The sequence below is a fragment of the Pleurodeles waltl genome, chromosome 6 (genome assembly GCF_031143425.1).
Source record: "Pleurodeles waltl isolate 20211129_DDA chromosome 6, aPleWal1.hap1.20221129, whole genome shotgun sequence".
In the NCBI taxonomy this organism is placed as follows: domain Eukaryota; kingdom Metazoa; phylum Chordata; class Amphibia; order Caudata; family Salamandridae; genus Pleurodeles; species Pleurodeles waltl.
This window is the reverse complement of record NC_090445.1, coordinates 313,187,982-313,332,160: the sequence shown is the minus strand read 5'-3', so window position 1 is coordinate 313,332,160 and position 144,179 is coordinate 313,187,982. Positions and strand designations below refer to the sequence as shown.

The window sequence follows — 144,179 nt, the reverse complement described above, 5'->3', positions numbered from 1 at the left end:
ATTGATTGTTCTCCCCTGGATTTTGGCTGGTAGGGGGTTGTGTTGGACTTTTGGCCATACGCATGGTCATCCCTAGTCTTTTTGCCTCCTTCCTCCTGGTTTTTCTGACCTCTCGCTGTTGGCTCTAGTACTCTGAGCACTTTATCACTGCTGACCAGTGCTAAAGTGCAGGTGCTCTCCCATCTAAAGTTGGTATGATTGGCTTATACCTAATTGGCATATTTAATTTACCTATAAGTCCCTTGTACAGTGGTATCTCTATACCCAGGGCCTGTAAATTAAATACTACTAGTGGGCCTGCAGCGCTGCTTGCGCCACCCACTGAAGTAGACTTTCAAACCTGTCTCAGGCCTGCTAGCGCAGGGCCTGTGTGCGCAGTTTTCTGCCACAGGGACCTGGCATCTAATTTACTTGCCAGGCCCAGAACTCCCCTTTTACTACATGTAAGTCACCCCTAAAGTACGCCCTAGCTAGCCCTATGGGCAGGGTGCCATGTATGTAGAAAGGCAGGACATGTGCCATATTGCATGGCCTGTCCTAGTAGTGACAAACAGCCTAACTTGGTGTCTCACTGCTGTGAGTAATGCCTTCTCATAGGATTGCATTAGAAATGCCCTGCCTTATGTGTAAGGGGTATTGTCTGATTTATGAGGGGTAGCGTAGGCGTGTTTGGTATGGTTGTGATGGTGATAATAAATACTGCTTACTGGTGTGGGTGTATTTTTTATTACTATCACAGAAATGCCACTTCTAGAAAGTGCGCATTTATCTGTGCTTATAATTCTGGTGTTTTGCAGCTTGACTTCAATCCACGTCTGGGCAGAGTGACAGTTGGGGCTTTGTGCATACTTTTCAGACAGCCTGTACACAGGGAGGGTGGAGGTGTCACAGAGGTGCATCTGCATACTGAATAGTCTTCCTGGGCTGAGAGAAGGGAGAGGCGGGGCACACCTTCATTTGTAAAGACTGTGCCCTGGCCTCACACAATAGGGTCGTTAACCCCCCACTGATGTTTGGAGCCTGTGCTGAAAGGAGAGAGGGGGCACTCCCAGAACCAGTTGTAACTGGCTGGAACCTCCTCTCCCCAACATTGTAAAACACTGTAAAAAAGGACTATAAGTACAGGGGAATTTTCCCCACAATTTGAACATTCTTGGAACTTGAAACTGGACACAGGACGCTGATGAATGGACTCACCGGGAAACCGCCATGGACTGCTGCTGCTGTGCTGACCTGTGACCTGCCTGGTCACTAGGAGGAACTGCCACCATCTGCACCCCTTGTGCTGGCCTGTAGCTGGGCCCACCAGCCCTATGCTCCTTCTTGTGTAGTTGTTCCCAGGGGCAGGGTGCTGTGGCCCCTGACCCCTGCAACAATCTGTGACATCTTTGCCCAGGATGCCTGAAGAGAAAAAAAATGCATTCTTTGAATGGTGGAAGCTGCTGAGGTCCTAGCGCTTTGAAAGCGCTTTTCTTTTGCCCAAAGAAATCACCGCCGCAGCCCGGGCTTTAGATGGTTCCTAGCGCTTTGAAAAGCGCTTTTCTTTTGCCAAAGGAAGAATCACCGCCGCAGCCCAGGCTGCAGATTTTACTTTAGCGCTGTGAAAAGCGCTGTATTTTGAGCCCCCGGATCACCGCCGCAGCCCGGGCTTTAAAGTGTGCCCTCGCGCTTCCTGGAATGCACACAAAGCCCTCCACAACAAGGGACCGGAATACCTCAACAGACGGCTCAACTTCTACGTCCCCACCCGCCCCCTCCGCTCCTCTGGCCTCGCACTCGCCGCCGTCCCTCGCATCCGACGCTCCACGGCGGGTGGGAGATCTTTCTCCTTCCTGGCGGCCAAGACCTGGAACTCCCTCCCCACCAGCCTCAGGACCACCCAGGACCACTCCGCTTTCCGGAGACTCCTAAAGACCTGGCTGTTCGAGCAGCGATAACCACCCCCTTTGTCCCTAGCGCCTTGAGACCCGCACGGGTGAGTAGCGCGCTTTATAAATGCTAATGATTTGATTTGATTTGATTTGGAGCGCGTCTCTGCGATTGGAAATCACCGCCGCAGCCGGGTTCGGAAAATATCCCTGAGCGCGAGGTCCGCGCTCAGCACTGTGCCCCCAGGGCACGAAGGAAACCCTGTTTTCGTCTTAAGGAGCAAGCGTGCTCCTGGTGGTGCCCCCGGGGCGAGGACCGCTCATTGTAGTCCCCCCGGGGCACCGGAAGGCCCTGCCTTGGGCCGGAATGTCATAGGGAAGGCGAGGGGAGAGGAGGACGCCTCTCCCTCGCCTGGGGAAGCCTCGCAAGGCTTCGGTTGCCGTCCGTGGGGCGGGAGGAGAGGAGGAGGACGCCTCTCCCCCGCCTGGAGAAGCCTCGGAAGGCTTCGGTTGCCTGGGGAACGGGCAGCAGCCTCATCGGAGGCTCGCTGCCCCCCCAGATCCCTCGGGGCCCCTGCGAGGGCCAACCTTGACACAAAGGGGTCTCCCCTCCTGAAAGGGCCGACGGAGGCCCTGGGAGACCCCAGGAGTTAGCGGGTCCCCAGAGGGGCCCGTGTTTCACCCAGGAGGGGGTGCGAGGCGACCCCCTCCCCCTTCACAGGTTTCCCTGACCTGGGCCCCCCTCGAGAGGGCCGGTGGAGGCCTAGGGGGGCCCCCAGTGTTGACGGCCCCAGAGGGGCCCGTTTTTCATCTAGAGGAGGTGCGTGCCGCCCTCCCCTAACCCCAGGAGATTAGGGAGGCCCCCGTTTTGCGCAGAGGAGCGCCGGGGGCCCCATTATTCGTTTTAGGCACTGGAGGTGCCTCTACCTTCTACCAGGTACTTTTAAATGGACCAATAGGATCATAATTGAAGTTCTTGTTACAGACTTTTCTAATTGTGATATATTGCCTACCTGTTCTTTGATGCTTTTACATATGTGTGCACCTGTTCCTTTTATGGACATGACTTGCTAATATGTTTGTTTAACTTGCCATAGGTTTTCTAATGTTCCTACTATGGGCGTTTTATGATATTCTTATGACAAGTGTTCTAATGTGATTACGTGTTTCCTGACTACTGCTTATGTTGCAGAATACTGAGTAACCTGTGTGTTATGTGTGACTACTGCTAGTTTGCAGAGTAACTAATGTGTAACGTTCTGACAACTGCTAAGGTAGCAGGATAGTACTGTAATGTGATGTTGGTCTAATAATGACGTTGTGTACAATACAGTGTATTTTCATATAATCTGGTGTTGTGTTTCCTTTGTGGTGGGGATATTGCGTCACATGTATGTGTGTGTTGTGCAAACGCTTTATGCATTGCCTCCGGGTTAAGCCTGACTGCTCGTGCCAAGCTACCAAGGGGGTGAGCAGGGGTTATCTTGGACGTGTAACTCCCTTGCCCTGACTAGAGTGGGTAAGTTCTGCCTGGCTGAGGTGCATACCCTAGCCAACCAGAAAACCCATTTCTAACAGACAGGGTGACAAAGTGGGACTGTAGGATGACTATAAGGGTGGTCTCATTTCTTTGCGGGGGTCTTGGCATCGTTCTCTGTCTTTGTCCTGGATCTCAGGGACCGTTTGCGAGGTGGTTCTCCATCTGCAGGGGGTGGGGTGCTGGTGTGGTGGTCCTGTGGGGGTGCCTCCTGTCCACTAACGCCGGCGGAGGTGGTGGGCAGTTCATCATCCAGGCTAGTGTCAGGGGACCCTTGCAGAGCCACAGTGTCCCTCCTGCTGTTGAGTACTTCCTTCAGCACCCCTATGATGGTGCCCAGGGTGGAATTGATGGTTCTGAGTTCCTCCCTGAAGCCCATATACTGTTCCTCCTGCAGGCGCTGGGTCTCCTGAAACTTGGCCAGTACCATTGCCATAGTCTCCTGGGAGTGGTGGTAGGCTCCCATGATGGAGGAGAGGACCTCGTGGAGAGTGGGTTCCCTTGGCCTGTCCTCCCTCTGTCGCACAGCAGCCCTCCCAGTTCCCCTGTGTTCCTGGGCCTCCGTCCCCTGGACCGTGTGCCCACTACCACTGCCCCCAGGTCTCTGTTGTTGTTCGGGTGGTGGGTTAGCCTGGGTTCCCTGTAGTGGTGGACACACTGCTGATTGATGTGTCCTGGGGACGAAGGTATGGGCCCGCTGGGTGGGTGCTGTGCTGGTGTTTCCAGAGGGGGGAAGCTCTGTAGTGGCCTGTGACTGGGTGTGGGGAACCGACTGTCCCGAGGTCCCCGATGGGCCGGGCTGGTCATCTAGATCCAGTTGGACAGAGGTGCTGTCATCACTGTGGGCCTCTTCTGTTGGTGGTGTGGACATGTGTGGACCCTCCTGTCCGGTGACGTTGGGTAGGGGTCCTGCATGGGTATAAAAGCATGATTATTGCATCTGTGTGTGTCAAGGTGTGCAATGGGTGCAATGGGTGGGTGACCGTGTACCCCAGTGCTAGCATTCCTGTGTGGGACCTTGTGTGATGATGGTTTAGGGGGGTGTATGGGTATGTGCAGTGGGCATGCTTTAGTGATGGGTGTCCATGCTTTGGTGTTGCATGCAGGGCTTGGTGTTGGGATGGGTGGTTTGTGATAGTGGGATATTTGTGAGGAGTAGGAGTGATGGTGTGAGGGCGAGGGTGGGGGTATGTACTGGCATGCAGGTAGGGTAGGAGATGTAATAGTAAAGCTTTGACTTACCAGAGTCCATTCCTCCACCTACTCCTGCGAGGCCCTCAGGATGCAGAATCGCCAAGACCTGCTCCTCCCATGTTGTTAGTTGTGGGGGAGGAGGTGGGGGTCGGCCGCCAGTCCTCTGAACTGCTAGGCGGTGTCTGGAGACCACGGAACGCACCTTCCCCCGTAGGTTGTTCCACCTCTTCCTGATGTCCTCCCGATTTCTTGGGTGTTGTCCCACTGCGTTGACCCTGTCCACTATTCTTTGCCACAGCTCCATCGTCCTTGCAATTGAGGTGTGCTGTACCTGTGATCCACATAGCTGTGGCTCTACCCGGACGATTTCCTCCACCATGACCCTGAGTTCCTCCTCCGAGAACCTGGGGTGTCTTTGCCGTGCCATGGGGTGGTGTAGGTGATGTGTGGGGTGGTGTGTGGGGTGATAAGTGTGCTGATATGTAGTGGGGTGTTGTGTGAGGTGTGTGGAAGTTATGTGGGTGATGGTGTTGTGTGCCTGTGGATGCTAGTGTTGTTGATGGTGGTGTCTCTCTCTGGCTTTCGTTCGTGATTTGTGGTCGTAAGGGTTTGTGGGTGATGCGGGTGTGTGTTTTATATTGTATTGAGTGTGTGGGAGAGGTGTGTGTATCAGGTGTGTGCATTTTGAATTGTCCAATGTGGCTGTGTTTTGGAGATGTGTGTGTATTTTGAGCGCGTCGGTGTGTACCGCCAATGGAATACTGCGGTTGAAAGACCGCCGCGTGGATTCGTGGGTCGTCATAGTGTGGGCGGATTTCTGTTGGCGTGACGGTGGAGGTTTTGTTATCGCCAGTTTATCACTGACCTTTGGTGTGGCGGACTTGTGTGAGTGTCTGAATTTTTGCGGATTCCGAACTGTGGGTCATAATAACTGTGGCAGAATTCCGCGGTCGCAGCGGTGTGGTGGCGGTCTTCTGCACAGCGGTAAGCGGCTTTTACCGCCAATGTCATAATGAGGGCCATAGTGTCAAAACACTAAGAACACATACTGTTAGAACACTTACACATTAATGCACAACATTCCCCTGTCATCCTGCAATGTCATAATGGGCCTGCAGATGTGATGTCAATTATCGATCCCAGAAAGTTGAAAGGGTAAGTCAAACAGGTAAAATGTGAACAGTGACTTCAGGCTATACACACAGGCATCCGCAGCAGAGGCACTGTCATGTTAAACTATGTTACCAGAGTTTCCCTGTCTCAGAGGCTGCATAGGACCAGATTATTAGCACGTGCCACGAGAGTTGCGATTCACTAAGTTGTAACTTGCACTTCTTTTTCTCAAATAAAAGCAACTCTTTTTTTGACTACCAGATGTGTAATACGTCCTATCTAGTAGTTTCCTTAACCCACCAGGCTATCTTGCTATATTTAGAGCATAGTAAAAATCACACCAAACAGCTCATCTTCTAGTTGTGTGCTTTTCATATATTTTTATGTACTAGAGGCGTTCTAATTCTTCGCGATGGTTTACCATGATCTTTGAAAGGCAGTTCATGATAGGATTGCAGTTATTGCCAGAGAGAAATACCAACCATTTGTTCATGTTTTAGATTTTGCAAAGGCCCAGACATGATACGTAAACAGAACTTTATAGAAAACCTTCTGTATTTATTTTGAAAATTACCTTTCTCTTTATTGTAATTATCGGGCAGGGATCATCGAGGCAGCTCTGGAACACTTTTTTAGTTGCTTTGTTCTTATATTTAGAGTCTCAAGTATTTAAGCAGTAAGCAAAGAGGTGAAACAAAGGGGTGGTGATATCATTGCAGGGATGTGCTTGCCGGTGTATAGGTGGGCAGTTGTGCTGTCAGATTATGGAGCACAATTACATCAGTTTAGTGGCAAGACTGTCATGAAGGCAGAAGCGATGGGATGAAGTGAGGGCAAACTGGAGTCTTTAGGGGGAGATGGTCCATACATGTGACCACCAATGTTCCCTCTAATTTTTTTCCACTGTGTGTGGCAGTGTAAGGTCTCTGTGTTCTGCAGCCAAGGGTACGTGTGCAAGAAACTGACCATTTACGCAAGTGCAGCGCGCAACTACCAAGATCAGTGGCATTTGCCACTTCATACTTTTGTAAAACTGTGATTGTGTTGCTACTGCATGGAAATCAAAACTTGTCCATTCCTTTAGTTCATTTTCTGGTAACCTTCTTTCCATGTCTCACAAAGACGTTTAATGAAAGATAACATTGGTTCACTATCATACTCTCAGTCTTCTCTGTACAGAGCCATCAGATCTCTTACTGTGTTACTCCAAAAGACAGTGTCGCCCAAGTACTGTTCCTTTATTTGGCCACTTTTTGCTCTTGAATACTGTACAGCTTCAACAGTGGTGAAAGAGCTTTTCTGAAACAACTTGCACAAAGATGCAAGTTCACTCAGAATGCCATTCAGTGCTGCAAAGGAAATATGGTAGCTTGAGTTAGGTAGTTTTTTGTAGCAATATTTAGCAACTGGATCATTCTCCTCAACTCTTTCATGATCAAAGTATTTGAGAGCATCCTTATACTTACACAAGAGTGCACCAACAGCAAAATGCCTTGAAAGCCACCGCACTTCATTGAGTGGCCACAAGGAGACCGCTTCACATTCAGTGACCAAAGCAATTTTGTCCAGCTTGGACTTCCTTGCAGGTGAGTGGGAGAATACAACATAGATAGTCCTCAATGTTTCAATTTCCCTGATCATCAGCACTTTTTTCCAGACATCATCAACTTCCAAATCTTCTCTGTGAGCCACACAGTGCTGCTCAACTAGATGGGGAATGGATTGTTTGAGGTGGGTAGCAACACCATTGTTTTTTCCCAGCATTACTGATGTACCATCTGATGTAAACATGACCATTTTCATAAGGTCCGGTTTATTGGCAGTGTAGAAGTCTTTTACAGCATTACCTCCGCATTGCATGTACTCAGAGTTACAATTCCTCCAAACACTGTTTTGTGCTCTGTTGATGTTACAGATTGGAACTTGAAGTAGAGGATGAGCATTTTTGTAACTGAAATATCTCTGCTCTCGTTAATCATCAATGTAGGATACCGAGCACTGCGCAGTTCTGCCATGAAGTCAGAGCGTATCACGCTGTGGATGGCCTCCAAAAACTCAAAGGCATAGTTCTTGCTCCTCCAGCTGTCTGGTATCTTCACATACAATGTGACGTGGTTATGGATGTCTTAAACAGATAGCACGGAAGTGTTCATTTTGACTGCTAGCAACACATTGTTGACAAGAATCTTTATCTCCTCAGGCAGGGATCTTTGCCGTTCAACCACTTCTAGTCTGTTTGTTCTGTCACTGTCGGTTTCCGTCAGTATGGTGCGCACTCTAAAACCCAGCCTGGCAGCAGCAGCACTTTTATTTCTTAGAGTCACCAAAGCAGATTCATGAACTTTGCAACATAGATGGCGTTTAAAGTAGTCCAGCTTCCAGCCATCACCCCATTTCTTCCCAGTAGGAAGTCCCTTGCAATCTTTGCTTCTGCACATACTTTGCAGAGCAGGCCTACTTCTGGATTGTAAAGAAATAGCTCTCCCATCAACAAACAAAGACCGTCAACAAACAGCTGACCACCTTCCTGGAAGACAACAACCTGCTCGACCCCTCACAGACCGGATTCCGAACCAACCACAGCACTGAAACCGCCCTCATCTCAGTCACAGACGACATCAGAACCCTGATGGACAACGGTGAAACAGTCGCCCTCATTCTTCTCGACCTCTCGGCTGCCTTTGACACCGTCTGTCACCGCACCCTAATCACCCGCCTCCGCTCCACCGGGATCCAAGACCAGGTCCTGGACTGGATCGCCTCCTTCCTCGTAAACCGCTCCCAAAGAGTCTACCTCCCTCCGTTTCGCTCAGAACCCACTGAGATCATCTGCGGCGCACCTCAAGGCTCATCACTCAGCCCGACACTCTTCAATGTCTACATGAGCCCCCTCGCTAACATCGTACGCAAGCACGACATCATCATCACCTCCTACGCCGACGACACCCAACTTATACTCTCCCTCACCAAGGACCCCACCAGCGCCAAGACCAACCTACAAGAGGGTATGAAGGACGTCGCAGATTGGATGAGGCTCAGCCGTCTAAAGCTGAACTCTGAAAAAACTGAAGTCCTCATCCTCGGCAACACCCCGTTCGCCTGGGACGACTCCTGGTGGCCCACGGCCCTCGGCACCGCACCGACCCCCGCAGACCACGCCCGCAACCTCGGCTTCATCTTGGACCCCCTTCTCACCATGACCAAGCAAGTCAACGCCGTGTCCTCCGCCTGCTTCCTCACCCTCCGCATGCTCCGCAAGATCTTCCGCTGGATCCCTGCCGACACCAGAAAAACCGTGACCCACGCCCTCGTCACGAGCCGCCTGGACTACGGCAACACCCTCTACGCTGGGACCACAGCCAAACTCCAAAATCGCCTGCAACGCATTCAAAACGCCTCAGCCCGCCTCATCCTCGACGTACCCCGCAACAGCCCCATCTCCGCACACCTGAGACACCTGCATTGGCTCCCAGTCAGCAAAAGGATCACCTTCCGACTTCTCACCCACGCACACAAAGCCCTCCACGACAAGGGACCGGAATACCTCAACAGACGCCTCAACTTCTACGTCCCCACCCACCCCCTCCGCTCCTCTGGCCTCGCACTCGCCGCCGTCCCTCGCATCCGACGCTCCCCGGCGGGTGGGAGATCTTTCTCCTTCCTGGCGGCCAAGACCCGGAACTCCCTCCCCACCAGCCTCAGGACCACCCAGGACCACTCCGCTTTCCGGAGACTCCTAAAGACCTGGCTGTTCGAGCAGCGATAACCACCCCCTTTGTCCCTAGCGCCTTGAGACCCGCACGGGTGAGTAGCGTGCTTTATAAATGCTAATGATTTGATTTGATTTGATCCCAGTTGTACGGGAACCTTGCTCCGTGACTTCTGTGTCTCAGTCTCCACAATTTCTTTCAGCCATTCTTCTTTCAACACAAGACAGCATTTCTTCCTCCGTGGTGAAGCACTGCTATCTGCAGAAGTCACAGCTTTGCGCTTGAACATTTTGGTAGCAATCAGTCTGAACCTCCTATGCTGCAAAGCATGCAAAAAAGAGGAACATTATTTAAAGTGAGGAACATTATTTAAAGTTGGTTCTTATGCTATTGAATGCAATCTACCAGACAAGTTTGAGCGATCTCTTGGAAAATGTAAATACCTGGGCCATTCTGTTTGGTTACAGGCTACAGCACATGCAATGTTTCAATGTTTCAGATGTACAAGGAAAAACTACAAAATAATTACCTGGTCTTTCTGCTTTTAGTCATGTCTGCCTTTTCTAACCTGTGATTAGCACTGTCTACGAAGCCTGCAGAAGAACAAATAAAAAGGGTTGATGAATGTTGTTATATTATAATGCTGACAACCAAAGATACACTGTTCCAAGATAGAAGCAAGAGAACACTGGGAAGTCCTATTGTTTGAAGCAAGAACCCTCACACATCCCATGGATGTCATGCTTCATCAGCGGGCCTGCTCCTCATCAGACCGGCGCCGCAATGTCTGACGGGCACCACACAAGGGGGGCTCTTTGCCGGAGATCTTTTCTCAATGTTTTGGTGCCGTTAAACAAAGATATAGGCATGGAATGGATAGAAGAGAAAAAGAAGAAAAGGATCAAATTAGCTCAAAACCCAAATATAGAACAATTAGTTTATTAATCCAAAGTGGGTCTTGGCCAAGGTTAAAACAACAAGGAGAGTGGGGAATGAGGTAATGCTCATTCACTCTCTGAATCGCATCAGAAAGCAAGGGGCGGGAACTGCCTAGCAACCCTTAAATGGGTCAACATATTTCACGTCTAAAGGGACCATACGGATCCAGTGACGCTTCTTCAGGACCAGATAGCTCAATACTTCTCCTTTATTTTACATATAGACCTCAATCAGTCTAAAACTGTCAGTTTCAACGTCTCCGGTCACTTACAAAAGTCAACTGCACATCAGGCTAGTCACATGTAAAGGTCAACCTGTAAAACAACAGACAGAGTGTAAACAACTATAACCCAATGAATATAGGGGCTCATTCTGAGCCCGGCGGGCGGCGGGAGCCGCCCGCCTGGAGGGAGCCGCCAAATGCCCGCTCCGCGGTCGAAAGACCGCGGAGGCCATTCTGGCTTTCCCGCTGGGCTGGCGGGCGACCGCCAGAGGGCCGCCCGCCAGTCCAGCGGGAAACCCCTCCCCACGAGGAAGCCGGCTCCGAATGGAGCCGGTGGAGTGGGTATGTGCGACGGGTGCAGTGGCACCCGTCGCGTATTTCAGTGTCTGCACAGCAGACACTGAAATACAAAGTGGGGCCCTCTTACGGGGGCCCCTGCAGTGCCCATGCCATTGGCATGGGCACTGCAGGGGCCCCCAGGGGCCCCACGACACCCCTCACCGCCATCCTGTTCCTGGCGGTCGGAGCCGCCAGGAACAGGATGGCGGTGAGGGGGTCGGAATCCCCCATGGCGGCGCAGCAAGCTGCGCCGCCATGGGGGATTCCCAGGGCAGCGGAAAACCGGCGGGAGACCGCCGGTTTTCCTTGTCTGACCGCGGCCACACCGCCGCGGTCAGAATGCCCTGCGGGGCATCGCCAGCCTGTTGGCGGTGCTCCCGCATCCCCGGCCCCGGCGGTCCTTGACCGCCGGGGTCGGAATGACCCCCATACTGTCATAAGCTTTATGGAAGGAAAGAGATGTGGCACTCAGTGGAACAAACGGTGCTGGCATGCTCTGTGGTAGCGTGCAATGCAGAAATGTATTTGCTTACCGTCACCCAAAATGGATCAGGCTCCATAGGAAACTACAGGCCAGGAGACTGGCACAAATACTATGATGATAATATAAACAAAAAATATATGTCTTTTATTACACAAATGTAGTGACAAAAGGTCCTCCAAATTCCATAACAGGCTTGGAAAAGGAACCCAGGAACCTATTAAACTAAAGTAACAGTCACTCCAAGATTATCAATTGATGCAGCTGTAGGGGATAGCTGCCCAAATCTAGATTTAAACACATATCAACCACTGGCCCCTGTCTACCAAACAGATCATCCAGTATAAAAAGGTTGTGAAGTAGATAGCCAATAAAAGTATATGTCAAGCATCCAAGCAGGTGGTAAAATGGGGAGAGGATAATGTCACACCCAACAGATACGACAAACATCAAAAAGCCCTCAGAACAGTGAGATATGAGATATGATGGGCTTAATGAAGACCCATTGAAAAGGGTAACTCCTTGTCTCCCAAATAAAAAATTATTCACGTGGGAAACTGCTAAGTCTTAGGTAAAAGGACATCCCCAAACAGACTTACTATAATCATGAAGTCAATGATAACGGTGTTGGCAGGAATACTGACCAATCCAGGGAAATAAAAGACCCAATCACTGCCGATTGGATCTATCACAGTATAATGTCAAGTGTAATCAAATCATAAGTCCGTCAACAAGTATGCGGGCCTCAAACCTGGTGCAGAGTGTAAGTATTTTAAGGCCCCAATAAAGGAGGCAACTTGTGTGCTCAGAGTGCAAAGTTACTCACTTTAAAGCTGCTCGATCTCAGGTGGCGAACCTACACCACGGCCGCTTTCCTGCAAAGATGCAGAGAACGCTGTTAGGGAGACAGTTATGCCTGTCAACCCGGAAGTAAATCGGTCTGCTCAGTGCCGATTGGTTATCTCGCGACACCTGGTCCGTTGTCTTCAAAAACAGATGGAGGACTCCAGCGAGAGCATGTACGCTCGTAACAATAAACAGAGGACTTATAAAAGAAAAGTCAGAACTTCCAAATCGGGAGGCCAATAGTTAAGAGAAAATAAATAAGAGAAAGCGACTAATGTCGCGTAGAGCCAGCAGACAATGGATGAAGAGGCTTCAAAGAGGCCATGGACAGGTGCCAAACGCTGGCAAAAAATAAAATGAAAAGGCTCTCACGATCTCAGTAGTAACAGAAATGTAAAGTTACAAACAAAAACAAAGAAAACAAAAAACAGAAACACAAAACACGAAAAACAACAAACAACAAAAAACAAAAACCAGGACCCACTCTAGGGCCACTAATTCTCATAATTTTTGTTGAAGTAGAGAGTGGTTAAAACCCATCTAGAAAAGGTATGTCATATTCCCACACAAAGTCATGGTCTATTAAGAAATGGTGTAATGTCTATGACAGCAGGGTGAAAAAGAGCTATCAAGGGAAATTAATCCATGAGATACCATCATTTAACCCATGGTTATGCGTCCCCAATTTAAACACCCATTGTTGTTCAATTTCTAAAAGGGGTCTCATACCCTTGTATGTATGTTTACATAATAATATATTATAATGTACTAGGTGCATCACAAGTGAAATCTAACAAATAATTACCTTGTTTTTCTGCTTCTACTCACATGTGCCTTTTGTAATCTATGAGTACTACTGTCGGAGATGCCTGCAACAGAAGAAAAGGTGATTAAAGTAGGTTGTCATATTCCACTGTACTAGGTGCACCACAATGAAATTCTGCTAAATTATTACCTTGTCTTTCTGCTTCTGCTCATGTGTGCCTGTTCAAATCTATGTGTAGCAGGGTCTAAGATGCCGGTAAAAGAAGAAAAAATGATTAAAGCACCTGATCGCTTCAATGTCTCAGATGCACCATAAGGAAAAACTAGCAAAAAATAACCTGCTCTTTCTGCTGCTACTCCAGTCTGCCCGTCCTCATCTATGAACAGTACTATCGGAGATGCTTGCAACAAAAGAAAAGATGGTTAACAGTTGGTTACAGCATGTTGTCATATTATAATGTGCCAGGTGACCCAGATGGGGGACCTGCCAATTTATTACCTGGTCTTTATGCTTCTACACATGTCGGCCCATTCAAATCTATAAATTGCTCGGTCCGACAAACCTGTAATAGAAGCAAAGATATGGACCATGAACGTGATTTATCTAGAGACCCTTAATCCCACCTAGAACGTCTACAGAGTTACCTGGTCTTCCTTGGTACTCAAGCCTGCCATTCAAATCCAAATGTTGACCGTCTGTAATTGGAAAGAAGATATTTAGCATAGGTTATAGGATTTACAAAAACATTATGCATCACAGTTCCAGAGCAAATGAATAGTTACCTGGGGTTTCAGTTTGGACAAACTCTGGTTCCATATTATCATCCGTTTAGAAACCTACATCATGCGTTAGACCTTGGATGATGCAGCCTTTTGCAGGCCTCAAGTTATCTGCTTGCTCACTCGCTATGACTAGTCAGATTTTATAAGGGTGAGACACTTTTAGTCCTACTGATCCGTCCGGCAAGCTGGCAAAAAAAAAAATTGTTCTGTTCATTCAGACAGAGAATGAGCAATTAAGGTGCCTTCAAATCTTGTTTTTTGTCTTGTCATATTTGGTGTGCATTCAAAGACAGAAATCCAGTGCCAGCTTATATCTTCTTACAATTTGCTGCTTATTTTATCCTGGAGATTAATGGTTACTTTTCTGATCTGAGTGCAAAGTTAGAGGATTTAGTAGTGTGCTGTTTGAAAATCGTGATGTTCACAGAGTGTGAAATGAAATGAAGTGCTCATTTCTATGGTCTTGCTGACATGAACGTCAATTCACCAAAATGTCAGGGGTAGCGAAAGTGACATCACACAGTCACTTTCACTTAAAGACACTCTAACTGCAAGCACCCACACAACGGGCATTTAAAGGATTTTTTTACTTACCTCATTAGCCAGGGAGGGTCAAATTTCAGTTAATTTGTATCCATTCTTTATCATAGTAATAGTGAATAACAAAATATTTCTCACTTTTAGTATAATAAAGAGTTGACAGAAAACAAGGAAAGTAGAGCCCCAACCAATATCAAGAAGGACAAGCTGCCCTTGTATGTCTGGTAGTGACTTTGCCACCTCTGAGACCAGGGGTCGCAAATGCACTGCCAGGGATCGCAATGGGCAAGCCAGGAGTCACAGCTGCGACCCTGGGAAACCCCTAAATGACTGGCAACCCCTACACGATGGCTATGCTTAGTGATTCATCTATCTTCTGTCTAATTCCAACCTCAACTTTTAATCTCGGGTTTGGCACAGCCCTCAGTGCACTAGTTTTTTTTTCAACACTTAGGTCAGGGATGCAAAGGTCTCCATCATCTCCTTGCTGTGTTTGTTTGGCTTTGGAACTTTGTGTGGCTACTATTGGACTTCACATTCTTTGCGTCATTTTCCTCCAACTTTTTGCCTTCCATCCTCCTGTGTTTGCTGACTTCATGTTTGCTGACTTTGTTTTGGTGGCTTTAGGTCTCTGCACATATTACCACTGCTAACTAATGCCAAAATGTTTGTGCTCCCCCCTTTAAAAATGATAACATTTGGCTTATTCCCAATTGGCACATTTAGTGTAACTATAGGCCAGAGTAAAGTGGTACTACATGTACCAAGAGCCTGTAAATTAAATGCTGCTAGTTGGCCTTTAGCACTTTTTGTGTCACCCACCTGAGTAGCCCTTAAACATGTCCCACGCCTGCCATTGTAGCCTAAGTGTGCAGTTTTAAAACCACCAATTCGACCTGGCAAAATAAACCTTTCGCCAGGCCTATACCTTCTTTTTCAATTAATATGTCATCACTAGTGTGGGCCCTATACAGCTCTAAGGTCACGATGCAGGGTATTTAAAACTTTGGGCATGCACTTTTATGTTTTACATGTCCTGATTCATTCCCAACTGGCATATTTGATTTACCTATACGTCCTTAGTAAAGTGCACTACATGTGCCCAGGGCCTTTAAATTGAGTGTTACTAGTGGACCTGCAGCACTGATTGTGCCACCCACATAAGTAGCCCCTTAACTACGTCTCAGGCCTGCCAGTGCAAGGCCTGTGTGTGCAGTTTCACTGCCACCTCGAATTGGCATTTACTACCTGCCAAGCCTTAAAATCTCTTTTTGCTACATATAAGTCACCTCTAAGGTAGGCCCTGAGTAACCCATAGGTTAGGGTGCTATGTAGGTAAAAGGCAGGACATGTACTTTTACATGTCCTGGTAGTGAAGAACTCATAAATCTGTTTTCCATTACTGTGAGGCCTGCTCCTCTTATAGACTAGGACTAGAACTGCCCTCATACACTCTTAAGTAGTAGATTCTGATCTAGAAGGAGTAGCCATGTCGTGTTTGGTATTGCCAGACTGGTAATTAAAAATCTTGCTTACTGGGGAAATTAGATTTGATATTACTATTTTAGAAATGCCACTTATAGACAGTGGGCATTTCTCTGCACTTACTGCCATCTGTGCCTTACAGCCTGTCTCCAATCCACTTCTGGTCTGTTCTGGTTGACAGCTCCCCTTCTGCAGTCCACCCAGACAACCATAAACACTGGACACACAGTCACATCTGCATACTGAATAGGTCTTCCAGGGCAGGAAGGGTGGAGGGGCTCTCAGTTACATTTAAAAGACCAGTGGCCTGCCCTCACACAAAGGACTGATAATCCCCCACAGGGATCCTGGCAGAGAGGACTAGGCTGAAAGGGGAACTTGTGCACTTCAAAACGACTCTTTGAAGTTTCCCCCACTTTACAGGCATTTTGAGGTATATAAACTGGGTCTCTGACCCAACCAAATCAGACACTTCTGGACCTACACCTGCATTGTGTCAGAAGAACTACCTGGCTGCCCAAATGACTTATCTGGACTGCTTTGTTGAGAAGGACTGCTGCCCTGCTTGTGGCCTCCTGTTTCTGAAGTTTCAGGGCCAACAAAGACTTCACCTCTTCAAAGAAACTCCTTGTGCGTCAAACATCTTTGCAGCGCCTGCTGAAATCGATGCAAAGCCTGCATCGTGGCTGAGAAATCGCCGACCGGAACGACGCAGCACCGACTTACCTACTGGAAACTCGACCCAGCGCCTGCTTTGCAACAGAAAATTTGACACATCGCCTACCGGATCGATGCAGCGTCACGCCTTCTACCAGCGTGTCAAGGATTGTCAATGATTTGTTCCTGGGCAACAAAATCCTCCCACATTGCAGTGAGGAACCAAGATTGCGTGTCAGAAAAATAACGCAAAACCTTCCAGCTTGGGAAGAAATGGCGCATCTTCAACGCAAAACCCTTTTTTTCCACGCATCTCCATCTCTGTGGTCTCCGTGCTTCATCCCAGGTACTGTGTGTTACAAAGAAACAACTATTTATTTCTTAGGATTGAGACTCTTCTACACCTTTTAAAAGTGATATTTCATCTTGTGCTTATTGGATCTTTGTCGTACCCTGACTACGATTGTGGTCCCTATTTGGACAAGCGTGTATACCTCTGCCAACTAGAGACCCCAATTTCTAACATTGGTGAGCAGCAGTGAGGAAAGGACTTGTATTTGTGCAGTGCCAAACAATAGCTACATGTACACTACCTACCCACAGTTAAAGGTCAATTTGATTTGTTTTCTTTTTGCTACAATTTCCCTGCTTGACATTTTCTAAATCGATTCTATATATCATATCTCTGGTTGGTTCCACAAGTGAAACTGGGGAGTTTGAACTGGCTAAGCTGGAGGGATATACAGTCAACCAGATGAAGGACTTTTGCAAAAGGATGGGTGTACCTACCGTGGAGCCTCCAAGAAGGAGTACCAAAAGGTGCTGAATGCCTGGGGAGAAGCCTGCTCACAAGAGCATGAACAGTTGGGGGAGCAAGTGGATGGCTCTCCCGAGGAGCTTCCAAAAGCAGTGGGGGATGACACCCCTGGATGTGTGGCCCCTGCTAAACCAGGGAGAAGTGTCTCAAGTCACGGCCTGACCGCAGAGGAAAGGAGAAAGAAGAGAGAATTCAGGCTGCAATTGGCAAAATTAAAAAGGAGGCAGAGGAGAAGAAGGCTGAGAGGGAAGCTGAGAGAGCATTAGCAGAAAAGAAACAACTTCTGGCTCATTAACTGATTCTAAAAGAGCTGGACCTCAAGGCTAGGCAATCTGAGTCCAGCAGTGATGAGGCAGCATACATACAGGACCTGCTGGAGACAAGAAGGTTCTTATACCCAAAGATTTGGTGCCAAGTTATGTGGTGGGAGGTGACATTGATAACTGTTTTTTTGCCTGTGAAGTTGCACTGAGGATCTCATCCACCCTCCAGGCCATCTGCTAGACTGTATTCACCAACATCACAGGAGTCAAGCACTACTGATTGACCACACCATTGCCTGTTTCAATATATACCACAACATACACCCACAATACCTGTTCCAACCAAAACCACCCACTGCAACTGGAATGCAATGTCTGAGGAAACACACCTCCGAACCCTCCAATCTCATTGGTGATGCCCCCAGTGATCATCCATCAGCCTCACACACTTCAATGTTTACAACACCCTGCTCACAAACATCATCCCAACCAATAGTCTCAACATCATTTCAGATGTTGATGATACACAACTCATCTTCTCTCTCTCCAAGGAAAGCACCAACATCCAAGCAAAGTTTATCAACTGTATGCCAAAAGCCACCATCTGAATGAAATCCAACTGCCTGAAGCACAACTTGGGTAAGAGAGAGGTGGTAGTCTTCGGAAGGGACACCAAACTCTGGTCCTTGGCATGGTAGCCATCGTAACTGAGACCAACACCTATTCTGTCTAGCCAAGCCAGAAACCTTACAATCATGATTTGCAATCAAAATTTCAATAGCCAGCTAGGTCTACTTGATCACCTCCTCTTGCTTCCGTCACCAGCAAGCTAGACTACAGGAACACACTTTACGTCCGAATCTCCACCCAACTCACCAAGAGGCTCAGATCATCCAGAAGGAAGGGGCCAGTCTCACACTCAAACTACCCACATATACACTCACCTCAAGGACTTCCACTTGTCTCTCATGGCCAATCTGGTTTCCAAGATCAACCTTCTTCAGACATCACAGATTGCAATTGAAGCCCTTTGTGCACTAGTGATTTGGGTGAGGTTGCTTGGTACCTTGGAGTCAATACTTTAGAAGAAGATTCTCTTTCCGAGGGTGTGCTTGCATGTTCCACATTTGAGGCACAGTCAGAGTGTGCTGTCTACAGTGGAGCCTGCGTCCCTTGCACTAGTGGTCTAGAACAAGCTTTATCTTTGAAACAGTGGTTGGAATCAGACATTTTAAACTCAGCTGTGGACTGGCACCCTTCCGCCTCCTCCCTGAAGGTCAACTATATTAGAAGGGCTCTGTTGTTTCCTGTCGGAAACCTTTCAGAGTGCCAATGGGCCAACAGAGCTACTGGGCCCAGCTGTGGGGGTTGTGTCCTTTTAATCCTGCTGTCCTGGGGCCTGACTTACTAAGGGCTCTGAGGAATTGGGCTAAGTACCCCTTCAGCACTTCACTCTCAGTAGTAGCATGGGTCAGCCCCTGAGTCCCACTTCCTTTTCTAACGACTGTGGTTATCCCCACATGAGGCAACATTATGGTTGGGCCCTGCTAGAGTACAAGACTCGGCATCCCGGTATTCAGTTTCACCTGCTCCCACTGGAGTGTTGGTACAAAAGGTCTGGGCATGGGTCATTTGCCCAGCAGTCAGCTGAAGTCTGGATACTGCGGACGAGGTGACAGGTGTTCCTCCAGTCATGTGGTAAGTTGCGGCTGAATCATTGCTCTGCTTCAGTGGGTCAGAACCTGCAATCCTTCAATGTCACACAGTGCTCCAGGATGGTACACAGGGGTTGCAAACAGTGGCACACAGGCTGATGGTCCCCTTCGAGTCACCACACTGCACAGGGCAATGATGCTTTTTGTGTCACAGCGATGCACCAGGGCAATATGCCTTAATCATAACCATGGCCCCTACCTGGAACATGGGGGACGTGAACAGCGCACATAAGGCGAAGACCCTTTTCGGCCACAATACTGCACATGGTAATGGTTCACTTCTGGTCATGGTGCTGCAATTGGTTGACAGCCTTAATCTTCACCACAGATCCCACCTGGCATATAGGGTCATGAGCAACGACATAAGGTGAGGGCCCTGTTTGTGTCACAAAACTTCAAAGAGTAATGACCCTTAAACTGCAATACAGGGGTCACGAACTGCGCACAAGGTGACGGCCCTCTCCAGGTCCCAGCTCTGCACAGGGCAATGACCTGCTTCTCAACACAGTGCTGTACAAGGATGATGGCTCTTAATCTTCACCATAGTCCCCCACCTTGCATACTGGGGTCACGAACAGTGCACAAGGGTGGACAGCCTGACTGATGCAGCAGTCCCAATGTGGACCAAAATCTACCACTGCCTCAGGGAGCCACTCAATAGAATCCCCAATGGACCTCGTTCATTGCAGGTGCTTTCCTCCTCCTCACAGGGTCCTCTGGTCTCAGCAGGCAGGCAAATGCTGGTGCTCAGGGCTCCATGGTGTGTGGCCTTGATTGTCCTGGGTGATATCTCATCACCCAGCAGGCAGACTGTCAGACATCTAGACCCCAGTCCTAGTCACAACAGGTAGAATTTGTGTGGCTCTTCTTCATGCTGATGTACAGCTTCAGCTTGTCATTTTTCTTTTACAATTTATTTTAATTTTGAAAAATAACAGTTATGGTTCATAAAAGAATTTAGGTGGTTATTATGAACATGGTGGTAATGACTGCCACGCCGGCGGTGGCGGTCAATATCGCCAAATGCAGGGCGGTCCAGACCGCCATATTCTGAACACAGTAGTCAACTAACTGCAAAGCAGCCAGTTCACCACTACCCACCGCCAGGCCAGAATTGACTGCCGGGCCGACAGTAGGCACTTTTGACCCGGCAGTGGAGGCCAGACCAGCGGTGGGATTACGATCCCATTTCCACCAGGGATTTCCTGGTGGCATACCCCGCAAGGTAATCCCTGGCGAAAAGCATACGGGTGAAAAATTATTCTTATTCCTGTCACCTGTATGTGACATGCCAGCCCCCCCTTTGCCACTCCCCCACCCACCCCCAAGCCCCTAGAACCACCCACTCCCCCACCCCCTGAAACCCAAAAACCAACCCTCATCCTTCCTTCCCCAAATCTCCCTGTAGGCCTCCCAGCTCCCCCCTCACCATCCCCCACCTTCCCTTCATACAGGTCCCTCCAGCCCTCACATTCTCATGCACCCATATGCCTACATGCACACACGCATTCATACACTCAGACACACATTCCCCCCTTCACAAACACTTACGCACACCCCCATGCACTCACACACACACACACACCCTTCCCTCTCAGATAGCACTTACCTGTTCTGTGGTACTGCTCCGGGAGGGAACGGGCTCCTTGCATGCTGCTCCGCAGGCATCGCCGCATCTCCATACACCGCCACGCCTATAATTGCATCATTATAGGCGTGGCGGGGTATGGACTGACATGGCGATGAGGGTGGAGCAGCATCCATCCCCGCCACCGACCGCCAGCATGGCGGACCTCACTGCCATCAATGGCTGCGGTCGCCACTGGCGGTCTTCCGTCGACCGTCAGCATGGTCGGTGGTGGGCTATCCTGCCATGTTCGAAAAGAAGGCCTTAGTCTAAACACCCTTAAATGAGAACACTTTGCAAGCCATACATTGACATTGCAGAGACCTCGGCTACAGTGTTATTCACAAGTAGGAGTACCTGTAAAGTAACCAATTTACAGTGTAATAAATCAAAACAAGGTATAAGTGGAGTAGTGCACATGTAGTGCTCAACTATAACCTTTACTAACAATTATTCTCTTTCAGAGAGGTAGGAGTAGAGCGGAGTCCAAATGTTACTGGGGCATGAGTTCTCTGGCAGCAGTGTACCATATGTTTCTAAATTCATCGAACATGTAGTGAAATCACAAAGCGAGGGTGATGCAGGTTGGAACGGACCCACCCTTCCAGTGCATTGCCACTCTACATTTGCCCAATATTAGCGCCATTGCAGCATTTCCTGCATAGTTTGCAATAGGACTACTGGTGGGGTGACATCTAGGTCTGTTCCGGTTCTTTGTTGAGTTTAATGATTTCTGGCCAATATACACGTATCACATTTTTATAATCTGTTTCCAGACACAGATTTCGGGCCCGATTTAGATTTCAGCAGACAGATTACTCTGTCACAACGGTGATGGATATTCCGCCCGCTGAAATATAAATCCCATAGGAAACAATAGGATTTATATAATTCGGCAGATGGGATACCTGTAACTGTTGTGTTGGAATAAACTGTCTGCCGAAATCTAAATCAGACACTTAGGCCCTCATTATAACATTGTCTGTAAATGCTGCCTACCGTCACGGCGACGGCCGCCAACATACCGTTGCCGTGGCTACCAACCGTCCACCAAAATATGACCGTAGCTGGAATTCCACTAGAAGGCTGGCGGAATTCCAGCTACGGTCATGGTGGCAGACGGCGGTAAGGTGGCGCTGCTGCCATCAGCAGTGCCATGCCAGTAAAACGCCGCCGACCATATCATGAGCCATGAACGACCTGGCGGTGTTCTGCTGTCGGACGCAGCACTGCCGCATACCGCCTCCTGCCGGTGAAGCAGGTAAGTCGGGTTCTCCAAAAGGGGAAGGGTGTGTGGGGTGTTGTGTGTATGTGGGTGTGTGTGTGACTGTGTTTGTGTGCATGCCTGAAGGTGTGAGGCTTGTGTACATGAATGGGTGTGAGTGTATGTGTATGTTGTGTGGTGTGATTGCATGTGTGCTAGTATGTAAGTTTGTGAGTGTTGCTGTGTGCATATGAATGTATGCATGTGTGGGTGAATGTGGGTATGCATGTGTATACATGTGTTTTGCCATGTGTGTATGTGTGTTTATGTTGGGGGGACTGGAAGGGGAGGGTAGGGGAGGGCTCCTGAGAGGGGGCGGGGGAGACCCCTATCAGTGCCAAGGAAGGAGTTCCCTGGCACTGATAGTACCTACCGCCATGGTTTTCATGGTGGTACAGAAGCCACAAAATCCATGACGGTGGGCGGGGTCATAATGCCATGATGACGGCCGCCAGGCTGGAGACTGTAGTCTCCAACCCAGCGGCTGTTACCGCCGTGGTGGTCAGTGTGTTAAGTTGGCAGTTTGGCGTTGGCCAAACCACCAATGTCATAATAGTGGTGGTATGTAAGGCCAGCCTGTTGGCGGTACTACCGCCACTATTACACCGACAGCCAGGGGATGTAATGACCCCCTCTCCTCTATCCTGTTTTTGTGTCTAGGAAGCAGTGTGTCACAGGAAGAATGACTCCAAATTAGACAGACCCACAACACAGGTCATGGGAGGGACACCTGGATGTCTGCCTCACTGACATATGCCTATTTAAGGGCTATGAAGGGGCCCCAGCCCTACCGTTTGATTCTCTTCTCGACCCCATCTCCTTCCTGAGATGTACCCAGACCCTACTGATCAATGACCCTTTTAGGATCAAAGAACCCTTTAGAAGTGCACTATGACTGCACATCCCGGACTTTTCAATATGGCTGCGGACGTGGGGAAAGGCGTGGAACACTCCATAGGCTCTTGTTGATGTCACACGGCTGACAGATGGAAGGGACATATCAGGAAACGAAGAGGGAGCTAAGAGGAACACGCCTAGATCTTTGGGGTGGTGTGGAAGTTAGAGGAGTGGAGCAATGGCAGCACCAGACCAAAAGCGACAGAGAGAAGAAGACGGAGGCAGAGAAGACGGGCCGAGGAAAGCTAAGGGAGATGCCGGAGAACCTGCTGTGGGGAAGGAAAGAGAGAGAAGTAACCCAGGTCCTGAGTGCATGTCCAGCTGTCCAGGGGAGCAGACTGGTGTTGCGGTACAGGAGGGGCGCAGCCACAGGCAAGTCCCGTGGGCTGGGGAAAACAACCTATGGAAGTGGTGGGTGGGACTTCGGGGCACCAAAAAGTGCAATATACCAAGGTGAAGTGTACGGGGGTTGTACTCCACGTGGTGAGGCTATGGATCATGGAAAGGAATTCACTAGAGTGTGGAGCATTGGTGCTTACTACCACAGGGTGTTGTAGGAATAAACAATGGCACTATGACGAGCAGAAGTGGTTAGATAAGGGAAAAGGAGCCTAATCAAGTGTACTCCATCACTAATCCAACTCCTATACTTTATTTTTGAGGCTCGCTGTATGCCTTACTTCTCTCTCCCCAGAAGACAAATGAGGAGACCTGGGGGAACTACTCGGATTGTCCAATACTTGTTAAAGGAAGTCAGCGGACTAAACCAGGAGTTGGGGATGCGCGGTGTGGTTGGGGAACAGGGGCAAGAAACAGACTATAATAAAGGGCTGATAGATCCCACTAGTGTCAGGGTTGTCTGTTGTGGATAGGCGCAGTGACTACATGCACAAGAAACATTTGATCTCCCTTCCTCCAGTGTGTGTGTCCCACCCAATTCTTAGGACTGCAGGCAATGCACAAATCTGCCTGGGGTAACTTCTTTACCTCCACATACCTCTCCATTGCCCTGTGCAAAAAGAGAAGATGATGGAGGTAATCCTGAACAATATCAAACGTTCAGCCCCAGTTACAGATCTGGGCTTAAAAGCTTCATTTTTAGGGGCGAGCGGAAAGCGATCCGTCCCTATTCTAATCTCTCTTTAGTCGGATTTTAACCACACCCATGTTACGTCAGTCACTTTCATTGGTTTGTGGGCTTGCCTTTTAAAATCCGTTTGTTTTGATTTGTGAAAGGCATGCTTACGTCATGCCTCTTCCGGAGTTTAGCCCTCCCCGAGAGCACCGGTAAACTACTGGAAACATACGAGGCTACATGTTTTACGTATGGTTTCTGGACTACGTTTTCTCCTTATTTAGCAGCGTGATCGCGCTTTGTTTTACACAGCGCGATCTTGCTAATTTTTTTTTCTTTTATTTAATGTGGCAAGAAAAGTCCGGTTAGGAGTTTACAGTGCTAATAGCTCTAACTCGACGTAATGTGAGATGCATTGCATTGCAAATGCTTGTTTTGCTTGTTTCCAGGTTGGACATAGCTATAGGCAAATCAGTCTTGACCCTGCTCCCCATGGGTACAGACCAGCCAGAACTGCCAGGCCAGGTCCGTCCATCATATGTTCTTTGTGCATTTGTCACCCTAAAGTGGAAGGGTATGCCCAGACGTGGGTCCCGGGCTCACTGTGCCACTGGATTCAAGCTAGCCTGGCTGATGAAGGGTGATATCCCAAAACCACTCCCACAATGCTTGTTTTCGGTTCTGAGGAAGACCTGGTCTGGCAGTTGGGGCCGGACTGTTCCCATGGGGAGCAGGGTTACGACTGATTTGCATATGGCTGTGTCCAAACTGGGGTGTCATGGTGGGCAAAAAACAATGGATTGGAATGCATCCCAAGCAACTGCAAGTGGCTGAGATTAATTCAAGCATTCAATCCATGTCCTTGTTGTTTTTGCACTTCTCCAATGTCCAATATAGAAAACCACTATGTACTATATCACACACGGGCACACATACATTACATCACTCACATGCAACCCATGAATGCTGTGCAGTACTACACACTAGCATGATGTAGGCAAATGGCGAGTTAGGTACCCAGCAGTAGAAACTTTATATGAATGGGCTGGTAGCCCTCACTCCTGTGATAACAGTAAAAAAGGTCTTATCACTTCTACTGTTCTCTGTTACAAAAATGGTTTGCTGCCGCCACCACCTTGTGCTACTTAACTCTTGGTAAGTAGCCCTTTACCACTACCAAATTAACACTTTGTGCCCCCCTCCTGGTCTAACAAGACTGCATTCCAAGAGACACATATGGTCCGTGTTCACCAATGATGAACAATTGGTACGAAGGATCCAGACATCACTGAAGCCTGGGCACTCTGGACAGAGGTGCATGTCCATCACGATGCGTGAGACTTTTCCATTCCAACTTTCCCCCATTTTTTCACTGTTTTTCTTGTGATGTCTCTTTTGAATCCTCTTTTTGATTGTGGCCAGTAACATCTGAAAGGTTTTTAGGGCCCTGGCAAGGCAGATTTTAGGGTCCCCTTTTTCAAACAAGTTATGAATTTGCAAGCCGCGAAAAATATACTTGCCCACTTGCAATGTCGAGTCTGATTTTAGCAGGGCAATCTATTTCAGGGCCTACTGGCCCCTTCTGGTGAGAACTTCCACTGGTAAATAACAGGCGTTCGGTTTATTCAGGTAAGTAAATGAACATTAACAATGTTTAAATCTTGTTTTATTCTTGTCACATTTGGTGTGCATTCAAAAGCAGAGGTGAAAAGCCAGCTTATGTCTTCTTACATATTGCTACTTACTTTATCTTGGAGATTGGCGTTTACCTTTCTTTCTCTACTACAAAGTTAGAACATTTTGTAAAACAAACTGTCTGACAGTTGCGCTGGGGTACAGGGAGTGTGAAATGCTGGAGGATGTCAGTTTTTAGTATCAGCAAAGAGGAAAGCACATTATTTAAATAATCTGATGTGTGATTGAAACAAAGATTTGAATAGAATCAAAACAAATCAGAATACTTTACTTGGTGTTGTGCAAACTTAAATATTTGCTGAAATCCACTTTCCACACATCATTGTTTGTACACATTGCAGTTTTATAAGTAAAACTGCTTGTTAGTATGAAGGTGTGTGTCCATTTCAGTGGAAAATGTGTTGTATGTAAATGACAATACACTACACATCATGTTTTAGTCATATATTCATTAAAGGTGAAAATTATAAATGTGAACTGAGAAATATTTCTCCCCCCACCTTGAGGACAATGCTGTTAGTGAACTAAAAGGCAACTCAGGGGTCATGTGCACACTATATGTGGGCTAGATTCTTATTATACAAGGATCAAAACTTTAATCTATTAAATAAAAAATAAAATTTGTACAGCATGCATGCTGAACTCACATATTTGAAGGTGCTCTCAAATGGGATAATGGGAAAAACATGACTCTGTGACAAAATATTTCCCTAGGCTCACACAATTTGAGTCCAGTTTACAGGTCAAGTACATTGCAGTTCGAGTAGATTATTCAAGTCACTAAGGGCCAGATGTAGCAAAGGTTTTCACCCATTCTGTGTCTATGGGAAAAAGTGTTCGTGCATATGGCCCTAAGCTTTTAGATCTGGTAACATTTTTATCATTTTCAAAGCCTGATTTATCACCCATTTTCATATAATTCTTGCATTATTGCTGCCAAACAATACAGGGTACACAAAGAAAGGCTAAACGTTCAAGATATCTGTTGTCTGCCAGCTAAAGAGCATGAAAAGAAGGCTTCAACAAGCTTTAATAAAGCCATTTCTTTTTCAGTAGGCTCCTGGTTAATTTGCTTCAACAAACCAACTTTGTGCGAGTCGGGTGTTTATTCTTTAGCAAGCCAAGCATGTAAGATAAGCTTCTGCTAAGCACACCAAGTATTTCAGGTTTCTTGCAGGAAGCTAATTTTCATGTGAGACTTCTGGATGTACCAAACATTTTACCAATGGATCCTTGGAAGGTGAGGACCCTAGGCAACTGCCCGCTTTACCCATTCCTTAAAACTTCTCTGATTGTACCTTAGTGAGCCCATGGTCTATTGCGTCTTGAGTCATTTTCAACTTGAATTTAATGCAGGCTGAACACTGTAATTCATCCTGCTCTTCATAACTCACAGATTACATACTAATGCCAAATTCATATGGTATGAGAGGCAAAAACTAAACAATGTGTTTTCGACACAATTATCTGCTTGGAGCTATTCCCATATGACCTTGGCCCCCTGAAAGGCACATATTTTGTGTGACATCAAAAAACACATTTCTCAGATAGATCTTGCTCGAACTGGAGATCCCGAGTGCAGTGGTCCAGCGGACAACGGAAATTACGTGGCAAACAGGCGGACACGATGGCCTGGAGTGTGGCTGACCCTTGGCCACCGATCAGGCGCCGACCAGTTGAAGATGGATCATGCATTGATCAGTTTCTTTAGGAGCTGGCCCTTTACAAGGGGACCTGTGGCTGGTGCAGGTGCTAGTCCTGATCTTATTCTACCCTCAATACTCCTATTCCTCCTTCGTACAGAAGGGTGTCGTGATGCAGACTATTGGAGGGACAATGTTGGTGGTCACAGAACATCCACTCCCTTCCAGGAGTGCACGCCAGGGGTAGGTGAAGACGACCTCACCCGTCTACACAAGAATAGTGACGTACGTGGCTTGCTACTTCCCAAGGCCCTCCCCCCCCAATGATGAGGGATGGGCGACCTTTTTTCTATATTTTTGACAGAAAATTTACTGAAATGTAAGTATGTATGTATGTATTGTATGTATGTATGTATGTATTGAGTATTTATAAAGCGCATTCCGGCCCGAGGGCATCGAATCGCTAACTGGGAGAGGCAGAGTCAGCTAACAAGGGGACTCCAAGACTTATTGCGGAAAAAGCCAAGTCTTGACCAGTTTCCTGAATTTTAGATAATTGTGTTCTTGCCTTAAATCCAATGGTAGTGAGTTCCAAATTTTAGCGGCCGCAATGGTAAACGCTCTATCTACCCACTTCGCCTTCTTAGTGCGGGATGTTTGAATTCGATAGGCAGAGGCAGATCGCAACAGCCTATTGGGCCTGTACCATTGCAGCTTAGTGGTTAGGGCTTTAGGCCCAATCCCATGGACAGCCTTGTGAGTGATGCAGAGAGCCTTGAAAGAGAGCTGCTGGGCTACCGGAAGCCAATGTAAATCTCTAAGGCACCTCCTAGCAGAGGCCCCACGGGGCAGTTTCAGTAATAGCCTAGCCGCTGTTATTGTGACTGTTATTTCCTTATACATATGCAACGTAGTCCTGTATTTACCTATTTTTCTTAACTTATTATGAGTCAGGAGAAGTTAAGTTGATTTTCGGTCCTGAAGAAGCGTTACAGCATCTGTATAGACCACAATACACAAAACATGTTAACCATGCCTTAGGGGATAGGTGATAATTTCCCAGATCTCCAGGTCCGTTCAGAAAGTGGCTGAGCATAAATCCTCAATTTTCCACTTTCCTTATGTTTTTAATCTTGGTCTTGGCCCTTTCTTTCTGACACATTAAACTGTGCTGTTTTCAGTGGGGCTAAGAATCAATTTTAATTTTCACTCTCCTGCCAGCATGAGTGCCTGACCTCTACGATCACAACGGCAGCCACTTATAAAAAAGATCTCCGGCAAAGAGCCCCCGAACGGGGAGCCCGTCAGATATTGCAGCGCCAGTCTGACGAGGAGCAACCCGATGATGAAGCATGACATCCATTCGGATGTGTGAGGGCTCTTGCTCCTGAACATCAGTGTTTCCCTAGATTCCTGGAACAGTGTACCTATTTAGTGAGTGATTAGTCATTTTGGGAGACTGTACACTGGACCACTAACTCCCTATCCCTTTTAGTGTTGATAGGTCACAGAACACTGCCAGAACTACCCCAGTTAATCAGGACAATTAGTTTCCTTCTCAAAGAAAGAAATTGTTAGGACAACGGGTCCAGGTTGGGGATAGACTACTTCCTCATATCAAGGTCGCAGACATACAATGTAACACAGACATGCATACTAGCCAGGAGCCTGTCAGACTTTGCACTGGTCAGCCTTCGCATGAGGCTACGACACAAATTTTCCATAATCCAATGGATCCTGGCACATGGTCCCGACAAGACACACAATACACTAAACACATAGGTCAATCAATCGACTTCTATTTCGCCTTAAAGCAGGGATTGATGGCCTCCCTTAATACTCTCTGGGAAGCCTTTAAAGCCAGACTCAGGGGGACAGCTATAAGTTACTCGACGGTGAAAAAAAGCAACTGTCCCAGTTAATTTCCCTTCTCGTAGCTCATCCCTTGAGATGCAAATCGGTCAGAACTTGGATCAGTTAGCCCAAAGGGAACTGAAACATGCCCAGCAGCTTCTCTTACAAGCCCAGGCAGATGAGCTGGGGAGGTTGTGGCTTGCCTTGCAAAGCCACATACACCAGTGGGGAAACAAATCAAGCAAACTACTCCATTGACTGTGTTCCAACAGTAAACATCATACACCGACCCAATACTGCACAGATAGGAAAATTATAGGCCCCTGACTGATCTCCCAACACCCAGCAGGCCACTATTCTGGCAAAGCAAATAGAGGAGTTTCTATATGACCTCCAGTCCCGAGTCTCTCAGTGAATGAATGGGCCTCCCTGAAGGGAGATCTCATGCAGATGAGCTGTTCCAGGCTTTAGCCCAACTCAAACTAGGAAAAACCCCTGCCCTGGATAGGCTCTTGGCCAAGATAGTGGTTATCCCCAAACCCGGAAGGCCCCAGACATGTGCTTGTTGTATTGTCCTATATCTTTGCTCAACTAAGAGGTTACTGAGAAACCAGGAAAGATAGAATCCCCACCCGGTGTCTCCTTCCCAGCGGTGGAGGGACACCCTAGTCCTCTGGGTCTGTTTAGCAGAGAGTACACAAATCAAGCGGAGTCACCAACTGGAGGAATAAAGAGAAGTTTAATACATGGATTATAGCTCGAGCTAATACAGAGTCCCAGGACAGTCAAGTGACTATCCTACGGAGGCTGCCCCTTCACTCTGGGGCCCCCAACCTTATATACACAAAAAACTGCTTAGTCAGAGGACAACTCCACCCCTAGCGTATTCAAGGTCCTCCGCGGCCTTCAGAATATTTCAGGGATACACGTGTGGTGGGAGAAGGTACAGATGCAGCTGGCAGGAGGTGGCAACGACCTGTACGAACCTGTTCTGGCAGTTACTGATTAAGCACAAAAATTCTCGGAACTACAGTTAGAACAAGTAAATTACAGCGATAAGCAGATTGCAGCCCAAGGCTGCGAGCACAAGGTCAATCATCAAAGTTCAGGAGGTTTGTCGAGCACATGGCAACATAATAAAGATAAACAGATGCCTAGCAGCTATGGTGTATGATTAACTTTATGTACATTTTCTCAATCCCTCCTTTTGCCATTGTGAGGCAAGTTTGAACGTCATTCAGTGTCTATGTTAATGGACATAAGGTCTTTTATCTCCTGCTCAAGGTACAGCATAGCCGTGTGTTGAGGAGGGCGAACAGGCCAGGGGGCAAGGGATGCCATACAGCAACCGCACAAAGCAGGTAGGCACTGTACACAAAGACAAGAGGTGAGGAATACAACAGCGAGCACAAAAAGGAATATTAGTATCTTCTAGCCCCATTGGGAAATCAAGCCCCAAAACCAGTCGGTCAAGGACCATGTTCCTTTGTCTTGGTGTATTGTGGAAGCTATCGTATGCAACCTTTGAATAGCTTTATACACTGAAGGGGCATTGTCTGGAATATAAATGCAGCAGCTCGATCCTATCAAAGTACAAAACCTTTGAATAGCTTTATACACTGAAGGGGCATTGTCTGGAATATAAACGCAGCAGCTCGATCCTATCAAAGTACAAACTCCACCACGGTCTGCCAAGATGATGTCAAGAACCATTCTGTTTTGAAGAGTAACAAGGCGGTCAGCAGCGAGCTCTGCAGTGATGTTACTCAGAGCTCCTGCTGTTTCATTTATTGTTGCTTCCACGACTCGTGTGAGATGTCTGATATCCCTACTGTTCATCATAGGGCCCCAAAATGGAAGGACTCCTTTAAAGTAGTCCAATGCTTCTTGTGCTGAGGTATCTTCTGCAGATATTACCCCTCTCCGAGTCCTGTGGTGTTGAGGGCCAGCTGTGTAAGTTGGTGGTAGTAACCAAGCAATGTAACACGTGCCGGTCCAGGTGGGTACCAAGGAGGTGTAGGCATTATTACCACAAACAAAATACGAGTTTTGTGATGATATCATGGTAGGCCAATTAGTTCCATTCAATATTACTGTAGCATTACAGTTACTGGCACCTACACTTCTATTACCACTTTTCTGAAAACAAAGTGGTGCCTTGACCTGTGTTACAAAAAATCTTCGGCCAATCCGGGGTATGGTATTAAAGGATAAAAAATATATGTCAGTAGACCTATTTCGTCGGTCAGCATATTCTGACTTTTCTTCCTTTGTTCCATAAACTCTTGTTCCAGTGGGCCAGCATAACCGGTATAGGTGGGTGACCAATAGTCCGGAATTAGTAGCATCCATTGAGGTAGCCCAAATGGCTGATAGTTCATAGCAGGCGCTGCAGGAGCCATCAAAAGAAAAAGGGAATGAAATATATGGCAACCTTCTTTGCACGGAACTCGGTAAGAAGCCACATATCCAACAATTTGTTCTATTTACAGCCAGCTGATGTTGATGTAGCATAGATATGAAGGTATTGTTTTCATATTCCTTACGTCGTCCTTCCTCATGGGGTGGTAAGGAAACATGGCTGTGTTCTGAAGGCGGTGGCTTAGTTGGTGAGACCTCTGAATCAGAATCATGTATTACCCACCCAATGCAGGACAGAAGTACCAAAAATAGTATTGTTATGGTGAGACAAGCTATACGTGGGCCTAATAGTCTTTTTAAATTACTTATTTTCTTCTTTTTCCTCTTGTCTTCTTGTATAACACCCATTTCTCTTTATTGCTTGTCCCACTAGCAGTTTAGTCTGACCTAAGTGCTGCCCGTGACTGGTGGTTGCTTCACTGTGGGGTGATACCAGCAGTCCTATTGACACACTCTGGTCCACCCCAACAGACAAAATCACGGCCCTGCAGCTATCGTCAGACTTAGAACAGGGGACAAGCAATCAGTTCATTGTTCATTTTCTTATTTCGTGGGTAGAAATCGTATCTTGTGGACTGTGGTATGGTATGGTCAGGAAACAAATGTTCAGTGTAACCAAAATCTGAGGGAACTTCCTGCAGCACACTGTCGTTCTGTTTTTTATCACTCCGCGTAGTGTTGCTGAAATGGTCCTCAGTCGTCGGGTGGTCACCACTTTTTATTTCATCAGAGGGTACGTGTAGGGGTACTTTCTTACAGTGGGATGCATGTATCCAATTCTTAGCTCCCTCGACTTTAACTGCTGTTCGAGTAGCAAGAAGGACCTGTTGCGGACCTTTCCATCGAGGTTCGAGACTCTTTTTCCGCTAGAAATTCTTTCTGAGAACCCAGTCGCCAGGTAGTATCTTGTGACCTGGATCAGTGGATACAGATGGGAGTGCTTCACGCACCTGTTGGTGAATAGAACGCAAAGAATTAGTGAGTTCATTTAAATAGTCCATCAAAACAGGATGTTCTAGTTGTGAGTACTTGTGAGGTCGAGGGACCCCCCAGACATTTGCTGGCCTTCCCATCACTATCTCATGAGGTGACAACCCTAATCTAGAGTGAGGCGTCATCCTGACAGACATTAAAGCCAGGGGCAACGCGTCCGGCCACCGTATACCGCTTTCTGCGCATATCTTTGACATCTTCAATTTAAGTTGCCATTATATTTTTCAACTAGTCCTGCTGACTGGGGGTGGTTAGCTGCATGAAACTTCTGGCGGAGGCCCAACCCTTCACACACCCTTTTCATCACCTGCCCTACAAAATGACACCCATTATCTGACCAGACACACCTTGGGACTCCAAACCGTGGGAAGAACTCCTTCAGAAGTACCTTTGCGGTAGTAAGGGCAGTATTATCTTTAGTAGGGTAAGCTTCTACCCACTTACTAAACATACAGACCACAACTAGGACATATTTCAAGTTGTTACACCTTTCCATCTCAATATAAACCATTTGTAGTACTTCAAAGGGATACGTTGGTGGTGAAAAATGCACAGCGGGGACTGAGGCACCCTTCCCTATGTTATGTTGAAACAAATCATGCAGGATTGAACCAGTTGGTCAGCTACTCTTCTGATATTTTTATTAGACCAAACCGGATCAAGCAAATCACAGATGCTTTTCTCACTAACGTGTGCAGGACCATGGGCCATAGTCACTACTAGCAGAACGAATGCATCGGGTAACATCCATCTTTCCCTCTGTGACAGATCTGTCCAGCACAGCGTATTTTCATCTAACTTGGCCTTCCCTTCTTCCCATTCCTTTTTCTCCTGTTCAGTTGCCTCATCCTGTATCTTCCTGACACTCTCTACTGTGTTCCCAAATATTTAATGGGGACGAACCTTCTCTGTACTATCTACCACATACATGTGTCCTGTCTTTGCATACGCTGTATCTTTTGCTGTCTGATCGGCTAGGGCGTTGCCCCGTCCAGTTTCATCTGTCACCTTTTTGTGTGCACTACACTTCATGATAGCCATTGTTTTGGGCAATGCCAGGGCAATGCCAGGGCAGAAAGTAAGTTAGTTATAAGGGTCCCATGTTGAATAAGTGTCCCATGTGAGGTGAGGAATCCTCGTTCTGCCCAAAAGCGACCAAAATTGTGTGCTACGCCAAATGCATACTGACTGTCCGTGTATACATTCACATTAAGTCCTTTACTTAACTCACAGGCTCGTGTTAGAGCTATTAATTCTGCGGCCTGAGCAGAGTTATGTGGTATTCTAGCTGTTTCAACTACAGTGGTAGCTGTTGTAACTGCATAGGCTGCAGAGGTAGAGCCATCGGGTAGCTTGATGCATGAGCCATCTACGTATAATATGCCATCAGGGTCTTTCAGTGGAGTGTCCTGTAAGTCCACTCTCCCTTTTGTTTCATCCTCCGTCCGGAGAATGCAGTCATGTATGTCATCATAAGAATCTTCTTTTTTTTCAGTAATTGGCAATAAAGTTGCAGGCTTAAGCAATTGGTTGACAGCCTTAATCTTCACCACAGATCCCACCTGGCATATAGGGTCATGAGCAACGACATAAGGTGAGGGCCCTGTTTGTGTCACAAAACTTCAAAGAGTAATGACCCTTAAACTGCAATACAGGGGTCACGAACTGCGCACAAGGTGACGGCCCTCTCCAGGTCCCAGCTCTGCACAGGGCAATGACCTGCTTCTCAACACAGTGCTGTACAAGGATGATGGCTCTTAATCTTCACCATAGTCCCCCACCTTGCATACTGGGGTCACGAACAGTGCACAAGGGTGGACAGCCTGACTGATGCAGCAGTCCCAATGTGGACCAAAATCTACCACTGCCTCAGGGAGCCACTCAATAGAATCCCCAATGGACCTCGTTCATTGCAGGTGCTTTCCTCCTCCTCACAGGGTCCTCTGGTCTCAGCAGGCAGGCAAATGCTGGTGCTCAGGGCTCCATGGTGTGTGGCCTTGATTGTCCTGGGTGATATCTCATCACCCAGCAGGCAGACTGTCAGACATCTAGACCCCAGTCCTAGTCACAACAGGTAGAATTTGTGTGGCTCTTCTTCATGCTGATGTACAGCTTCAGCTTGTCATTTTTCTTTTACAATTTATTTTCATTTTGAAAAATAACAGTTATGGTTCATAAAAGAATTTAGGTGGTTATTATGAACATGGTGGTAATGACTGCCACGCCGGCGGTGGCGGTCAATATCGCCAAATGCAGGGCGGTCCAGACCGCCATATTCTGAACACAGTAGTCAACTAACTGCAAAGCAGCCAGTTCACCACTACCCACCGCCAGGCCAGAATTGACTGCCGGGCCGACAGTAGGCACTTTTGACCCGGCAGTGGAGGCCAGACCAGCGGTGGGATTACGATCCCATTTCCACCAGGGATTTCCTGGTGGCATACCCCGCAAGGTAATCCCTGGCGAAAAGCATACGGGTGAAAAATTATTCTTATTCCTGTCACCTGTATGTGACATGCCAGCCCCCCCTTTGCCACTCCCCCACCCACCCCCAAGCCCCTAGAACCACCCACTCCCCCACCCCCTGAAACCCAAAAACCAACCCTCATCCTTCCTTCCCCAAATCTCCCTGTAGGCCTCCCAGCTCCCCCCTCACCATCCCCCACCTTCCCTTCATACAGGTCCCTCCAGCCCTCACATTCTCATGCACCCATATGCCTACATGCCCTCCTGGTCTAACAAGACTGCATTCCAAGAGACACATATGGTCCGTGTTCACCAATGATGAACAATTGGTACGAAGGATCCAGACATCACTGAAGCCTGGGCACTCTGGACAGAGGTGCATGTCCATCACGATGCGTGAGACTTTTCCATTCCAACTTTCCCCCATTTTTTCACTGTTTTTCTTGTGATGTCTCTTTTGAATCCTCTTTTTGATTGTGGCCAGTAACATCTGAAAGTTTTTTAGGGCCCTGGCAAGGCAGATTTTAGGGTCCCCTTTTTCAAACAAGTTATGAATTTGCAAGCCGCGAAAAATATACTTGCCCACTTGCAATGTCGAGTCTGATTTTAGCAGGGCAATCTATTTCAGGGCCTACTGGCCCCTTCTGGTGAGAACTTCCACTGGTAAATAACAGGCGTTCGGTTTATTCAGGTAAGTAAATAAACATTAACAATGTTTAAATCTTGTTTTATTCTTGTCACATTTGGTGTGCATTCAAAAGCAGAGGTGAAAAGCCAGCTTATGTCTTCTTACATATTGCTACTTACTTTATCTTGGAGATTGGCGTTTACCTTTCTTTCTCTACTACAAAGTTAGAACATTTTGTAAAACAAACTGTCTGACAGTTGCGCTGGGGTACAGGGAGTGTGAAATGCTGGAGGATGTCAGTTTTTAGTATCAGCAAAGAGGAAAGCACATTATTTAAATAATCTGATGTGTGATTGAAACAAAGATTTGAATAGAATCAAAACAAATCAGAATACTTTACTTGGTGTTGTGCAAACTTAAATATTTGCTGAAATCCACTTTCCACACATCATTGTTTGTACACATTGCAGTTTTATAAGTAAAACTGCTTGTTAGTATGAAGGTGTGTGTCCATTTCAGTGGAAAATGTGTTGTATGTAAATGACAATACACTACACATCATGTTTTAGTCATATATTCATTAAAGGTGAAAATTATAAATGTGAACTGAGAAATATTTCTCCCCCCACCTTGAGGACAATGCTGTTAGTGAACTAAAAGGCAACTCAGGGGTCATGTGCACCCTATATGTGGGCTAGATTCTTATTATACAAGGATCAAAACTTTAATCTATTAAATAAAAAATAAAATTTGTACAGCATGCATGCTGAACTCACATATTTGAAGGTGCTCTCAAATGGGATAATGGGAAAAACATGACTCTGTGACAAAATATTTCCCTAGGCTCACACAATTTGAGTCCAGTTTACAGGTCAAGTACATTGCAGTTCGAGTAGATTATTCAAGTCACTAAGGGCCAGATGTAGCAAAGGTTTTCACCCATTCTGTGTCTATGGGAAAAAGTGTTCGTGCATATGGCCCTAAGCTTTTAGATCTGGTAACATTTTTATCATTTTCAAAGCCTGATTTATCACCCATTTTCATATAATTCTTGCATTATTGCTGCCAAACAATACAGGGTACACAAAGAAAGGCTAAACGTTCAAGATATCTGTTGTCTGCCAGCTAAAGAGCATGAAAAGAAGGCTTCAACAAGCTTTAATAAAGCCATTTCTTTTTCAGTAGGCTCCTGGTTAATTTGCTTCAACAAACCAACTTTGTGCGAGTCGGGTGTTTATTCTTTAGCAAGCCAAGCATGTAAGATAAGCTTCTGCTAAGCACACCAAGTATTTCAGGTTTCTTGCAGGAAGCTAATTTTCATGTGAGACTTCTGGATGTACCAAACATTTTACCAATGGATCCTTGGAAGGTGAGGACCCTAGGCAACTGCCCGCTTTACCCATTCCTTAAAACTTCTCTGATTGTACCTTAGTGAGCCCATGGTCTATTGCGTCTTGAGTCATTTTCAACTTGAATTTAATGCAGGCTGAACACTGTAATTCATCCTGCTCTTCATAACTCACAGATTACATACTAATGCCAAATTCATATGGTATGAGAGGCAAAAACTAAACAATGTGTTTTCGACACAATTATCTGCTTGGAGCTATTCCCATATGACCTTGGCCCCCTGAAAGGCACATATTTTGTGTGACATCAAAAAACACATTTCTCAGATAGATCTTGCTCGAACTGGAGATCCCGAGTGCAGTGGTCCAGCGGACAACGGAAATTACGTGGCAAACAGGCGGACACGATGGCCTGGAGTGTGGCTGACCCTTGGCCACCGATCAGGCGCCGACCAGTTGAAGATGGATCATGCATTGATCAGTTTCTTTAGGAGCTGGCCCTTTACAAGGGGACCTGTGGCTGGTGCAGGTGCTAGTCCTGATCTTATTCTACCCTCAATACTCCTATTCCTCCTTCGTACAGAAGGGTGTCGTGATGCAGACTATTGGAGGGACAATGTTGGTGGTCACAGAACATCCACTCCCTTCCAGGAGTGCACGCCAGGGGTAGGTGAAGACGACCTCACCCGTCTACACAAGAATAGTGACGTACGTGGCTTGCTACTTCCCAAGGCCCTCCCCCCCCAATGATGAGGGATGGGCGACCTTTTTTCTATATTTTTGACAGAAAATTTACTGAAATGTAATTATGTATGTATGTATTGTATGTATGTATGTATGTATTGAGTATTTATAAAGCGCATTCCGGCCCGAGGGCATCGAATCGCTAACTGGGAGAGTCAGCTAACAAGGGGACTCCAAGACTTATTGCGGAAAAAGCCAAGTCTTGACCAGTTTCCTGAATTTTAGATAATTGTGTTCTTGCCTTAAATCCAATGGTAGTGAGTTCCAAATTTTAGCGGCCGCAATGGTAAACGCTCTATCTACCCACTTCGCCTTCTTAGTGCGGGATGTTTGAATTCGATAGGCAGAGGCAGATCGCAACAGCCTATTGGGCCTGTACCATTGCAGCTTAGTGGTTAGGGCTTTAGGCCCAATCCCATGGACAGCCTTGTGAGTGATGCAGAGAGCCTTGAAAGAGAGCTGCTGGGCTACCGGAAGCCAATGTAAATCTCTAAGGCACCTCCTAGCAGAGGCCCCACGGGGCAGTTTCAGTAATAGCCTAGCCGCTGTTATTGTGACTGTTATTTCCTTATACATATGCAACGTAGTCCTGTATTTACCTATTTTTCTTAACTTATTATGAGTCAGGAGAAGTTAAGTTGATTTTCGGTCCTGAAGAAGCGTTACAGCATCTGTATAGACCACAATACACAAAACATGTTAACCATGCCTTAGGGGATAGGTGATAATTTCCCAGATCTCCAGGTCCGTTCAGAAAGTGGCTGAGCATAAATCCTCAATTTTCCACTTTCCTTATGTTTTTAATCTTGGTCTTGGCCCTTTCTTTCTGACACATTAAACTGTGCTGTTTTCAGTGGGGCTAAGAATCAATTTTAATTTTCACTCTCCTGCCAGCATGAGTGCCTGACCTCTACGATCACAACGGCAGCCACTTATAAAAAAGATCTCCGGCAAAGAGCCCCCGAACGGGGAGCCCGTCAGATATTGCAGCGCCAGTCTGACGAGGAGCAACCCGATGATGAAGCATGACATCCATTCGGATGTGTGAGGGCTCTTGCTCCTGAACATCAGTGTTTCCCTAGATTCCTGGAACAGTGTACCTATTTAGTGAGTGATTAGTCATTTTGGGAGACTGTACACTGGACCACTAACTCCCTATCCCTTTTAGTGTTGATAGGTCACAGAACACTGCCAGAACTACCCCAGTTAATCAGGACAATTAGTTTCCTTCTCAAAGAAAGAAATTGTTAGGACAACGGGTCCAGGTTGGGGATAGACTACTTCCTCATATCAAGGTCGCAGACATACAATGTAACACAGACATGCATACTAGCCAGGAGCCTGTCAGACTTTGCACTGGTCAGCCTTCGCATGAGGCTACGACACAAATTTTCCATAATCCAATGGATCCTGGCACATGGTCCCGACAAGACACACAATACACTAAACACATAGGTCAATCAATCGATTTCTATTTCGCCTTAAAGCAGTGATTGATGGCCTCCCTTAATACTCTCTGGGAAGCCTTTAAAGCCAGACTCAGGGGGACAGCTATAAGTTACTCGATGGTGAAAAAAAGCAACTGTCCCAGTTAATTTCCCTTCTCGTAGCTCATCCCTTGAGATGCAAATCGGTCAGAACTTGGATCAGTTAGCCCAAAGGGAACTGAAACATGCCCAGCAGCTTCTCTTACAAGCCCAGGCAGATGAGCTGGGGAGGTTGTGGCTTGCCTTGCAAAGCCACATACACCAGTGGGGAAACAAATCAAGCAAACTACTCCATTGACTGTGTTCCAACAGTAAACATCATACACCGACCCAATACTGCACAGATAGGAAAATTATAGGCCCCTGACTGATCTCCCAACACCCAGCAGGCCACTATTCTGGCAAAGCAAATAGAGGAGTTTCTATATGACCTCCAGTCCCGAGTCTCTCAGTGAATGAATGGGCCTCCCTGAAGGGAGATCTCATGCAGATGAGCTGTTCCAGGCTTTAGCCCAACTCAAACTAGGAAAAACCCCTGCCCTGGATAGGCTCTTGGCCAAGATAGTGGTTATCCCCAAACCCGGAAGGCCCCAGACATGTGCTTGTTGTATTGTCCTATATCTTTGCTCAACTAAGAGGTTACTGAGAAACCAGGAAAGATAGAATCCCCACCCGGTGTCTCCTTCCCAGCGGTGGAGGGACACCCTAGTCCTCTGGGTCTGTTTAGCAGAGAGTACACAAATCAAGCGGAGTCACCAACTGGAGGAATAAAGAGAAGTTTAATACATGGATTATAGCTCGAGCTAATACAGAGTCCCAGGACAGTCAAGTGACTATCCTACGGAGGCTGCCCCTTCACTCTGGGGCCCCCAACCTTATATACACAAAAAACTGCTTAGTCAGAGGACAACTCCACCCCTAGCGTATTCAAGGTCCTCCGCGGCCTTCAGAATATTTCAGGGATACACGTGTGGTGGGAGAAGGTACAGATGCAGCTGGCAGGAGGTGGCAACGACCTGTACGAACCTGTTCTGGCAGTTACTGATTAAGCACAAAAATTCTCGGAACTACAGTTAGAACAAGTAAATTACAGCGATAAGCAGATTGCAGCCCAAGGCTGCGAGCACAAGGTCAATCATCAAAGTTCAGGAGGTTTGTCGAGCACATGGCAACATAATAAAGATAAACAGATGCCTAGCAGCTATGGTGTATGATTAACTTTATGTACATTTTCTCAATCCCTCCTTTTGCCATTGTGAGGCAAGTTTGAACGTCATTCAGTGTCTATGTTAATGGACATAAGGTCTTTTATCTCCTGCTCAAGGTACAGCATAGCCGTGTGTTGAGGAGGGCGAACAGGCCAGGGGGCAAGGGATGCCATACAGCAACCGCACAAAGCAGGTAGGCACTGTACACAAAGACAAGAGGTGAGGAATACAACAGCGAGCACAAAAAGGAATATTAGTATCTTCTAGCCCCATTGGGAAATCAAGCCCCAAAACCAGTCGGTCAAGGACCATGTTCCTTTGTCTTGGTGTATTGTGGAAGCTATCGTATGCAACCTTTGAATAGCTTTATACACTGAAGGGGCATTGTCTGGAATATAAATGCAGCAGCTCGATCCTATCAAAGTACAAAACCTTTGAATAGCTTTATACACTGAAGGGGCATTGTCTGGAATATAAACGCAGCAGCTCGATCCTATCAAAGTACAAACTCCACCACGGTCTGCCAAGATGATGTCAAGAACCATTCTGTTTTGAAGAGTAACAAGGCGGTCAGCAGCGAGCTCTGCAGTGATGTTACTCAGAGCTCCTGCTGTTTCATTTATTGTTGCTTCCACGACTCGTGTGAGATGTCTGATATCCCTACTGTTCATCATAGGGCCCCAAAATGGAAGGACTCCTTTAAAGTAGTCCAATGCTTCTTGTGCTGAGGTATCTTCTGCAGATATTACCCCTCTCCGAGTCCTGTGGTGTTGAGGGCCAGCTGTGTAAGTTGGTGGTAGTAACCAAGCAATGTAACACGTGCCGGTCCAGGTGGGTACCAAGGAGGTGTAGGCATTATTACCACAAACAAAATACGAGTTTTGTGATGATATCATGGTAGGCCAATTAGTTCCATTCAATATTACTGTAGCATTACAGTTACTGGCACCTACACTTCTATTACCACTTTTCTGAAAACAAAGTGGTGCCTTGACCTGTGTTACAAAAAATCTTCGGCCAATCAGGGGTATGGTATTAAAGGATAAAAAATATATGTCAGTAGACCTATTTCGTCGGTCAGCATATTCTGACTTTTCTTCCTTTGTTCCATAAACTCTTGTTCCAGTGGGCCAGCATAACCGGTATAGGTGGGTGACCAATAGTCCGGAATTAGTAGCATCCATTGAGGTAGCCCAAATGGCTGATAGTTCATAGCAGGCGCTGCAGGAGCCATCAAAAGAAAAAGGGAATGAAATATATGGCAACCTTCTTTGCACGGAACTCGGTAAGAAGCCACATATCCAACAATTTGTTCTATTTACAGCCAGCTGATGTTGATGTAGCATAGATATGAAGGTATTGTTTTCATATTCCTTACGTCGTCCTTCCTCATGGGGTGGTAAGGAAACATGGCTGTGTTCTGAAGGCGGTGGCTTAGTTGGTGAGACCTCTGAATCAGAATCATGTATTACCCACCCAATGCAGGACAGAAGTACCAAAAATAGTATTGTTATGGTGAGACAAGCTATACGTGGGCCTAATAGTCTTTTTAAATTACTTATTTTCTTCTTTTTCCTCTTGTCTTCTTGTATAACACCCATTTCTCTTTATTGCTTGTCCCACTAGCAGTTCAGTCTGACCTAAGTGCTGCCCGTGACTGGTGGTTGCTTCACTGTGGGGTGATACCAGCAGTCCTATTGACACACTCTGGTCCACCCCAACAGACAAAATCACGGCCCTGCAGCTATCGTCAGACTTAGAACAGGGGACAAGCAATCAGTTCATTGTTCATTTTCTTATTTCGTGGGTAGAAATCGTATCTTGTGGACTGTGGTATGGTATGGTCAGGAAACAAATGTTCAGTGTAACCAAAATCTGAGGGAACTTCCTGCAGCACACTGTCGTTCTGTTTTTTATCACTCCGCGTAGTGTTGCTGAAATGGTCCTCAGTCGTCGGGTGGTCACCACTTTTTATTTCATCAGAGGGTACGTGTAGGGGTACTTTCTTACAGTGGGATGCATGTATCCAATTCTTAGCTCCCTCGACTTTAACTGCTGTTCGAGTAGCAAGAAGGACCTGTTGCGGACCTTTCCATCGAGGTTCGAGACTCTTTTTCCGCTAGAAATTCTTTCTGAGAACCCAGTCGCCAGGTAGTATCTTGTGACCTGGATCAGTGGATACAGATGGGAGTGCTTCACGCACCTGTTGGTGAATAGAACGCAAAGAATTAGTGAGTTCATTTAAATAGTCCATCAAAACAGGATGTTCTAGTTGTGAGTACTTGTGAGGTCGAGGGACCCCCCAGACATTTGCTGGCCTTCCCATCACTATCTCATGAGGTGACAACCCTAATCTAGAGTGAGGCGTCATCCTGACAGACATTAAAGCCAGGGGCAACGCGTCCGGCCACCGTATACCGCTTTCTGCGCATATCTTTGACATCTTCAATTTAAGTTGCCATTATATTTTTCAACTAGTCCTGCTGACTGGGGGTGGTTAGCTGCATGAAACTTCTGGCGGAGGCCCAACCCTTCACACACCCTTTTCATCACCTGCCCTACAAAATGACACCCATTATCTGACCAGACACACCTTGGGACTCCAAACCGTGGGAAGAACTCCTTCAGAAGTACCTTTGCGGTAGTAAGGGCAGTATTATCTTTAGTAGGGTAAGCTTCTACCCACTTACTAAACATACAGACCACAACTAGGACATATTTCAAGTTGTTACACCTTTCCATCTCAATATAAACCATTTGTAGTACTTCAAAGGGATACGTTGGTGGTGAAAAATGCACAGCGGGGACTGAGGCACCCTTCCCTATGTTATGTTGAAACAAATCATGCAGGATTGAACCAGTTGGTCAGCTACTCTTCTGATATTTTTATTAGACCAAACCGGATCAAGCAAATCACAGATGCTTTTCTCACTAACGTGTGCAGGACCATGGGCCATAGTCACTACTAGCAGAACGAATGCATCGGGTAACATCCATCTTTCCCTCTGTGACAGATCTGTCCAGCACAGCGTATTTTCATCTAACTTGGCCTTCCCTTCTTCCCATTCCTTTTTCTCCTGTTCAGTTGCCTCATCCTGTATCTTCCTGACACTCTCTACTGTGTTCCCAAATATTTAATGGGGACGAACCTTCTCTGTACTATCTACCACATACATGTGTCCTGTCTTTGCATACGCTGTATCTTTTGCTGTCTGATCGGCTAGGGCGTTGCCCCGTCCAGTTTCATCTGTCACCTTTTTGTGTGCACTACACTTCATGATAGCCATTGTTTTGGGCAATGCCAGGGCAATGCCAGGGCAGAAAGTAAGTTAGTTATAAGGGTCCCATGTTGAATAAGTGTCCCATGTGAGGTGAGGAATCCTCGTTCTGCCCACAAGCGACCAAAATTGTGTGCTACGCCAAATGCATACTGACTGTCCGTGTATACATTCACATTAAGTCCTTTACTTAACTCACAGGCTCGTGTTAGAGCTATTAATTCTGCGGCCTGAGCAGAGTTATGTGGTATTCTAGCTGTTTCAACTACAGTGGTAGCTGTTGTAACTGCATAGGCTGCAGAGGTAGTGCCATCGGGTAGCTTGATGCATGAGCCATCTACGTATAATATGCCATCAGGGTCTTTCAGTGGAGTGTCCTGTAAGTCCACTCTCCCTTTTGTTTCATCCTCCGTCCGGAGAATGCAGTCATGTATGTCATCATAAGAATCTTCTTTTTTTTCAGTAATTGGCAATAAAGTTGCAGGCTTAAGCGTGTTGCACCTTTTTAATGTTATGTGACTAGCTAAAAGTGTCAGTTTATAAGTAGTTAATCGTGCATTAGTAAGATGCTGTGTTTTTGTTTTATTTAATAGTGCGTCAACAGTGTGTGGGACCAACAGGGAGAGGGGTGAATCCATGACTATCCCGGCCGACTGGCGCACTGCGACCGCTGCAGCGGCTACTGCCCGTAGACAGCTCGGGAGTGCACGGGCCACTGGATCCAGTAGGGCCGAAAAATAAGCACAGGGGCGTTGTTTGCCGCCATGCTCTTGGGTTCACACTGATAGTGAACATCCATTTCTCTCGCTCACATATAACTCAAAATCTTTACGATAATCAGGCGTACCCAGTACAGGTGCTATGCAGAGTGCATTTTTCAATTAATCAAAACCAAACTGAAAATCGTCATTCCATTCAATTGTTTTAGGACAATCTTTGTGGGTGAGATGCAAAAACGGTTTTATCAAAAGAGAATAATTAGGAATCCGTTGACGACAGAAGGAGGTAATACCTATAAAGGCCCTAACCTCTCTCTGTGTCCTTGGAACCGGTATGTCTCGTATAGCTTGTATTCTCTCAGCCGTCACGTACGTCCCTCCTTAGACAGGAGGTGTCCAAGGTATATAACCTCCTGTCTACAATATTGCAATTTGGAGAGGGAGACCTTATGGTGATGGTGTGCAAGATGTTTCAATAAGGCTACAGTATCTGTTTTACAATTTTGTTCTGAAGTGGATGCTATTAAAAGGTCATCCACATATTGAACCAGCGTTGAGGAACAAGGAAAAACAAGGGTATCTAATTGACCCTTGAGGGCCTGGCTAAAAATGCTAGGCGATTCAGTATAGCATTGTGGAGCGCGACAGAACCGGAAACTGCGACCACCCAGTGAAAACCCAAAGATGTGTCTGCTATCTGGATGAATGGGAATGCTAAAGAATGCATTTTTAAGATCGATAACAGAGAACCAAGTAGCGGAGGCAGGTATCGTTGTTAATAATGTAGTAATGTCAGGAACAACATGGAACTCGGGTATTACAATCTTATTGACCGCCCGTAAATCAATAACAAATCGGAGTCCTGGAGACGCGGTGCCATCAGATAATTTTTTATGAACAGGAAGGACAGGACTGTTACAATCATTACCACGCGTTTCTTCAATGACACCCAAATCAATCAACTGGGTCACAATATTTTTGAGTTGTTGTTCAATGTGTTGGGATAATTTGTATTGGGGAAGACGAGGTAATTTGGCATTGGCTTTCAAGCGTATGACATACAGTGGTATGTCCAAATATCCAACATCATCCTTATGTGTGGCCCATAAAATGTCTGGCAAATCTCGAAGTTCGGGTGGAAGTGGTTTTGACAAAAATTGTGACGGGGAAATATTTGGACCTAAAGTGACATGAACTCCATCCGGAGAGCAATAAATGGTGGCGTACAATTTCTTTAATAGGTCCAAACACAATAAATTCTCACTACAGGCCGAAGTAAGAATGAGAGGGGAGCTAATGGTGTAAGGACCTATAGCAACATGCAGCGGCATGGAGACGGGGTTAGCCACCGGAACACCAGAAAAACCCATAGAGACGATAATATTGCCAGACAGAGGGACCCCTTGGACCTCTTCCTGTTTAACAGAACTTTTGGTGGCCCCAGTATCTACCAAAAAATCATGTGGCGTACCGTCTAATTGTACCTCAATGTGAGGGCCATTCTGCCTAACAGGAATAGAAACTGGTCCCACCCCCCTCTGTCGAAGGCTGTCCTAGTCAAAGGAGGACCCCTGACCTTCATACGCATCATAGTCATCATTACAATATTGACGCTGGGATGAAGCATCAAAATAATTCGGGCGGTGGGTACTGTGGGACCGTGAAGGGGCCTGCTGGCGGGGTCTGTCTGCAGGACCAGACCTACCACGTGGTCTGTTGTCCTGTTGCGGTGGGGGCATGGGGCGTCCTGTGGAGTTGTCCTTATTGGGGCAGTCATTCTTCCAGTGGCCCTCCTGCTTGCAATAGGGGCACTGATTGTAGGAGAGGGAAGAAAGGGGAGGGCGTTGGGACTGCCTTCTGTCATTGGGAGGTCCTTGTGACCTTGATCTGGACTGCTGTTGACAGGGCTGAGGGTAGGATTGCTAAAATAACACCTTAGTTTTTAACTCCTTCATTTTTTTCTCTTTCTTTTCTTGTTCTTCTATCTCCCTGTTCTCATAATATTGGGCCATTGTCAGTATTCCAGTGGCAGTAGAGACTGGCCACGTACTTTCACACAATTAAAATTTTCCCTTTATGTCTGGTAATAAATTGTCCACGAATTTGTCAACAAAGAGTCTTATCCCCCCTTCAGTACTCATGTCTTGGCCGCTGTAATCAGAAAAGACACCCTCAAACCTTGTATAAAAGTCCGAAACACCCTTATCCTTTTTTCTGTTTACAGGCGGCCAATTTATCCCAATTTATCCTGTGTGGTGCAAGTATGGTCTTCATTAAATCCAAAATACGCAGTGGGAGAGCCAATATAAGTGGGTCTGGTTTCGCTCCCCCAACCCTGTCCCTTTCTGCTGCTTGCAATTGGTCCCACGTGCCCCCTAGTTCAGCATGGTCATGACTTCGTACTTTTGACCATACTTCCTGCGGGACTACTGCTGCCATTAACATGTCAATATCGGACAACGTCATAGTACAGGATTCAAGAATTTGTTGCAGTTCTTTATAATATCCTGCAGGATTCTTACGTGGGTCAGGTAAGGCGGCTTTTAGGGTATATGTTTCAGATCTTTTCTATGGGGTGTGTACCCACATTTGTTGAAAATGCCCTGCGGTAATAACTTGGCCAGCGTTATCCATCACCGGCTCTCGCCAAAGGCGGAACCTCTCTCATGGGAAACATGGATGCCCTTATAGAAGGGCTACATGTCCACAGGCGGTCCCAATATACAAGAAGAGTTACAACATATTCATGTAGACCAGAACCAAACGGCAGTCTAGTAGAGGCGCGTTTTCGGAGGTCCACCAGTCCCGCGGGAGCTGAGGAACCATCATCCTGGTATTCTTGTATTATAATGTTGCACATAAGGGTAGCTGCATGTAACTGAACTAAACTATCCCATTGTTTCATAGTGTGGACAATGTCCCTGACCCCATAGTCATTCCAATTAGTCATCCACCTCCGTGTCATTTCTTCAATGACATCTTCCTCTTGTGAATTAGAGAACAAGTGTCCGCTGAGGGTGCGCATTCGCGGGGTCATGGAACGGGGGTATGTGTGGTGTCTAAACAGGAGTCGGGGAGGGCCAAACGGGGGCCAGTCGAGGGGTGGGTACAGTCGGGTGGGGTGTATCCTCTATAGGTCTGGTGACAGGAGGGGTGGTGGAGGGTGGCGGAGCACTCACCTGAGATCCAACGGGGTGGCACAATAGGGTCACCTGGTGCAGGTTGAGGATGTAGTGTAGGATATATTGGTGGAGTATATAACGGGGGTTTATCTAACATATCATTTAAAAGGGGGTCTTCCTCTTGTGGCTTATCCACTACTGTCCTGGAAGGGTAACACTTATCAGTTTGTAAGTGAAGCCTTGGGTCATGTTCTAAAATTTTCTGTTGATGTTCAGCTACGTCAGAGTCATATACCTTTTCAGTCACCGTCCTGGTCTTATGTCTCTGTAATTCTTTCTCTGCCTTCCTACGTCTTTGGTCTGCTTCTTTCTGCCAAGTCCGTAATGAATCAAACATCCCTGGTCTACTTTTTGTCACAAACAAACGTTCCTGTAAATAGTCTAATTTATCTTGATCAAATGTCCCGTGAATAGGCCATTGTAAATCAGAACTACCTTTGGTTGTTTTTCTCCATATATCAGACCAGATAATCAGACCTATGCCATATTTAACATATATATCATGATTCGGAGTCCCGGCCGGAGGAGCGGGGCATGTTTCCTCCAGGCGGGAGTCCGTACTGCAAAGACAACAACACAATTTCCTAAAACAACTGAACGCTGGCATTCTTTCAGTATATATATATATATATATATATATATATATATATTTTTTTTTTTATTCTTACACCAGTGCTTAGAATACACCAAATGAGTGGCAAATATGCCCTTTGCTTCCTATATACTTAAATGACAACTGAGGTCAGTCTTACCACTGACGTCGATCTTTGCAAAGAGCGATAGAAACTGTACAATACTCACAGACCTATTTTAGACAGGAATCTTTCAACTTCCTTCCTTACCTGACACTTCTGTTATAGTCCGACAGTTGGGGACTCCAGTAATTCACGGAAAACAGAGACCCGAATTCAGACAGCGCCAGGAGAAGTCGAGTAATTGGAAGTATTGGCTGACAGGCTACTGAGGGTGATCCCCAAGCTCATACACCCTGAACAGTTGGGGCTCATACCCGACGGCACCACTAGACACATCAAAAGATTTCACAATTCACTTGCCTTGGCAGAGACCCTGGGTTGCCCAGCGGCGGTATTACTTGCCAACATAGAGACAGCCTTCTATTTGGTAAGCTGGGCTTATGTGTTCACCCTTCTGTGACGGCTAAACTTTGGGGCTAAATTTATTGCCTACATCCGGCTCTTGTACACTGATCTTACAGCAACAGTGAGGGTTGGGAGCGATTGCTCTGAACCGTTCCAGATACAACAGAGCAGGAGACAGGGTTGCCTGTTATCCCACTCTCCTATTCTCCATCGCTGTGAAGCCCCTAGTGGTCTGGCTGCAGTTGGACGCCCAGATGCGTGGGTTTGAGTTTAGGGAGGTAATCTCAGATAGAGTGGCATTGTATACAGATGACATTATGATTTTCCAAGGTCATAGGCCAAAAAGCCTTACATATCCTTAAGACATTTGGTGAGACTTCAGGCCTACACTTCAACTGGACAAAACCCTCTGTGTTCCCAGCTAACTCCAAACCCAGGACCTCAGATGGGCAGCAGTCCTTCGGGTGGTACGCCACGGGTTCCAATATCTAGGGGTGTATGTCACCTTGGACACAAAGACAGCCTGAGAGAGCAATATCGAACCACTGATAGAGAGGCTAGCCTCAAACATTAAAACATGGTTCCCCACTGTCCCTGTCGGTTAGATCCACCATTTTTAATATGGTGTTTCTTCTGTGAATTCATATACCAGTTACAGAATTCCCCCCTGGGGTCACTTGCTCCCTCTTCCAGAAACTGAACTCCATGCTGCGTGGCTTCCTGTGGAATCAGGGGTTCTCCTGCATAGCTCTCGCCTAATGATTTAAATGTATGTAACTTGGGGAAATAGCAACAGCAAACATTGAAGCATATTATAAGGTATCACACTTCTTGGATGACAGTGAATGGTGGAGCGATATCCACGGTAACCCTGCATATGCTTTGGAGAAACACAGCCTAGGAGGTATCCTGTTTCATTTCGATCTTTATGGGGGAAAGGGGTTTGACACTCCCGCCATTGACCGTGGTGGTTTTGAAGGTATAGAATTCCACCCTGAAACAGACTGGGTAGGAGGAATAACTTACAGAATAACTCCTCTGTGGTGCCGGAGGGGTTCCAACAATGGGATCTCATAGGGACCACAACACTGGGAGACATAATGGATGGGACTACACTTAAATCATTTCAGTAACTACAGACAGAATACACCTTGAAATGGATGCAGTTCTACCAATACCTGCATGTCAGGCATGCTCTAATTCAATTCAGTGCTCAGTTGAAGGAGCTTCCGAAATTCAGTCCATTAGGGGGCAAACTACTCATTGGAGAGTTGCGGGACCAAAAATTGGCGAAAGTCTATCACCATAGGGTGTACCGCACCAGACAGAAGTTCTGGAGGATGGAGGTGATTGAGACCCATACTCGTCCTACTCCACACAAGCGAAGACATGGACAATAATAGATATAAAAGGGCACTACTTCAATTGGGGCTGTTATTCGCCAAACAGGATGTAGTTCAACAGTGTATTTACCCCCTTCACCACTAATCGGTGGTAGAGTGGAAAAAGGCACTGGACCAGGGCATGGGTTTGAAGAGATCGGTGTATGCAGCCTGTGGTTGGCCTCAGAAATACAACAAAATCTGGCAGGGAGAAGCTGAATACTAGGGATTACGTTTGAAGATGATACGCTCTGGGGTTCAGAATCTAGATGTACAAATCGGGAACCCTGCAGAGTGCACAGGATACAAAGAATAATAAAAGGCTCCACCCTGGAAAGAGCTATTAGGGTAGGAAGACTCACCTAAGGGGGGCAGTGGGATGATTCTGGAGGTGGGAGGTGCAATATCTGACTTCTGTTCGTTGTTTATTTTACTAAATGATGTAAAGGACATACCTGAACTATTGAGCTTCTGTGATGTCAGCTATCCTGATGATGTCAATAAAATGTGCGTTAAAAAACCTAATTTCTCATCGCTCTCTAGTCAGTGCTCCAATACTTCCTAGAATCTGGTTAGCCACTAATATGTGGTTACATTGTTTTCTAGCTGATGATGTAGCTTTTCTCATGGAAGTTATTCAACACTTGAAATGGAATAAAAACTTTTAAAAGAAACACTAACTGCAGTGTTCTGATCCTAATACTAGATTGTAGGTAATAGTAGAGAACCTGCGATCGACAACACATGCTGCATATAATATTTTACGGGTAGAAAATTTAGCAGAACCCTTTTCCTAGCTCTACCAGTGGTATAGGCAATCTTAGCCATACAGGGAGTGCAGAATTATTAGGCAAGTTGTATTTTTGAGGATTAATTTTATTATTGAACAACAACCATGTTCTCAATGAACCCAAAAAACTCATTAATATCAAAGCTGAATATTTTTGGAAGTAGTTTTTAGTTTGTTTTTAGTTTTAGCTATGTTGGGGGATATCTGTGTGTGCAGGTGACTATTACTGTGCATAATTATTAGGCAACTCAACAAAAAAAAATATATACCAATTTCAATTATTTATTATTACCAGTGAAACCAATATAACATCTCAACATTCACAAATATACATTTCTGACATTCAAAAACAAAACAAAAAAAAATCAGTGACCAATATAGCCACCTTTCTTTGCAAGGACACTCAAAATCCTGCCATCCATGGATTCTGTCAGTGTTTTGATCTGTTCACCATCAACATTGCGTGCAGCAGCAACCACAGCCTCCCAGACACTGTTCAGAGAGGTGTACTGTTTTCCCTCCTTGTAAATCTCACATTTGATGATGGACCACAGGTTCTCAATGGGGTTCAGATCAGGTGAACAAGGAGGCCATGTCATTAGATTTCCTTCTTTTATACCCTTTCTTGCCAGCCACGCTGTGGAGTACTTGGACGCGTGTGATGGAGCATTGTCCTGCATGAAAATCATGTTTTTCTTGAAGGATGCAGACTTCTTCCTGTACCACTGCTTGAAGAAGGTGTCTTCCAGGAACTGGCAGTAGGACTGGGAGTTGAGCTTGACTCCATCCTCAACCCGAAAAGGCCCCACAAGCTCATCTTTGATGATACCAGCCCAAACCAGTACTCCACCTCCACCTTGCTGGCGTCTGAGTCGGACTGGAGCTCTCTGCCCTTTACCAATCCAGCCACGGGCCCATCCATCTGGCCCATCAAGACTCACTCTCATTTCATCAGTCCATAAAACCTTAGAAAAATCAGTCTTGAGATATTTCTTGGCCCAGTCTTGACGTTTCAGCTTATGTGTCTTGTTCAGTGGTGGTCGTCTTTCAGCCTTTTTTACCTTGGCCATGTCTCTGAGTATTGCACACCTTGTGCTTTTGGGCACTCCAGTGATGTTGCAGCTCTGAAATATGGCCAAACTGGTGGCAAGTGGCATCGTGGCAGCTGCACGCTTGACTTTTCTCAGTTCATGGGCAGTTATTTTGCGCCTTGGTTTTTCCACACGCTTCTTGCGACCCTGTTGACTATTTTGAATGAAACGCTTGATTGTTCGATGATCACGCTTCAGAAGCTTTGCAATTTTAAGAGTGCTGCATCCCTCTGCAAGAAATCTCAATATTTTTGACTTTTCTGAGCCTGTCAAGTCCTTCTTTTGACCCATTTTGCCAAAGGAAAGGAAGTTGCCTAATAATTATGCACACCTGATATAGGGTGTTGATGTCATTAGACCACACCCCTTCTCATTACAGAGATGCACATCACCTAATATGCTTAATTGGTAGTAGGCTTTCGAGCCTATACAGCTTGGAGTAAGACAACATGCATAAAGAGGATGATGTGGTCAAAATACTCATTTGCCTAATAATTCTGCACTCCCTGTATAACAAACATGGAGACTAGGAGGAAGCGTTGGTTGAATATTTTGGCTTTCATTTTACACTAGAGCCGTCATATATTTTCTGCTCTATTCTGTCAAACTATAGTTTATAGAAGTATCATCTGACATAATATTGTATCCTGAATAACATTTACTAAAAAACGTTGTCTCATTGGGTGTAGATGTTCTGTTTTTAGCTTCAACAGGGCTATATTTTTAAACAATATTTAGGACACAATATTGCTACTATGATATTCTGGTAAAATACTGCTCTTTAATGTCTAACTCTTTTCATTTTGGTTAGAGTTTATAGAATTAATTAGCTTGGGTGTGCATTTTATTTCGGAATTACAAAGTATGAGCACACAGGGGATGATGGAACACAGAGAAACATTGGTGAACTAGAGCTATTCAACTATTATACTAGCTGGGAGATATTTCCTCAATTTGGTTGGGCTTTGTATCCCAAAAAGTGTACTTTTTGAAAAACAAAATACATCATTTACTTTCTAAAACCAGAGTAAAGCTATAATCCACAGATAAACACAATATAGCTCTTTGTTCACCTCTTTATTAGTATTTTAGGTATATTTAACAGCCTATAGCAACAAGTTGTGAAGATGTGACCCAGTAGTTAAATATCGCATCTCTAAAACTAATACCACGTGTCAAGCAAACTGAATACTTCTCTCATAAGATGCATGTCCCTAGATGATCATGTTGCTGTGCTAATCACAAGGGCCCCCACCCCTTCCAATAAAAGGGGAAGCCGGGATCTCAAATGTGAACTAAGGAAGTTGGTTGAACTATTGCAGGGGGTGGTTCAACCAACATAACAGAGGACAGGCAATATTAAAAGTAAGAGGATAGGTAATGTGTCACAGAAGGCTAGGGGTCAAAGGGCTGAGAGCAATGCTTAATTTGTAAATAAAAACGTGCCGGTGCTCAAAGCCCTCCTCTTAAACACGCGGCTGCTGCAATAAAATGTGCGAACACGGAATACTGAGGCAGCGTAATCCTGAAGCCATCTCGGGCCTTTTCAATCCATTTAAAGCCCCTCCCTGCCCCTTCAGCTCACTCTTGCAGCTTCCTTCTTTCTCTCATTGTGACGCTTTTTCGTGTTTCTCTTCCTCCTTCTTTCCCATATGTGTCTTTTGCTCGCAGTAAATGCTTGAGGCAGAAAAATAGCCTTGGCCCTCAAAAATAAGTGCCGGTGCTTAGCACCGGTTACAACAAGCACAAATTAAGCACTGGCTGAGAGGAAAATCAGTAACATGGGGGAGGGGAGGGTGTCAAGGTCTTTCATCTTGCCTCTTTCAAACAGGAGGGTGAAGGAATTGCAGAAGAGTTGGTGGTTTTGGTCATGTGGCCCTGCAGTACTCTTCTCTATCTAGCACAGCTGTATGTCCTCAGTAAATGCAGCACCTACATGCTACTCGATTAACACATGGTAGTTCCTATACTGTGCTTTAAAGGGGATGAAAAAAGTCGGGGTATCTAAAAGGTGCGTGGTCTATGTAATCAAGGGTGTGGCTCAAAAATGTAAACTAAATTTCTGTACTTCCCATAGTGTGCCTCACCCAAATATATAACACAACAACTGACACACCTAAAACCAGCCAGGACTATTGATTTTGTCTGTGGCTGTCAACTGTTTAAAAGAATAACAACACTGATTTTGTTGTAAATTGCTAATATTAAAAATGTCTCCATCCTGACGTTATGCGGCTGTGAATTAAACGTTACTGGGGCCTGTGGAAGCATGACAGCAGCGTTGAGATTGGTCTGAGCAGTCTGGTTCGGCACACAGACAGGGAGTGGGAGCCTGTGCACAGTATTCAACCGGCTGTGCAATACAGCCGGGTGAAGAAATGCTAAGTGCGCATGTCTGTTTTGCTGGCCCAACACGACCACCAAACCAACATTCACACCTACCTTGCAATCCACTTCTCCTCCCCGTGACGTAGCCCAGAACCGCCCCGCCCTAACCTGGCTCTGAAAAATTAAATTAAATTAACACTGTGTTATTACCATTTTATTTTAATTTGTTTTTGCACTGCGCAAATCAGTGGGGAGACGCTCCTTGGCCTTAACAGAGGAGCAAGGGGAGGACAAAGGGAAGTCGAGACGGATAGCTCCTCTATTCACATATATATTTGTAGAAGACCCCTGACCATCGGATCTTTTGTTATGAATGAATTGCACTTTGCTTTTGGTGAAGCGAAACAGAAGTTTGATTAAAAACTATTGGAGACTAGAGGTCTGGAGCAAAACGGAAGTGTGACCACAGGACGGATCTCCTTCATCCCCCACTGGTCTCCACGGCTGGCCTGTAAACGCCACGAGCCGCCCCCTTTCCTCTCTGACAGGCTTGGAGACATACGGAAATCCCCGATTCAAGTGCTGCTCCGATCACCTACGGCCCAGCCCAGCGAGAGGAGGGAGGGTTCATGATTCCGTAAGGCACGAGCGTGGAGGGGTGGTTGCGAGAGTGCATGAGGATGGAGGGCAGGGACATAAAAATCACAATATAGTACAGTTCAATACAGTTCAGTCGGAAGGAGTCTTCTGAGAGGAAGGCACTGGACACTGAAGTACCAGAGACGGAGCATAATGAGGGATAGGGGGCAATGCAGGAGAGGCAGGTCGTCGTCGCATCAAGGAAAGGAAAGAGGGAGAATGAGAGGAAGGCAGGGTAAAGAGGGTAACTGTAACATATAGATTTTCTCAGCCCATCTTGCTCAGAAAGCTACACAAATGAGACAGCAACAATATTAGAGGAATGAGGAATCCCATGCTCTAGTTCTGATGCTGAGTGCTTCAGAAATAAATTGCCTGTTAAAATAGAACAACCACAAATAATGAGCCGATAGTCGCCATGAACATGAGTGTAAAGGAGATACACAAAAAAAAAAAAGAAGTTCGCTTGCAGCCAAATGTATGGCCAAAAGTGCAATTGGCCATGTAACAGGGGTGATGCCCAAGGTGGTAACCAGACCGCCCCAAGGAGGGACAAACGAAAAGCATTTGCCACTGATAACAAAGGATTTTGAAGGGCAAGCCCACGAACGAGTGAACGTGATGGGTTTGAGGTGGGCTTGGTTAAAAGCCCAAATAGATAACTACACATCAGGAAAAGCAGCGCTTGAGCGCAGCGATGCTCAACCTAAAAATGTGGCTTCCCGGGTCACCCAGTGTCAACTCTCCCAGAGGCAGGTTTCTCGATCTCTGCTTCATGCATCGATTTGGCACTGCACTGTCTTTTCTTGTCTTGGGACTCTTGACCTCAGTGAGTCATTTTTCATCCAGTTGTTGATTTCTCCCGCCATGCTGTATTGGTCATTCGTGCCCTTGGGATTCCTTGAAGAAAGGTTACATCTTGGAATCCTGCTTAATGCATCCAGCCTCAGATGTCACAACAGAGACGTTTTAAGGCATGGGCTAAGTGTGCTATAGCCCAGGGCTCCACCCTTTCAGGGGGCCCCCTTGGTAGAGCAAGCTCCATTCTTAAGAGATCTGCCCTGATAAACTTGAATAATTCTTAAAGGGATTGTTTTAAATACCGTTTTCCATCAATTTATTTTTTAATGTGGGTTATCTGTGACTGTTTTAGATACATTGCAGAAAATCTTGTTTCGTTTGTGGCAATAAGCATTTTAATGTCATATACATAGCCTCAATATTTTCCCAAATCGCCAAGCTCTCATCTGAACTTGGATAGTGCCTCCCTAAGCTCCTACAGCTGGATCTCACTATCTACCAATTTTGGGGAGCTACAGATACATTTTGTTTGTGTGGTTTCGATCAAATTTTGTACCATGTTTGTGAATAACTTGTTTTATACATAGTCATATAAAAATGCATGCAATATTCACAAATATGTACTTCAGTATCTGCACACAGATTGCGTAGATCATTTGTTTAGTGAATGTTAATGGTTACAATCCACTAGAAAAAAATTCACAGTAAAGCTATATAACACATGATTTAAAACAATATTCTAGATGAAAGAATAGATTGAAAACAAACTTTGGATAGACAGAACATCTTTAAGACAAAGTTCATGTCTTCATGTTTCAGACCAAAGTTTTAACTGACTGCTCTGTTTTGGATAAACTGGAGCTGGTTTGCAGGTATTTCAGCAGCCGACTTACATGTGAGTCAGGATCAATACCAGTGCCCTCACTAGGTGAAACCTTTTTTGCATTTATATTCTTTCAGGAGTATCTCAACCAGAAATGCTGTAGAAAGATCACCAGTGGTATATAAACATTATACAGAAGATGACAATTCAAACCATGATGGGAACAATGTGCGAAATAAGAAGAGGTGAGTTCAACAGTATTTATACATATCAGACCAGGCGACATTTGCGGTGTACCCGGTGCCAGTTCTGTTGGGGATCTTCGGGTATTAGTAGGAGACTCTCGACTGGTTGTCTTAGGAGGCATTCGAATGGCCTAAATCCAAATAAAGTGCACAGAGTACTTATTTGGTCTTAGACAGTTGGTCCTTAATAGGGTTGCTACAGGATAAATTGACTAGAGATGTTAAGAAAGGCAGTTTAGGAGCAGAGGGAGTTAACAGGTGACAAGACATTTGTACGAGAACATTATGCACAGTGAGTCAGGCCTCATGACGTCTGCAAAGGGGGTGGAGAATGAGTCTAGGAGGCTGAACATTGTGGAGGTAGCAAAGATAAGGTATTTTTCTATAAATGAGAAGGAGTGATGTGGGAGACTAACCATGTGTCTTACCATCTGTATTTTGAGGTTGGTACTGAAGCAGAAGATACTAAGTAGGTGGTAGGTGACAGATATAGCAATTGAGGTGGAAAGAACATGTCAATATCAACGATCCCCAGGGGTGGAAGGATGCTGTCTTGGGCAATGCAATGGGAATAATTTTTTTTTATCAGTACTATAGTTTAAAGTAAGTAGATGCCTACGGTTTATTTCTGTGTTCAACTGATGTATTGTCATCCAGTGAGGAAGAGTGTTAAGGCTCTTGCTGCATACTTTTGGAGCTAGAGAGTAAGCTGAGTAAAGAGACAGTTTGGGTGTCATCAGTAAAATATCTAGTGAAAAGATCAGTAGTACTGTGATGACCAAGAAGAACTTGAGATGTGCTGCCCCGAACAACATAGTACGAGCAATTAAATGTTTGAAGTTTGACGTGAGTTGTACATACACTTGCCCTGTATTATCCTATCATTTTGTGGTTTGCTCCGGAATTGTCTCCAAGTCTTAAAAACGTACTGGGGGGAGCATTTATTTGAGATCATAAGTGTAACAATACTCCTAATGGAGCCCTTTGACTCTGTGACATCTTCAGGTTTTTGTCTGAGCAGTTTTTTTCCTTTTTTTTTGTTAAAAAAATGCTTTTCCTTTATAGTTATTCAGTTGTTCAGGTCTCGTCTCAATTTTCTAACATTTTTTTAACTATTCAATGCAATCAAGACCTGCTCAAACGTGCTTTCACCTCTCAGGATATCTCATTCCACTGAAAAGATTACCAACATTAGGAACCTTTTTGTAGTGTCCTCACCAGCGTGGGAGCATGTAAAGGACAACGCCACACACGGAGCTCTGTAACAGACATCTTTATTTCTTAGCATACGATCACATATTGCTCTCGGATCACGTCATAATTGTTAATAACCACACTCTAACACTTGCCAGCAAGTTACATAATTTCTCTATGGAGTTTGGCTTGAACCACAAGGGTTCTAGCATGCTTAGACTCACAACACTTCTCCCCCCTTGTTAAATAAAAAGAATAAACAGTAGTCTCACTATACGTCTTCAGTAAGTCGTTGAGGTTTTTGCACTTGTTGGCCAGATCGAGTGGTATGAGGTAGCTGTGTTGCACTCTGGCTGTACACCAATGGTACAGGTTCTGATGCTTGATCTGGACAGTCAGGCAGGATCGCCTCATTTATAATTGTAGGAGCTGACGAACGTTAATGTAGGTGCTTAAAATGTAATGAGTCCCATGTGATGGACTGTCTCTGACGATGTGCCTTCACTGTGTGTCCTTTGCACATTACCACCCTCAGAGGATAGATAGCAAATGGAATGTCTGTTTTCCGCCTTCTTCTCTGTTTGACCAGGACTCAGTCACCTTCCTCGAAGACTGTTTCCTGAGCCTGTCGATGCAGGTTGGCATATGTTTTCATTTTGCACTTTTGAGACGTGTCTGTGATACAAACCTTATCAGCCTTCAAAGGTCAGTCCACTGTCCACTGTGGTGTTTTGGTTCTGATGGCTCTGCCAAATAGCAAGGTGGCAGGACTCTCACTAGCTGTGGAGTGAGGAGTTGACCAATAAGCACAGAGGGTTTGATGCAGGGCCTCGTTTAACTTGATTCCCTCCATCTCCGCTCACTGAATTACCCTTTTGAGGGTACACATGAATTGTTGAACAACACCATTGGCTTGTGGCCACAGAGGTGTAATCTTTTGATGTTTTACATTTAGTCTGATTAGAAACTCCTTGAATTTTTTGTTATGAAATGGCTGACTAGTGTCAGATTTGAGAATGGCAGGGATACCCCATGCTGCAAAGATGTTGTCCGGCCGCTCGATGACCTTGTCATGGGTTGTTGATGATAGCTTCTCTACTGAAGCAAAACATGAATACTTATCAGTCACTGCCATAAGATGATGCCAATTCCCTAAGGGCCCAAATAACTCAACTACAACTGTTTCCCAAACCTGTGGAGGAAGGCCAGTCATTGTCACTGGATGCTGTATCACTTTTGGGGAAAGGCAGTTGCAAAGATCGAACTCTTTTAGTTCATTCTCAACTCACTCGTCTAAGCGCAGGAACCACAGTCGGTGTCTTAGGGCTCTTTTGTTGGCTACAATGCCACAATGTCCTACTTGGGCTAGTTCACTAACTTGCTGTCTGAGGCTCTCAGGTATGACTGATTTGCGTATGGCTGGGTCTTAACTGGAATAGCATGGGTAGCAAAAAAACAATGGATTTAGGCCCAGATCTCTGTACTGGGGGTAAATGTTTGACATTGTACAGCATTCCATCCATCACTTGTTCTTTTTGCCCTTTTTATTAGGGCATTCTGTACAGTGCCGTCATCTGTTGGCAATGGTTGGATGTGTAGGAGTCAACTCCTTTTGTTGAATCTGTGTAGAAATCTGCCCCTCCTACATGGCATTCCCCTACTTTGAAAAATGTGTTCTTGAGGTGTCCCTCCCCTGGTTCCTCTTTGTATTTGAAGAATTCCTTTTCTGCCTCTTGGTGGGGCTCTGGTGTGTATGGAGGTTGCAGCTCCGTGGGCTCTTCTACTCTCCTCTTTCCCAGTGGTTTATGAGGGATTCTGAAGGTTTCCAAGGAGTCATCAAACTCTTTCTTCCTCCTCAGTAGGGCCTCCATCTTAGCCTTAAAGCGTTGTTTCGTCCTTTGACTTTTGAACATTCCGTGCTTTCTTTTTGGCTTTGAACCTTCCTTTTTGAAGGCCCATTATCCCTCCTGTGATATCGATAACCTTTTGGAGTCGAGGCCCATTCTGAGGACTTGCCTACCACGGTGTATTTTGGTTTTGACTTTTGGGGCTTCTTTTGCCTCCCTTGGATCACCCGTGTTTTAAGCATCAAGGTTACCTTTGCATGCCTCAAGTCATAATGTTTTGATTCAGCTGCATTGTGCCCTTGTGGTGCTGCCTGGCATTTCTTGCTATCGCCATTTTTTTTGGCATTTTTTATCACTTGACCTCAATGACTTCTTCTGTGCCATAGCCTTCCCCTTGACCAGTTCAGTTTCTTTGGGGTTTTCCTCATCGCTTGACAATCTCATATCTTTAAGTAAATTGTTGTTTTCTGGGGCTGCACTGTAGCATGATGCACCCACTTCCATTTTTCTGTTGCCTTCAGGTTCTTGGGCAGGAATGCTGCACACCCCTCTGATTTGTAGTCCTTTGTGAGACAAAGGTTGCATACATTGTGGCTGTCCTTCTGTGTGAACTTGTGATGGCAGTTGGGTCAAAATCTAAACGGGTTGTGCTCCATACCTCTTGCTCATTCTTGGACCCGTATGTTTGAGGTGCTTTCTTCAGAAACTCTTTGAAGAATTTCCGATTCCTTCGATTCCTTGTTGATATTCCTTGATGTTTGTCTGAAACCTTTAGCGACTACATGGATCTTTAAGTGAAATAATTTCTTCTGTGCTCTTGACTATGCTTCCAAACCTAACTGTGGGAAAAAGAATCTGAAGATGGCTACTATGGCAAGGGGCTTCCAAGCATACATCTGATGTCACACAAGGAGGGATATGACTCACAAAAAAATAAAAAGAGAGAAAAGTGACTAAAAGAGACAATTCTAGATCCAATCACTTGATGGCAGAATAATGCACAGGGTGTGAAATCAGAATGCGGAACACTTCAATGCACTGACCTCTAATTCAATCCTCGTGAAATATCACTAGTTTAATATGACATCCTCCACCAATAGGTGAATGATGTGCATCTCAGTCCTGAAAAGTTGACTATATACCATTCATTCATGGATGTCCAATATATACCAAAAACTCAACATTATAACAGAATTTGTTCTTATCAACAGTGAAGTAAGTGCAAGCTTAGATGTTACCGGGCTATGACCAATGCAATGTCACTGCTTTCTCGGCCCTTCTCCGCCCATGTCAAAACACTGAGCTATCCACCTGGCCCAAATCTCTCTTTCAAAGGTCACACCAAAAAAACATAAAATAACCTGCTACTAAATCTGCCTTCTGTGCAAGATCATACCATCTCCAAAAGCCAGCACTATCCAAGCAACAGTATAAGCTCTCATCCTTATTCGCATTGATGGACTGAACACATTTCTCATTGACCTCTCAGGCATCCACCTCCTCCCACTTCAAGCAGCTTTCCATGCATCTGCTCTTCCCATCACCAGAAAACGTATGCATAGTCTGATATCTACAATGCTCATATGCCTACACTGGATTCCCATCCAACATCAAATTTATGTTTGTACGCATCATCTACATATCTGTAAAAGCTGAAATACTAAAACCTGGCTACTTTACTAGGAACATCTTATTTGATATTTATACATGTGCCACCCCTAGCTCCAACCAACTGATCTTAGTGATTCAGGAAGGAATCCTTCTCTTCACTTTCTACCTTCTCAGTCCCCGCCTCACCGAAATATCTCTTACCTATAGAGAAACTGTATTTACTTATACCATACTGTAGTGATGTAAATCTCTATATACTGCAATCTTGTATATTGTGTATGTTCTGTAAACTGTTTAACATTTTCACTTATAAAGGTCCCTAATGTAAAACTCCAGACAATGACATCCTTATGTGCACCTTATTTAAAGTGTTCCCCGTACTACTGTAGCATGTTAACACTTGATGCTTGTTTCTATGTAAATTGCTTCACTACACCTGGGGTTTGTTCAGCTCCATATTAATACCCCAATATAGTGGTTCTTAACCTGAGGTCAGAGACCCCGGGCATCTGCAAAGCCTACGGAGGGGGTCTGCGACTGCTTAGGAAATAAATAATAAAACCATAATAAAGTGTATACATATAAAGAAGCAAAAGGTGAAATTGAAAACGTTAAAACATGCAGCAAATGGGGAAGAATTTGAAATTGGAGGCTAAAAATTAAGTTAGTACCATCAGCTTGATTCATGGTAGCAGAGCAGGTGCATCAAACGGAATATAGTTTGAATGATGAGTGGACGCAATTGAATTTAGAAAAGCTCCAACCTTCCAATTAAAATGTTTCATTTTTTATATTTGTTTGTGAATTAAATATAATAGCTCATCATTTTTATATTTGTTTGATGAATGTTTGTTCTGTTTTTTTTTGTGTGTATTGTTTTTTTTTTTTAAAACAACTATGTTTATTAAATTTTACAACTAAAAGCTCCGTACATAATCTACTAACTGTAGAATAATAGTCCACAATTATATCACAGTGTCCATCCACATTCACTTGTCCACCTCCATTGTCTTGCGCTACCCAGTTAGTCTCATTGGACTTCCTCCCACTGTTCGGCCAACCCTAACTTTTTGATCTGCCCTGACCACCCTAGTAACCAGCGTGGCAACTATATAACCCTGCCACCGACCTATCTCGCTCCAATTCCTCTTCCTTATTTTCTCAAGAGTCCCACACTTATATATATATATATATATATATATAAATTCAGGGAAGATTATATATACTTGTACGTTTGCCCTCTACTCTCTCAGAGAATATCATTATTGAGTCTTCTGTTTAATGCAATGCTAAGCAGGAACAACATTTTCCATTTAGACTAGCATCCATGTCTTAGTATTAAACCTCTAACTGATTGAATTGGGAACGTAGTAATTTTCCCTAAGGAAGAATAAAGTTACACATTATAGGTCGGATTTTCAAATCTTAGTTTCCGTGAATAGGTGTGACAAACCTCTGGAAATTCAGGAATAGGTCACCAAAATAATTTTTTTGTATATCAAGCCTTATGTATCGATCATTCCCCGTTATCTTGCATTCTGGAAAGGAGTCCTCACACTTACAAGAATATAACATTTAGGTAATGAAACTTGTCCACATTCATAAAAAAATATTTTGGCCATTGCATTCTCTATATGATCTAATAACAGTTATCAGAGCTCTCAAAACTCCAGTCCTTTATGTCACCTCTCCATTGGAGTTCTGTTCACCATGTTTTTTTAGAGTTGTTCAAATTTCAGTCCACTGGCATAGCCAATGTGAAGATGCCTTAAAATTAAAGAGCCTTGTGGGATTCTGGTGGAGATCATGGAAGTGATACATCATTTCTTTAATTTAGTATAGAGCTACCTCAATTGAGAAGGTTACCACTTTACATAGAGCACTTTATTGTAGCAGAACATTTCCAAAACTCAGTAATGCACACAAAATATACTATGTTGTGTGAAGCTGAAACCAGATAACAGAACATGTGAAAGTATGTAAAGGGACAGTACCATAGAATAATTATTTATTTTTCTACATCACACATTGCATTACACATATTTACAAATTGAGACAGAGTGAGGTACCCAGAATAGCATGATTTTTTGTCAAGTGGCAAACCCACAGTTAGAACCCAGGTCGTATACCAAAGCTACTAGAACAACTCTTCTCATCCAAGGGCCTGTCCTTCAGTCACTACACAGTAAACGATTTCTTTATAGAAGACTCTGAAAGACAATTTGTGAAACACTAGACTGGAATGACAATGCATTGCACATGAATTTATAGAAAATTCTTGCTGGAAATCAGAATTCCCAGGATGTTGTCACAAATGTGAGAATGAAGCTGTGCAAATTACTGAAGTTCACCAAGAGGTAATTTCAGTGTGGGTCATATACTCTATAAATAATCTTATTAGAACATACCGTAGCATTTAACATCTATTATCTTCTTTCTCAGGCTTTCTGTCACAGCAGAGTATGAAGTTCTAATAAAAGAATGCAACGATTTTTGGAATTATAAACATTCGTCATGTTAGATGGTTTGACGTTCATTCATTTGTTGTCAAAGGGTGGTTTAATGTCAGTTGAGGTGAGTGGTACTCTGAAGGTATTAGAGTAGCAATGTTTAGTCTTATGCAAGCAAATGTAATGAGTCTGTGAGATGTTGGAACAGAGTGATTGTATTTTTGTTTAGTTAGGGCAAGTAACCTCTTAGTGAATTGTGAAAAAAGTAGACATTTTGCTATTACAAAAATGCCTTTACTGGAGGACTATAAAGTTCTGGTAAACTATGGAGTTGATTTTGGAGAGATTGTCTTGTTCAGAATCATAGTTTCACAATTGTCATTCTATATTTCCTTTTTTCACAAAGTCAGCGCCTTATAATAGTTCTTGTTAGTAGCTGTAAAATTAATCTGTTCTAAAATAGTTGATTGGTTGTCCTCAACTCACCTAACCAGGGTTAGGGAATAATTTTTCATAATTACGGGTGGTCCTTGTTAATTTGTTGGGTCATCCACACATAGGTTCATGTCTCTCTTTATAAAAGTATTATTAGATAGGAACTGGGGGCTGAAATCGTATTCAGGTATTGATCTAGCAACGTTGAGTTTATTGCTTGGGAAGAGAGGTGGGGAGGCAAATGGTTCAAACTTGGAAAGGATCTTTGTTGTCTACCCTGGAATTCAAGATTAGGGGTTTTGAATGGGGAAGAGGACAATAAGTTAATTTAATTTGCTTAGTCTCAGGATTGTGTTGTGAATGCAGCTGATAGCTCCAGAGAGAACACTCGTTCTAAAGCAAAGACATTACTGAAAAGTAATATTTTTTGATTAGATGAGGGAAGGCCAATCTAGAAGATGCATGCAATATACTATAACGTGGACAGCATTAGGTGACTGAAGACTGAGAACTGGGTAAATAACATAGTCATTGGTAGATTGGGAGACTTGAATAAAGGTAGTGCAAGAATCAATAGAATTGGATAAAAAGGGGCCTCCCTAGACGCATAGGCAGATACATAAATGTTGTTTCCAGGGGTGCAGTGCTCCATAGATGCCAATATAAAATGGGTTGCTTGTGTCTCATCAAACATACAGGCTCCCGGTCAAACATAAGAAAGACAGGGAATGTTCGGATGTGTGCTGAAGGGGTCTTGCAACCAATGTATTATTGTGGGACTGTCCCAGGATATAAGGAGTCTGTCAATATGCCGTGCACAAAATAGATGAAACTGTGGAACTTGCAAGTCACAAATCCATGATTGCATCATTACTAGGAGTCCCATTGATCCACCAAGGCAATGCTAGATCAACATGGAGCAGAGGTTGACTGCTCTGATGAATGCCGTCTGGATTATATTGGGGCACTGAAAAACAAAAGCTGGATATCTCATTAGAAAATGGACCAATTTAATGCACCATATCATGGCTATCAAGGCAGAGCTGCAAGCAAGTACGAAGTGGGGCTGCTTCAGATGAGTGACTTGATCACTCCCAAATCACTCATTTCACTATATTGTTGAGCCACTTGTTTAGTTTTTTTTTTGTTTAATATTAATTTTATTTCTTCTGCTTCACAGTGGATAATGGCATCTTGTTTAGGTTGGTGCTAAGCTGAGATTCGTTTTATGGAGAAGGGATAGGGATTGTGCCCAGTTAAGGGCATTGAGGGAGGAGGGGGTTTAACATTGCAGTGTGTTCAGACTACTGAAAGGTTTTGTACTTGATACATTTTTGAGTCATTGAACTGGTGGAATTTTTTTAACATAAAATAATATTTGATAAAAAGATGGGGCTCCTGTGTTTTGGGGTAGACAGGTGGACAATATTTGAGGTGTACGAGATGCAGCAATCAGGAGGGCTTGTGACAGAAAGGGTGGACTGTGAAAAAGTGAAGCCACTGATGGAAAGGGTTTGAGGATACAGTGCAGTAATCTAAAGGATAAGGTCTAAACAGATTTTGACTTTGGTGGTGTTTTGGAATTTGGGGTACTTGGAAGAGGCAGGAATCAGGTAAATTATATTTTAGAAAGGTCATGTCTGGGCATCTGAGGATATATGTTGGTGTTTTAGAGGTGCAAAACAGTGGGATATTGAAGGGTCAGCTATTTGGCAGAAGGGATTATTTGGTGTGTTATTAAGTTAAAGCACAAGAAGCAAGAAGATATGATGGTCTATGGAATATAAAAATATTGCTTAAATATGGTCCATAGAAGGCTGGGGTTTACTTCTGCTTTGTCTGTGGAAGTGTTTGAATTTTAGGTTAACAGAGATGAAGTAAGAACAGGCAAACCAAAAAATACTGTGCTTGAGGTGTGTTTGCATTATGGGGTGCTGGGATTCATGGCATCACCTGGATGACTTTCCCTAGGACCATCTTGGCTATCTCTTTCTGGTCCCTGTTGCAGGGGACATAACTGACAGCTGGCATCTTTGCTACCATAGGCCCAGCAATCTGGCCCTACACACTCGCAGCAGGCATTGTGGAACCACCGGTACCGTGAAGCTCCTACAGACTCGCAGGATTGCCGGCATCGCTTCATAGACATGCAGGAACCAAAGTACAGGACAGTGCAGAGAGCCGAGTCATTGCCAGGAGTATCTTCAACGCCTAGAGTGGAAAAAGAGGTACAGAGGTCAGTCAAAGAGAAGTCAACTTTACATACAGAGACACAAGGACCAGGACTCAACAGTTGAAGAGATGGGTATACAGATCAAGACCTGAGAGATAACGGTCAGTCACTGAGAAGCATGCAAGACATTCAGCAAACAGCAGATCTTCTAACCGTCCTATTTAGATACAATCCAAATGGATGGATGAGTCATCTGCCGCTTACTGGTGGAGATCTTGCATCGGCAAGCTATAAATAACCTCCAGACTACCAAAAATGGTATATCAAGAGTTATAAGGGGGAGGCGTCAGCCACAGAATTACATAGAAAGAGAAGCAGGCTGAGAAGAAAACATTTGTTGGACAGGATTATTAGCTGTTTAAAAGTATATTCCAAGACAGTTAAGCAAACTAGGGTGTTGTGTAGCCATTTTAGTTTTAGCTCCGTGCACGTTATTTTAGCACACTAGGACTGCCACTGTGCACTTTAATCTAGATATATTTTATTCAGCTTCATTTATTATTTTAACAATAGCCACTTTTGCAGTCTTGTTTTATTTCTCTCTCTCTAGCTGTTTTTGTCTAGGCCAGCACTACGTTCTCAAACAAGACATTCTTGTTCACTCTGTGCTTCTTTCAAGGCTGCAGTACGATAGGTTGCCGGTGAACATGGTAAAAGTTTTGCCTCCGGTATGCATAAAAAAACACACATTCTTACGTAGGGACATTTTCTCAGAACATCAGCTGTTTTATTATAAAAACACTTCCTTGTCCCTTACACGTTAGAGGGAGATTCCAGCCAGAGAACCGCGACTGTATGCTGATTGCTGAATGCTTCGCTACAGCTGTTTATGCAGACTTCAGGGCTTTGCTCAGGTATGGGGGATAATGTCTTCCCAGGGGAACCTGAAGGGCAGAATTAGAGCTTAACATGCTGTGCTCTATTTTAGCCTAGGTAGGAATTAGTCTATTGACTCTAGTGAAAATATGGTAGCGTTATTTCTATGCTTCACTCTCCTTGTCATAATTCTAATCTTGTCATGCTGTATCGTCCTGGTTATTGCAGTACATGATTTGCAATCTAAGATGCAGTTGCTTCATTAAAACCTTATTGAAACATATACTGCCTCTGTTTGTCATTGTATATGTGAGACTAATGTAACTGAGAGAAACGGATGAGACCTGAGTGACCACGATTTCCCTGAGAAATCAACTTTGTCATGTGCTCGGTTGCCCAGTCATCCCTGTCCTTGGGTAGAGATGAGGCACTGCTAGTTAGCCGGAGCAAAACCCGGATTTGGGCGACAGGGGTCACCTGTAGTGGGTTAAGACTCAGTCTCCCACACCGCCGCTCAAAATCCAGTAGTCTCATTAGAATAATGAGGGTCTACGCGACTAGGAGTTATAGTAAACTGTAAATAGTGTGACATGCTTCATAGGGGTCAGAATCAGCAACTGACAATATTGATATACTGAGGCACAAGAGTGACAGAAGTCAGCTGCTGAAGAGGTAGCGATACAAAGAGGCATTATGGGTAGGCATGAGCCTTAGAAGAGACAAATATCAAAGGAGAGTCAGGAAATATACAGCTCCTTTCAATATGAGAGCTCAGCAGCACAGACGGTCACCTAATCTGCAGAAAGGCAGAAGCTTTGAATAGCCATGGTGTAATACACTAAAAGAATAGTCCAATTCAAATTACAACTATAATTACCTCTGCATATTTTTGTTTCTAGACCTACTTGTGGTACACAATTTACCTCTGAGTAAAGATGCCTGGAAATAAAGCTAGTTAGTCACTACAGCAGTGAGCCATGTACAGTTCCTAAGAGATCCATCTTAGCATGAATTAAATAAACATACCTGTACAAACAGTATTGCACCTCATTCTCAAATTGACATGTTGTGTATATTCTAGCACTTAGAATATGGTATCAATAACTTCTTTAAATTTCTAAAAACATCTATATTCATGGGACCATCTACATGATGCTAAACATACATAGACAGTGTATTTAAAAAAATTGATTGATGGTAACATGAGTGCAATTCCAAATTTTTGCTTGACACCAGCAGAGTATACACTATTTACCAACAAAACCTATAACAGACATCAAGATGAAAAGTATTGTTATAGTACAGTACTTCTGCCTTTTCTTATTCAAACAGCCAGGTCTTGAGGGCCATTCGGAATTCGAGTAGTGAGGTGATGGTCCTGTGGTGGGTGGGGAGGCTGTTCCAGGTTTTTGCTCTGATGTGAGAGAAAGAGCACCCTCCACTTCTTCTCCAGTAGATGTGGGGAGTATGGGCAAGTGAAAGGAAGGCCGAGTGTAGTCTTCTCGAGGGTTGGTGAAAGTTCAGGCAGTGGTTAATGTACGCAGGTCCTTGGTTGTGTAGAACCTTGTGTCCATGGATAAGCTTCTTGAATTGGCATCTCTCATGTACGGGGAGCAGGTGAGTTGCCTGAGGTGGAGTGTAATGTGGGTTCATTGCGGAAGGTCAAGGATGAGTTTGGCTGCGGCATTTTGTATGGTCTGAAGTCTCTGTAGGAGGTGTGCAGCAATTCTTACATAGTCTAGTCGGCTAATGATGAGGGCCCGTGTCACAGTGCATCTTGTGTGTAGGGGTAGCCACTTGAAGATCTTACATGGCATGCACAAAGTGAGACAGGGAGAGGAAATGGCGTTGATCTGTAATTTTATGGTAAGCTTGTGAATGATGATTCCCTGGTATCTGGCATGGTCGGAGGGAGTGGGTGCGGGTCCTAGGTCTAATGGCCACCAAGAGTTGTTCATGTGTTGCTGCTGTAGCCAAAGATCAGTACTTCCGTCTTGTCAGTGTTCAGCTGCAGGCAGTTGTACTTCATCCAGTTAGCAACGCTTGTCATGCACCTGTGGAAGCTGGTTCTGGTGTTGGAGGGGTCGTCGGTAAGTCAGAGGATGAGTTGGGTGTCATCTGCGTAGGAAATGATGTTGAGACCGTGGGTACTAACAATGATGGCCAGCGGGGTCATATAGGCGTCGAAGAGCATGGGGCTGAGGAATGAGACCTGGGGGACACTGCAGGTGATCTCCTTCGGTTCAGAGGTGAAAGGTGGGAGGAAGATCCTCTTGGTTCTTCCAGTGAGGATGGAGGTGATCCATCTGGGCACGTCTCGTTGGATGATGATGTGGTGAAGTCTCTCGATCACAATGTGGTGGGATACAGTGTCGAAGGCTGCAGAGAGTTCGAGGAGGATCAAAGCCACTGTTTTTCCTCAGTCAAGAAGGGTTTAGATGTCACCGGTGGCTGAGATCAGGGGAGTTTTTATGCTGTGATTGCTGCAGAAGCCAGATTGGGAGGGGTCAAGTAGCTGGTTCTGCTCAAGGTATTTCATGAGTTGCTTGTTGATTATCTTTTCCAATACCTCCACTGGAAATGGGAACAGGGAGATTGGCTGGTATTGTTTGGGTTTGCTGGGGTCAACAAAGGGTTTTTTGAGTAGTGGGCTGACTTGGGCAGGTTTCCAGGCATCAGGAAATGTTGGGGTGGTGATAGAGGTGTTGAGCAGGGTGGTGAGTTCCTGGATGATCTGTTTGTTTCCAAAGTTGAAGATGTGGTGCAAGCATGGATCTGTGAGAGCTCCTGAGTTGATGGATTTCATGGTGGAGGTGATGTGCTGGGTGGAGAATATGTTCCAGGAGGTCGGTGTGTGGTTCCGGTCATGTTATGGTGGTGGTGTATCTGTTGAGGACATCCTGATGTGTTTGTTGGGGGTCGAAGTTTCTGATTATGGTTGCGATCTTGTTGTGAAAGAAGTGGTGAGTGAGGTTGTCGCACAGCTCCTGTGAGGATGTGATGCTGTTTTCGCTGGCAGCCGGGTCGGACAATTCCTTAACGATGTTGAAAAGTTCCTTGGTGTTGTTGGCGCTGGTTTTGATGCATGTGCTGTTTCTTTGTTGCCCTCAGCAGGCAGTGTAGGAAAGTACCTTCTTTCTGGCATAGTTACCCCCACTTTTTGCCTGCTGTCAGTGTGTTTTGACTGTTTTTACTGGAATCCTGCTAACCTGGACCCTAGTGATTGTGCTATCTCTCTCTGAATGTGGTTGCTTAGGACTTTGCACACCCCAAAATTGGAATACTGCTGCCCCCATTTAAGCCCCTAGTATATGGTACTTAGGTACCCAGGACATTGGGGCACCAGGGGCTCCCCTTGGGCTGCAGCATGTATTGTGCCGCCCATTGGAGCCCAAGCAAAATGTGTGTGCAGGCCTGCCATTGTAGCCTGAGTGAAAAGGTGCATGCACCCTTTCACTACAGGGCACTGCTCCATATCACTGTAAGCCACTCCTATGGCAGGCCCTCCTAGCCCAGAGGGCAGGGTGCAGGTACCTGTGTTTGAGGGCAGCCCTGCATAAGCAGAGGTGCCCCTACAAACCCCAGCCCCATTACACTGGACTTCGTAAGTGCAGGGAAGCGATTTATACCCATATTCTGGACACAGGTGTTCAGCTGCATAATGGTAACTCCGAACCTGAGTATGCTTGGTATCAAACATGTCAGAATAATACCCCAATTCTGTTGTCAGTATTAGCTGTATGATTCCATGCACTCTGGGGGCTCCTTAGAGGACCCCCAGCATTCCTCCTACCAGTCTTCTGGGGTTTTCTAGGCAGCGTGTTCTGCTGCCACCCCTCAGACAGGTTTCTTCTCTCCTGCTGCTTGATTAGCTCAGGCAGAGGAAGGCAGAATGATGGATTTCCTGTGGGAGAGGGAGGCAACACCCTCTCCCTTGGAAATAGGTGTTACATGGCTTGGGAGGGGTAGCCTCCCCAAGCCACTGGTATGCTTTGAAGAGCAGATTTGATTCCCTCCTTGCATAAACCGGTTTGCACCAGTCCAGGGACCCCCGGTCACTGCTCTTTCACGAAACTGGACAAAGGAGAGGGGAGTGACCACTCACCTGTAAATCACAACCCTAGGGGTGGTGTCCAGAGCTCCTTCAGGTGGCCACTTGATTCTGCCATCTTGACTCCAAGGTGGGCAGAGGCTCCTGGTAGCATCTGAGTGGCCAGGTCAGGTAGGTGACGTCACATCTCCCTCCTAATAGGTGGTCACCCTGCCAGGTGACCAAACTCCCTTCCTGAGCTATTTAAGGTCTACCTTTTGGGTGGGTCCTCAGATTCGACATGCAAGATTCCAGCAAGGCTCCCCTGTATTGTTTACTTCATCTTCTGGCCACTGGGACTGCAACTGGACCCTCTACGAACCGACAATCTACAACTTCAGCGATGACTCTGCTCTGCAACATTGTTTCTCCGGCTCCTTCCAGCAACTGCAACATTTCTCCAACTGTGCATCCTCTAAGGGTGACGAGTCTTCAGCCTGCACAAGAAGTAAGAAGGAATCTCCCTTGGAGTGAAAGAGTCACTCCCCTGCATCCGCAGGAACCAACTGCAACAATGACCGGCTACGTGGATCTTCTCACCTCCAGAACTGCATGGATCCTGCATCACAGGTGGTGGTCCAGAGTTGTCTCCTTGGTCCTTTTTGCTAGCTGTCCAACTTGGGAGACGGTAAGGCCTTGCCTCTCCTTGCAGGACAGTACCCCTGTGCACTGCAACTCTTGCAGCTACCAAGGCTTGTTTGCTCCTTCTCCAATGGATCTTCAGGCTCTGTTTATCCCCGGCCTCCAGCACTCCTTCCTGCAAAGTGCAGTCTCTTGCTAAAAAACCGCCAGAAACAGGGTGGCAGGAAGGGGGTCGGAATCTCCATGGCGGCGCTGCTTGCAGCGCCGCCATGGAGATTCAGTCCAGACAGGGGAAATCCATCCCCTTTTCTGACCGCGGCTTTACCGCCGCGGTCAGAATGGGCAGGGAAGCACCGCCCCCTCTATGCCTTTGCCCTCAACCCCAACAACAAACTTTGCTGCCAGCACTCACCTGACATTAGAAGGCAAATTCTTAACATCTGATCGCACGCTTGTCGCCTGAGGTCTGCCATTTACAGGGCTCCAGTTCGTATGCTCTGCCCGACACTTCCAGCTCCAAAAGTTCCAGTCTGTGCTCTGTTGGCTTCGCAGTCTCCCCTTGGGACTCTATTACCCACCGCAGCTCCAGCGGATGGACAGCAGGAGCGATCAATGAGGCAGAGGGAGAAGGGTGGGGAAAGGGCTGCAGCTGGCTGGGACTGATTTCTTCTATGATCCCTGAGAAAGGGTGGGGGAAAGACAGAGTCCTGTCTCTGGACCAGGCACCCGGGCGGCCTCCTCCTGCTGACAAGCACATGACCCCAGTAAGTGAGTGTGCCAGTCAACTCCATTCTGCCGACAGTAGGTGGAGTTTTTTTTGCCGAACTCCATGCTTCAAGAGGAATGCAGAGTGGCAAAAACTCCAAGAACTCTGCCGGCGGAGCAGAGTTTTCTGCCCACCCCTATTTTCCATGCCATCATTAACATAGCAGGGAGTGTTGCAGCACATGAATGAATTTCATTGACAGAGCTGTACATTGTAATATTAGTGCATTTATATAGCTCGTATTACCCCTGGCAAAGCATTGAAGTGCTTTATGCTGAGCAGCACGCTGCTCAGAAACCCAAGATAAGTGGTTAATCCATTGGTTATAGATTGTTGTTGCATACTGGGATTAGTTTTGTGCTCACAAGTAAACATTTCCATGCATTTGCTGCAGTTTCTTTGGGGCAGATTAGATGAATAGGGCTTAGATGTGATAGATTAGTTGGAGCTACGTAAATTCAGGTGAGCAATTGGCGGGCTTAACAGACATATCATCTAACACTGTTATGATCACAAGGTTGCAGCTTCTTTCGAGTGTAACCAAAAGCTCTCAATGTTTTCTTGTCTATTTGTACAGCCATTACAGTATACTTCCATACCCTGAGCTGATCGGATGTCCTTTCAGAGGTTGTGGTTTATAGGACGCCTATTAGTGGACAGACCGTTAACTTGTGTATAGTTAATACCTAATATAGCACTATCCTACCTGCAAATAATTTAATTTCTTTCTATAGTTTTGTATCCGTAGTTTGCATGATAACTCAAACAGCCTATTCTGCATTCATACAATCCTGCACGAAAAACTGAACTAGACTTACAATTGTCACCCATCCTTGTTTTGTTTTGAATTACCCTCTCTTTACCCTCCATCTTCTGCATGTCTCCTCTTTCGGGGTACAACCGATTATAAGCCTCATGCCTGTCTGCCTTAATCTCTATCATTGTATTTCTCTAAAATGCCCTCTCCTCATTTCATAGAAAAAAACTTCTCTTTCTTTCAAACCATACTCCTGCATTCTAATAATACCCAATCTACTTTCTCTTGAGTAGCTGTTAATTCTATCAATCGTTTGGTCACAGTTTTCAAGTGCCCAGGGGTCCTGAAAATGGGTGTGCTTTCTGGCCCAATGACGTGTAAATACAGCTAATTTGTAGTCTGGTGACCTTTGTGCGGTCAGCACTTACCTTAGTGCACAATATGCACCGCTTTAGTCCAAGTACACCTATCTGTATGTGTGGTTAGTGTTCATATTTGTGTACTCAGCATCTACACTAAGTTCTGACCTTTGATCACTCAGTACTCACCTCTGTTCAAGCAGTACCTAAACCTGTGATTCAGCATGTACCACTGTGTATTCAGCAAAAACAGGATTCCAAGCAGGGTGGTGTCTCCTCTAGGTCTTACTGCAAATGTAAAAAATGTATTTGTGCACCTTTGAGCAAGTTCTAGGCTGCACAAATTGAAACTTGACACTATTTTCAAGAACATCCTCACCAGGTTTTACCTCCAGCAAACTTAATGGCAAACAACAATTTGCAGATGGAAAAATACCATTTGACTTAGAACTTAATTTCATAAACCAGCAGGAATTTTCAACTACACGAAAAACGGAATAAACCCAGTAAATGTAGCTAGGGCCTTAGTGCTTAGTTTAAGGTCAGCACTGTGTAATTAATATACTCACTTTACCATTGACACTCGCATGAGCAATTAACTGTGCTTCAGATTTCACAACTGTGCAAGCAGGTTTCTCGTGTTTACTCTCAGAGTTCTCTTTGTGTGATCTGCACTCCCAGCGCACTACTTACTCACCGTTGTGAGGTCAATGCTCATCTCTTTACATTCAGTACTCACTTCAGTGTATTTAGCACTCACCTCTGTGAGTCCCCAGCGTCAGGTGGTGCTCATGGTGCTGCTGTTGAACCTCCTCAGACACAGGCAGAGAGAAGCTGCTCCAGCCGAGAGGAGGGTCATTCTCAGAGACAGTGGAGAGTGCGCAAAATAGGGATGGGATGGGGGATGGAAGATCTTCAACAGAGCTGCGGGAGGCTGGATGAATGTTCACTCTACTCCTCTCCTTACAGAGGCCTGGTCAGTGGAGGGGAAAGAAAAATCAGAGAGACACTGCCTTTAATTTTATTACTGCTAGCAGACACACAACATGAGTCACACACATACCACGCCAGCCTGTCTTTTACACATGAAGGCACCTCTGTCAAAAACAGAATATACCCGTAAACATGTAAACACATGAGTAAATCATGGTGATAGTAGTAGTTATGATGGCTACGATGGTAGTTGTAGTACTGGTGATTGTGCTGATGATAGAAGTGGTGATTGTGGCAGTTGAATTGGTGGTGGTAACAGTGGTGGCGGTGCTGAAAGTGTCGGTCGTTGAGATGTTTTGTAGTGATGGTAGTGGTGAAACTGGTAGTGCTGGTGTAGTGGTGATAGTGGTAGTGATAATGTTTGTGACAAAGGTGGTTATGATAACAGCAATGATAGAGGTGATGGAAGTGATGATAGTGGTGATGACAGCGGTGGTGGTACTGAAAGTGATGTTGGTGATACTGGTTGTAGTGATGCCATTGGTAATGATGTTTATGGTGGCAATGATAGAAATAGTGGTTTAGTTATGGTAGAAATTGTGATGGTGATAATAGTGATGGTATTGTGGTAGTGGTGGTGAAGATGATTGCGGTGGTAGTGGTGGTGAGCTTGGTTGTGGTGGTAATGGTAAAATGGTGATGGGTAGTAGCAATCGAGGTGGTGGGGTATTGATACTTGTGGCAGTAATAATGTTGTTGACGATATTGGTACTGCTAATTAGGGTAGTGGTAATAGTAGTGGTTATGGTGGTGGTAGGTGCTGTAGAGGTGGTGCTTGTTTTGGTGGTGTGAACGGTAGAAATGGCTGTGATGGTAATGATGAAGATGATTGTAGGCTATGGCAACTATGGTGGTTGTAATAGTTGAGATGATACTGGTGGTGGTAATGGAGGTATTTGTTATGGTGGTAATGTTGTTGCTGGTGGTGTTAATGTTGGTAGTGATGTTAGTTGTGGAAACAAAAGTAACAGTGGTGATGCTGGTAATGGTGGGAGTGGGAATTGTGGTGGGGAGGTGGTAGCGGTGGTGATAATGGTGTAGTAGTAATTGTTGTGGTGGTAGCTGTTGTAGTAAAGGTGGCAGTGGCAATGTTCGTGGTGTTAGTGATAAAGGAGTAATCGTCTTAGTGGCAGTAGTGATAGTGGTAAAGGTGGTAATGATGTGGTAGTGGTAATGCCAGTGGTAATATTGTTACTTGTGTTAATCATGGTGGTGTAATAGTGATGGCAATAATGGTGGTCGCAGTGATAATAAAGGTGATGGTGTTGGGGATAGATAGTAGTGGAGGTAATGATGGAAATGGTGGTAATCATAATGGTGATTGTAGAGGTGATAGTGGTGGTGATAATACTGGAGGTTGTAATTGGTAATGGTAATGTTGGTGGCTAAAATGGCAGTGCAGTCGCATACTGGTCACAGGTATGTATCAGACCTTTCCCATGCATCATGGTAAATGAAGATCGAGTTAGCTCAGTCAATGCTGTATGTTCTTTTTTTAAATTTATTTTTATTGGTTTATAGAGCAACATAAACATATAAAAAAATATTTGCATATGTTACTTTCAGCATCAACAAATGGAGTAAATAGACCGACATGTGCCCTAATCGGTCTCCAAACAAAGTGTCCTAATAAACAAATATTCCCTACTATCCCCTTCTCCCCTTTCACTCACTTCCCCCTGTAGCTTCCATGGTAGGTATATTGTATCTCATTTACCACTGTCTATATTAGCAGTCGCTTTGAGGTCAAATTAGTCCATAATATCCAAGCGCAGCGTAATACAATATCATCATTTACCATTGTTGTGTTTCACTCACTCTCCCTCTGCTGTAATGATGTACCTCCCCGTTGTGTGTGTGTCTATTCTAGGAGCACCTGAGTAATTTCTGCCCAGGCTGTCAGGACATCTTGTGCTTTTTCATCTTTTCTCTTCTTCATCATATGAGGTTCTTTCACACTAGCCCACTTCATGTCTGTCTACCAAGCATCTCTTGTTGGGGCTCTGAGACGCAACCAGTGGATAATGATGGTGGTGGTAATGGTGAAGGTTATTGTGCTAATGGTGATGTTAATTGTGGTAATTGTGGTTTGGTAAAGGTGATTTTGGTGGTATTGGTAAAAGTGGTGATGCTTGTGTTGTGGTGATAATATTGGTGGTAGTGATGGTGGTTACTGTGATGATGGGAATGTGCGGGTGGTAGTTGGTGCAGGTTGGTGGAACTTGGCGGTGGTGGTGGAAATTAGTAATGGGAGTTGTGGTAATGGTGGTGGTTGTGTTGGTAGTTTTAGTAATAGTGTAATGTTAGTTGTGGTGTGGCAATGTGGTGTCACATTTTTAAAAGACTAAGGGGGTCATTACAATCTCTGGGGAAACCCGCAGAAAACGGCGCTAACTGTCAACAGAAGACCGCCAGCACGCAGAACCCCCCGCCGGCCACATAATATACATCCAGGTGGGCTCCTGGGCAGAAACAGTGTTTCTGCCAGCCGGTCCAGCGGGATACAGGGCCTGAACATTGACGCCGGCTCCAAATGGAGCCAGCGGCAATGTAGCAGTGCGGCGGGTGCAGCAGCACCCGTCGTGCATTTTAACTGCCCATAAATCGGGCAGTGAAATGCGCGACTAGGCTGTGCATGGGGGCTCCGAGTCACTCATTCCACCAGCATTTCCCTGGTGGTGCAAACCACCAGGGAAATGCTGGTGGAATCCGAATCATTATCCGGCGGCCAGCGCTGCTTGCACCGCTGCCCTGTCGGATCAGGAATGTGGTGTTTCAAACGTGGCGGTTTGTCCACCTTCATTATATGGCGTCTGGACCACCATGCCTTTGCCGGCAATTACCGTCATCTCCGGCATGGCAATCCAGGCTGCATGTTCTTTATGAGGGCCTAAGTGTCAAAGCACTGCTCAGACTCCCGTAGCCGGCACTATCGAATGTTAGAGGTGCCGAATACCAAGGCTTCTTAGTCTTGACTCCACCTCATGTCTCTTTCCTCCACCATCAGACTCTGCCTGCTTCTATAGCTCACTCTTTCAGGTTATTTTTCATCCCTGAATTTTTCTATGCCATTGTTTTGCCCTCTGTCTTTTCCTCCTTCTTCCCCCATTTTATGTTTTTCTTTCTCTTGTTCTGAGTCAAAGTTTGATGGGATAAAATAATGACAGTGCTGGTGGGCCTAGCTACAACGAACGGCTCAAATTAAGCACTGAGGCCCGTATTTATACTCCGTTTGCGCCGAATTTGCGTCGTTTTTTTCGACGCAAATTCGACGCAGAACTAACGCCAACTAACGCCATATTTATACTCTGGCGTTAGACGCTTCGGGCGCCAAAGTGCCCGGAGTGTGCGTCATTTTTTAGCGTGACCCCCTTCCTTGCGTTAATGATATGCAAGGGAGGCGTTCCCGTCTTAAAAAATGACTCCCAGGCCTTTACGTGGTATTTATACTCCCGGGCAAAAATGACGCCCGGGAGTGGGCGTGGCCAAAAACGGCGCTTTTGCGCCGCTTTTTAACGCCTGGGTCAGGGATGGCGTTAAGGGACAAGTGGGCTCAAAATGAGCCCAGAGTGCCCTCCCCTGCCCCCAGGGACCCCCCCTGCCACCCTTGCCCACCCCAGGAGGACACCCAAGGACGGAGGGACCCATCCCATGGACATTAAGGTAAGTTCAGGTAAGTATATTTTTTTTTTTTTTTGTGGCATAGGGGGGCCTGATTTGTGCCCCCCTACATGCCACTATGCCCAATGACCATGCCCAGGGGACAGAAGTCCCCTGGGCATGGCCATTGGGCAAGGGGGCATGACTCCTATCTTTACAATGATAGGAGTCATGTTGATGGGGGATGGGCGTCGAAAATAAATGGCGCAAGTCGGGTTACGATGATTTTTTCGACGTAACCTGACTTGCCCCATTTTAAGACGCCCATGCGCCATTTTCCCCCTACGCCGGCGCTGCCTGGTGTACGTGGTTTTTCTCGCGCACACCAGGCAGCGCCGGTCTGCTTGCGCCGGCTAACGCCATTCAATAAATACGGCGCCCGCATGGCGCTTCAGAATGGCGTTAGCCGGCGCAAAACTTTTTGACGCAAAACTGCGTTAGCGCAGTTTTGCGTCAAAAAGTATAAATACGGCCCTGAATGCTGTGTGTATCATAATTGGGATGGAAGTTAGTAATGACGGTGGTAATGATAGTAGAAGTTGTAATGGTGGTGGTAATGGGTGTGGTCATTGCTGCTGTAATTTTGCAGTGGTAGATATGGTGCTGGTAGTTATAGTGTCAGTTATAATACTGGTGGTGATGTTGGTGGTGCTAATGGTGGTTATTGCTATGGTTGTGGTAATGGTGGTGCCACTGGTGTTGGTGGTAATGGTAGGACTAGAGGTGGGTGTAATGGTGATGGTTGTGTAAACGACAGTAGTAATGTTACTGAAGGCACTGATAATTGCAGTGTTTGTGCAAGTGGTATTGGTAATGATAGTGGTGGTAATGATGGTGTTGGTGATTTTTGTGGAGTCCTTAGTGGTAATGGTGGTGGTATTGGTGATAGCGGTAGTGATGATGGTGTTTATAGTAATATTGCTGGTTGCGTTAATGGTGGTAATAGTTGTGGTAATAATGGTAGTGATGGTGGTGGTGGCGGCAGTGATAATAATGGTAGTGGCAGTGGTGGGTTTGGTAGCAATATTTATAGTGGTGGTGTTGGTAATGGCGATGGTGGGAGTGTGTTGGGGATGATGCTGGATTTTGTAGTTGTGATGGCAGTGGAAGTGGTAACGGTGGTGGTTATGGTAGTGGTGTAATGGTGTTGAAGCAGTATTGGTTGTGGTCATGGTTGAGGTAAGTTTGCAGTGGTGGTAATGGTGGTGGGGCATATGGTCCATATTATAATAGCGGTGGTTATATTGGTGGTGGTAATAATACTGGTAGTAATAATTGATGTGGTTGTGTTAATGATGTCGGTGGTGATGGTGGTGGTACAGTTAATGGTTGTGGTGTGATATTGGTAATGGTGGTAATAATGCTGGCGGTGATGGTGATACTAGTGATGATGATAGTTGTTATAACTGTGGTGGTAACTGTGGTGATGATGTAATTGTAGTGCAATTGCAGTGATAACAATGGTGGTAATTGTAATGGTGGTGAAATGGTTGATGTAATGGTAGTAGTGGAAAGGGGGTGCAATAGTTATGTTGGTGCCAATGCCAGTGATAATGCTGCTGATAACAGTAGTAATGGTGGTGGTAATGGGGATTTTGGTAGGGGTGGAAATAGCAATGTTGTTAATAGTTAAGGTGATAATGATGGTGGTAAAGGTCATGATGTTAATAGTGATGTGGTGGTAATTGTGGTAATGATGGGGGTGGTATAATTGTGGTAGTGGTTAAGATGGTGGTGAAATGGTGGTAATGGTAGAGGTGGTTATAGTGGTAGTGATGTGGTAATGGTAGTAGTGGTGGTAATGTTTTGGGTGGTATTAGAGGTGGTAATGGTCATGGAGGTGATATTAAGTTTGGAGGTAATGGTGGTGGTGGTAGTAATAGTGGTAGTACTGATAATGGTGGTGGTTAATAAAGTGGTGATGGTGTTGGTGGTGATAGTGATGTAATGATGGTAGTAATGGCAGTGGTGGTAAAGGTAGTTGCTGTGCTAATAATGTGACCTTAGTTCAAAGATACTACACTGTCAAGATCCCAAATGTTTATGCATTGGCACTGTGGTACTGTATAACCATTTGATAAACTTTACTTTGCATTGTTGGTGCTGGGAACTAAACATTGAAAAGGAATGCGAGCCACCAAGATTGCTGAGAACCAATGTAAGAAGAAAGGTTGGGTAGAGGAGGAGCCTGTATTTCTTGAGCTGCAGATAAGTGCATGTAAGAGTGGGAGCGAGGATCATTTTATGGAAAAAGTGAAGAGGGTGGTTTGAAACAGGGGCTGAGATCACAGTGAGCAGCAGTGAAGCACACACATGGACACCGGGGTAAAGCAGCCATTTGCAGAGTGACACAAACTCTTTTGCCTGTCAGTGTTTGTCTTTTCGGGTCTGGACCCACATACGAAGCCAGCCCAGCCAAGTGCCATGCAGCTTGCGTTAGAATAACGCATTTTCAGTCATTTACCCACATTACTGCCATGCCTGAGATTATCATGCAAAAGAACTGTGTCCTGAAGTGCTATAAAATCGTGTATTCCACTTTCTCACTTTGCTGGGACACATACATTCTAAACTCCAAGTACTGTTTATCAAAGGTCACAAGGTGGCAATGGGGTACAATGGGAGGTATTGGATTCTCAACATATTATGAGAAATATGTACCCCTCTATCACAGAAACTCATATCCCAGCCAGGCGAACTACAGAGATTTGAAGACCTAAACACAAAACCACACACCCACCTAATTAACATAGAAAAGCACCCCCTACTCAAACCATGGTATCAAGCAGATGTGGATGTCCAACCGCAAAATGAAACTTATATAAATATATGTCAAAAACGTTGTCGATCTAAACTGGTAAGAGTGGCCTAATTGGAGAACACTGCCGGGAGAAGAAAGAGGCAGGACAAGATATGACCAAGGGACCAAACTGTCTTCTTTAGAACCATAGAAGAGAACTCCGCTCATCATTCCGTGATTCGGAGTAAACCATCTAACTTATTTGTGCTAAATAAAGAGTATCTGATTCTCATGTAAAGCACCGTGGTCAATTCACACAGTAAGGACCATCACATATGAGAAAAGGGTGGGATTTCTAAAGGTGCTCTGTTCACATGGATGCAACTGTCTTATTTCACTCACAATAAAGTGTCACTCAAAGATTTGAAATATCATAGATAAGCACACTACACACATGGGAATGTCACTCATAAGCAAACATAAAACATGGCAGCTATGGTAAACAGGAAAAGGTGCAGCCACTTATACTGCCAAACAAACTAAGCACGGAATGGCTTAACCGTGGACTGATAAAAACTGTGAATTACATTGCTTACATGCCCATGGCTGAAGGAGGCTGACTCAGTCTCCCTACTCCATGTATGCTTTCCTATGACCTGAACAGGTGTGAATGACAGTCCAATAGGGCAATTGCTAAAGGAGGCTGACCCAAACTCCCCTTCTGCGTTTAGAGTTACTAAGAATATGATGTACTAATTTTCAAGATTAGTACCCCTGCCCCCCACTTTTTGCTTGGTTTTTAGATGCAAATTCGACTGAAGTGAACTGGGCTCCTGCTAACTAGGTCCCAGTGTCAGTGTTCCTTCCCTAAAACAAAGACACCTGGTCACTTGATCCCCAAGTGATCAGGCCCTTCTTCCCTCTAAAAGCCCCAAGTAAATGGTACCCCTGGTAACTAGGCCTTGGGTAGTGAAGATGACTCCCTCAGAGCTGCAGCCCCAATTGTGCCACTCTGAGGGACCCAGCACCAACCTTATGCAGACAGCAATTGAAGGCTGTGTGACAAAGTTCTTACTAAATTGATAGCACAACATAGCACACAGCCTGTGTGCCATGTCCCTTAAACACTGCATGCATGTAAGTCGTCCCTCTTGTAGGGTGCATTATATTACATGTAGTGGCATTACTACATGAGCAGATATGCCCCTGCTATGTCTTTGTCGATTCTCAGACATAGTAAGTGTACAGGGAAGCCATATCAAATGCATGTGATGGACGCTGGTCACTACAAGTTCCCCTTCTACATGATGGCTTTTCTGAATCCTGCGATGCTTGGTATCAAATATCGCAGAATAATAAACCCTCACTGACCCCAGTGATGGATTTGTTAAAAACTGCACACAGAGGGAAACTTAGTGGTGCCCCCTGAAAACCTACCAACCACTAGTGTGCTGACTGACTGGTCCTGACCAGTTCAGCCACCACTGCCACGTTTCTGTCCCCCCACGGTGAGAGCCAGCACTCTCGAGGGCCTGAGACAAAAGCCTGCACTGGGCAGATGTATTACCTCCTCTCCTAGGCAGGATGAACATTCCAGGACGGGTAGCTTCAAGGTCTTTTCCACATTTGTAGTGCGACCCAGATCTCTTCAGATGGAGGAGATGACCAACCCCCCTGTCCTGACCTCACCTTTGACAGCAGCACAGGCAGGAAAATTAGATAAATTAGGAGCAGTGCCCACTTCATGCACGTCCAACCCCTAAGGTGGACGAGCTGAAGTGGACACTACTTTTTAAATTCCTCAATCCTGTTTGGAAGGAATTAGGCCACTAGGGTCAGGGCTATACCCACTTCCCAGCGGAAGTGGTCATAAAAAGGGTGACTAAAGGTGAGTAGCCCAGTTGTTACCACCTGGCATTCCCGTAACACCCCCAAATTCAGTATTTAGGTGGCACCCCTGAGCCCTAGAACTCAGATTCCTGGTGACCTAAGAAGAGCTGGACACTACAGCAACGGCAGAGAAGACTGCAGGCCCCAGCCCTACCGGCCTGTCTGCAGCCCTCAACAATTCTTCATCAAAAGACGACCCATCCTGCAGCCCAGAGGCCTCCAAAGCCCTGGGAGTGCTGCCTGCTTTAGACAAAGACCAAGATCTCCCATGGACAGCGGGCCTGTTCAGAAGAAATCAACTCTAAAGAAAAAGAACTCTGCCCTGAGGAACCATGAAACCACACCCAGACCCATCTCTGCACCCAACGCCCACTGCCTGAGTCCGAGTGGCCCACCAGTCCTGTGAAGGTTCCTGAGCGATTCTGAGCCCAAGTCCACCGTGGGTTGACCCCTGTTGGACTCCGCTTCAAAGCCTGCAGTCTCAATCCGAAGACTTCCACCTTACTGTAACCACCTAGTAACCTGTTTTCTGACGTCAAAGGACACCCCTGCATCTGGAGCCCCTGAACCTTGGGGAGCTGGGCCGAGAGTGTAATGGAATCCTTCAACATCCGAACTTACCTGGGCAGCTGTGGGTTTTCTTCAGCCTCCTGGCCTGAGCCTGCAGCCTTTTTCCAAAACCGACCTCCTTCACTGAATTGCATTGGGTGCCCTATGCTGTGTTGGCACTCTGCACCCAGTCGCCCCTGAGCTGCCGAGGGTGTAAGCTTGATGCTGCCTTGGGTCCCCCCTGGTGTGTGCCTCAACCCCAGGAGATCAACCCCTGACATCGCTTTACTCACCTGTGAGCAGCACATCTTTGGTCACCCCCAGTTCTATTTGGATAACAATGGGCGCCCCATGCTGTATTGGCACTCTGCACCCGGCCACCCCTGTGCTGCTGAGAGTGTAAGTTTAGTGCTGCCTTGTGGCTCCCCTTGTACTTACCTCATCCCCAGGAGATTGACCCCTGACATCGCTTTACTCACCTGTGAGCAGCGCATCTTCATTCACCCTCAGTCTCCATTGCTGATTTAAACCTTGCCTGGTGTTGACCTAAAACCCCGAAGACGGGATTTGTAAATGGAGTCCTTACCTGTAAAACTGCATTCTTGTTTTCCTCCCATAAGTTAACAATGAAGACTCTGAAAATTCCAGTGTCCATTTTTGAAACGGAAAAGTATTTCAGACACTCTGCACGGTGTACATCATTTTAGTCACCATATAGAGAGCCAGCGTCCCACAAGTGGTAAACATCATAACTTATAAACTATTAAACAAGATACTAGGGAACTAGTGTTACTGGTGTTTCCTGTCCGGTAAGGGCTCTGTCACAGATTAGTAACATAATACAATAAAAAGCAAAGAAAGAGCTGACGGGACGGAGTAATAGTGGGAATATTGACTTATTACAAAATTTCGGAGAGAAGTCTGACCTGTACGATACTAGGCAAACTAGGGTCTAAGAGCTATAGATTATGTGGATAAACTTCTATGTGGGAACCCTATAGCTCCACTGGGTGGGATTGGTCAGGGTTGGACAGGGACAGAAGATAGCTCCGGGCACCAAAATAAAAATGTCCCCCATAAGTGACTCAGATAGCTAAAAAAAGAGGCTTCTGGCAGTTTTGAAGTTGTAAATACACGCTCTATGGTATTTTGCAACGATTGGGAGACGGTACACAATTGTACTTACTGCAGGCAATGCATGTGAAGATATCTGCAAAATACACAGTAAAATAACGGCCCATAGGACCACAAAACTGATCCCCAAACAGCCAAAAAATCCACCCAGACACTGACCTGTCAGGATGGTGCATCTTTATCTCTTGTAAAATCAGCCCTACTTGGTTATTCTCTATTCGGTGATAAAGGACCATCAGCTCTCTCTGAGAACTCATTCCATAAGAAGCCTCTATGTATTTTGTTATTTAGAGATAATAGTAAACAACACAATTTGCACGAAAGGCTGTTAAAACAAAACTGGCAATTTCAAAGATTAAATTACTTAAAAACCTGAAATGATTTATCAAAAACTTGTGTGAGTAGGAAGCATAATTTTATTTCCATAAAACAAACTGTGTTGGATGTAAAGCTAACCAAGAAAGCTATTTCCACATAAACAACTTAAACTCACAAATGGGCATCAGCTTAAAATTAATCCTTGAGAATATATATAGGATCAGATAAAACTGCAAGTTTTTATATACAAGAAGAAAAGATCGAATGGCAACTGCCTGTGGCCTGATTCAGTAGGTAGCGTGGCAGCAGGCCAACTAACTGCTTTGATAGTGGGTCCCTGGGTGTCAGGGAAAGCACAATGAAAGGTCTTTGGGTGATAGATTGATGGATGGGACGGAAAAATGTTGATCAGTTCTTGGCTTACTGCTATAAGTCTGATGTTAGGTCCTGAGAGGGAGTAAAGAGAAGGAGAGCTGTGCACAGCAGAGAGCCAGTAGCTCATACAGGAGAAGCTGTGGTTCTACCTGAGAATATGAGCACCGTAGAGAGGGGTGTTGCTCGGTGGATAGCTTGTTAGTAGTTAGCAGAGGACTGTGAGACACCAGGTCTGTTTGCCAACACCAGTCAGTAGCACAACTAGAAAACCACTGGATCACACAGAGAGGTGAGGATGAAATGGTCTAGGGGCGAAGAAAGAATCAATGGATTGCTTACTTGGGATTCAGGCATCAAGCAATAAAGACACACAACCATAAATTAAAATGATCACCATAGTCGGCAACATTTCTTTCTGTTTCAGCAGGTAGTGCACAGAGGTGGAGAATGAAGAAAGCAGGAAAGGCCCAAAACAAATTACACCAAGCTAATACAAAGGCTTCGAAATCCAAACTAATGGTCAGCCCAGTCTTGTGATGCCTGTGGACCTCAAGTCCAACTCGGTAATCCTTGTGACCTTGTGATAAGTATAAGGCCCCTAGAACCACAGACATCAGATACTTCAATGAACTCACCGAAATGCTGAGTACTTCCTCTCTAGGCTCTGATTTTCAGAGGCTAGTTTGGTTGAATAGTCAAGGCTTACTCTTCAGGTTTGGTCTGTGGTAATAAATGCATATATTACTGAGAATAAGTACTATGTACAGCCAGCGTTATTTAAATAAAATGAGATATGACTTTATTGAAATTGCATTTAAAGCTTAGTAGCTCTTGGACCTTTTGTGGCAATATTGGAGTCCTGTGTAAAAGTTAACAGATAAACTGTATCTTACACTATGTTTGTTTGGATCCTACTTTTATGCCAGGATACAGTTCCACAACATGTTTACTGGAGCATTTTCTCACAGTTTGCATGGCGCAGCAGTCTTCGCAGGCTTTGGAGTCGTGGTCCCACTTCATGCACCAAAACACCCTAAGTGGGAGTCTGTCACGGACAGTTGCCTGTGACAGGATCCACATGGTCCGAAACCATCCGGGTTCTTGGGTGACATACCTCACACCAGGAGAACACTTCTCAAATTAAATAGATTTGACAAAACATAGAAAAAAGCCAGTCAAAAAGAGACTAAGGGGTAGCTTATACCAGATCAGCGCTATTTAGTGTGGCAATGAAGGAACTGACATCAGCTCTCTGGGGTGGTGCTTATACAGGTACCGGGCACGTCACTCCCACCCCAGATGATGCTGATGACATAGAAGCCGAACAACGCCATCTACCCACATGCAGGGTTACTGCTCGCAAATTTTCCGGATCCAGTCTGATGCCTGGGAAATATCCTAAGGTAAGGAATCTGCGGCTAGGAGTCTCTCTTATATTTCACATTTTTAATTTTTTTTTCTCCACTAGGAAAACATTTGCCAGAGCAAATCTCCAACATTTTCCAAGTTGGCAAAGAGTTGGAGAGGACCCTGTGAATGTCCACAAGTTCACAAATTTATTGATGTTCATAGCGATACATTGATTCACCAACTACTCATCCTCAGAATAATGTTTACTCCTGTATAGTTGTATGCAGTCACGGTATGTAATTTTCCTCCACACAAAGTTCCAAATTGTCCCAAACGTGACATCCAGGCTTTATACTTCACTCCTAGCTACAAATATTACATAAAGCTAAAAGATATTATGGATGCTTTTAGCAACATGCATTTGGAATTATGAAAATTATATTTACTTGAGTATTAACGAATGATTGGTATAATCAATTTTCCATCAAGATGCATAGGTCAGTCTCCAATCTGTTCTGCAACTATTTTTAATGTGGGCCCATTTGTCAGCATCAAGAAATCAACAACTTAACTGACACCGAGGGCTCAACTCATGGGTGCTTAGCTAAGCAAGGCATTTCTCCCTCCATTCCCATAAAAGTCTCCTGATTTTGTAATCTCCCATTTTCTAGAGACACCAGAAAATCTTGGAATGATGTCGTTTGTGGACTAGTCGGGGCTTTCCACCCTTCCTCCTGCACAGGATCCCAGGGTTTGGTGTGAGGTCCTTTGGGTTGGATCACATGACTAGGGCTTCTCTCTCTCTCTAATTAAACGTGGAATATACATTCAAGCACCCACCAAGAACACCATCTAATCTTGTCCTGATTACACTAAAGGATATTATGGATGCCTGCCTGCCTCTGGAATCGGGCTCCTTCTTCCTGCCAAAACTGACATTACATGCACAAGGGGGTTTACTTACCATACAAATCTTGACATGTGTGGTTACTGTATGTTCTTGTGCCTTTAAATAAAGGAATGTAAAACTACTACGTTTGCATTATTTCTAATAAGCTATAAAAAAGCTTTTTCTGTGTAATCAGGAAACCCATTATATGACCTTTGTGGATTGGTGTCTGGCCAAACTCCAGCACTTAAGGTTACTTCTGGCTCACCTGGACTGGCCTCTCCACCTTCCCTCTCCTCCCCAGAATCATAGGGTTTGGTGCAAGACCGTTTTGGAGGGGGTCATATTACCAGGGATTCTCCCCCTCTTATCTCCTCATAACTACGGAAGAGTGATTCCCTCAGGGTGCCCAGCCCAAGTTAACTTTGTGATCAGCTTCCTCCATTGTTCCTCTTGAACCAGTAGGGTTTCCCTGGCAACTTGGCTGAGCTTGTGAATTAGCGCTTAGCATTTACATTGGCCTACTGGACTCAGGCCATCAGATTGCTAGGTGATAGGGTTGCCACCAGATCCATGTCGCCTTATTGTTAGGGCTAAGGCTTCCTTTGGTCCTGTATCATCTGAGTAATAGGTTGGTTATCTGACCATTAATGCTTCCCTTCTTACTTAAACAAGAACCTTATGATGTACAGCCTTGACGCCCAGGTGAAGGGTGATATGATAAGGACATTGCCTGTTTGGGCATGGAAAGGGCTTAGGCCAGAAACTCTACCACTCCACCTACTGCCACCAGGTAAGTAGCAAATCACCACCAGAGGGGGAAACTGTTACTGGGCTCTTTGGCTTACCACTCCTAGGCACATGTGTGAGCCTTCCTCAAGCGCCTCACCACCTGTTAGTGGACTCCATGATGCTCAAGGTCCTGATTGCAAGATGCTCAAAGCAAGGTCCTGATTGCAAGATGCTCAAAGCAGTGCTTAATTTGTAAATAAAAAGGTGCCAGTGCCCAAAGCCCTCCTCTTAAACACACGGCTGCTGCAATTTAATGTGTGAACATGGAATACTGAGGCGACGTACTCCTGAAGCCATTGCGGGCCTCTTCAATCAATATAAAGCCACTCCTTGCCCCTTTCGCTCATTCTTGCAGCTTTCTACTTTCTCCCGTTGTGATGCTTTTTCGTTTTTCTCTTCCTCTGTTTTATCCATATGTGTTTTTTGCTCACAGCAAATGCTTGAGGCAGAAGAATAAGCCCCGGCCCTCAAAAATAAGTGCTGGTGCTCAGCACCGGAAGCAACAAGCACAAATTAAGCACTGGCTCTAAGTCTCGATCCCGCGCAGGGTCCTGGGACCATTCGCAAAGCCCTTCCTGACAGTTGTCTTTGCACTCGATATCACTGGGGAAGTCGGAGAAGTCCCACACACATAAAACAATCCAAGAAGTCAAAGAGGTTCTTCACTTTGCCGTGTCTATCAAAGTCTGCAGACGACACACAGGAACGCCAGCCCTTCAGGACCCCGTGAGTTGGTGGAACCTGAACCTGGGTTTGCTTCACCCTTGCCTGATTTCCGATTTTCCTGGAGCTGGAAGGACCCCCACCCTGGTGAAGGAGTGCTATGAGGCCATGCGCCTCTATTTTGGGTGGCCGGGCCCGTCTGGACTACCTTTGCATCCCATGGGTATGGGAGAGGCCCCTACTGGACCCAAGCCAGAGGGGCCCCAAAGATCCCATGCCAGATCCAGAGCAGAGCCGCCAGCAAGACAGAAATCTTCTCTATGTCTTATGTAGTGCCGATGCTAGTAAGTGACACCTCTCCTATTGTTATTCCTGATTTCAACACAAAGCTGGATGAGCATCGTCCAACGCCGACTGATGCAGATTGGGCTCATGCCACCAGAGTGGAGCCAGTGCCCTATTTGTTTGATAGGTGTGAGAAATGGGGTCTCTAGTTGGCACTGGTTTGCACCCTGTCCAAGTAGGGACCCTCACTCTAGTAAGGGTAAGGGTAAGGGAGTCACACAGATAAGATAATCCCTTCTCACCCCCTTGGTAGCTTGGCACTAGCAGTCAGGCTTATCTCAGAGGCAAAATGTAAAGTATTTGTACATACACACACATACACACACAGAGTAACACAGTGAGAAGCACCACAAAAGTACTCCACACCAGTTTAGAAAGATAGCTATTATTTATCTGAGTAAAACAAGGACAAAAATCCAACATACACACAATATGAATTTTTAAAGAAACACACAGTAGCAAAGATAAGGATTTTCTAAAATTAAGGGCCTGATTTAGATATCGGTGGAGGGATTACTCCTTCGCAACAGTGATGGATATCCCGACCGCCAAATCTAAATACCATTGTTTTCTATGGTATTTAAATTTCAGCAGATGGGATATTCGTTATCGTTGGGCCCGAGGAACCCCTCAACCGAGAACTAAGTCAGGCCCTAAATCTTAGTAAAGTGGTTAGAAACACAATAGCTCCAACGGGGGCTATTATGGCATCTTGACGGTTGTCGTTCCCAATAGTGCGATACCACTCGCGAGGGAGTGCGGGCCAGTCACGGAGTTGTATGGACCCCAGGAACAGTACCTTGGAAAATGATGAGGAAAAAAAGTAATTGCACGGAGTTGTGGAGGTGAGACGTCGCTGTAGCTGGTGCGGCATTGGTTCCTTACTGCTACCAGGGAGGTGAGGCATAGTTTCCTTAATGTCAGGCAGGGGTGGCGTCAGTTCCATTCTGTTAGACATGGCTGCTCTAGGCATGGTTTCCCTGTACTTTTTACTTTGGAGCTCCTGTTTTTGGATCCTGTGCTTTAATTAGCTTTTTCTGGCTTTGATACTCTGGGCACTTTACCATTGCTAACCAGTGCTAAAGTGCAAGTGCTCTGTGTCTAAAAGGTATTGGTAATTGGTTTTCCATGATTGGCACATATGATTTACTGGTAAGTTTCTTGTAAAGTGCACTATGGGTGCCCAGGGCCTGTAAGTCAAACACTGCTAGTGAGCCTGCAGCACTGATTGTGCCACCCATGTGAGTAGCGCTGTAAACATATCTCATGCTGCCATTGCAGTGCCTGTGTATGCGGTTTAACAATGCCATGTTGATCTAGCAAGTGCACCCACTTGCCAGGCTCAAACCTTCCCTTTTACTACTATGTAAGACACCACTAAAGTAGGCCCAAGGCAGCCTCATGGGCAGGGTGCTGTGTATTTAAACGGTGGGATATGTACTGGCTTGTTTTACATGTCCTGATAGTGAAATACTGCTAAAATTGTTTTTGACTATCGCAGGGGACTATCTCTCCCATAGGGTAGCATGGGAATTACCTTGAAATATCTTTTTAAGTGTAATTTCCCACTGGGAGCAGATAGAGATATGGAGTTTGGGGGTCTCTAAACTCACAATTTAAAAGTTGACCGCATTTGATCTACCGTCAGAACTCTGTAATGTTACTCTGGCAGCCAGCCATCCCTCCATCAAGTCGGTATACACCTGCCATTGAGATAAGTATGTGTCATGATGTGCTTCCCAAAATGTTGACCCCCTTTCTGCACCTTTATCCAAGGTTCTCTTGTGTGCTTTAACTTTGGTCTAGCAGAGCTCTGCTCTGGACCCAGTTAAAGGTTATCTTTCTACCATTTTTGCGGATGTCACACCAGCCTTCTCTCTTTAGATCACCTGTTGTGGCTTGGTTCCTTAAAGGCCTGCAGCATTAGTTTCCCCTCACACCATTGATCATATGACTCAGTAGGACCGTAACCTTGTTTTCACCTTTCTCATGTGCGACCTATTTGAGCCTCTGCACAACTGCCTTCTTAGGCTATTGACCATCAAACTGCTGTTTCAGTGGCCATGAATTCAGAAAGGAGGTATGTGATTTGCAGGTACTCTGTGCACCCTCCTTATATGTCCATTTACCTGGACAAGCTGGTTCCTCGGACATTTGTGCCTCCTTCCTTCCGAAGGTTGTGATTCCTTTCCATATAGGAAGGAACGTCACTCTGCCTACCTTCTTTGCTCCGCCTCATCCCTCCAAAGACTAGGAGAGACTCCACGGTCTGTACCTAAAAAGAGTGTTATCCTTCTATCTTGAATGCACAAAAGAGTTCGGGGGTAAGATCAACTCTTCACAAGCTATGCAGGAGCTAAAAAAGGGAAGGTGGTGCAGAAACAGACCATCTTCAGATGAATCGTTCTATGCCTTAAGATCTGCTACGCATTGGCCAAGAAGTAACCACGTTAGGGCTTCCTGGCCTACTTCACCACAACCAAGGCTGTGACCACTGAGTTAGTGTGCGGCGTCCCCTCCTGGACACCTGTCAAGCAGCAACTTGGGTTTCTTTGCACATGTTCACCAAGCACTACTGCCTAGACTGTCAGGTCTGTGGTAACATGCACTTCACCCTTTCGGTTCTGCTGTACTTTCTAATCTAATTGGCTTTGCAGTCCCACCTCTGGGGAGGTATTGTTTGAGTATTTAGTCTAAGGTAAGGAATCTACACCTAGAAGTCTCTATGAGATGAACAAGTTACTTACCTTCGGTAACGCCTTATCTGATAGAGATTCTATCTGACCGCAGATTCCTTACCGAGCATTCCATCCCACCCACTATACGAACTGATTACGGTGTAAGAGACACCCTTCTGAGGGCCTTAGCTTGTCAAACCAATGGTCAGTTCTCATTGGCGCTATGTGTTCCTGTCGTGAAAAGTTGTAAAATTAACTGACATCAGTGCCCTGGGGTGGTGCCTACAGAGGTACCGCACATGTCACTTCCGGTGCGAAAGACGCCGACAACGCCTTTGCAGAGCTGAACGAAGCCACCTACAGCCTGATAGGGCTACTGCTTGAAAATCTTCCAGATCAAGTATGATGCCTGGGAAATATTCCAAGGTAAGGAATCTGCAATTAGATGGAATCTCTACCAGTTAATGCATTACTGAAGGTGACTAACTTGCTCACTACACAACGAGCTGCCATTACCCAATGTGTAAATGTACCGTGCATAAAATTACACATTAGAGAAATAGCAGCTCATAAAAATGTCACATGGCATTGGCAGTAATAAGACTGGGAACCTGCAACTGGCATACCGTTGTAGGACTATTACCAATAATGTTTGTGAATCTCAAAAAGAAGTTTGACATGGATCAATCAGTTGGACACATCGCCCCTCCACCCCCAATCATTAAAATGGTAACTACAAGATCAATGCATCATCAATTCTAGCAGGACACACTGCCTTCAGATAGACAATGCGAGACACATCTTTTCAAAAGTATCATAATGCAAAAGGCCCACGTTTAATAATAATTTCAGTCCTGATGGATACAGCACACTCTCGATGGCAAAACCCTTTTTTCCCCTATTTGACGCCTCACCCACAGCTGAACATACTTGCGGCATGCATATCACCCTTGGCTAGCACACCATTGCTAATGAACACCTCACTCACAGTTAAACACCCCACAGCTGAATGCAGAAGCCCCATCTGGATACATCACCTCAAGCTGAGTGCATCATCATTTTCTGTACAAATGAAGTTAGGTCCTCTCTGTTAGACATTCAACTCCCACCTGGAGATATTACCACATGTGATCATATTATCCCTATTTCAGACACCACCATCTGCTGGACACATCTCTGTTCTGTAGGACAGTCAACACTGAGCTGCAGAAAAACCTCAGTTAAAATATGAATCCCACCTTGACACACCACCCAGAGAAAACAGCCCCCCAGATGGGCACATCATCCATGTATAAACAGAGTATCACAGGAAACACACATACAGCTACTAACATCCTTCCTGTTAAAAATATTACTCATGCATTCTCAGCTAGAATCCTTATTCATCTGTGCACATCAACCTCACTTGAACCCCCTCACTGCCACTCAGTCCCTGTCCAGCACATCATCTATAACAGCACATATCATTCTCGCCCCATGTTGGACGCATCATACCAGATCTGAAGGGTGTCCTTGTACTCACCTACACAGCCACAGCACGGCTCCCACAGTGTGCCCAGGCAGAGGGCACACTCCCTGCAGCATGGACAGCCTGCCTCTTTGAGTTGGCACTGGCACAGCTCCTGTGGAGAGTACCAGAAGATGTTACATCCTGTTCTGGAGGAGTTCCCAAATGCACCCACCGTAAAAATAATGGAAAAGCATTTCGGCTCAGGGTTTTCTAGCAAAGACTTGGCACCATGCAAGCTAGGCAAAGTGACTATTGCACTCTATATTTTCACTAACATAGCCCCAATGCCACTAAAACACAAGTTGATGGAAAGTGGAAGTTGTGGTTTGATAAAAGACTGTGGGCCTCATTTAGATTGTGTCTAAAGGCTAGCTCTGCATTGTTTCCCCTGCCTCTTTTAGCCAATGACCTGGAATCCACTGGACCACTGGGTTGCAGGGACAGTGGTTGCACCCTAGTTACGTTGGCACAACGAAGACTAATTTTTCCTGTCCAAATCTGCCACACAAAAAATGACACACCCGGGTAAAGAAAACAATGGCCACAATTCTAAGGGAGAAAACTCTCTGCATGCCATAGCATTGTTATTTTGAGTTTCCTGGCCCCAAAAGAACACTGGGAGCATTTACAACCCGATAACAAGTTGGTCACCTTTAAAATGCTACTGCTGCCTTTAAAGGTATCAGTTAAAGGTGGATTTTGGCAAGAGATTGTTTGGAACTAATCAAAAAATATTTCCGCCATCAGACAGCAAGAAGGAAAATAAGTTCCTAACCTAGACATTTGGGCAGTCACTCTCTCTCTAAAGAATAATCTAACGAGCATACCCAATCCATCAAGACTGCCTTGTTGGTGGTTTTCCTACAAGAGCATTGTGCAGGATAGGGAGGAAAAAGTTTAAGTGGGAGGTATGGAAAGATTCAATAAGCGTTGAGTAGCTGTGGAGAGTGTGACATGGGAAAGTCTCTTGGTTGTTGACTCCGGAGCCTACTGGAGCAGGTTCAAAACAGTGACAGATGTGGTGCTCTATTAAGGGATGTGGCTTTAGCTAATTTCCGGGTTCATTGCCTCTCTTCTTCTGTAGCAATTTCTGGGTCTGATTGCAGGTGGACCGATAAATTCCAACCCATCAGAATTACGAGTTTGGCTGTGTTTAACAAATCCATAATTATCAGATATGTTAAATACCTAAGCCACAGGGGCTATGGCGGAGGAGTGTTGCCCCACTGCCAAAAGGCAGAAAAATAAAATCATAATAAAAGTACTTTATTATAATTTTATTTTTCTGCTTACAGAGGGTGGGGCCAGCAACCCTCACATCACCAGGGAGGAGGAGTAGCGGTGGTCTGCTCTAAATGCGCATGTCAGTTTGGCCGGCTATTCGAGACTGGCCAAACTGACATGGGCACTTAGAACTCCCTACCCGAGCTGTATTTTACAGCCGGGTGGAAACCAAGCGCAGGCTCCCACTCCCTCCCTGAGGGGCATTTCAACCCGCTCAGGCCAATCCCAGCACTTTCTCATGCTGTGTAACAGCATGAGAGAAGCGTCTGGATTTGGTAGGGAGTGGCGCAGAGAAGCACTAAGGTGGCGGTAGCACCACTGAGGTGTCCAGCAGCGCAGGTGGGTGTTTTTTTTTTTTTGTAATTTAATATTCCCCATCCCATCCCACCCCCACTGTCTACCCCCCGCCACCCACCACTCAAAGCGCTCCTCTCTGGCCATCCCTGGCAGCAGCCACCACTGCTAAGCTGCCCTCAAAGTTTGGCAGGTTAAACATGCTGAAATTTAACAGGAGAAATTGTATGCTATTTACTACACCATGCAGATTTTGGTGCATTAAACACCAAAATCTGCAAGTTATTCCCCACAAACTTGTGATAGCTGTTATTCATTGCACACACAAAAATAACATACCGCATGGTATCATTATTTATCATGTGCAATAAATAACACCTAAACTCATAATCACACCCATTGTGCTTCCCAATCAATTATGACAGCAACATAGCCCCTCTTTCATATGTAATTTCAACACATCCTTTTCATTTCTTTTCCCACTCAGCGTTGACGTTACGTTAATGTAAGTTAGTGTTGACATGACAATTGATTATCCCCATCTACATACTGACCAGTACACTTATGTGAAGAGATGGTGAGTTGTCTCCTGTTGTTTACCTGCAGGAGGCACTTGCTGACGTCACTGGCGCATAGTGCTTTATTACAGCCAGTCGCAGGGTTGATAAGAGAGTAGTACACGACCGCCAAGATCAGCGCACAGCCATTGGGCCAGCACATCTTTATTCACTGTGCATTTATGGAAGTGCTGAAAAAGAATTTCCAGGTAGAAATAGAGAAATGAAGTGAAAGTGAGACATTTGAGGAGGTGAGACAGGGATTGACCTCCCAAGTTCAATACCTGATTCCCAATGACCAGAGTTCACTATACAAAATCTAGTTCCTAGAACTTCCAAACCTAATACCCATTGTGCTGGGGGGACACATTTAACAACTATAATACCTCAGAGTGTAAATCCCAGAGCACTTGAACATAGGAATCAAGACTCATTGTCCACAAACCCCAAATTCAACACCCAGATAACCCACATCCACCACTCAAAATCGAGCACCCAAACCTTACACCCCACACATAAAGCATTGGAATGCAACATTACAGGCCAGAATCACAAAGCATAAGCCCTAAGCTTATGTTTAAAAATTGCTCTGTTTACATCTGTCAGGTATTCACAGAGGAATATCTAGCGGGCATACATGCATTTACAACTGTGTAAATGTATGCCATGACCTCATACAATTATACAGTTGTAAATCCAATGCATAAGATCAAGAGTGGGTCGATTAAGGAGTGGCTGGTCTTGAGAGATTGTAGATATTCGCAAAGTCCTCTCCGACCCATTCCCTACTTGGAAATGATTGAAGATTTGCCATGCACAAAGCTGGAGTAAATCCACTTTCAGGGTGGAAAGGGAAACAGAAACTTCATTAATGTTGGTGAGTGTGAAGATGTTGGATATTTGCCATGGGAAAAATGGTTTCCCTGAGGGAAAAAAATTAAAAAGTGTGCAATTACCCATTGGTCTGCCATTGCCAAGTGTGTAAATGTGTGAGGAGAGCGAGTACGCACTGGAGAAATAGCAACATGTTATAACATCGCCTATTTGACAGTAGTAAGCTAGCACAGCTTTCAAGGACAATGTTTGAGATTTTAAAAAAGTAGTAAGACTACATCCATTTGTAAGAGAATCTTATTGACGCTCATTTACTATTGATGGGGAGTTCGAACGTACATGCTTAGAACACCTGAATCTAATACGCAACCTCCAAAAAAACTTAATCTAACAGTTAATAGCCAGCACCCAAATCAACTTGCAGTATCAACATCAAACCATATCCAACACCCAACGGGCTAAGCACTCATGTCATACACCAAATATCGAGTATAACCGTCATTGACCGGAAGAGGCCGGGCTGGGCCCCCTCTCTTACGTTTCTTTTTTTTCTCCCTGCCAGTGGCACTTTACTCGGGCGTTGAGCCAGGGGAGGAGCGGAGCAGAGGACGCTGAGCAGCTCTCCGGACCCACAGGCTCCTCCGTGGCGGACACAGCCCTCTAAACCCTTTCAACCCTGGTGGGACCTGCAGGAGGCTTTTCCCACCACGGGGGTCCGTGGTAGTGTGACATCGGTTCCAGCGGTGCTCGGGAGAAGGACGCCGAGCACCGCGTGGACAACTGTGTACAACAGTACCAAGGAGCCGGAAAACTTATATCGGACCCCCCCAGGAGGTTTAGTACTTGGTGCTGTGCCGACACAGCGAGGTGGTACAAGCGGCTCGTGAGACCCCGGGGGAAGTGGACACGAGGTGAGACCACAGGAGGAGGCAAGGCCAGAACTGCAGACTGTGGAGGGGGAGCCGGGAGCCGGACTCGAGTCCCGCGCAGTGTTAGAAACCTGTGACCCTGACACACCACTGACCCTATCCAGTGTCGTCTGAATTGTGTAAACAATATAGTTCTGGAAAAGAGCCCTACACTGCAGGGTGAGAACCAACGAACCCAGATAATCGACGTCTCCGCTGCCCTCATCATGTCCAAACTGAGGTCTTCTAAAATAGCTACAAATAATGATTCAAAGACCCTGGATAACTATCTTTTTAAAGTAGTTAGTAAAATTAACAAAGATAGGAGATCATCATTAAGTAGGGTTAGTCCAGAAACATCTCCCATAAGGCAGTGCTTACCCCCTACACCAATGTTTCAGAGTGTCTCGACCATTTCCAACAACGAGAACGATTTAAATATTGATGTTCCTGTGGTAGAGCAGGGTTGTTGTTCCGAACCTATTCAAGTACAGGATTGGACATTACCATCAAGGTCTCCTCCTATTCAATCTCCTACTAGGAGAGCGGTACGTGCTTGTAGGAAGGGGCCTGTTAAGAAAGCAGGGTGTCGGAAGCCAAAAAAAGCGGGCCCAACAGCTACAAACAGGGGAAATGTCCCTGAGTCCACCAATATTATTGAGGGTACTAGTCTGCACTCAAGTCAAATTGATCTTTTTGTCACAATTCTTGAATCTAAATTGGAAGCTCTGATCAGTCCCCTGGTGGCCAAGGTAGAATTAGTGCTTCTTAGGGTTACCAGACTGGAAGGCCTTGTAGAATCTTGCCTGACTCGGTCCACTGTTCCACAGAGTACCCATTTAGACTCATTAGGCTCTATGGATAACCGCCCGGTGGGTGCAGTTACACACTCTATAGATAGAAATAGGGTGGAAGGTTTGGGGGCTACTGTTCAGGCCCCACCGACTGTAAGTGTGCTGACCGCCTCATCTTCATCCTCATCTACATTGCCAGTAGGGTCGGCGAGTGCACAAAACACATTTAGTCAACCACGATTAATACAAAGGAGTACTCAGGAGACTATAAGAGGGTCAGTTACTGATAGAAGAAGTATAATTAGGCGACATAATTCTATTAATCTCCCGCCAGAATGTGCACCATATACTGTGGTTCTAACAAATGTCCCAGAGGTTGACTTGTGCTCGAATGGCTCTGGGGTAGAAGCGTATCCTGCTCTTAAAAACAAGACGCTTGCTTGGTTGAATAAGAACTGTGGTTTTCCTTGTGTCCTTGCAAATGATATTTTATTTACCCGCAGAGTTAGTTGGATTGGCAATGGCCCTAAAAATAGAGGTGGAGACTGCATTATTATAAATTTTAAATACCCACAACACGTGGCAACAGTACTTCTGAGAGCTACAACTTTGCCAACTCTAGAAAATATGGTTCATGCTAGACCTCTAGGTTTCTTTTATAATCATGGGTTCAATACTCAATGTCGTTTGTCGTATGTGCAAAGGCAATGCTCAAATGAGAACGGAAGAGGAATGGATGTCTGTACCCCGAATGTATCTGTTAATATGTCCCGGTCTCAAACTAGGGGGGAGCCAAGTCATCATCAGTTGTCTTATAGGCAGACCGTTAACACTCTACCTCTTCACAATCCGTATGCTGCCTTATCTTCTATGGAGGAAAATGATTGACTGCCAAATGTCTTGGGAAACTCTTCCCAGTCGTCAGCATCATCCATCAAGATTGCTACATGGAACATTGCTGGTTTAAAGAGCAAGTCTGGGATAGTTGAATGGGAAAGGACACTAAAATCTTTTGATGTTATTGCTCTACAAGAGACTTGGGACCAAACGAATAGCTTTTCCTTAGATGGCTTTTGTCATTTTTGCATTCCAGCTACAAATAGCGTGGCAGGGAGACCTAAGGGGGGACTATTAAGCCTTTTCAAATTGGATATGAAAGGTACCTTAACCCAATGCCCCTCGGGCTCAGTAAATTGCCTAATTGTTGAGCTTTCGACCCAGAATAAGGGGAAGATCCTGTTTATAAATTTTTATAATTCATATGCTAATGATTCCACCAGTCAAAATCTGGATGACCTGGATAAATTTTTGTCAGTCTATAGTATAAATGTTAATACTTTTGAGTTAATATTACTAGGGGACTTTAACATACATCCATGTACCCTACCATGTATTAGGAGGGATGAGGAAGGCCCTCCCTTTTCCTCAACTGCTCATCCAGAACATACTAGGCAGGGGGATCATCTTGAGCTCTTCCTTGCTAAATGGAACTTATATGAGTCTGGCTGTGGAGACGGGAATAGCAGGTCCCCTACGTTTAAGGGCAAAGAAAATGGTACTATTATTGATTATATTTATTTGTCTTCCTTTTTGTTAAATAGTGTTTTAAATGATTGTACTGAGGTGTCAGTTTTTAGTGATCATAATCCTGTTGTACTTGTTTTTAAGAACTCTGAACTGATTTCTCTCAAACTAGTCGCAGAGAGTGGGGGCTTGAACCTCAAAGTCAAAGACCAGAATCGAAGGTTGAAGTGGACAAAAATAGTCCCTGAAACTTTTTTTCAGGAGGTCTTATCTAAAGTGGAGGATGAAATTTCTATATGTCTAGCGGAAAATCCAGATCCTAAGGAGGTTATAGTAGCATTTGATCAGATTTGCTTAGAAATTCATCGTAGTCTCCAGGCTAAATCTAGCCAGAAGGCTCTAGATGGCAACAGATGGTTTGATAAGGAATGTTCTAAAGCACATGGTGTACTACTTAAGGCATTAAAAACTATTCCTCAAGATCGAACAAAAATAGTAAATGCTAGGAAAGTGTATAAAAAAACCATTCTAGAGAGGAAAAGGACTCTGAAAGATAACGCCCTGGCCCAACTCTTGGATCCAGATACCCTAAAAAACAGTGGTTCATTTTGGAAAATAATAAATCAGCCCTTTTTTTCTGATGAAACTAATACTCCTTTAGAGGCAAACATTCCTGATGAGGGCTGGATAAAACACTTTAGTCAGATATATTCTAATATTGGTCCTCTTGATGGAATTTTAGCAGATGAAGTGGGGGAAATTTCCCCTGACAAGGATGCAGTTATTTTTGCAGTTGCAGATGTTGAAAGGGCTATAGACCTAACCACAAAAAACAAAGCCCCAGGCCCAGATGGGGTACCTGGGGACGTATTTAAAAGTTTTCCAAAATTTTGGTCTAAGGTATTATGCAAGGTTTTTAATAATCTTGCATTCGATAAAATCCCGTCTTCCTGGAAGAAATCTATAATTATACCAGTGTTTAAAAAGGGTAATAGGCAAGACCCATCTTGTTATAGGCCGATTTCACTGATTGATTCCTCAGTGAAAATTTTAGGTCGAGTTATCTTAAATAAATTGAACAATTGGTTAACAGAGAAAGGGGTCCTAGCAGATGTGCAGTATGGTTTTAGACCTAAAAGGAGTACTATAGATCAAGGCTTGAATTTGTATTTATTAATAGAAAAATACACAAAGGCAAAGGAGGGTTCCATGTATCTGGGGTTCATGGACCTCTCGTCAGCCTTTGATCTTGTAAATCGATCTAAATGATGGAAAATCTTACTCGACATGGGGCTGGATAAGGCTCTTGTTAACCTTTTAGTAGATTTACATACTGACCTAACAGCTTCTGTTAGAGTTACTACTGCGGGGCGATGCACCAGCCACTTTAACTCAGAAAGGGGAGTCAGGCAGGGGTGCATTCTGGCCCCCCTTCTTTTTACTATTTATATAAATGCCTTGGAATCTACACTAAAAAATGCTACCCAGGACACCCCACGGATAGGAGAACTCGGTATTCCGGTCCTACTATACGCGGATGATGCTATCCTGCTTTCTCGTACTGGTGTTGGTCTTCAACGATTATTGGATGTCTTTGAGGTTTTTATGACTTCCTTGGATTTAAAGATCAACGTTAAAAAGTCCCAGATTATGTTCATGGGTAAGGGTAATAAAAAGAAACTCCCCAAAACTTTTACTTGTGGGAGGCAAGAACTGTGTAGAGTAGCAACATTTCCATACTTAGGGATCACATTCGATGAGAAAGGTTCCTGGGGCCCCCAGATAAAAAATAGAAATGTTGCCCTTGTAAAGTCGTCTTCTGCTCTTCGGGGTTTTATGAATAAACTCGGGGCGAGGCCAATTATTAGTTTGCTAAAAATGTATGAAGCAAAATGCCTTACAATAGCAACGTATGGAAGTGCGATATGGGGCTATTGCTCTATGGAAAGTATACAGATCACGGAAAATAAATTTCTAAGATCGGTTCTCTCTCTTCCACAGTCTACTTCCACACACATTGTCCATACTGAATTGGGTGTGGGCTATATTTCAGATTTGATCAAACTGGCCCCCGTTCTAGCCTGGCTAAAGATCTGGCTGAATCAAGAAATTCCGCTCAACCACGCCATTTTCAAAGATTGCCTGCAGCTGGATAAAGTTAATAAAATAGCGTGGCTAGTTTATATCAAAAATTGTTTTGTTAGATTAGGGAGAGCGGATCTTTTTTATTCCCCGGATTCAATAACTGTTAAAGATATTGGACTGATTAAAAGCATGATGAAAGATCTGTTATGTCTAGAAAGAGAACAAGTTGAATATGAGAAACCATCAGTGCGGGCCAGTATCATTTTGAGTACTTATGTGGGCCCTGAATTATATTTGTCTATTGTAAATCAACCCTTTCACCGGTTTCTTCTAACACGCTTTCGGTTTAACCTGATCCATCTAACTCTTGGCCAGTTTCAAACCTGGTCTCCTCCGGAAAAAGGAACGCCGTGCAATTGTGATAATTTTTCGATCCAGAACACAATGCATTTTCTGTTATTCTGTGACCATTACGCGGCCTTAAGAAAGAAATACTTGTTCCCAATTCTAAAGGAGGAGGGGTTCATACAGGTCAAACCTGCCCTCTTGTTCTTACAGTTATTACAGACCCCTAGGATTATGTTCCATGTTGCTAGTTTTTTAGTGGGAGCTGTTAGGGTTAAGAAAAAGAAGTTCGCCATCAATCCGATTATTTTATTGTAATAAATTGACTGACTAGTTAACTTTTTATAGGAAATGTAATTTCTGCGAATCTGGGAGAATATTAATGTTTTATGTTAAATGATGTTTTTTTTTTTTTTTTTTTTTTTTTTTGGATGTTTTACTTTACTGACCCCCCCTTTTTAAACATTGTAGATAATATGAATTGTTGATTGCCTGTAATACTTGATTGTACTTTTTTTATGCCTTTTTATGATATTTATTTATCGAAATAAAGTACTTTGACTGACTGACTGACTGAGTATAACCAAATCCAACACCATCACCAAGGGCCAGATGTAGCAAAGGGTTTTACCCATTCTGTGTCTATGGGAAAATTCGTTGGTACATATGGGCCCAAATGACTAAAAACACAGATCTAAACTAGAAGCAAAGCACTAAATCTCAAGACTCAAAACCCAGCACCAATACATAATCCTACACATAAATATTTCTAATACCTTCATTAGGTGGTGATCATACACTGCTACGGAGTAACATTAGTTTACATGTCTTCATACTAAATGTCAACATGTTGTGCTAGCACCTCGGTGTTAAGACACGGATCAAAGTCAAGTTAAGACAAAATAGGGTGTTAATGCTGACACCCTAGGCTGAGGTATTTACTGAGTTCACAAAACACCTCTTATTCAAAGTTCCCCCACCTCTCAATGAGGCATAACGTGCAGTTTCAACATTTATCACACTGAAACGAGCAAGTTTTCTATTTTTATCAGCATTTTACCCTCAAAAAATTCTCCAGGATTTGTCTTGCGAAATCTGTCAGGAGTAAACAGCTGGGATGTAATAGTTATTGGGCAGTTCCAATCCCTGCACAGGAACTGAACTCTGAATAAGGGCTAGAGCAGTGTTTAATTTATATATGTGAAAGTGCAGCCGCCCAATTTTTTTTGCAGCAGTCCACTGCTATTGCTTCTGAATGTCAAGTTTGCAGATTCTTATGGCTCCTATAGTACAGATATCACTTCATACTTCTTTCATCTATCACAACACACCTGACCCTTTATTTGACTATTACAGGTTCGTTTTCGTTCCTGCATTGTCTTTTTGTCACAGCTTTTCCTTCTTTATCCTCCTCCTTCTTTTTCCCTTTCGAACTTTCTCTCTGTAGTTCTGGGTCAAACTCTGCAGATGAAAAATAATTCCAGTCCCCAAAAACGAGCGCTGGTGAGCCCCAGGTACAACCACCCGCTCAAATTATGCACTGTGCCAAAGCTTTTTATCATTGCGATATGCAGTCACCCAGCCTACCACTCATTACATTAATAGCCCAGAGTCCTTTCCTGCCTCTTATAATTTTAAAATCTTAATTGTGAATGCCCAGCATTCAGATGTAACACCAACTCCCCAAAAGGCCCACATGTGTGTCAATGTCCAGGGAACCCAGAATTTATATTCAGATACCACATCCTCCAAGTGAAGGCTCTGCTGCTAAGCAACTAAACTTAGAAACCAGTAACCAGAACCCTAACCCTTGCATCCAGTGCTTAGCACCTAGATCTCCAAATCAATCAACACATGTTAGTACCAACATTCAGTACCACATGCCGATTCCACCTCATTGAATATCAGCTATCCAAAGCACCCACATGCAACACCCAGAGACCAAGGCCCTCTTCCAATAGCCAATGTGTTTACATTTCTGCATAAAATATTTTGCTTTGTAGAGAGCTGCATATCGTCAAATGGTCACTTCTGAGTGCTTTTGTTAAAGTAATAATAACTTGCTTTTTATATAGCACTTCACACCACACTTAATGTGGTTTCTAAGTGTTGTAAGTATGATTTGTTGCTATAATCAAATTTACAGTACTTGGTTTACTGACCTCATGCATTTACATACATCAGAATTGTAAGGAACTGTCTCTTTTTGCATGATCACCTCCAAAAGGCTGGTATCCCCATTGACGTGTACAGGGCTACAGACTGACAACTCAGCTGTGTTAATTTCTGAATGGGGCTATTAAAGTTGGTACTACAAGGTATCAATAAAACGTTAATTGAATTAAATGTAACTCTTAAACAAATGGATACTTTAGAAAGTTGCCACTTTGTTGCCCAAGTATTCCAGTGACTGTTTATCGCTGCTAGCCACTAAACAGCCGCCGGCCTTCCTGGGGTGAGGTGAGAACAACTCTGAGGAAGGATCACAAAGGTCCTGCTATTGGAATAGGTGATATTTCTCCCTGGCAGGAAGGCCAAACAGAGTGTGAGCCCAAACGCTGAGCTTTAAAGTTGAAGCTGTCTTTGAAGTGAAAATGGTGGACACACATGAGAGGAGCTGCTCTTTTGTCCTGTTAGACAGGTTAGCGTCAGAGAGTTGTCAAATTAGTTTTCCTTTAAGTGTGTAACCCAAAGGTGGCCACAACTCTAGCGTGTGCTACCAAGCTCCAGACACCGAGAGAGGGGTTCTACCATCTTGGGACTTGGCAGAATATTGTACTCTGGGATAGATAGATACCACACTATGCAGGAAGTCATCATCAGGAGGGGGCCTGGTAGCCCAGTGGCTAGTAGTGACCACATCTCCCAAGTTCTAGGCATAAAGTGGCATCCTTGGCACCCAGACTGCAGATTACTTCTGCACTGGAGAGAGACCAGAAGAAAGACTGCTTTGCTGTTCTCTGGTCCCGGCAAAGAGAGGCTGCACCAAAGACTGGACTGCAGTGCTGATCCTTGGGCTAGCAAAGAGAAGGGACTGGGCCTGTGATGCCCTGCTTGGGGAAAAGTCATCCCTGAGCCCCAGCCAGAAGTGACTTCAAGAGTCAGTTGGGTGACTTCCTATTACAGCTCCAGGGCCACAAAAGCTGAAGAAGCCTGCCTTGATGAATTGGTAGCCACAATCACTTGATCACCACTGACCACTGAAGCGCAGCCCAGGAGACCATTTCATGATGCTCAGAAGCTGCACCCAAGTCGGCTGGGCTAAGGAGAGTCATCAAATTGCAGTTTTGTATAGACATGAGCCTCTGTTAAAGGGAACCACTGTTTTCACAATAACTAGAGACCAGTAGACCAGTAACAAATGTTTTTTGGGCTGGACTTCAACCGGACTACGAAGACTTCTATCACTGGTTCAGCATCCTCAGCATACTTCAGCATCCTGTACCCCTTGCATCAGGACCACTCTATTGATGTCTATGGTGGCTCACCCACAGATCCTGAAACTGGACTGTAGACTGCTTTGATTGCAATGTAACATTCATGCCAAGCCTCATTGGTCCCTGTGACTTGCTTCCTGTCATATTTGGTCTCCCAAAATGGCCTGGGGTAACTGAACACGACTTTACAAAAGTTCTCAAAAGTTTTCTGGTGACGGCTAACTGCAGGAGCTGCCAATGCTTATTTGCGATTTGAATAAAAATCAGTGATTTATTACTTGTGTAACAATTAATACCTCTGGTACCCTGGGGGATTTTGTTTGATTTGTTGTCTACACATTCAAAAAAATTAGAGCTATTTTTAGGTCGAGCATTCGAGACCTCTTGTATATACTTTAGTATATACTTCTATACTTCTTTATGGGGTCTCTGCTTTTTCACTGGTTTGTTTCAGTGTCCTTAAAAAAAACCTTGCTTGCTAATGGTCAGTCCTTGCTATTTGTCCCACCTTTTCCACAGTTGTACACTCCCCTGGAGCATGGCCCTAGTACTTGTACCCTTCCACTTGTGCCTATGTAGCATGTGCTTAGGGATTACTTTTTTCTTAGGCTAATAATATTTGACAGAGCGCTGGATGTTTCAGTGGCTCCAGTCTGTTTCTGTTAACAGGGCTCTAGTCTATTACTTATTTTCATCTGCAGTCATGTGTGACTTTGTTTATTCCATTCCTTACTCTCCCTCGCACATTTTTTAAACGTAGGTGTTGCATTATTAAGCCTGCCCTGCGTAGATTAATTATTCACTTTTAAATGCAATGTTGATTTTTTTATGCTTTTTAAGCATTTAAGTTTTTGTGTGTTTCAGTAACTTGCTTTTTGGGTAAATATTAACATTTATCAACTTTGTAGCAGGATGAAGGATACATTGTATTTATAGGTATGTTTATATGGTGTTCAATGTGAGTTATTGGCATTAGGTAGGCTGCATGGTGATTTAACTTTGTTTACTTATTGCAAAACTGGTTACAAACCTAAGCAAAACAACACACCATAAAAAAGTTAATTTTTTATCACACAACAAAGCATATAAATTATTCAATGTTGAATGAAACCTGGAAGTTTATAAAGCAAATGCTTTCTTTTGAAATAATCTCTTTATTATGTAGTGGGCTGGAATACGTTTTCTTCTTAACAATTTGAAAGCTTGGGAAGTAGCGTTAAGTCTTAGTGTGAAGCTTAGCATCCGTACATTCGGCCACATCACTCACTGCCTTTCTGAAATAAACATTCACAGATGCTGGTTGTAACAAAGATAACAATCTTTAGGGCTGGCTGTTTAAATTCTCTCTTTCTTCCTGAATAGCTGTCTGCTACTTTAACACATTTACAACTGTTTCACACCACTCCATATGTAGATGCAGAGCTGCTTTAGCGCTGCTGTTGCCTTGTGCGACAGTGTTTTTTGGTGCCTCCCACCACATGACTAACTCATTAGAATTCCTTACTACCACTGGGCAAATGAGCCTCTCATTTTTCTTTATCCCCAATTTCAAAAACATTTATTTGTTTTAAAGCACTTGGAAAATATGGCTTTATTAATCCACTCAGTTATTTCCATAAAATATTGTTCTGTTCTTTGCAGCAGGCACATTAACTCTCTACGCTACTGTATGGCGAGTTATAGCTGCTTTGTACAAAACTCCCATCTTTTTCCTTGACAGGAACATTAATCACAAGAGGTGCCTTGATATTTTAATTGTTTCCTGAAAGCTAAACGCAAACGGAGATTTTAACAGGTGCCTTAAAATTGCACGTTTTGTAAGTTATTGCTAAACACAGCACCTCCTTGAGGTTAGCACCCCCAAATCGAGGCTCACCACCCGGTGCGGCTGCACCACTTCCACCGCTATAAAGCCGGTTCTGCGTAGATGAATTATTCACTTTTAAATGTGATGTAGATGCGATATTGATTTTTTTATTGTTTTTTAAACATATGTATTATATATATATATTAAGAGATGGCAAAATAATAATATAAAACATTTTTTTTTAAATTGCAACATTTTCAATTTCAACTGCAGATAAAGGAAGAAGTTAAATAGAAATGCTTTAGTTATATACAGGGCCACTAGATTTGTATGGCAAAAAGGACCTCAGTGTGCAGCAGAGTTGACAGATTTATATGTAAAAAAAAGTCCACTTATGCATTTACAACATCAATAGCTCTAACTCAAAAAAAATGCGAGACCTATTGTATTGCAAATGCTTGTTATAAATTGGGTTGGATTTTGTAAATGCTTTGCACTTTTTTCCTTGATAAAGTCTGACTGTTCAAAGTATCATAGCTACCCAGGGTTGAGCTAAAGTTTTGCAAATGAGTCTGACTGTACCCAAGACGGTTTTAATAGACAATGAGGTCGCATAACCACATCATATAATAAACTGCTTTCCTCACAAGGATATAAGACTGAGTTTCTTGTATTCTAACTAATGACTATCAGTTGGCTGCATTTTTAGCAGCAATTTTTCAATTTACTGAGCCATCCTGCCTTTTAACAAGGTTTATATGTAGAAAAGAGGGGAAGGCTAGAGTCTCATTGGAGACAAGAAGATGAGGTTTTGTTTTAAGGTTTTCTCTGAAGTGTGATTAGGGTGGGTTCCGTTCTTAGGTTTGGGCTTAGTGCATTGCATAGCTTGCGACACTGACATCCAGGGTCCTACTTACATGTTTTATTTGCTTGAAGGCTTGTTGAGTATTCAGGCTTGCACCAGGGTGCCTTGTGTGCGGTACAGAAAATTCGAGCTGGCTTCTTCTGTCCAATAAGGCACTACCAAAGCTAATGTACAGTCACACTTTGACCAATCTAATCACATTATCGATGCTTGATATTGAAGCCTTTGCAGCCTCTCGATGACCTTCTTTAGGAGCCCTATTCGGTGCACGTTACACCGTTGACTAAACATGCCATTGCCAGCGCTTTGTCAACTTTACCTGGTCAAGGGTTGGAAGAAGTGGCAGTCTTTTATAGAGTAATCTCGCTGAGCTTTCATATCCAACTCTCAATACAAAGAGCTCCGAAACCAAAACCAAACCCCAAGAACACTGAAACCCACAACAAAAAGATCCGAGCACCTACATTTAACATGAAATGCCCAACACAACAAAATCAACACTCAAGGTCCAGCACCCAGAGTTAGCACCTTTTCCTCCTGATTAGGAGTGTCCCGGTTCTGGTCCCTGCGCAATCACCTGTTTGAGCAGAGATCAGTATTATACTTTTTGCAGCAATTTCCACATCCCCTATGTTTTTCAAGGGGGGAAATGCACGTTATTTCTCATGTTTAGTGGGAAAACGTGAAATTTGAGGTAATTATCGCACCTGGTTTATTCCACACCCGGAGGTGTGGTATATCAGGCCACTCCTAAGGAAGGACTTTGCTTACAGCATCCAGGCCACCCACACACAATACTCTATATCTAAACCACCCAAATTTACCAGGACTCAAAGTCCAAACACAACACCCAATGCCTAAAACCTCTAAAACTAACCAACAACCAGTGCCCAAGGCACCCACATTTCTCATCCAATAAGACACGCACCCAAAACCTAACGCACTCAGATCCATCACCCAGAGTAGAGCACATAAAATCAAAGCCCAGAATGCCCAAATGTCTCAATGTCCATCACCACAATTCAGCACCCAGTACTCATCACCCAATTCAGTGCCTAGTACCCCTCACCCTTTCCCAACAGCCAATATCCAGATCACCGAAAAAAACAAGAGACAATCGTCAGAGCATACACATTCATCAAATAAGGCCCAACACCGACATTCAAACAGCCACCTCTCAAAGCACCCAGGTTCAAAACTGCCAGGATCCACTACCAAGGTCAAATGGCCTTTCTTCTTCATTCTCTCTCACCTCCTCCCATCCTCCCACTTTATCTTGCCTTCTCCGTCCGAGATTCTGTCTCCGAGTTCCTTGTTTCCCCCCATTTAAACCGAAGCTTATCTCTTCCATTTCCGGTCCAGCTTTCTTCAGTGAATACATCTTCTTTCTCCTACCAACCCTTTCCTTTTCCATTCTTCTCTCATACACTTTTCTTTGCCTTCCTCGCCGCCCTCTTTTGTCTACTTTCTTCCCTATGTTCTACTTTCCCAGCACCTTGCTCTCAATTCTGCACCGCCGCTCTCTCTCCCGTTTGCTTTCCGATCTGCTTTATGCTCGTCTCTATCTATCCTTCTATTCCGACATCGACTCTGTTTTCTTCCTCCCTTCTCCATTTCTTTGATTTTCCCCACTCTCTTTTTATTTTTCTCTCCCTATTTCTTTTTCTAGCTTACACTTTTATTCTCCTGCGTATATTTTTGACGAAATCAGTTTCTGAGTTCAAACTCGCGTTAGTTCTTACCTGGAGAGATGCCCGTCGTCTGCCTATGTGTCTGTCTAACTTCCTGTCTTTTCAAGTGAAGGGTCCTGCGAAGGCGGAAGGTTTACTTTCGCCTCCTGCCTCTCTGTTTTCTTTTCCCTCTCTCCCCCCCCCCCCCCACCCTCCCCCCCACACACTTTCTGTCTTCTCCCTCTGGAGGAGCTAGTGCAGCAGTAAGGTAGGGGGAGGGGCGAGCGGTGTTACACAGAGCTCTAAGTCTTCAGAGACGGAAAAACAGGATCAGCACATCTGGATGGAGGCCTGGGAGGGGAGGAGGGAGGGCAGAACCCCTCCCATGGGGAGTGGAAGGGGAAAGCTTCCCCAGGCACAGAGTTCAAGTTCCTGCTCTCCACACTGAAGGCGCACACAGGAGAGAGGAGCCCGCATACTCCGGGAACCCCTAAAACCTGAAATCGCATCTAAGCAATCATATTATAGCTCTCGCAACCATTTAACGCTGCTTGCAGAGCGAGTGCAAGGCCTATCTCCGTTTAAAAGTGAAAATAACTTGGTCTCAGGGGGCAGACAAGGAACCCTCCTCTCCATTTCCAAACTGCTTTGTTGCGAACAATTATGCTGAACCTCTACACGATGTTGACAGTGACGTGCATTTCGTATTCATTCCGTGTGCTGTTCATCTTGTTAACCACTGTATCATCATTGACCAGTTATTGTACTTTGATAAAATCTGTTATACTGCCACTGTCAAAGCATGATTAGACTTCAGTGTCTTGTTGCATTCCTGCTCTGAACTACGCGAGTTTAGATAGATAATAAATAACATAATCCGAAATCCAAAAATTTGCTGATTGGGAGATATAGGGGCAGGCAAAAACTACTGACTATCTTGTAAGTGTGGAAAATGCAAGGGCTGCAAAGAACTCCAAGCCACCACGTCTCCTCAGTTTTAAAATAGTGGCTGGGGAGCCCTTAAGCAGTTACATTGGGCTACACTGGGCTCCAGGAGTCCAAGCCCCTAAAAATAATGACTAGCTCCCTGCTTCCAAAGATCCCTGGGGGACAGACCTTCCCTTCGATCTGCTGCCACCCAAAACCCCATTGGGAGATATGGGCGCAGGAAAAAAAACACTGACTACTTTGTAAGTGTGAAAATAGCTGTTTTATTGAAACAGGTTGTTAGACCTGACCGCCTTATGGTGATCCCCCCCAACTTTTTGCCTGCCTCCCTCCACTTTTCTTACACTGTTTGTGGTGGTTTTAGGTCTCTGTGCACTTTACCACTGCTAACCAGTGGTAAAGTGCATATGCTCTCTCTCTTAAACATGGTAACATTGGTTGATAACCAATTGGCATATTTGATCTACTTGTAAGTCCCCAGTAAAGTGCACTACATGTGGCCAGGGCTTGTTGATTGAATGCTACTAGTGGGCCTGCAGCACTGGGTTTGCCACCCACATAAGTAGCCCCTTTCATTTGTCAAAGGCATGCATACGTCATGCCTTTTCCGGTGGCTAGCCCTCCTTGAGCGCATCGACCAAGTACAGAAAACATGCGAGGCTCGCTGTTTTCTGTCGGATCGTGGACTACTTTTTCTTTACTTTCCTAGCGCGATTTCACTTGCCAGAAGTCGAGTGCTTTACACAGTTAAATGCACTTTTTCGGATCCCGTACATAAATGCACTTTTGCCGATAGGTGAAAAGTCGGATTAGGAGTTTACAACGCTATCAGCTCTAACATGAGCAAACGCGAGACCCGTTGCATTGCAAATGCTTGTTCTACATATGTCACCCCTAAGGTAAGCCCTAGGTAACCCATAGGGCAGGGCGCTATGCAGGTAAAAGGCAGGACAAGTACATATGTGTTTTATATGCCTTGATAGTGGAAAACTCCTGAATTAGTTTTCCACTACTGTGAAGTCTGCTCCTTTCATAGGATAACATTAGGGCTACCCTCATATACTGTTTGAATGGTATATTCTGATCAGGAAGGGGTAACCAGGTCATATTTAGTATGGCCAGAATGGTAATACAAAATCCTACTTATTGGTGACAGTTGGATTTTATATTACTATTTTAGAACTTTTAGAAAGTTAACATTTCTCTGCACTTAATATCCATCTGTGCCTTACAGCCAGTCTTCAGTCCATGTCGGGGCTGTGCTGGTTGGCAGCTCCCTTGTGCATTTCAACCAGGCAGCCACAAACACAGGATACTCAATCACACCTGCACTCATCTGCATACTAAATGAGTCTTCCTGGGATGGGAGGGTGGAGGGGCTGACAATTAAATTTCAAAGGCTAGTGGACTTCCCCCACACAATGGACTGCCAAACCCCCTACTGGGAGCCTGGCAGACAGGCGTGTACTGAAAGGGGAACTTGTACACTTCAAAACCACTCCTTGAAGTCTCCCCCATTTCAAAGGCAGTTTTGGGTATATAAACTGTGCCCCTGACCCCACCAACTCAGACACTTCTGGACCTGAACCTTCAACCTGTCAAAAGGAACTGCCTGGTTGCCCAAAGGACTCATCTGGACTGCTTTGCTGTGAAGGACTGCTGCCCTGCTGTTACCCTGCTGCCCTGCGGCCCTCTGACTTTGGTGAGAAGTGCTCTCCAAGGGCTTGGATTGAGATTGCCTCCTGTTTTCTGAAGTCTCAGGGCCAAAGAGACTTCATCTCTTCAAGGCAACTCCTTGTGTACCAAAAATCGATGGACAGCCTAATGGAAAGGAACCGGAATGATGAAGCCTGACTTCCCGAGCAAAGATCGACACAGCGCCTGCGTTATGACTGGAAATTCGGCACACAGCCGAGCCAGAACGACACAGCCCAACTTCCTGAGTGAAGAATTGACGCAGCACCTGCCGTGCGACGGAAAATTCAAGGCATCTCCTACCGGATCGAAGCAATGCATGTGACTTCTTCCTGCACGCCCAGGATTTTCTCTGCATCGTCCCTGGGTGTCAAAAGATCCCCGTGTCGCAATGAGGAGCCAAGACTGCACACTGGAAATCAACGCAAAGCCCCTTGCAGCGTGGAAAGAAACAATGCATCGTCTGTGCCGTGTCGGAAAATCAAACTCACACCTTATTTTTCCACACATCTCCTCCTCCGCGGTCTCTGTGCTTGGTAATTTTGACACTGTAGGAGGCTGGCCTGGCTTATAGTGGGTACCTTGTGGTACTTACACCTTGTGCCAGGTCCAGTTATCCCTTATTAGTAGATTAGAAGTTTTCTAGCAGCTTAGGCTGATAGAGGTAGCTATAGCAGAGCAACTTAGGTTGAACTAGGAGACCTGCAAAGCTCCTACTATACCACTTATATCACTTAGCACTATATCATAAGAAACCACAATACTCAGAGTTACTAAATATAAAGGTACTTTATTTTTGTGACAATATGCCAAAAGTATCTCAGAAGATATACTCCCGTAGGAGGTAAGTAATATACACAAAATATACACACAAACGAAAATCAGGTAAGTAAACAGTTAGAAAAGTAGTGGAAACACTGTAGAACACAATAGAGTGCAATAGGAGACCATAGGCCTAGGGGCAACACAAACCATATGCTCCAAAAGTGGAATGCGAACCACAAATGGACCCCAGGCCTAGTGTAGTGTGTAGAGGGTCGCTGGGAGTGTAAGAAAACACTAAGGGCACCCAAGATACCCCACCCCAAGACCCTGAAAAGTAGGAGTAAAGTTACCCTACTACCCCAGAAAGACAGTAAAGTCGAGATAGGGGATTCTGCAAAGAGAACAACTGACTGCAAAGCACTGAAGACGGATTCCTGGACCTGAGGACCTGTAAAGGAAAGGGGACCAAGTCCAAGAGTCACGCAAGTGTCCAGGGGGAGCAGGAGACCACTAAACCCCGGATGAAGGTGCAAAAGGGCTGCCTCTGGCTGGAAGAAGCTGAGGATTCTGCAACAACGGAAGGTGCCAGGAACTTCTCCTTTGGTCAGAAGGTGTCCTGCGGAGTTCTGGAGGATGCAGAGTTGTTTCCACGCAGAAAGACCGCAAACAAGCCTTGCTAGCTGCAAGAGTTGCGGTTGAAGGTTTTGGGTGCTGCCAGGGCCCAGGAAGGACCAGGAGGTCGCCCCTTGGAGGAGGAGACAGAGGGGGTACTCAGCAACACAGGGAGCCCATGCAGAAGCAGGGAGCACCCACAGAAGTACCTGAACAGGCATTCAGAAGATCTGAGCATGAGGGTCGACTCAGCACAACAAAAGAGGGTCCCACGAAGTCGGAGTCCAACTCAGCGAGTTGGGCAATGCAGGACAGAGTGCTGGGGACCTGGGCTAGGCTGTGCATGAAGGAAGTCTTGCAAAAGTGCACAGAAGCCCGAGCAGCTGCAGTTCATGTAGTACACAGGAGTACTGTCTGGCGTGGGGAGGCAAGGACTTACCGCCACCAAATTTGGACAGAAGGGCCACTGGACTGTCGGGGATACTTGGATCCAGCTGGTTAGCAGAGCCTCAGTGATACAGTTAGGCACCACACAGGAACCACATACAGGGCACACTTTATGAGCACTGGGGTCCTGGCTAGCAGGATTCCAGTGGCACAGGCAAAAACAAACTTACACACAGTAAAAATGGGGGTAACATGCCAGGCAAGATGGTACTTTCCTACACAACCCCCGCCCCCCAAACGAGGGACAATAAGGCAAACCTTGCACAGATGAGTCTTCATTGTTTAAGTGGAAATATCTGGAGAGTCCATCTGCATTGGAGTGGGTACTCCCAGGTCTATGTTCCACTGTATAATCCATTCCCTGTAGGGATGTGGACCACCTCAACAATTTAGGGTTTTCACCTTTCATTTGTTTTAGCCAAAGTAGAGGTTTGTGGTCTGTCTGAACAATAAAGTGAGTACCAAACAGGTACGGTCTCAACTTTTTCAGTGCCCAGACCACACCAAAGGTCTCCCTCTCTATGGCAGACCAACGCTTTTCTCTAGGGGTCAACCTCCTGCTGATAAAAGCAACAGGTTGATCCTGGCCCTCAGTATTAAGCTGTGATAGCACTGCCCCAACCCCCAATTCAGAAGCATCAGCCTGGACTATGAACTTTTTAGGACAGGTGCAGAGCACATGGCCCGTTTGAACTCCTCAAAAGCTTTTTGACAGCTAGCTGTCCACAATACCTTTTAAGGCATCTTTTTACTAGTAAGGTCATTAAGAGGAGCTGCAATGGAGCCATAATTCTTAATAAACCTCCTATAGTACCCTGTGAGGCATAAAAAGGCTCTCACCTGGGTTTGAGTTGTAGGGGGAGCCCATTCCATAATGGTCTGGATCTTCCCCTGCAGTGGTGCAATCTGTTCCCCACCTACCAGGTGGCCCAGATAAACCACTTTCCCCTGCCCTATCTGCCAGTTTGAGGCCTTGATATTGAGGCCTGCCTTTTGCAGGGCCTCCAAAACTTTCCACAAGTGAACCAAGTGATCATCCCAGGTGGAGATAAAGACAGCTATATCATCCAGATATGCTGCACTAAAAGCTTCCAACCCTTGCAGGACTGTGTTCACCAACCTTTGAAAAGTGGCAGGTGCATTCTTCAGACCAAAGGGCATCACAGTGAATTAACAGTGCCCTCCAATGGTTGAGAATGCAGTTTTAGGTTTTGCATCTTCTGATAACTTAATCTGCCAATACCCTGCAGTTAAGTCAAACATGCTCAGATACTTAGCAGAAGCCAGTGTATCAATCGGCTCATCTGCCCTGGGTATAGGGTGAGCATCTGTCTTGGTTACTTGGTTGAGCCCTCTATAGTCAACACAAAACCTCATCTCTCTTTTTCCATCCTTACTGTGAGGTTTTGGAACCAGCACCACTGGGCTAGCCCATGGGCTTTCTGAAGGCTCAATCACTAACATTTTCTGAACCTCTTGTTTAATGCAGTCCCTGACATGGTCTGGCTGCCTATAAATCTTACTTTTGACAGGCAGACTGTTTCCAGTGTTGATTGTATGTTCACACCAAGTAGTGGTACCTGGTATCAGTGAGAAGAGTTCAGAAAACTGACTTAAAAGATTTACACAGTTATCTTTCTGCTCTGCAGTAAGACAATCTGCAAGTACTACTCCTTCCACTAAGCCATCAGCTTCAGTGGCGGAGAAGAGATCAGGGAGAGGGTCACTCTCTTCTTCCTGTCCCTCATCAGTTGCCACGAGCAGGGTGAGATCGGCCCTGTCATAGTAGAGTTTAAGCGGTTGACATGGAGTTCCCTAAGTGACAATTTTAAAGAGAGAGAGCATAAGCACTGAGGTTCTGGTTAGCAGAGCCTCAGTGACACAGTTAGGCACCACACAGGGAAGACATTTAGGCCACAAACTATGAGCACTGGGGTTCTGGCTAGCAGGATCCCAATGAGACAGGCAAAAACAAACTGACACACAAGTAAAAATGGGGGTAACATGCCAGGCAAGATGGTACTTTCCTACAATCAGCACATATGCAGTTGCGGCTTTCCACTCGGGCCAGGGCCCTGTTTTCACCTCAGTGGCATTCAGGGACATCATGGCTTTGTTCGGGGTCCAACTGTATTTGTCTCAATATCATCCCAAGAGAAACAGTGTTGTGGAGCTAAGAAACTGGGATTCAAAGCAATCCTTAACAGCTAGAGTATTAGGTACAGGTTGTATTTAACTTAATTACCTGTATGGAGTCCAGAGAGTACTTATTCATCTGCATTGATGGTCCCTGGGAGGGTGTACCCCATATGAATGCCTATGTGGAACATGAATGTATGTTCCAGATCTTGATGGTCCTGGCGCGAAGGCGGCAGATACACTTTTTGACATAAATGAACATGCCACTGTTTTGCAGGAACTACAACAGTTCCGTGATGACAACGCATCTGCCAGCACCGCCTCCTAGGCAATAGGGGATGCACGAATAACACCTACCGGATGGATTTCAAAAGTTGGGGATCTATTGCGTGAAAATATTGCTGTGAAAAAGGAGTTCAATCCTTCTTATCGTGCACTGGTTCCAGTCCTCGGAATACACGGTACCAGAACTGTTATTCTACCACTGCTGCCTGGTTCTAAAGAAAATTGCTTTGTCTCCATTGACAATGTTAAGCTACACCATATGGTCGATCCCGCACAGCAGACCTAGAAGACTTCTGGGTAGTACCGGAATCCTTCTCACTACAGACTAGGATGTTCCTCTACAGGTTTTAATCAGCAACGCTGACACCTCTCCAAGCTTGGGGAAGGTAAAAAATGATCTTTCATTTATACCATTAACTTCTTCTGTGACGAGCAATGTCAGCAGTATTGAGCGGTTCTACTCAAATTCAACTCAAACGGATGGAATAGTCTACTCTGAACAACCAAGGGAGAATTCTGCCACTTCTCCTTTTCTGAACACCGCTCCAGTTTTTGCACAAATTGCTTCTGGATATTTTGCCGATGTGAATGATACTTTTACCAACTCATATGTGTCTTCTACAATAAGGCTGTCAAGAGCACATAAGCTAATAAATTGGCTCAAAATTAATTATTTCAGTCCTCCATGGAACTATCTGTGACTCTTCTTAATTGTACTTGCCACAATCCTAATCAGGGCAAGTTACAACATAATCCATATTATCCTGTGTCCACCCTCTGGTAGCTTGGCACTGAGCAGTCAGGCTTAACTTAGGAGACAATGTGTAAAGTATTTGTGCAATAACCCATAGAGTAACACAGTGAAAATACCACATATTACACCACACAGGTTTAGAACAATAGATAATATTTATCTGAATAAAATAAGGTTGAAACAAATAAATTCCAATGTACACAAGTAGAGTTATGAATTTTTAAAGATTAAATCCCACTAAAGCGCTTAGAAACACAATAGCTCCAACTGGGCCTATCATGGTGTCATTGAAGGAGTAATTCCCAATAATCCGACACCACAGGCGCCATTCATGGAGTTGCATGGAACCCTAGGTGAGTGGAGAAGTGTGGCACAATGGTTAGAGCAGCAGACCCTAATGTGGAGATCTAGCCTGGGACCAGGGTTCAATTCCCCCACCTTGGCGGGTCTTGGGCTCAATTCCCTTGGACCAGATAATTCTCGCCTCGGTGCCTAATCTAATTAATGGGTCCCTCTCTGTAACGCTGGGAAACAGCTTGCTTAATTTCCACAACAGTCTTCACAGCGCTTGGATGCCTAGCTTCACCTTGGGGGTGTCTAGGAGTGGCTGCCTCACAGGGAAAAGGCAGGAAGGGTTCCACAGTGGTATGTGTACAGTGCCTTGAGACCCTAACAGGTGAGTAGTGTGCTATACAAGTGCGAAGTTTACAGGTACAGTACATTTTGAAAACAAAGATGTGGCACAAAGTCAGGAAGATGAGGGTTGCTGGTACCGGTGCGGCGTCAGTCTCTTATGTCTTCCGTCCGGGGAGTTGAGGGAGGCAAGCTCAATCCAAGACCTTGGAGGGCAGCAGTCCTTCTTAGCAAAGCAGTCCAGAGGAGTCCTTTGGGCAGCCAGGCAGCTCCTCTGACAGGGTTCAGGTGTATATCCAGAAGTGTCTGATTTGGTGGGGTCAGAGATGCAGTTTATATACCCCAAAATGCCTTTGAAGTGGGGAAACTTCAAATAGTGGTTTTGAAGTTTACAAGTTCCCCTTTCAGCCCAGTCCTGTCTGCCAGGATCCCTGAGGGGGGTTATCAGTCCTTTGTGTGAGGGCAGGCCACTGGCCTTTGAAATGTAAGTGTGATCCCCTTTACCTTTCCTGCCCAGGAAGATCCATTCAGTATGCAGATGAATGCAGATGTGACTGAGTGTCCTGTTTTTATGGTTGTCTGGGTGGAAAGCACAAAGGGAGCTGTTAACCAGCACAGAGCAGACGTGGATTGGAGACAGTCTGTAAGGCACAGCTGGCAATAAGTGCAGAGAAATACCTACTTTCTAAAAGTGGCATTTCTAAAATAGTAATATTAAATCCAACTACACCATTAAGCAATATCTTTTATTACCATTCTGGCAATACCAAACAAGACATGGCTACTCCTTCCAGATTAGACTCTACCACTTAAGAGTATTTGAGGGTAGTTCTAATGTTAGTCTATAAGAGGAGCAGGCCTCACAGTATTAGAAAACAAAGTTATGAGTTTTTCATTACCAGGACATGTAAAACCCATACGCAGATGTCCTGCCTTTTACCTACATAGCACCCTGCCCTATAGGTCACCAAGGGCCTAACTTAGGGGTGACTTATATGAGAAAAAGGGGAGTTTAGGGCTTTGCAAATAGTTTTAACTGCCAAGTCGAAGTGACAGTGAAATTTCACGAACAGGCCTTGCAATGACAGGCCTGAGACATGGTTAAGGGGCTACTTATGTGGGTGGCGCAATCAGTGCTGCAGGCCCACTAGTAGCTTTTAATTTTCAGGCCTTGGGCACATGCAGTCCACTTTACTAGGGACTTACAGGTAAATTACGTTTGCCAATTGGGTAGGAACCAATGTTACCATCTTTAGGAGAGAGGGCATAAGCACTTTAGCACTGGATAGCAGTGATAAAGTGTGCAGAGTCGTAAAACCAGCAAAACAGGGTCAGAAAAAATGGGAAGCAGGTGAAAAGTTGGGGGAATGACCACACTAAGGCTGTCAGGCCAGCTGAAAGTGGGGAGAACTACCCAATTTCTTGGGAGCTCTCTTCACTAAGGTGGAAGAATCTGGAGAGAACATCAGCATTGGCGTGGTCAGTCTCTGGGTGATGCTCCACCATAAAGTCCATTCCCTGTAAGGTGCTGGACCACCTCAAGAGTTTTGGATTTTCACTTCTTATTTGCAGGAGCCATTTGAGGGGTCTGTGGACTGTCTGAACCCGGAAGTGTGTCCCAAACAGGCATGGTCTCAGCTCCTCAGTGCCCAGACCACAGCAAATGCTTCTCTTTCAGTGGCACTCTACCTCTGTTCCCGTGGAACTAACCTCCTACTAATGAACGCTACTGGTTGGTCTAGGCCCTCCTCATCAACTGTGCTAAGACTACCTCTATGCCATGCTCTTAAGTGTTCATCTGCACTATGAATGCCTTGGAGTAATCAGGTGCCCTGAGCACAGGTGCTGTGCACATGGCTTACTTGAGAGAATCAAAGGCTTTCCGACAAACCTCTGTCCGGATCACCAACCTAGGCTACTTTTTGGAAGTCAGCTCAGTTACGGGGGCCACCGTAGTGCCATATCCCTTAATAAATCTGCAGTAGTAACCAGTGAGGCCCAGGAAGGACCTTACTTCTGGTTGAGTTTTAGGTGGTTGCCAGGCCATGATTGTTTCAATCGTGACCTGGAGGGGCTGCACCTTGCCACTGCCTACTAGGTATCCCAAGTACACCACGGAACCCTGCCCAATCGAGCGCTTGCTGGCCTTGACTGTCAGTCCTGCCTGTTGCAGGGCCTAGAGCACCTCTTGGAGGTGGAGCAGGTGTTCCTCTCAGCTAGCACTGTCGTCTAGATAGGCAGAATAGAGTGCCTCTTTTCCAGCCAAGACCCTGTTAAAAAACCGTTGGAAAGTAGCAGGAGCATTCTTCAAGCCAAAGGGCATCACCCAGAACTGGTAATGTCACTCAGAGGTTGACAATGCTGACCTCTCTTTTTCCACCTTAGTCAAGGCGATCTGCCAGTACCCTGATGTTAAATCAAAGGTACTGAGGAATTTGGCAGCACCTAGTTTATCAATGAGCTTATCAGCTCGGGGATGGGGTGTGCATCAGTCTTTGTGACGGAATGTAGACCTCGGTAGTCCACACAGAACCGAAGTTCTGGTTTGGCGCCTGGTAGGGCAGCCTTTGGTACAAATACTACTGGACTGGCCCAGGGACTGCTAGAGGTTTCAATCACCCCTAAAGCTAGCATCTTGGCAACTTCATCCTTGATGCTGGTCTTCCCCTTTGTCTGCCAACCTGTAAATTTTGTTCTGTACTGGGAGAGCTGTCTTCCATGTCAATATCATGGATGCACAGGTGTGTGAGTCCAGGGCTGAGGGAAAACAGGGAGGAACTGGTAACAGTCACCTCGCTGATCTAGGGTCAGGGAGTCAGAGAGGTTGACACCCTCCACTGACCCATCACTTTCCTGTGTAGAGAGGGGAACGGGGAGCGGTTCACTCTCCTCTTCCACATTCTCATCTCTCACTAGGAGCATGCTGAATTAAGACCTCTCACAGTGAGGCTAAAGTTTACATGAAGCACCCTTAGGGGGCTCTTAGGGGTCTGGTGGTACACCAAGTAAGAGGGCTCCCCCTATCTCATATTTGCTGGTCCAGTGGTCCTGGAGAGCTCTGGGCTCTACTGGTTCCTTGACCCATACTTTGTCTTCAGGTTGAAACTCCAACAGAGTGGCCTTCTGGTCGTACCAGCATTTCATTACGTCTTGACTAGCCTCGAGGTTGCTTTTGGCTGTCTTCCAGAAGTGGTGCATCTGCTTGCGGAGGGCCAACATGTAACTGATCACATCCTGGAGGGTTTCCTGGGAGCTTTCTCCCACCCCACTTTAACAATGGCCCCCTGACAGGGTAACTATAGAGAAGCTCAAAGGGACTAAATCCTACCCCATTCTGGGGTACCTTTCTGTAAGCAAAGAGAAGGCATGGCAAGAGGACCTCCACTTACCCCTCATGGCCTCAGGTAGGCCTGTAATCATGCCCTTCAAGGGCTTGTTGAATCTCTCAATAAGACCATTGGATTGAGGGTGATAGGCTGTGGTGAACCTGTAGGTTACACCACAAGCATCCCACATGGACTTCATGTACGTAGGCATGAAGTTAGTTCCTCTGTCAGACACTGTCACTTTGGGGAACCCCACATGGATAAAGATCCCCATAAAGGTTCTGTTCACCACCGGTGCAGTCACCGTCCTCAGAGGGATTGCCACTGGGTAGCGGGTGGCATGGTCCAGCAAGGCTAGGATGAACCTGTTGCCTAGGGCTGTCTTGTGGTTCAATGGACCAATGACATCACTGCTCACCCTTTCAAAGGGGTTGCCAACGACAGGAAGTAGGTTCAGGGGAACCTTCAACTTTTTCCCTGACTACCCACTGCCTGATAGGTGGGACAGGACTTGCAGAATGCATCTGAGGCTGTATTCATTCGGGCCAATAGTAGTGGGTGACAAGCCTGGCAAAGGTCTTGTCTTACCCTAAGTGTCCTGCCACAAGTATGTCATGGGCCAAACCCAGTAGTGGGCCTGGTAACACTGGGGGACCACATAACACATACCCGGAGCCTTAGGCTCACTATATAGGAGATAATTATCCCACTAAATTAGGTGATCCCCAGAGGTTTCACCTGCTGCATGAGCCAAGGCCTGTTGCCTCAAGCCAATGCCAAGTCAAAGTGACAGTGAAACTGCATGCACAGGCCTTGCAATGGTAGGCCTGAGACATGGTTAAGGGGCTACTTATGTGGGTGGCACAATGAGTGCTGCAGGCCCACTAGCAGCATTTAATTTACAGGCCCTGGGCACATGTAGTGAGTGCACTTTACTAGGGACTTACAGATAAATGAGTCCTAAAACCAGCAAAAACAGTGTCAGAAAAATGGAGGGAGGCAGGCCAAAAGGTGGGGGATGACCACACCAAGGCCTAACACTGTTCACATGATATTTTTCAAATGAAACTGTACAACAGACAAGTTGTTTAGGCTTTGCAAAAATTAAGGACTTGAATGTGCCCAGTATCCCTGCCCCTGCTAAATTTTACAAATGGCAAAAATACATTAATGCAACTGAAGATCAGCTCGATGAGTGGGTCCAAAATGGAACATTTAATACATCACTTTCACGTTCTGGTGGGTGGTTATTGTGGCCAGTAGACACAAATGGTTGTGATGTACGTTTTGTAAACTCCATGGGGTGTTTTAGAACAAATAGAACAAATAGGCCAGACCCTCGCTATCTGTCACCAGAACATTCAGGTATAGTAACAATATACAGTGTAGGGAAATTATGGCAGCAATGGTTAAAATGTTCCTCACTCGATGCAGTTAAAGAACACCCCAGTCTCCATTCCAACAACACAGATTTGCAGGATTTCCTGTTAGGCCCCAGAAGACAACGTAAAAAGTGCTTCTTATATACAGTCTACAATGAAATTTGGAAACTTGCCCAACAGTAAGCCGCTGACCGGTTAAGGCAAATAGTTGAAGAAAATTTACAGAACGCATTAGCCGTTGTAGACAATGGGATTAAAACCTAGTCCGACCGCACATATACTTTAAACAACATTGTTTTCTCTGCGATAGACATTGTGCAGCTATGGTCCATTATGCATTTGGATTAGGCACTACAAACACTGAAATCAGGTTGCGTTCCCTGGCAGCATGTTAGCCCTAGGAACATATTTTCAGCATTCATTTTTGGCACAACAGCAACAAATAAAGGCTATGAATGAAGCAATATCTGTTATGCTAAACATCGAGAAATCAGAAAAGTTGCCTTTTACTGTGGCTGAAATATCATCTGCTGAATGATTAATACACAGGGTTATTAATCTGCCTATTTCAACACTGCAATTCGCATCCTGCTTGAATCACATTCCAGTAGGCAGATATGAAAGGCTAGGAGATAGATACATCCATGAGGTGTAAGAGCTTCCCTTTTTGCACAAATGTTTCAATGACCTGAAAGAGGTCTTTTTAGCGGCAGTGAATGCAAGACTTCTGTGAGGCTTTTGAAGGTTTGTAAGCATTTGTCCTTGCACGGAGCGTGTAACGCTTTGGCAGTGAACTTAGGCCAAGATTTATAATTTTTGCCGGCAAAAAGTATAGTTCCGGCTTACGCCATTCCACAGCCCTAGCCAGGTGCCATATTAAAGGAATGGTTCAAGCTGGCGCTAAACTTGGGCTAACGTCTCAGAAGAAGACGCTAGCCAGGTGGGGGGGGCGATAGGAAAGGAGGGGGTTGCGCATCAGAATATGATGCTAGCCTGGTTAGAGGCAAAAAAAATGACTCTAGCCAGAGTAGCGCCATTTCCTGATGCACAACCACCAAAAACATGACTCCTGTCTTAGGAAAGACAGGAGTCATGCCCACTGGCCCAATGGGAAGCACAGGGAAAAAGTGTCCCTGGGGCATAGCCATTGCTCCCTGTGCCATGAAGGGTGCCCAAAGTTAGGGCCTCCGATAGCAATAGAAAATATAAATTAAAAAATACTTCCCATACTTACCTGGGGTGGGGTCCCCCATCCTCCGATGTCCCTCTGGTGGGGGTGGGGGTGTTCCTGGGGCTTGGGGAAGGCACCTGTGGACCCATTCCCTGGTGGTCTGACCCAGGCATTAAATAATGGTGCAAAGCAAGCCACCTGTGTGGTATTTTAGCATGGGGGATAAATATGGGGCTATGGGGATAGCACTATTTTTTGGATGGGAATGCCTACCTTGCATCTCATTGACACAAGGTAGGTTCACCCATCCCAAAAAATGGTGCAATATGGAGTTAACTTTGCACCGAATTTGCGAAAAAATTTAAATTACGCACATTCGGCATGAACAGAGTATAAATATGGGCGTAAGCTTGCTGTCTGAAGGGAGTTCCAGTCCCCTTGATTAGACCTGCGTTCCAAGTACTCTTTAATGGAAGCTATGGGCTTCTTAACAGTGAGAGCTATTGTGGAATGGGAGCTGGATTTGGTTACGTCATTCCGGTCTTCCAAATTGTCACATGTTGCGGAAATGTTAATTTCCCCCTACACAGCAGACGAAAGTAGCAGATATGCTACTTCAAATGTGAATTTTGACAAGTTAAGCAGACTAAAGGCTTTATTGTTTCAAAAACATGTGGTGCTGACATCTGCATGCGAGACCTATGTGCTCCAAGTGGCGAGGTGATCTGCAGAAATATAGTCCCTTTTAAATACAAACTTTCCAAGTCACTTTGGTGAACTCATGGGATGAAGTACTACTGGGATTTTACATTTCTTTAAGTCTATTGGTTCTGGTTTCATTCACACCTTCTCCTCTATATTTGGCTTAATACCTTCAGCCATACACTTAATATTGACAAGTATTTTGGGGGGATTTCCAATTGCTTTGGCTATAAAAGGTAACATTTTGCTTTTGTTATTTTTTTATTTACAATGGCTATCCATTCACAACAATGAGGACTGAAAGCACTTCCCCCAGCACAACTGTGTCATGAAGACATGATGCAGTATTTCGGAGCATCACTCCTGGAAGAACTGGGGTGCATCTGGTCTCTGTCATTCAGACCGGTTTTGGATTGTGTGCAGTCTGTGTTTCAATGCCTCTGGTGCCTTTTCAAATGTGCATTGAAAGTTTGTCTTTCTACGCAGCACTTACTTTCATGAGACGCTGATCTTCTTGCTGAGGGCTCATTCCCAGACGTGCTTTGAGGGTGCGTTTGCAGCGGGAAGCTATGAGTTGCCCTTCGTGGATCATGCAGCTCTTGACTCAACATTGGGCACAACATGGAATGCTGCTGCCTCAGCTGGAGCTTAGGCTTTGGAACATAAGTGCTCTTTGGTTGTCCTTGGCAACGATTTGGTCACATTACCACCTGCCGAAGGGGAACATTTCCTTGCTTCTATTGTCCCAGATGTAATTGGAGATTTTAAAAATGAAATTGACTTTTAAATTTGGTTTTATTGACGCCACTACTAATATTTTTAAATTGACCCCTTCCACTATTTTACATGCTCAAGTGTGTTTTAACTTGTCATTATTGATATGCATATATATTTTAAAGAATAGCATTTTAGTTGCGTTCATAGTTTTAATATTAGGCTTCTCTACTACTTCTGAACTGGCAAGGAGAGGGTACTGTATTGCCATTTTAGTGATGCCTCTGGGCACGTTATTTTAGCTCCTAGGCCTGCTGCTTGTGCCCTTTAGCCCAGTTACATTTTATTCTGCTTCATTTTTATTATTTCATACTCTGTCACATGTGTGTTGCTGTTTTATTTTCTTTAGTTTTTATTTCGCCCAAGAAAGCATTTGGTTTCATAGCAAGACATTCTTTTCACTTTGTGCTTTCTTCAAGGCTGCAGCAAGATAGGGATGCCGGCACAGTTGGTACTCTGCATCTCCAATGTTCACAGAAACCCACACATCCTTACGTGGGAGCATTTTCTCAGAACATCAGCTGTTTGAGAAACTGGTTCCCTGGCCTACATGGGGATGGTGTATCTATAGACAACAGGCTTCCTTGCTCAGGTATAGGGGATGATATCTTCCCAGGGGGAATCCTGAAGGGCGGACAAGGGCTTATTCTGCTGTGCTCTAACATAGCTTAGGTAGGAACCGCATATATTACGCATAGTGATAGTGTAGTGGGACTTTTCCTGTGTTTCACTTTCCTTGTCACCATTTTGCTTCTAATATGTTTCATCATTCTAATGATTGCAATTCATGCCATTCTATCTAAGCCCCACAGCTGTTTCAATAAATCTTATTGAACCATTTTCTGCCTCTGCTTGTCTTTGCATGTGTGAGACTAATGTAACTGAGAGAAAAGGTTGAGTTCTGATGCAACATTATTTCCCTGAGAAGTCATCTTGTCATGCGCCCAGTTGCCACAAATCATCTCTGCGCTTGGGCAGAGATGAGGTGGTGCTAGTTGGCCAGAAATGGATTAGGTGCTGCCCAAATCCAGCAGACTCATTAGGATAATGAGAGCCCACGCAAACCCACTTCTTTCACTTTTAACAGATACAGCTCCCTGCCTGTCTTTGACAGATGCACACTGTTGCTTCTGAAAAATTCCACACGATCGTACTTTATGTCTGCGTGGCAAATGTGAGGAAAACCCAACTCCTGCTGAAACGGCTCATCTGCCTATTGACGTTCGTGCATGCCCTGTCCACTGCAGCCAGTTTCACAGCACCCCTCCACTGCCTTTGAGGTACAAACTCAGTCCAAAGAACAAAATTACCCGACCAGCGGGCCTTCAACTGCCTTTAATCATGCTTCATTGCTCTCATTACCACCACTCCCTTTTCTGCAATCAGATCATTCCCCCCCAGATGTATCACCAGAATGTCCAGGTACCTACCCCAACCATCATAGAAGTGCGAAATGGGGTAAGCTCTCTCCACCTCATGCCACACTTCCCTTTCCAAATAATAGAAAACAGTTGGCTGTCGAAACCCAAATTAGTCCCCTCTGAGCTACCTGGTGTTCTTCCCATTTGTCGAATAAGGGTCCTACGACCAAGATGGAAACCTTCGTCACTGCCAGCCCCATCAACTGAACCTGAAACAGAGAAAATTGAGAGTATCTGCAATTCCAATTGCCCTAAGCGCAGATATCTCCCATGGAGTGCGCACATATCTCTGATAATAGTCCGAAGACCATTTGCCCAAACCCATGATCTCTGCAACCCTTTTCTACAGCAGCTCTTATCAGGAACGAATGAGTTCCAAAGTCCATTTGAGGGGACCCCAACCCTGCTAGTGTTTTGTCCAATACAGAAATGAATTGGAAAGCAGACACTTTTGCCCCCAGATCGGTGTTGAAAGACCACCGTCCAAAATTCTGGCACTAGGATGCCCATCTGTTGCTGCACATTACTGGGCACAAATCTGACCCCAGGATCGCTTACAAACTGATGTTCCTTCCCACATGCCTCTGGTAAGTTTTCAAACTGCGCAGCCGCACAAACAGACTGTCCTCCCTCCTTCAGGCCACCTCCCACAGTATCCCTCCCTTCTCCTTCCCACCCAATAACTCAGACACTCTGAAGGCTCCAAAAAGCATCCAAGACATCAAATTGGAGAAGATGAGACTCTCCTCCTCCTCTTGCATACCTGTGGCAGATGACGAACGACCTGACCAAACATATCCCACGTAAGTGGCCTCCAAGGTCTTTCCTTGCCCCCTTGTTCTTGGGGCCAGGCTTCAAGCAACTTGTGTACCAATTTACCCGCTGACGTGGCATATCCCCACAGCAGCTTTTCATAAAGCAAATTCCTGCTAATTTTTCCCGCTATGGTCACCCTTGAAGGTATTTACCCATCAGGTCCAGAATAAGTTGTACTGCATCCTCTGTCCTGTACTAGAGCCAAAAATCCACAGTTATGCACTTTGAAAGGGTCCAGCAGACGTAGCAGTATATTGCTTTTGAAAATCTACCATAGCTGGAAGACGTTACAGATGAAAACGTAGACAGAAATGGCTGTTTTTTTTCAACTCAATTTACTTTCTACATGAAGCATACACACAAATGACCCCTTGCTGAATTCAAAACGTTGCCTACTTTTCAGAAATATTTAACTTTCCAAATCCACCATTGGTTTCACACCCATTTCTGTCACTAACTGAAAGGAGGTTGGAAGCACAACAAATAGGAAAAATGAGGTATGGAGCCATAAGCATGAACTACCCCAATTAGCCAAAAAAGGTCTCAGCACTGGGGGAGGAGGAAGAGGCAGGGGTGGGGGAGGCCCAGCAGCTATGGGGTTAAGGACCATATTGCTAGTTTTACAATTATTAATCATGATTATTTTAAAATGATATTAAATGTAACTAATATGGGGGAGTTAAATTTATTTTCCACATATTATTTATAATGCATATGTATGCTATTTATCATAAAAATGAAAACCATTATGTTTTCGGGTATGATTGCTAATCCAATAATATCAGACAAAAGGCAAAGCAAAACATATTCCATCACATATTTTTCATCTCTAGGCATGCATACCTTGCATAAAAATCATGTTAGAATCCATCCCTCCCAGTGGTACCAAAGGCTTCAATTTGGGATCCTGGCTTGTGGCCTAATACAAGAAAGTGAGTTTGATGGGAGCATTGGCTACAAAATAATTCTTGTGAAGTGCACAGGTCCCGCTTTCAGGCCAGTCTCAGCTCCGGACAGCCAGTGGGAGGTATTCAGCCCCTTTTGTGTAAACTCTAGTCCTTACCCTTTGAGGTGTAAGTGTGAGCCCTTCCCAAACTCCTCCCCAGGAAGACCTAACGGTATGCAGATGAATGCAAATGTGGCTGAGTATCCTGTGTTATGGGTGTCTGAAGGGAATGTTCAAGAGTAGCTGTCACCTAACCTAAGCCAGTTGTGTACAGTATTAGAAATAGGCTGTAGGCAAACAGGGCAGAAAGTTGCATTCCTAAAATAGCAATAATAAATCCGACTTTACCATTAAAGAGGATTTATTATTACTATTCCAATGATACTAAACATGATGCAGCTACTCCTTACAGATCACGAGAGGAATTCCAGCTTAAAGATTTTAGAAAGAGATCCCATTGCTAGTCTATGTGGGGGCAGGCCTCATAGCAATGAAAATGACTTAATGAGTTATTTTATTACTAACACATGAAAAACTTAAGGGTACATGTCCTACCTTTTTCTTACTTCGCACCCTGTCCTTTGGGCTACCTGGGACCCCCCTTGGGGGTGACATTTATGTAAGAATAGGGGGTTTCTGGGCTTGGCATGAGGTTTTGAATGCCAAGTTGGAGTGGCAGTGAGGCTGCACACAGGCTCTGCAGTGGCAGACCTGATACATGTTTACAGAATGGGCGGCACAATCAGTGCTGCAGGCTCACTGGCAGCATTTAATTTACATGCCCTGGGTATGTGCTATACCACTCTATCATATACTCACAGGTAAATTAAATATGCCAATTGCGGATACACCAATGTTGCCATGGTTTAGGGGAGAAGCACATGCCCCTTAGCACTTATTAGCAGTGGTAGAGTGCTCAGAGTCCTAACGCCAACAAAAAGATACAGCAACAAAACAAGAGGTAAAGACAAACAGTCTGAGGTAAAACCACCTTAAGGATGCCAGGTCTAACACATTGCGTTTCTGAAATTCTTCCCTCTAGTGGTGGCTATTTCACTGTGAGGGGGACAGCTGGTGCATAGGAATGTCATTTTTCATGTCGATAATATGGCAGTTATGCAGAAAGTCATCCAGGATGCACACAAATTAAAGCTGTTGTGAGTTTTTGTCCTGAGTTGCCTGTGATATGACAGCTCTTTCAAAGTGCAGCATGTACCAGGGGTGGAGAATGATATTGCGGATGCTCTGTCTCATTTTCAGTGGGAAAGATTCTGTGGGCTGTCCTAGGATGCAGACAGATACAGGACACCAATACCAGTGGAACTGTGATCAGTAGGCAACAAAGGCTTGTATAGCTGGTTTTCGGCTCTCTAGCAGACTCTACTAGAAAAACTTACAGTCAGGCCTTGTTGGAGTTCCTGAACACAGGGGCGACCTGCAGGCACTAGTAACAGGCACACAAGTGGGGTAGCGTGTTTATCAGGACACGTGGGGAACTTCTGTGTGGTAGGAATTTTGGGGATCCCTGCACATTCCTGTAGTTTATGTGACAGAAATGCAAGGAAAAATAGTGTTTTTATTCAGCGTTTCACCTTTGCAGGGTATTCTGAGTAATTACATTTAGAGCAAATCCACACAAGCCACACCTCAGTGGACTCCTCTGGGTGTCTAGTTTTGAGGAATGTCTGAGTTTGGTAGGTTTCCCTATATGGTCGCTGTGCCCAGGACCAAAAATGCAGGTGCCCGTCTTACAAAACCAGGTTGTTTTGTGATAGATAATTTTGATGTCTCCGCAATGTGTTTGAGCCCTTCCCTGTCGCAGCTACTTACTCACCCACAAGTGAGGCAATGGTTTTCTTGGGAGACTTAGAGGAACGCTGGGTGGTAGGAAATTTGTGGTTGCCTGCAGATTCCAGGACTTTCCCTCATGGAAATGCAATGAAAATAATTTTTTTAAGCAAAGTTTGTGATTTGTAAGGGATTCTGGGTGAAGAAAACTGGTGAGAGACACGCAAGTCCTGCACCCTTAGACTCCCCTTGTACTAGTAAGCTAAATTAATTCACCACTCACACTGGTTGGTTTTAGCACCTCCAGAAAATCTGGTTTCAAAGCATAAATACTTATCAAAGTATCTGAATATTGAAAGCCTTCTGAAGGTGAGCCATAAAGCCTCTCATTGGCACCAGCCGCTTTATGGTCCATTCGTATGCCATTCACGCATGACACACAACACTGTCATACCCCCGGCCACGGGCCCAATCCAACCGATCAGTGCGCTCACCTCAACTTTCTGCCACCAGGCAAGGCCCCATCACATTCAGATGCCACAGGATGGAATATGTTTAACTACATTTTACCACCTGTCAACTGTCTCTTTCTTCCGTAAAATTACCAAACGCATGCATAAGGAATATTTACTAATGGCTCCCATGACAGTCACATGAGGCCCAAGAAGTCATGTCTTTCTTGTGTCTTTAGCACACTCACTGTGCTAAATCCAACTCCACCCAGTTTGTGGACGCAAGCTTGGCTTGTCCGAAAATGCCCTTTGAGGCCCATTCATCGAACTGAGGCAGACATGCTGGGGAATTTTTGCAAAGTCCCCTAAAGAGAACGCCATAAACTATGATGAAGGGTAGTGTTTGGCACCCAGGGTAGTCAGTGAAATTTTAGCATATGTCCCAGCTACCATTATGTGCTGTGTGGAGACTGTAATGCCGCAAATCGAACCTCTACTATGTTTTAATGGAGGATGAACATGACAAGCAGGTCAAACACTAACCCATATGTGTCATTGTCATTCAATGCGAGCAGAGCACCAATGGGTTTGAATGCATAGGTGTAGAGGATGTGCATTCTACCTTTGCAGTATCCCTGGGAAAGCACACCTACCATAAGCTTTTCTTACCCGTTCGTGTCTCTGTCCTCATCAGACTCCTGACTAATCCTGTATAATTGCCAAGTGAACTTATACTAATGCCTTCCATCCACAGCTACTTGAAGGTCAAGAAAATGTGTTTTATGCACCATCAGTGCACTTACTGTGCTAAATCCAACTCCTTCCAGTTTGTGGATGCAAGTTGGGGGCATCTGAGTATGCCCTGCGAGGCCTATTCCTCGAACTGAGTGAGCACATCTACAGTTGAAACTAAGGCAGACATGATGGCAAATACTACCTAAGGTCTCTAAAGTAAAAAGCCAAACAAATATCCAGTGGGACTCATTCACCAACACTTCTACTTTTGCTTTGAAAGTGAAGCTACAAGTTGGGTAGAAATGTTGGTGAATGTCCCACAGGACATTTGTTTGACTTATTACACTTACTCTGTTTCTTGTTGGCAATCAGGATGGTCCTTGTGTAGCATACATAGGTTCCCTAACAAGCCCTTCAAAGTTCAGTCATGCCTTTAACATTTTGCCACACGAGGTACTCTGTGACAACGTGGCATATGTCCTGTCTACTAGTATGTGCAGTGTGGGGACTATAATGCACTTTAATCATCGATCATTACACCTACCACATTCTAACGGAGAATAAAGGTGTCAACAAGGCCATAAGGAAGTCCATGATTTCCTGAAGTAGATGAACTAAAATTCTATGGCTGCTTGCCTTGCAAAGTAGTGGCCCATGGACGTTAGGTATCCATGCACAGCCACTGAAAAGTTATCCAGCGGCAGGTACACCTCACCCAATTTCCCAGAAGTTTGCTTTGGTATGATACAACATAAAGCAAGTAGGAAAACACAGAGCTGGCTGAGATGGGCACTGGAGACAGTAAACACAATGCTTCTGCTTCTTTCTCTTCTTCGAGCATACTTTACATCGACAACATGGTCGATCCATTTTGGGTGTTTTAGGAATGCAATTGTTGAAGTAAGCCTCAGCAAGGCCTACTAGTGCAAGGGGTTCACCCTTCTCTGCACAAAGTCCTCAGACCACATAGGAAGAAGTTGACACAGAAACTGAAATAAAAGACAAAAGTTTATTAAACCTCATGAGGTGGTACTACAGTTCAAACAGCACTCTTCGGTAATGTTTGAAGTAGCACACTGAACTGAGAAAGCATGGTCCTTTTATACCCACGCAGGGGCTAAAAGGAGGTGGTACAATTATAGAAGCAAGACTTCTATACATATAAGGTCATGTGGAAATGCATAGTCGACAGATAGGAGGGGCTAACAGTTTTCAAGGACTAACAGCTGCAGACCTTACTGGGCATGTGAGAAAGTGGGAGATGCTAAATATAACTTGTCACTAGGCAGATTTTCAACAGTAGTTAACAGAAAGGTAGGACAGAGCACATGGTGAGCACATGGCAGCATGTGGCAGGGAAAATGGCTGCCATGAATACAAAATGGTTTCCGCGAAATGTTCACAATAGTTGCTAAATACAAGATGTCTTCTGCTAATGCTTAATCTACTCGCTGCTAAACTACAACACGATCAGCAAAGTGTTGTTCCTGCACTCTTGCCACATCCTCTGGAACATACGAAGTGAGGCTGCTGCTTCTGTAGCAGCAGTGAGTCTTTCAATCACAGACAACTGAAAGTCAAGGAAAGACATGAGTCTTCCTATGGTTGTCTGAAGATAAACAACATACGCATTGTATGTTGCCATCTGGATCAGATGGGTAAACAGTTTCATGTACCAGTGTAAGTTTTACGACTCTTATTGTATGGTTGAAGAACCTCATCATTCTTGTCCACTCTGCCCATGTATTTATTGTAACGAAGTATACAGGTTGGCTTGTAGACTTTAGCCATCTTACCCCAAACGTGATGTGGGAAGTGCTCTCATCATGAATTGCATTGAGAACGTACACATCATGCCTATCCTAGAACTTGACTGCGAGCAGTCCGTTGGAACGCAACGGAGTACTCTGGGATTTCTGGAGCTTCCAGCAAACAACCTCCTGCAGGAATCCTTTGCGGTGTCAATGAACCTTACTGCTGGCCACATTGACAGCTTTTTACAGCTCACTAAACATCTCTCCTCCTTTATAGAAATTGTCCACATAAAGTTTATAACTTTTGTGAAGGAGTGGCTCGACAAGCTCCCATACATTCTTTCCTGTGACCCCTAGCGTGGGAGGGCAACCTACAGGGTTTAGCGTGGAGTCCTTTCCTGTATACAATCTCAAGCTGTAACCATAGCGAGTATAGCTCTCACACAGCATGTACAGCTTGATGCCATAGCAAGCTCTTATGCTCGCAATGTACTGCCTGAACAGCAGCTGCCCTTTGTACAGGATCACGTACTCATCAACTGCTATATTCTTTCCAGGAGTATAGATCTCTGGAAACCTGTCAGACAAATGTTCCATGACAAGTTACATTTTGAACAACTTGTCATGGTTTTGATGGCCCCCGGGCTATGCAGCAGAATTGTCATTGAAATGCAGCATGAGCTGGAATAGCAAACAATTTTCTCTGCTCAAATATGGGGCAAAGATGGGGTTTACCCAAACTGCACAAGTCATCCAGTAGGACTGCAAGGTGGGTTTCTGAGCTAACCTCATCTTGAGCGTAAGGCCCCAAAAAATCTTCAACTCTGCCAGCGAAGTGGTCTGCTGTCTCAGAGCTGTCCTCCATAACCTGAGTTACGGCTTGAGCAACAGTCCCATCCAACATGATGCCATCTCTGCTACTGGATAAAGTGTCCCTCTAAAATACTAGCCAATGTAGAAGGCAGATATGGTCTTAAAATTGCTGGTAGATGTGTGTGTGTGTTGTATGCAACAGTGAATATCAGTCATCTTACATTCACTTCTTCCCTCAATCAGCAGGTTCTCTGAAGACACTGAAAAAAACAAAAAAGACACACTATTACCTCATCTTGCGACAAACCCATCATCATCATAGCATTTATCACTGGTGGCGCCCAGTGTGACAATCATTTTTGGTGCTCCCCCTCCCATGACCTCCTCCTTGGATTCCCTCACTACCACCAAGCAAAAGTGCCCTTCATATCTCCATAGCCCCCACACACATACATTTTATTTCTTTAAAAGCACAGGTAATGTCTGGCTTTACTAATCCACTCAGCTATTCATATAAAATACAGATCTGTTCTGTGCAGCAGGCATAGAAACCTTTTGCGCTACTTTATGGTGTCACAGCTGCCACTAGACAAAAGTCTGATCTCTTTCTCCAGCAGGAACATAATCACAAGAATTATCTTGACATTTTTATTGCTGCCCAAAAGATATATATCTATATATATATATATATATATATATATACATCTCTTATAGAGATACCCCTTTTTATATATACACATATATATATATATAGAGAGATAGAGCGAGACCTCTCCTTCACCTCCGGGCAAATCCAAAACAAAAATGGCACAATCCGTTACACAACCTTGTTTTTCAAAGGGTTTTCTTTATTGCATTTTTATAAAGTGCAAAGTGCGATGTGCCACATAAAGAGACATGGCCTACACATTTCGGCAGAAGCCTTCGACTGGGCCATCCCATGGTGCAGTGCAAAACAGCAATTTAAAGGAACATACTCCATTTTTTTCCTTTTTTTCCTTTTTTTTTTTTTTTTTTTACCTTTTCTAGTATGCCCCACACCATTAAATAACAGTGCACACATACAGAACGTATAACAACAAATATTCACATCTTTGCTTCATGGAATTTTTCTCACTCGGTCAATCTCTTCCCTATGCAGGAGAAAAGGATGTTTTTTTCTCTCTTTTGATCTCAATAATTGTCTAGTCCCTCCTGTTCACATTCCCATAATACGATGTACTTCATCATATAATCATGATATAATGCATGCGCAATAAGATATGCAGAAAGTCTCTAAAGGATAATAGCTAATATATCTCTTTCCACAGTTGTCATTCCAAACAGATCAACTGTCCTGCCCATTGAGTCAGGCTGTCATCGCCTAATGTTTATGTTAATAAAGTATAATCAATAAAACAATGACATATATATATATTTATAACTTTTTTTACTTTTATTAAATATATGGGTGGGTTCTCTGGGGGCTGATCGCAGCTCCCTGAAAACAACACATGTATAAAACAAAGTGACATGTAGATAGATAGATAGGCCGGTAGATTTAGATAGCTAGATAGAGATCTCTCTCTCTCTCTATATATATATATATTGTATATCCAAGAACTAACAGTTGCAAGCAACTTCATCACCGCACTCCAGGAGGAAGTTATTTCTTTTTTATTGCAGTGAAAATTAAATCACCATCCTTCACCACCGACGCGTTTCGACCTACTGGTCTTGATCACAGTAAATTAGTCCTATCTCCATGTCCCCTATTTATAGTGTCTCTCCTATGACGCCTATCAGTGCATTGTGGGACATGTACTCTATTTAAAATAAATTAAGTGTTGTGCATTAAAAACTCACTGAGACGAGACAGAGAATCCTCCAAAGAAAATACAAATACAAAGAGATCAGAGCTGGGGAACTAAAAGCAAGAGCTCGAACCAAAGAGAATATATTGAACAAATCAATGATGAAAAAACCTCAGGAAGATACAACCATCAGATTTGTAATGACATACACCAAGGAGAGCCATTTGATCTTGAAAATCCTTAGAAAATATTGGGACATCATAAGAAAGGACCCAGAGGTAGGAAAATTGGTGGGGGAAAAACCTATGGTTACCTATAAAAAAGTACCATCTCTACAGGACCTTCTGGTTAATAGCCACTTCCAGATCAAAGAACAGTCGGACTGGCTCTCGAGCCAAACAATGGGTTTTGTTTGTTGTAAGAAGTGCAAAGCACGCCGCATTGGTATGAACATGAAGGAATTTGATGACTCTGGTGGTAACAAGATGATTATCAACAAAAAGATCACATGTAATTCCAGCTATGTGATATATGTAATTCAATGCACATGTGGTCTGCGTTATGTCTGAATGGGGATGAAGAACGGCATTCTCATCTGTAGGTTGAGGATATATAACTCTCTTGTTAACAGTTATTATATAAGATTACCTGTGGATGTATAAATAGAGGACATTTATAGATAAATATCAAGGAAATAATGAGGTTATTTTAGGATGTATATGAGAAAGTATGAAAACAATAATAGATAAATGTACCAATCTATCATCAGGTATATACAGGAATTACAGAGGTAATTGTGTTAAGTAAGGTTAACAGTCCCAATAGAATAGGTTGAGAAATGGACATAAATATTGTTGTTAACAGCGATATTCTTTGCACATATTAATTTATATAATCTGTGTAGCATTGGGCAGGTTTTGTGGTGGTGGGGAGCATGGTTTTTAATGCACAACACTTAATTTATTTTAAATAGACTACATGTCCCACAATGCACTGATAGGGGTCATAGGAGAGACACTATAAATAGGGGACATGGAGATATGACTAATTTACTGTGATCAAGACCAATAGGTCGAAACGCGTCGGTGGTGAAGGATGGTGATTTAATTTTGACTGCAATAAAAAGAAATAACTTCCTCCTGGAGTGCGCTGGTGAAGTTGCTTGCAACTGTTTGTTCTTGGATTTATGAGAGGAAATGGTCCATTCCTCACACCTGCACCAGCATGAAATAGCGCACCAGAAACAGGACCAGTTTGTTTGCTTATATATATATATATATATATATATAAATAGAGAGAGAGATAGAGAGAGAGTCAAAGAGTCAGTCTCTGTCATGGTATCACTTTTTTTAATACAAATAGGGGGATGGCCTGTGTCAGGAGAGCCGACCCTGCCATTTTCATTGACCTTTTATTTATTTTTATCCCCTGGGGGGTGCGATCGCCCCCCAGGGGAAAACTATTAAAAAAACTAAATGATGCCCCCTTAGGGGGTCAGCCCATGTCAGAAGGGCTGACGCCATTTATTTTTTTTATCCCCTGGGTGCCCGATTCCCCCCCCCCCCCCCCCCCCCGGGGAAAACAATTCACTTAAAAAAAATAATGCCCCTGTGGGGGGTCAGCTCACTTACACTGGGGCTGACCCCTCAAACACAGCCAGGAAACGGTGCCAGGAAGACATCAAAGGAAAGGGGAGATTCTCTTCTTTCCATCGATGCCTTCATGGCATCTGGTAAGGCCGTTTTGGCCTTTTTTTCCCACCGGAGTGGGGAGAGGATGCTCACCTACTCCTCGATCCTCCGGTGGGGAAAAACTGTGCTCTCACTGCGCCTTGCGGGTGCTAACGTCACAGATGAGGGGGAAGACACGGAAGCTCTTCTGCGTCTCTCAAAAGCATTTAGAAAAATCTTGGAGGATTTTTTAAAGCCCTCCCTGGTGTCATCCAACAGACATGGCCCGAACCAAGGAGGATGTGCGTGTTGGCCATTAGCCGACACACGCACCTAAGGGGTTAAAATAATAACAATAATACTTCATTGTATTCCTCTTATATTGATATAGATTAAATGCATACTTTTCACTTACAATTTCAAATATTAATAGTTGTTCCATTTTACATAGGCAATGCATGTCATGAGTGAACTTAAACACAATTTTATCATTTACATTCATCGTGATCATCATCTTTTTCTAAATAGGTGTTATAATTCTCAGCGTCTGTTTCATTTTCACAGGCAGTAAGTCTACACATGTCAGTGCACTTGAGGTCATTTAGATAGCAGACACATGTTGGCAGTTTGCAGTTCCTAATGCAGTTGCATGCTAGTAGATCTAACACATCCTGAGGTGCTGGCTGCCTCTCCATCAAATCCACTACTAGTTGCTCTGCTCCCTGTGTTTTTCCAACTTCCACCCTCTCCCAATTGGACTAGGTGTCTGTGGATCATTCAGGGGACATCTCTTGCTTATAGTGGCTTGATGATTCACATGTTCAGCATGTTTCTCAGACAGTCCCTGCAGGGTGGAAGTTGATAACTGTCTATCTCACCCTTCTTTGTGTAGAATAGGTGATATCTCAAGTCATTCATGTGATGAACCGAAGAGTTTGGTGCATACAGCAAGCACAAGAATTGCTCCAATTTGTCCATTAGTTCTTCAGAGAGATCCCATTTGTCTCTGAGCTGTGAAAATGTTTCCTGTGTATGTCTGTAGGATTTTGAATGCACTTACTTTTCCTTTTCCTGCAAATGCGCTTACTGTGTCACATCCGGTAAACATATGGAGACCTATCATAGCTCGACGAACATTTTCACCAAGAGTTGAAGCTATTTTCCCAATGTCAAGGAATCACATGCACAATCCAAAAAGGGAGCACCCTGTCTTACATTTCAGCTCGAATAGCCCCAAAACATCATGATAAATGCAGTCATTAGATTGAATTGGAATAATATGCTATTCGAGCTGAAATGTAAGACAGGGTGCTCCCTTTTTGGATTGTGTCAAGGAATCACAAGCGTATTTTAGTACCACATTTCAGAAACAATTTAGCCATGATTCTGTCATGGATTCCCAAACACATAATAAGCACATCGGTGTTATCAGAGCTGATAATTACTGCCTCATAACCCTCATTAGCAGCATTTGCAGAATGCAGCAACAAATGACCATTTGCTTCTTCTTGTGTACTTTTGAGATCGAGCACTTCGTGGCTCCTTTCAGATGTGATTTTGTAGCATTTATCTTCACAGTTCGCAAAGTGTTTTACTTTCAAGTTTTACAAAGTACTCTAGTTTCCTCCATTCGTTAACAAGAAATGCAATGAGAGTTGTTTTATTCCTTACGTGGCTTAGGAATTTCTTCTGCGTCTGACAATCTGGGAAGGTGAGATGCTCCTTAACTGGTGTCTGAGTTCTTCCCCTCTTGTCCTTCCACTGTTCTTAATAGATGTCTCATTGTACATATCAAACACATTGATTCTTTGACTCTTATTTTCTTCTCCCAAACCCATGGACAAGACAGACATAGCCACCTCACCAAAGTTTGATTCCTCTCCTTTTACTCTCTGAACATGAACCATACAATCAACCAGCATGGCTAAATTTCCAGGTATTTCCTCAGCAGGGGTAATGTTTTTCTGTAAGCATGTTGCTAAAACAGCTTTGTCTGTCTTTCGCAACAGACCTGGAGTTGCTAAAGCTCCTGCTAAAGGTCCTCAGGAATGAGAGAGTAGATCCGCCATTTGAAGATTCTAATTCTGTGCTGTCACAATGATTTGACCAAATAGTGCTTTGTCTGCTTTCCTGATGATTGTCCAGCCATTGCTGTCCACTGTCTTCTTCTTGGACATGTTAGTGAAGGGTTTTAGTTTGTCCATTTTCATTGGGTCATGAAACGTTTGAATAGGTAGATCATTCTTAAGTCGCTCAAGTTTGAAGTCTGTATAGCATTGCTCACCTACTTCATGCGCCTTCATTATGTCAGATACTATGGCCCTTATTATGACTTTAGCGGTCTTTTTAAAAGAACGCCAAAGCCACGGGTGCCAGAAGACTGCCAGTGCTGGCGGTCTTCCACCCACCATATTATGGGTACTGCTGGATTTATGCCACATTTTGGGTGGAAATCTAGCAGTAGTCATGCTGGCAGGTGGAGGCGCTGGGGCGGTTCCACCACGGACCCTCCCTACCTGGAGGAGAGGGTGGGGGCTTGGGGAGTATTGTGCTTGCAGGGGGAGTCGTCTGCCAGTGACAGGGAAGAGATTCCCAGTCACCGGTAGCCTTCCCAGCAGGGTTTTTGTGGCGGTGCTACTGCCGCGGAAACCCTGGTGGAAAGGCAGCTCCTAATACCACCAGCGGTCTTCTGTGGACCACCGGGTCAGAGATGCTCATCTCTGGCCAAGGGGGTTTGACCGCCTGGCAGTATGAGCGGAGATGTGGCAGGTTGGCAGAGGCCAACCCGCCACACTCATAATGTGGCGGTCGGGTCATAATAAGGGACTGTGGGGGTCATTCTGACCCTGGCGGTAAAATCCGCCAGGGCCAACAACCGCGGGTGCACCGCCAACAGGCTGGCGGTGCTCCCTTGGGCATTCTGACCGCGGCGGTACAGCCGCGGTTAGAAACGGAAAACCGGTGGTGTACCGCCGGTTTTCCGCTGCCCTGGGGAATCCTCCATGGCGGCGCAGCTTGCTGCGCCGCCATGGGGATTCCGACCCCCATACCGCCATCCTGTTCCTGGCGGTTTTGGCCGCCAGGCACAGGATGGCGGTATGGGGTGTCGTGGGGCCCCTGGGGGCCCCTGCAGTGCCCATGGCAATGGCATGGGCACTGCAGGGTCCCCCGTAACAGGGCCCCACCAAGATTTTCAGTGTCTGCCATGCAGACACTGAAAATCGCGACCGGTGCAACTGCACCCGTCGCACCCCTTCCACTCTGCCGGCTCCATTTGGAGCCGGCATCCTCATGGAAGGGTGTTTCCCGCTGGGCTGGCGGGCGGCCTTCTGGCGGTCGCCCGCCAGCCCAGCGGGAAACCCAGAATACCTGCGGCGGTCTTTTGACCGCGCAGCGGTATTCTGGCGGTCCCAGCCAGGCCGGCGGCTTCCGCCACCGGCCGGGGTCAGAATGACCCCCTGTGTCTTGAGATGCCTTCTTTGCCGTGGAGAGACTAATGACATCATGTGGCCCAACAAATGGGGTTATCCAGCTTTGAACCAGACTAACAGATCTCGGAACAGTATTTTCATCTTTTTCAATTCTTGACTTACGTAGGTCTGCGCGAGTAAGATCTGATTTGTTGCTATGATCTATTTCCATTATCTGACCCAAAAAGGCGCTTCTGTGTTCAGCCGTCATATAATAATTTTTCACAGCACACGCTTTGAGGTTGGACCATGTCATACCACCAGAAGTCTGTGTCTTTGTTGATTTTTACCTCTATTGCTTGATCGCCAGTAATTCATCCAAACAGATTAACATCTAACAGTTGAATTAAAAAAGTATCAGTTGATGAAGTTGAGGTGTGTCTCTGGATGTTTCATTGCAAATATTGTCATTTCGGCATAGTATATGGGAAGATATCTAGTGTAGTTCGTCCTGTCATACACAAAATAACATGGGATCATAGTGCGTATGGCGGTAAAATGTAGATGACAATTTCCTTCTCGATGAGCACATAGCAGAGCAGGCAAGACATTTTCAGCAATATCCACATATGACATGTGTTGGATATGGCCCTTTTTGCAGGGTTATGCCCAAACATGTTGTCTTCTTCCTCCTATTTGTTCTGATCTTGTTTATGCTGGTTTGAGGACTCTGGGCACTTTACCACCGCTGACCAGTGCTATTGTGTAAGTGCTCTCTGTCTAAATTGGATTGGTAATTGGTTTAACCATGATTAAGATATTTGATTTACTAGTAAGTCCCTAGTAAAGTGCACCAGATGTACCCAGGGCCTGTAAATCAAATGCTACTAGTAGGCCTGCAGCACTGATTGTGCCATCCATATAAGTAGCCTTGTAAACATGTCTCGGGCTTGCCACTCCAGTGGCTGAGTGTGTAGTTTTGTACTGCCAGTACGACCTGGCAAGTGTACCCACTTGTCACGCCAAACCTTTCCCCTTTCTACATGTAGGTCACCCCTAAGGTAGGCCCAAGGCTGCCCCATAGACAGTGTGCAGTGTATCTAAAAGGTAGGACATGTACTAGTGTGTTTTATATGTCCAGATAGTGAAATACTGATAAATGTGTTTTTCACTATTGCAGGGCCTATCTCTTGGGGATTGCCTTGAAATATCTATTAAGTGTAGTTTTTCACTGGGAGCAGATAGATATTGGAGTTTGGGGTCTCCAAACTCACAATTTAAAAATACATCTTTTGGTGAATTTGGTTTTTAGATTGTAAGTTAGAAAATGCCACTTTTAGAAAATGGCAAACAAACTTTTTCAAAGACAATACAGCATAAATATAAATCACATTCAGGATAACTTCTTTATTATATATGCAAAATTATTTTCTGACCTTACTTAATACTACTAAAAATTCCTACCCTCACGTATTCAAGAACAGAAGGACAAAAAAGTGCCAAAGAAAAAATGCTCGTGATTTAGAACCACAGAAACCAAGAATCATTCACCCACATATCCATTAATAACCACAACAAAAAGAAGCCTGTTGGTTGACCATTCTTGTCAATGAATCACCACTTATTTATATCTGGTTCCATCTCCCCATTTTAGTCCTTTACTCAATTCCAAACAATGGACATTTTCTTACTTAACCATTCTGTGCATCTGTCTGTCTGTAGAATACACATCTGGGCCAAACTGACAGTTGGGCTGTTTGTGAATTCACTCTAGACAGTCACACAAAGTGAGCTGAGGTATGTCCTGCATATCCTGTTGAGTCTTCCTGTGCTAGAGTAGAGGGAGAAGCTGATGCTTGCACCTGAATAGGGCTGTGCTTGTCCTCACACAAAGCAGTCTCCAAATCCCTAGAGTGTGTCTAGGGCCAAGACAGGGAGAGGCAGAATCTTATTCACTACAAAGACTTCCCTTTGAAGTTTGCCTACTTCAAAGGCAGAAATGAGTATAAGTATTGGACTGCTAACGCCACAACATCAGAACACTTCTGGACTGAGGACATTCTACCAGGAAGAAGTGCTGGATGCTGTAGGAGGAACTGCCACTGCCTGTTGCTTTGCTGTGCTGGCCTCCTGCTTGCTGCTTCTATCTTGGGAGTGAAAGGACTGGACTTTCCATTCTAAATCCTGCTTTCCAAGGTTATCCAAGGGCTTGAAATGAGCTTGCCCCCTGTTGTGACTTCTCAGGACATCAAAGACTTCATTTGCCAGTGCCTGAGCTCTTCTGCTGGTAGTCCTGACTTGCTAAGTGGTGCCAAATTTAGTCCCAGGGCCCTTAGAAGTGGAAGCTGGTAACCTGAGTGAAAATCCACACACCAAAGCTGTTGCGGCAGAAAAATCGACAAAGCGCCTGCATCACGGCTGAAAAACGATGCAGCACCTGTCTTGCGGCTGCAAAATCAATGCATCACCTGCTGCAGTGCGGATCCGTGCATCTGTATTTTCCACATATCATCT

At 45.0% G+C, this 144,179-nt stretch overlaps 1 protein-coding gene across 1 annotated transcript; it reads right to left on the bottom strand.

Annotated features, from left to right (window-relative positions):
- Positions 1-63,636: 63,636 nt before the first annotated feature.
- On the bottom strand, positions 63,637-110,634 carry LOC138299658 (twisted gastrulation protein homolog 1-A-like). Its single transcript, XM_069238119.1, has 5 exons — positions 110,507-110,634; positions 96,209-96,356; positions 94,043-94,142; positions 74,905-75,117; positions 63,637-66,752 (listed from the first exon to the last, which is right to left on the bottom strand). Exons 2-5 carry the CDS (start codon positions 96,326-96,328, stop codon positions 66,466-66,468), a joined length of 720 nt encoding a protein of 239 aa, XP_069094220.1. The 5' UTR covers positions 96,329-96,356; positions 110,507-110,634; the 3' UTR covers positions 63,637-66,465.
- Positions 110,635-144,179: the final 33,545 nt, after the last annotated feature.

Coding starts and splice junctions, on each gene's coding strand:
- LOC138299658 (XM_069238119.1), bottom strand. CDS start 96,328: ATGTGCTGGCCCAATGGCTGTGCGCTGATCTTGGCGGTCGTGTACTAC. Junction 94,143..96,208: donor TCAGCAAGTGCCTCCTGCAG/GTAAACAACAGG, acceptor TACTCTCCACAG/GAGCTGTGCCAGTGCCAACT. Junction 75,118..94,042: donor GCCGTGCTGTGGCTGTGTAG/GTGAGTACAAGG, acceptor TCCACTGACCAG/GCCTCTGTAAGGAGAGGAGT.